General features: G+C 47.1%; 1 long non-coding RNA gene across 3 annotated transcripts; it reads right to left on the reverse strand.

Moving 5' to 3' along the window:
- Nucleotides 1–17065: 17065 nt before the first annotated feature.
- LOC102911224 (uncharacterized) lies at nt 17066–88480 on the reverse strand. Of its 3 annotated transcripts, XR_013047526.1 has the most exons (5): nt 87903–88075; nt 87357–87535; nt 36362–36537; nt 22982–23215; nt 17066–17260 (listed from the first exon to the last, which is right to left on the reverse strand). It is a non-coding gene; the product is annotated as an uncharacterized LOC102911224 (long non-coding RNA). The 3 variants fall into 3 exon arrangements; XR_013047527.1 differs by lacking the exon at nt 22982–23215 and having other exon boundaries at nt 87903–88480; XR_442577.3 differs by lacking the exons at nt 36362–36537; nt 87357–87535; nt 87903–88075 and adding an exon at nt 34403–34536.
- Nucleotides 88481–144179: the final 55699 nt, after the last annotated feature.

The following is a 144179-nucleotide window of genomic DNA, read 5'->3' on the forward strand; positions in this document are numbered from 1 at the left end:
TGATGAAACACCGTGACCAAAGCAACTTGGGGAGGAAAGGATTTATTCGGCTTATGCCTCCCCATCACAGTTCATCATCAAAGGAAGTCAGGACAGGAACTCCAACAGGGCAGGAATCTGGAGGCAGGAGCTGATGCAGAGGCCATGGAGGGGGTGCCGCTTACTGGATTGTTCCCCGTGCCTTGCTCAACCTGCTTTCTTGCTTTCTTATAGAACCCAGGACCACCAGCCCGGGGATGGCCCCACCCATCATGAGTTGGGCGCTCCCATGTCAATCACTAATTAAGAAAATGCCCTACAGCTGGATCTTATGGAGGCATTTTCTCAATTGAGGTTCCCTCCTTTCAGATGACTCTAGCTCGTGTCAAATTGACATAAAACTAGCCGGGACAGACAACCAGCACTTTACCAACTGAACCATCTCCTCGGCCTGAGGGGAGCATGTTTGATGGTTCTAGAAACAGTGGCGTCAAGACAGGGTGACAGAATTAAACTCCCCCTTTCCTGCCTAACACCCACCCCTTCTTCTGATACCCCAACAATTTTCCTTGCAGAACGACCACCCTCTGGCCTCAGTGAACAGGCAGCTCAACCCCAGATAAGGAAACTGAGGCCCACAGTCAGGTGAAAACACTGTCCCAGCCTCAGAGCATGGTGAGGCTTCTGGGAAGCAAATGTCCGCCACGCTGGAGGAGTTAAGCATTTTACAAACCCTCCTATGAGCAATGCAGAGCTGACCCAAGACAGCAGGGCAGGGTCGGATCGTGTTAGGGGAGAAACTCAGTCTGCAAGTGGAAATGCATTCTCCCTTCTGCACCCCTCTTCAGCCAGAACGCCAGCACTTGTAAAACACAAGCAGGAGAGAGCGGGGCTCGTTAAATGGCTAATTCTTTCCCTGCATTGCTTTCCCTAACGTGGCCCCGGAGTCAGCAAAACCCGTTATCTACTTAATCTGATTTGATGGTATGGTGCTGTTTATTTTATGATTTTTTTTCCCTTGTTGGATAATGGCAGGTCCTGAAAGGGTTCTATTGATTGCCCAGCTGCAGGTTTATCGGGGCCAGTCTCAGCCCTCCACCAAATGGAGTCTCCATTAGATTCTTATCTCGCCCCTCCGTAGCTTGAAAGAGTAAATTTAGTTAAGGCTGCAGGATGGCTCCTGTGGGCTGCATTCCCTTTATAATGAAACAAAATTAGAAACTGCTTTGGATTTTAACACTCTCTGTATCCAGTGCACCAAATTACCCCCAGAGGAGAGATCAGAAGCGGAGGAGAGGTCTGTGCTTGGGGCCTCACAGCAGCCCCATAACTTGTAAATGGGTGAAGCAGTCAGAAGAACCGACATTGGGCATCTGGTCAAGTGCTTGGCACCCCTACATCTGTTCTTCAGCCCCAAATGGGGGAACACCATCCACCTTCCCAAGGGCCTCAGGCTGGTCAATGAAATCAATAGCCCTCAGTAAGAGAATGTTGGGGGGGGGCGCTGATGGTATGGTTCCACACGGGGAAGGTGCTTGCTGCTAAGCCTGACGACATGAGTTCGATCCTCAGGACCTATATAATGGAAGGGGGAAACCAACTCCTGCAGAGCACACACACACACACACACACACACACACACACACACACACACAAACACACTTTAAAATTAAAACACTTGGGCGCACATTATCATTGACTACATGTGTTCAGACTTGGACTTCTTGTAGAAGACAGACAAAAATCTTGCTTTCCCTGAGAACTTTTCCCATCTATTTGTTTATACAGAAACATGCATTGAGCAGATCCAGGAGACAGGGATTGTTTCCACCATCCAGGAAGCTGCCCTTGCTAGACGGCGCTGCACAGCCTCTCGCACCCACGCCCAAGTCCGTGGTCCACCTCTCTTGGCTCCAACCATTGCTATTGTGAATCCCAGCTACGGCAGGTGCATGCTGACCTTGCTCCAGCAGCCTGCTGCCTCTGGCTCTCTGGGGGTTTGACGGAAGAGCTGTGCTGGTGCCTGGGTGAGGCTGCACAGGGGTTGAGTGAAACTCGTGATCCGTGGGCGAAAGGGGCTGAGGGGCCATTTCTGAAGTGCTTCCTACACCATCTTCAGAGGCCCTTGGTTGAGTGTGGGCCCCCCTAGTACCCACATCAGCAGTCAGTTTAGTATAACACATCTATGGGGCTGGGGAGAGGGTTCCGTAGTCAAAGCGCTTGCCGTATATGCGTTGGAACTGGAGTTCAGATCCCCAGAATCCACATAAATGCTGGTGGACATGGTGGTCTGACTTTTGTCCCAACTTCAGAAGGCAAAGGCAGGGATTCCCAGAGTAAGAGGGCTAGAGAGAGTAACCAAACCTCCTACAAGCTCTGAGTTTGATTGGAAAGACCCCCGCCTTATCATTAAGGTGAAAAGTAACCAGCCCCCGCATGTACCTGTATCCACACACGTGTACACATACACACATGCACACACAAACAGAAAAATAACAAAAACCCGGCACACCCATGGGCAGGCTTTAGCTCACTCCCTGACTCAGCGTCTCAAATCCTGCTTTCCTGTTCCCTGAGTTCTCGTCCCAATCAGACCACCAGTCTGCAGACCACCCCCTCAAATTCTGCTCTCAGGGGAGATTCTGAGCCAAGACTTCCATGATTTTCTGCCATGGAGACACGTGCCCATTCCCATCAAGGCCACCAAGGACACAGGAGGTTCCAATTCTGATCCCATTCGCCCCATCCTAGCCCCAGCAATTGATTGGCTCAGAGAGAATGCTTGACAGGAGCTACAGCCAGTCAGGCGTTCCTCGTTGGATCCAGGCACTGTTCTGTCCCTGGGGCTGCTTTGAGTGGGAGGCTGTCAAAAGCCTGAGTTGGGAGTACACAGATGCCTAAGAAGCAGAGAAAACCAATTTGAACAAGAAAGAAGAGGTTCAATAGTGGAGAGACGGGAGGCAAACTGCCAGGCTCCCAGCCATTTTCTAATCTTTAGTTCACAGTCCATCTTGTGTTGGTCCCCTTTCTACCTTCTGGTTCTCTGGGACCCTTTTATCTTTCCAATAAATTCCATTTCCCTGCTTACACTCACTTTAGTGGTATTGTGTTATTGCACCCAAATAAAAACAATAAATATGCTACAACATCTTCCTGAGAATCAGGAACTGAGTCATAAAACAAGGACACTGGGCCTCAGCTCCTCCCAGCATCCCCCGGGACTGCAGAGATAGACCTCTTCATCACAGGCCTCACACGTCCCCCACGCAGCACCCCCAATCATCTAGTCCTTAATAACTGCAATTGTTGGGTGAACAGTGGGCCATCAAGATGCCTCCATGGCTGTTAAAGAGATCGTTGCTGAGTTCTATCCCTGGGACCCACATGATGAAAGAGAGTGCTGCTTCCCCTAAGCTGTCTCTGGTCTCCATGGTAAACAACACACACCTACACACACACATGCATACACATACACATGCATACACACACACATGCATACACACACACCATACACACTACACACATACACTCACACCACACACCTACAACACATACACACCGAAACCCCACACCACACACACAAACACACACACACACACACACACACACACATACACATACACCACACACATACACTCACACCACACACCTACACATACACACACAGACCCCACACCACATACACACACACACACACACACACCACTAAAATTGTTTAAAAATTAACCAATTATAATTACAGGGCTAGAACAATGGCTCAGTTTGTTAAGAGCACTTGCTGCTCTTCCAATGGACCCAGGTTGGGTACCCAGTACCCACAGCGCTCACAACCATCTGTAACCAAATGTAAACTCCATTTGCAGGGCATCTGGTGCCCTCTTCTGGCCTTCAGGGGGCACCTAGCACACATGGGGTACAATAGACAAGCATTCTGGTGAAACATGCACCCACATAAAATAAAAAGTGAATTATAATTGCAACCCGATCCTTACCAGAGGGCATAGTGCTAAGGGGTTCATGTGGGTCTTTTCTTAGCTGCAGAAGAAATGATTCATTTCTTTAGTGGTAGAGACACAGCATTAATTATACACGAATATTTCAAGCTATGAAAACGTTGTACAAAAAATAAATTAGGAGATGTGATAAGGGGAAAAGCAGCTAGACTGGAGAAACAGATCTGAAACTATTTGAAATGGCAGAGGGGAGATAGATGGTCGGGGGTAAGATAATGATTCAAGTGAGATTTCAAGTATGAGAAGAAATACGGAAGACACACACACACACACACACACACACACACACACACACACACACGAAATACCATCCCAGGCAGAGGGAAGGGTGAGTGCAAAGGCCCTGGGGCAGCAATGGAATGAAGGAAGGAAAGAATGACTGATGAGACTCCAAGACAGACAGCTCTTCCAGACCCCGGAATCACACCCACGGCTTTCACATGCAGGTACGATGACTTTCAAACTCATTGCGCAGTGGTCCATAGTCAAGCAATTCCTGGATAGTGAGTGGTTGTCAGAACGGTTACTTTTGTATGGATACTCAAATTCAGTGACTCCGAAGACAGTTTGGTGCAGTCAGCCTGGGGCTGTTACTTACGGTCTCTGTCTGGACTAGGTGATCCAGGTTCTTGGCATCTTGCTCAATGGGTTGAGGAAGTACATACAGAGAGCAAAGGGTCAATGAATTTTATTCAGAAGCAAGAATGAAAGCGCAGACCAGATATACTGAAAGACACTAGGGGGCTCTAAGTGGGACTTACTCAAGAGCCCTGGGTTACTGTTTGGGATTTTCTTCGCGGATCCAACAGGAAGAGGAATTGGTTGCTAAGGGGTGATGTATGGGTGGTTTCCTGTTTTGATTGACAAGCCTAGATCATATCAGCCTTTGTAACTGCTCATGTCTCTTCCCATGATGCACCCGATTTAACCAAATACCTGCCCAGTCACACATAGATGTAAGACAGTAAATAGAAGAGTTCCCTCAAAGTTCATCTTGAGGACAGAGCTTGCATTTCTGCACCTGCAATCCAGAACCAGTCCAGGCTGGATCAGCCCCCTGCCTCTAGTTCCCCAATATGCCCCAGGACATTTTAAAATGAAAAGGAAATTACTCAAAGTGATGTTAGTAGCAGTTTTTAAGGAGCTATAGGTCAAATGGTGCAGCCCCCATGCAGGTGAAGTTCCAAGTTTCTATAAAGAGGTATTATGTACCTCAAGCCAGGTGAAACCCTGGATTGCTAAACTTTCTCTGTGCTCACTGCCTCACAGTGAAACCTAGACACATTTTCTCAGATTTTTCAGTGATTCCGTTGTGCAGAAAGAGCAATAGTGAGACTGAATGGATGTTGGTAGAGTAGAATTTTTATAAATAGGAGCAAGCACAGTGGAAGAATGGGATGGCCATGCATCTCCCGAGTCTTGGTGTTTGAGCCCTTTGTTTTATCTAGGCAGCATTCCCGCAAGAGAGTAGGTCTAGGAATGGGTGAAGGACGTGGCCATGTCCCAACCCAGAAGTGTTTTAGTATAGGACACCTTGTCAGCATGTCTGGATCATCCCCAGGGCTGGGTTGGGTCCTCACCTCCCTCTCCACTTCTGAACTCCCTGTTACCACTATAAAGTTTTTTTTTTTATATACCATGGATACAGTGGATACCTCTAATTTCTATTCATCCAATAAACTCTATAAAGGCAAGAAATACTTTTGTCCCAGTGGCACCTTGGGTGCTTACTAGGCCTAATGTCCGATATGGTCTCCCAAGTGGTCACCCTTCCTTCACCCTGAGATGCTTCCATAATTTCACCTGGAGAGCTGCGTTGGTAGTGGAAACCATTGCCTTAGGTCTCAGCTGTGTTTACATATGCCTCTTCCCACAGTGTGGGAGCTCCTTGGGTCGGCTCCAGTGTTGAGTCATCTTCCAGGTGTCCTTTAACTGCCTCTCTGTGACACACGCTGCTCTGGACATTGGCAATACGAGAATGAGGAGACGTGGTCCTGCTACTGTGCCTCGAGAACGGCATGGAAGGGCCTCAAACTGAAAAGAACACATTTGGGAAGCGGTGGGGTGGGAGGATGAGGGGAGCTGGTAGACCAGTGGTCCTCAACCTTCCCAATGCGGCGACCCTTTAAAACAGTTCTTCGTGTTGGTAACTCCCAACCATAACATTATTTTGGTGCCACTTCACAACTGTAATTTTGCTACTGTTGTGAATCATAATATAGACATCCATGTCTTCTGATGGTCTTTGGTGACCCCTGTGAAAGGGTCATTTGACCCCCTCCAGGGGGTCGTGACCCACAGGTTGAGAACCAGTGCACTAGATGGTCATAAATAGGACTGAGGTGCCTGCAACTCTCTTTAAAAAGCACCACTGGGCTCTGTTTAGGAAGAGAGGGAAGAAACAGGAGTTTCTTGTTAGAGGTAGAGATCTCAGTCCATAAGGCACTTGCTCTATGATCATGAGGACTGAGTTTGAGCCCCGGAATCCATGGGGACATATAGAATCAAGATGTATAAAAACTAGGTGTGGTGGAGCACGCTTGGAGAGAGAAAGGCAGAGGGATGAATCCCTGAGGATTGTTGGCCAGAGAGTCCTCCCAACTAGGTGAGTTCTAGGCCAATAAGAAACCCTGTCTTAAATGTGGATGAGAATCTAACCTGGAGAGATGGCTCAGAGCTTAAGAAGGCATGTGTTCTTGTAGAGGACCCAGCACCCTTACTGTGTGCCTCACAACTCCCTATAACTCCAGTTCCAGGAGATCTGGCTGTATTTTGGCCTCAGAGAGGGCTTGCATCCACGTGTACACACCTACCTACCTCTAAACACACACACACACACACACACACACACACACACACACACAAAAAAAAAACCTAAAATTTAAAATGAAAGTGCAAAAGACACTAGAGCAGTGTTTCCCACCCTGTGGGTCACAACCCCAAAGACCATAGGAAAACACAATATTTATATCATGATTCATAACTAGCAGAATTGCAGTTATGAAGTAGCAACAGAAGTAAATTTATGTTGGGGGGGATCACCACAACGTGAGGAACTGTATGAAAGGGTCACAACATTAGGAAGGTTGAGAACCATTGCGTTAGAAATTGTCCTCTGGTTTTCACACCTACTCCCTTACATGTGCATTCCAAAACACACACAAAGAAGAACAAACGGGAAGCAGTGTCGGGTTATGGGGACATGGCACATGATATTTCAACTAAACAGGTCTAAGTAATGGTGGTTTGGATCAAGTCATAGCAGTAGGAATGGGTGGGAAGGTGGTCAGATGATGAACGTCTCCAAAGCAGCTTTATTGAGTTAGAACTGGCACATGACAAGGTATTAGTGCTGAAAGCGTGACTTGACATGGTCTGGTATGTGTACACACTTGTGCCAACATCACCACTATGGGTGTGACAAACCTGCCAACCCTCTCCCCAAATCCTTATCTGCTCTTGGCCTCCCTCCATCCCCCAAGCAACTGCTGGTGGTTTTAATATCTAAAAATGTGTGTGTCTGAGTGCTTTGCCTGCATGTATGCCTATGTACCACATGCATGTCTGGTGAGCCATCTCTCCAGGACCTACTGGTGGATTTTCTGTCAATACAGATTAGAAATGATTTTTCAGCACTTTCTATAAATGATCTAGTAAGTGATCTTTCATATCAGATGTCTTTTACCCAGTAAAACTGTGGCAAGATTCAGTGTGTTGATCCAGGTACCATCAGTTCTTCCCTACCTGTCCCTCAGTACTATTCCACTGCATGGACATGCCAGTCTATTTATCTGTTTAACCTGCTGATGGATGTTTGGGTTGTCTTAAAGATCAAGCACACATCCGTTGAAAGTAGCATTGAAAGGTAGGTGATACATTGGTAGAAGGGCCAGGTATAAATGATACATTGGTAGAAGGGCCAGGGGAAATGCCAGCTTTTGTAAAATAAGTAACCAAGAGGGAGGAGTCACCAGATGCAGAGATGAGGACAGTGTAGAGCAGGGCAGGAGACCTCATGCCCAGTAAACGGAGGAAGGGGGCTCAACAGACATTCCTGGATGGAAGGTTGAGGGCAGGGAGAGTAAGTGGAAGAGAACTAGCCAGTGTGGGGTGCTCATGATTCTCAGCCTGAGCTGGAAGCCCAGCTCCACACACCCTGTCCTTTCCACAGCATTGCCTGCCCCGCAGCTCAAGCATGATGGGTGCTGTGTGGGCACAAAGCAGGTAGAAGGAAGATTCAATTAGGGCAGGAGCCCTTGTTCTGAAAAGACCCCAGGAGAAGGAGTATTTTTCTCCCCAGCATGGGGGCTGAATGCACATCTATCCCCTTTGGTTTTTGAACAATACACTTCCAAATTACTCTCTGCCTGGCAGACCTACTTGAGGCCTGTGAGTCTCTAAGAAGTTTTCCCCCTCCTCCCCCATCCACCCTGTACTTCCCAAGGGTTTCAGCTTAAAGTATGACTAAGTGATACTTCACCTGGGCTGAGCCCTAAGATGAACTGTTATTAAAGCGCACATGCACAAACACACACACACACACACACACACACACACACACACACACATTTTTCTTTTGAAGAGGCAAAAAAAAAAGAGACATAAAAAGCTAATACAACAAAAGAATACAAACAGGTAGTTAATAAACACAATGGCAGGATTCCCAGCCTCAATAGTGCTCAAAGAAAATGGAGACTGCACAGCCTGGGCATCTGGCTCTTCCTGTCAAACTGGCATGATTAGAAAATGAAAGTAAGCCAACCCTGACGAGTGTGCAAGAACACAGGCAAAAGGAGAGGAGTGCCAACGAGGGCAGCTCTTCTGAAGGAGCCTTAAAACACGGCCATAGCCTTCAATCCCCGGACCCTACATCTATGAGTTTGTCCTGAGCAAACGGCTACGGATATCTGCAGAGATATTTATCCTACCATTATCTATAATAGGAAATGCCAGCAGTCACCTTAACATGTAATGAATTATGACAGTGTCTATCAACACAAGAACAGATAAACACACAATAAATTATATGGCAAAGATAATGAATGGCCCAGTATTACCCGCAGAAACACAGAGGAATCAAATTTAATGCCGGGAGAGAGAATGGCAAGAGCTGAAATAAAATACTTATTCACACCAAGCTCAAAAGTAGATGAGCTTGAACCCTATTTGTAGGAATACAAACACAGCCTCTATGTCTACTCTAAAGAAAAACAATAAAGCAATGTCAACATTAGACAAGGTGGTTTACCACACAGAAGGGGGAGGTGGAATCTACAAGGAGCTCCTGGGGCTTGGCTGCAGGTTATCTTTCTTTTCTTGAAATGGGGGCAGGGGTCAGAGGTCAATGTCAAGTGTATTGCTGTCCATGTGTTTTGAGAGTCTCTCATTGAACCTGAAACTTGTGGCTTCAGCTAAACTGGATCGTCTGTGAGTCCTCATGCTTCTTCTGCCCCGCCCCCTCAGCCTTATCCCTGGGGTTTCAGGTATGTGTGGGCCGCAACTGGCTTTTTCATGAGTGCTGGGGAATTGAATTCAGGTCACAAAAGCCCTTGACTCACGGAGATGTTGTCTCCCTGGTCTCTGATATTTGTCTCTGTACTATTTCTCTCTGCTCTGGTCCTCTTATGACTTACCATTGTTACCAAGAAAGATCAAAGATCAGGGTGCAAAGTTCATTGGAAACTTACACAGTGTGGTGATTAACTTCATTTTTTTTTTCAACTTGATACATCTTAGACTCCGCTGGAAAGAGAGTCTCAGTGGGGGATTGCCTACATTGGGTTAGCCTACAGACTTGTTTGTCTAGGGTTGTCTTAGTCAGGTTAATTGATGTGGGAAGGACTCAGCCCAGTGTGGGTGGCAGCATTCCCAAGGCAGGGGGTCATGAAGTAAGAGCAGAGAAGCAGAGCTGAGCACAAGCAAGAAGGCAAGAGAGCATGCATGCATTCATTTATCTCTGCTCGTGAATGTGGATGGGGTGTGACCATCCATTTGAAGTTCCAGCCTTGATCTCTTCACAATGACGAACGATGACCTGGAACTGTGAACCGAAGTAAATCTTTTTCTCCCCTGGATTGCTGTCTCTCACAGTATTTTATCCCAACAACAGAAATTAAATAAGAGCATATAGGAACATCTCTGAATTTGCTGTAACACATGCAGAGAGAGAGATGATGTAAATAACATGACTTGTTATTGTTCTGCTATTGACACTAATTAGTTAAATACAACGTGCTTGGGTGGGAAGCAGTGATGGTAGAGGAGTAACAGGTACCTGATAAGTGGGTCTCATCATAATGTAAGATACACATATTTCTACATGCTGCCTGCCCTCTCCTAGATCATGAGGTACAAGAAGTGCTATCATCGGCTTTACGAAACCCACAGTGTCAGGGAAGGCATCAGGACTGCAGTCAACTGGCTTCATCTGTGGGGACAAGAGGAGAGTTTGAAGCCACAGAGGAAAGAAGAAATGACAGTGTTTCTTCTGGGCACTTTCTCAGTCACAGCCCAGTTCAGCAGATGTTAGTTCAACTGTGTGTTGATGAGTCTAGTATCCAGAGATGGACAGTCCTCTGGCCAAACTGGCTCCCTGGCCAAGTCAATATGGTGAGAACGTATTCTAAGACTCCCTCTTCTTAAGAGTACTCCACTTCAGGAGCTACAGGTTCATGAGCGATTTTTATTCATTCAAATAAAGGCTATTTATCTCATCATTTACAATCTATTTAGGATTCTTAGACTGCTAATATCATGGTTTAGAGATGAAAACATTCTCAAAGACCTGGATGTTAGAGGTCTGGCCCTCAACCTAGTAGTGTTCAGAAGTGACTACCTAATGAGCACGCTAACATCATGGATGATGACTCCACTGAGAAAGCCTTAGATGGATGCCACACCTTGAGGTTTCTTAGCCCAGCCCCATTCTCTGTCTTCTGTCTGCTTCCTGACTGTGAACTCAACGTGGCCAGCTGCCTCCCACTTATACCACCATGCCTTCCCCACCATGGTGGGACTGTATCCCCCTGAACTATGAGCCACAGTCAACCCTTGCTCCCTTAATTTGCTTCTTGTCAAGGATTAGGCCATAGAAACAAGGAAAATAAATGATAGAGAAGGAGAGAGAGGGGTGGGAGAAAGGCAAGGGACTCAAATACTGCATTCATTGCGTGTAGTGGAATGAAAAACAAGTATCAAATATAAACATCTATCTCCCACTGTGCATGAACACACATCATGCATCACCAGTTTTTAATGTGAAATACATTTACCACTATTGATTGTGGTCTACAAAGCTGTGGTAAACAATGTCTTAAGATCCCTATCTATCTATCTATCTATCTATCTATCTATCTATCTATCTATCTATCTATCTATCTATCTATCATCTATTGTGTGCGTGCGCATGTGTGTGTGTGTGTGTGTGTGTGTGTGTGTGTGTGTGTGTGTGTGTATTGGGGCAGGCAGTGCAGAAGCCAGAGAACTGGGCATCTTTCTCTGTAACTTCTACCCTAATTTTTGCTGAGACAGTAGTCTCACTAATCCTGAAGTTTGCTATTTTCAGTTGAGCTCGCCGGCTAGCAAGGCCCCAGGATCCATCACTCTTTGTCTCCAGTACTGGGGTTGCAGGTCCACGCCCTGCATTTTGCTTTTATGTGGGTGCTGGGAATCTGAACTTGGGTCCTCAGGCTTGCACGGCACTGAGTTATTTCCCCAGCTGCATTCCTGAAGACTTTTGTGCCCTTTTAAGTAGAAGTACAGTTAGTGGTGGCTAGGCTGTCGCTGTCCAAAGTACTGAAAAACACAATTACTAACGAGCATTCCCTGTCCCCAAGGAATGGATGCTCGGGAAAGAAGCCAGAGTCAAATGATGTCCTGTGCAAAGTGATAGGATAGCACTTGTAGGAAAGGACCTTGCCAGATCCAAACCCCAGAGCTGTCAGACCATGTGGGAAATGAGGTCCTTAGGAGAGATGGATGCTCTGCCAACCATGTTGGGGGGAGGGGGCATTTCAGACTCAGAGTCCTTGACAGCAAATGGGTACTGATTGCTTGTGTGGTAACATGCAGGGTTCTTTACAGTCACAATGATCACCCAAGGAAACCTCTGGATTTACCCTCAATTTACAGGTTAGGAATGGAGACCTTAGGAATGACTGGTTGAAGACAAGGAAGGCCCAGGCGTGTAGACAAGCTGACTGCTTCACTTCTCAAGGCAGGACAAGGGTGGGGAGATAATCTGATCATGTAAAGTGTGATTCAGGTCACTATTGGACCCTTCCTTCTAACTCTATCATTGAAGGATGTAGAGAAAAGGATAAAAAGCCAGATGGTCAGAAAATCATAAGGTGGAGGTAGGGGTGGTTTGAGATCCTCATTTACACACAATCTGAACAAGCCTATGCCCTCCTCCTCTGCAGATGAAGACAGGACAGTGGGTCTCAGTGGGGCTGAAGATCTCAGCAGCGGCTTCCATGTTAGCTCCAGTCCTGGAGCCTCACTCCAGACTCTGTTTCAGAATATGGGAAGGCTCTTTCCTCCCAGGTCTTTGTGGGTAAGCCTCTCTTGCTGACATTCCACACCACTCCAGCAATGTGGAGGCCCTACGCCTGGGCTGACATAAACTTTAATTAGATGGCTTTGTCCAGATGTCCATCTAGAGTCCAGGCGACAGGTGAGTATGAGATGGGAATCCCAAATCACTCGGTCTTGTAGTGCTTTTCTGGGGGCAGAAAAGCACTGGGTGGTAATGGGGCCTGGCTCTGGGGTGAGGCAAAGGATGAGATGTAGGAGGGAGCAGAGCTGGTAACAGGATCTCAGGGCAGATATGACCTCTTTTTCCTCTTAGACAACACCAGAGCTGCACACTCACGGACTGGGCTTCAGTTCCCAGGTAGGGTGTGCTGTGTTCTCAGCTTTGTGGAATGGGTTAGCCTGGAGTTGAGGTAATTAAGGCAGACTTTGTGGTCCTATGAGTCCTCTCAGGGGCTCTGTCCTTTCCCTCTTATGTGAAACAGATGTGAACATTGCCAGAGCTGGCCCTGACATAGCACAGCATGTACCAACCTTCAAAGCAGTCTTAGGAGGCAGATGTGTCTATTTTCCCCCAAGTTATAGCTGAGGAATGGTAACACATAGTAACAGGTTATACAAGGATGAGACAGTGTGTGTGTGTGATACATGTAGCTACTTAGCTACTAGCTCGTGATGCCACAAGGGAAAAATGAATCATTTTAGCTGTTTATTGAGAACATATTATACCAACGTGTTTTCCTTTAATCTGCTGATTTTGGTCTCACAACCACCACCACCCTTTTAAAGACAAGGTCTTGCTATGCTTCCCAGGCTGACCTTGAACCTGTAGACCTCCCATCTTAGCCTTTCCAAGTTCTGGGATTACAGGTCTGCCAATATGCCTGTCATCAGCACCGTTTTAGAGGTGGGATCCCACCAGGACCTGGACTCACACCAGTGTGCCCACGGTATCACAGAAGCTGTGATCTGGCTCCAAGTTGGGCCTGAGGTGAAGCGTCTATTCACTGACATCACAGAAAGTGTGTGTGTGTGTGTGTGTGTGTGTGTGTGTGTGTGTGTGTGTGTGTGGTCCCTTTTCTGATGAATCATGAAAGGCTCCTGTGTGAATACTTTTGAATCTTATTCTGACATGATCTAAAGTAGCTCCATGTTTACATGTTTAGAAGTCTACATGTTTAGAGTCCATCAGAGGTAACTCCTCATTGTGTGTGGCTTTCCAAACGTGGCATGCTCGGATTGCACAAACTAATAAAGGAGGGGCAGGGGTTATTGCTCAGCAGTGAATTCTGCCTGCTTCTCTTTTAAGAGGACCATGGTAACTCCAGCTCCATTGGATATGACATCCTCTTCTGGCCTCCATGGGCACAAGCACATATGTGCATAACACAAGGGATTGTGTCTTCTTTTCTTCTCCTGTTGCTATGACGACATGCCCTGAGGACAGCAAATTAAGGGGGGAAAGGTTGACTGTGGCTCACGGTTCAAGGCTACAGTCTCTCCTGGCACAGAAGTCAAGGCTGCAGGAGCCACAAGCAGCTGGTCACATGACATCCGCAATCAGAAGAAAACAAGGCAAGCATGCACGCTAGAGCTCAGCTTGCCTTCTCCCATCAATTCGGTTCAGGGTCTCTTAACCATGGGATGATCCCAGCCACAATTAAAATGAGTCTTCCCCAGGAATTAATATAATCAAGACACACACACACACACACACACACACACACACACACACACACAGAGAGAGAGAGAGAGAGAGAGAGAGAGAGAGAGAGAGAGAGAGAGAGAGAGAGAGAGAGAGACGTCCAGAGGACTACCGCCAAGATGCTTCTAGAACCTGTCAAGTTAATAACTAGCACTATCTCACCTGGCAAAGTAAAGGGTTGTCAAATAGAGCATGCCCAGAATGAACAAACTAATTTAGGACACTGTCAGCTGAGATAGCTAATAGACTTTCAGCCATCTATCACACTGTACAAGGAATTACAGTGTAGCACAAGTCCTTGAACCTATGACATCAGAGGCCGGGGAAAGGGTTGGGGATGTTCTCACCAGTGTGGCAGCAACTGTGCTAGACACTGAGCTCAGTGTCTGGGCTCAAAATGTGATGGGCTTGTGAGTAAGTGTTCCAGGAATAAGCCATTCTCTGATGACATACGGAAACCAGCCGGTTATCCTCAAGAGTAAGGAGAGAAGCAGGTATGTAGCACCATAGTGGGTGATAGCTGAATGGAGTCCATCTGGTGCCATTCTGAGTTCACAGTATCATTGCATTGCATTCTGGAAACAAACGTCTCCCACCTTCCACTGCTTAATCCATAGTACCATCTTGTCATGTTTCGTTCCGGTCTTCCGTGATTCACTAAAAACTGCCTTCAAACATCAGTTCCCCATTGCTGCCCCTGATCCTCTTTGAGGACTCAACCCTTTTCTAAATTTCCCAGAAGTTTCTTCTTCAAGACCCTGGGTGTCTTGACTCTTAAGACTCAAGCAGAGGATTCTGGAAGCCTGCACTATTTGTAAGATCTCCCAGTTGGTTTGTGAGTGCTCGATCCAGGAGACGGTGTTAGTGGGCTCATCCACTAGGCAATGATTTATAGTGCCCCCACTTTTTGTCATCATCACGCTAAGCAGTGATGACCCTGGGGAACCAAAACAGACAGCATTCTCGTCCTCCTAGAGTGGACAGTTGAGCAGGGACAGTGGGAAAGGGATCAGTCATGCAGTAAATGCAGAAGACCCAGTGACCCCAGAGTTATCATGGGTGTCCAGCAAGGCTCTCACCAGCTAGAAGGCAGCAGGATGACTGAGAGTTTAGTAACCAACAGGGAAGGGTGAGGCAGAGCTGAGCCTGTGGTACAGCCTTGCCATCCTCCCAAGCAGGAAGCTGAGGCAGGAGGATCATAAGGTCAATACCTGTGGGTCAACTTTATGAGACTCTCAAAAAAAAAATGGCTGTGGGGTAAAGGAGGCTGGGCCAATGGTTTATTAGGTAAAGAGTTTGATGTCCAAGCAAAAGACTGGTATTCTGATTCCCTGAAACAGTGTCCGTGCTGGATTAGTGAGGTGGGCTACCTGTAATCCTAGCACTCAGGAGGCCAAGATCAGGGATCCCCAGAGTGAGCTTGCTACCTAGACTAGATGAATTGTCAGGTACTGGGTTCAAGTGAGGGACTTGGGGAGATCGACACTCAGTATCCACATCTGGTCTCCACACATCCATGTGCCCACACACATGTCACCCTGTAAACACACACAGACACCTGCACCCCACACAAATATTCACACAAAGGGAGGAACCAGCTATACATCTGTGGCAAGACACTTGCCTAGCATGTACAAGGTCCTGACTTCCCTTGTAACCACAAAAAATGAATTCAAAAGACTGAGGCAGTAGTGAGAGCTCAGATGAGGGGGTGGGGAGGACTCCCGGGAGGACTGAAGGCCTCAGACAGAGAAGGCAGCAGGTGGGCGAGAGCATTTTGATTAAGACAGAGAATGCCACAGAGTCTGGAGGGCTGGAGCAGGAGTGAGATCATCCAACTGTGAGTTGAGAGTTGAGCCTAAGAGTGGCGGGAAGCCATCGGCAGACAGCGGCACAATCTGAATTGGCAACTTTTCAAAAGCATCACAGGGCTTCTCCCCACCCCACGGTGCCTGTGCATAAGATGTCATTGTGGAAATGAAGAGGTCTGTTCTAGAATTCTAGGGGGAAAATTTTACCAGGAATTGGGCTCTCGGAACTTCTGCCTCCTCCCCTGACTTCTTGCTCAACAGGTGAACTAATTCCATTTCAAGATTGACTGTGGTGGACTCTTGGGTTTGCAAAGAAAGGAAGTATAAGTCCATACATACCCTCCTCCTGTTCTTCACAGCTCCTCCATCCCAGGCAGCAACATTATCAGGGGCTTGTTGCATAGCAACACCCCAGGAACAGACACTGGAGCAAGGGTGTGCTGGGTTGGACAAGGCTTGATAGATGGCCTTGGGTGTGGGCAGTAGGGTTTCATGAGGCTGTGCAGCATCTGGGCCTCTCTCTCTCTCTCTCTCTCTTTTTTTTTTTTTTTTTGTTTGTTTTGGCTTTTCGAGACAGGGTTTCTCTGTGTAGCTTTGCGCCTTTCCTGGGACTCACTTGGTAGCCCAGGCTGGCCTCGAACTCACAGAGATCCGCCTGGCTCTGGGCCTCTCTCTTATGGCTCAGGTGGGACCCATCCCAGTCCTGGTTCTAAGACTAAGATGGTCCCAGAGCAGCCAATCGGGTGTTCACATTGTGATGCTGGTCTTACTGACTGATGTATACGGTTACGACTCACTAAAAACCAGAGTCCATTCACTGAAATTTGAGGAAGTGCCATTAAGAAAGAATATTTCCTTCCTCTTTTCCTGGGGTTACTGGAAAAAATCCAGGATGTGGATGGTCTTCTTACATAAGAGAGATGTCAGCAAGGAGATGAGACTTCAGGGAATGTCAACTCAACCTATCAATCCAGTTGAAATTATCAGTATTTTAGTTGTGTGAACAAATAAAAGAAACACACCCACACAGTTTTCTCTGTATTCAGTTTCTCTGTCTTACCACCCAGAGTCCCCACTGCTGCAGGAGCCTTCCCATCGAATTCTCACCGCATTTCCGTTCATCAGACTTCCTAACTGGAGGAGATGGAGGTGGACCACACACAGGAGTGTCCTCGATGGCCATCTCCATTTTCACATGAGAAATGGGAAAATCAGAACTCCTGTGAAAGAGAGGAATGAAGAAAGACACAAGAGTAGGCAGTCCAGACAGGCTCCACCCTCAGGAAGCTTTCCCAGTAGAGAGATCTGTTTCAGGAGCTCACCCTCCCCGACATCTTTTCTGTGCCTGGGACATTGGGGCACAGAGCTCTTCATCAGTCCAGCTGTAAGCGCTGGATCAGGACAGTGTCTCAAAAAGATGAAGGAAGAAAAAAAATGAGAGAGAAGGGGAGGAAAAGGAGGCAGGGATGGAGGGAGGCAGGGAGAGTGATTTCTTAAGTCAGCACATCTCGGCATTGACTGTAGTGTGAATCATGGCAGGCTTCCTACCGCCAGAGAGTCTGGTTTAATTCATCATGGGAGGGAGAAAATACTTCTTCTTGGTCTCTTCAAGAATATGTTAGTGGAGTTCAAATCTTCTGACTAAACTGTGTGCCAGTTTCGCTAATACTAGGAGTGGCTTGAAAATGCCCAGTCTTGGCTGCACCCCAAGCCTGCTGAATTTGAACTTTGCTGTAGAGCAGTTTCCTCTGAATTGAGACTCAGGAAGTCAACGCGAGTGTCACATGTCTGGTAAAGTGGAAGCTTGCAGAATTCTGGAAGGACCCTCGGCAGCTTTATGGCAGCAGTGGGCAGAGGCTGTGGACAGAGACTCTGACCAGCTGAGCCGCAGAGAGGAGATCCTGTGGACCTGTAGAGCTGTCTGTGTGATGTGCAGAGAGGTCCAGGGATGCAGCTTCGTGAGTCACCCAGATTGAGCTGGGCTTCCCAATGATGCAGCCGCTTTTAAATCATCCATGTGAGTAACCCCTTACCCACACCCCTGTTAGAAACCCCAATAGAAACTCACTGGTTCATCAAGTTGGGCATTGGTATAACGATTACTTGTGTATCTGCTGTGGGTTTCCTTTCTGGGGAAACTCTGTGTGTGTGTGTGTGTGTGTGTGTGTGTGTGTGTGTGTGTGTGTGTGTATGTGTGTGTCTGTGTGTGTGTGTCTGTGTCTGTCTGTCTGTCTGTTTGTCTCTGTCTATCTGTGTCTGTTTTTCTGTCTATCTGTCTCTAGATGTCTGTGTTTGTGTGTGTGTGTGAGTGTGTGTGTGTGTGTGTGTGTGTGTTGAGTATCCCCAGGAAGCATCTGTCACACAACAAACCCGGGGTGTCTAGAAGAGTCTTGCGCACATTCAAATTCAAGGAACGAGATGCAGGGACTCTCCCTATCCCCAAACCAGCTCCCGCTCTGGGGAGACGGAAGGCAGGGTTCTGAGACCTGCAGCCTCCGTGATGTCCGCAGAGAATCCCTCTGCACTGGAAGGAAGGGTGGGTGTGCCCTCCCACCAAACAAAGAGGGAGAGGTCGATTTCTAGAACGATCTTGCACACTCATGGCCTCCATTTCTCTACTGCAGCTGCTTCCTCAACTTGGTTGACTGTCCTGCGGAATGGACACTCAAGTCACCCACAAATGGAGCAGCCCAGGTCACAACTCCAGGCAGGGCTGTGATTCAGAAGAGTGGCAGGCTTCTCGCAGGTGTGGCTACCCCGGGGCCAGCTGCACCAGCAGCATGCCCCTCCCCCCAGCTGACATTGGTGAGACTGTCAGTCACCCGGGGGTGGGGGTGGGATTCTTCTTCTGGAGAAGCCAGGACTCTGCACCTCCTACCTGGAAGTGATACTGCAATGGATGTGGAGCTGAGGATGCCTTTGACTTGACAGATAATGTCAGAAGACCCACCAGGGAGTACCCCTGTGCGGGGAGGATTCTCCCAGGAGACCTCATTTCAACAAAACCGTAAGATGCAATTGTGAAAAGTGACACCATTTTTCACCAGGGGCCTTATGTCCCCTTGAATATTACAGTTGAATTCCCAAATTGGCCTGAACATCAGAATTACCTGAGGACCTTTTCAAAATACACTCCTTGCAAGAGTTCAGCTCTGAAGTGGGCTATGGATATTTATTTTTAAAATGTCCTCAAATAATTACAATGTAACAGACTCATGCTCTGACTGGTTTTGGAGAATTTCCGACCAAAATGTCACCACTTAGCTACAGCAGACCTGAGAAATTCTTTCCCTTACTTCCCATCTTAAATTTTTATGTTCGTGACACCAAGTCCAGCTCCTACCCCAGGGCAAGAGCATCTTCCTAGTTAGTGGCTCTAAATGAGCGGAGCTATGATGGTGGCTTGATGCACGCACACAGGCCGGGGAAGAGGAGGGAAGGAGGGAGAGAAGATCCACCTAGGAGCTCTTAGATTTGGGCATTTACCCAGACCCTTGCACTAAGTGCCTGCCTCGAAAGCTTTCTTTTAAATTTCACGGGTTCCAAAATAATGGGTGCACTCTCAGCAGTGGGCAGTGTCACGTGCGATTCAAATTACTCAGGGTATGTGGTGAAACCCCCTGGCCAGCCAGTTCAGGCACTGAGTCAGCAGCGTCTGGGAAGATGGGGAGGCTGACTGCTGAAAGCGGCAGAAGCTCCTGGCCTCGGGAAATCAACCGGAAGTTATCACCTGCTCACAGAGAACAACCACCCTGGGCTTGTTTTGAATATCAGCTTGGACATCAGTCACCCAGGCTCTCTTCTTTCTGGTCTGACCTCTTTTCCTCTGCCTCCTGCATCCATCCCCATCTTGTATCCCAGAGCTGTAGGGCATTCTTTTTAAGACTCTGAGCTCACCTCCACCCCTCTCTAGATGGAATCTGCAGGCACCCTCTTACCAAGACTCTCACCATCAAGAATACATGTCTGACCTGAGGGGTTGGGGGGGGGGGTGCAGGGCTCAGTGAGTAAAGCTATTACCACACAAGCACCAAGATACCTATCATCCCAACGCTGGGGTGACAGAGACAGGAAGATCCCTGTGGCTTGCCAGTGAGCCAGTCTAGATGGATTGATAAGCTCCAGGTTCAGTGAAAGAGCCTGTCTCAAAAAACAAGGTGGGCAGTGACTGGAGAAGAAATTGACATACACCTCTGGCCTCCACATGAACATATGTACACATGTACACATGTACACATGTGTACACACACACACACACACACACACACACACACACACACACACTTCACAGAAGAATATTGGTCCAGCCAATTTTCCTCTCAAACAAATGTTAAAAAGATGCTGCCACAGTCCCCAGCCCCATTGGAGCTCAAGTTCTCTCTCTCTCTCTCTCTGTCTCTGTCTCTGTCTCTGTCTCTCTCTCTCTCTCTCTGTCTCTCTGTCTCTCTCTCTCTTTCTGTGTGTGTGTGTGTGTGTGCGCGCGCGCGCATGTGCGTGTGTGTATCTTTCTCTGTCTCTCTCTGTCTCTCTGTGTGTCTGTCTCTGTCTCTGTCTCTCTCTGTCTCTGTCTCTGTCTCTCTCTCTGTCTCTCTCTCTCTCTCTCTCTCTCTCTCTCTCACTCTCTTTCATGTAATCATTTTCCCATGTAGTCCCATGGCTCTCATGAGCATCTACATGCTAAAAATTGTAAAACATCTTCATTTTCAATCCATCCTCTGGCCTCAGCATGTATATATCTCACTGTAGGATTAAGATATCCACTTTGGACTCTGTGGTCATTTGAATGAAAATGGCCCCCATATGCTCATAGGGAGTGACACTATTTGAAAGGATTTGGATGTGTGGCCTTGTTGGAGTAGGTGGGGCCTTATGTGACACACTTGGAGGAAGTGTGTCACTGAGGGAGAGCTTGAGGTTTCAGAGGTTCTCTTCCTGCTGCCTTCCAATCCAGATGTACGACCCTCAGGTTCCTTCTCCAGCAACATGCCTGCCTCCATGACGATAATGGACTAAATCTCTGAAACGGTAAGCCAGCCCCACTTAAATATCTCCCCTTATAAGATTTGCCCCAGTCATGGTTTCTCTTCACATCAATAAAACCCAAAGCAAATTCCAACCAAGATCTTAAACTTAAAATCAAACATCCAATTTCCCCAACTCTTCTCCCACTGTTCTCCCCCTCTCCACTGTGGGACCACCTGGCTGTTCAGCCGTCTTTAACTAAGTCCCTTCCTCACCCCAGAGCCCATCTTTCAGCATCCAAAAGGCTCAGCCCTTAAGCTCTCCCCTCAACTCTGATCCCTGCTCCCCCGCTCCCCCATTACCAGGTCCTCATCCGTACTCTGATTATCTCTCTCCCCACATGATTCTACTGCCCCCTCCTCCACCCCAACTTCTGGCTCTTCTTCTTGCCTCTTCCCGAGGGGTCTCCACACTGAGGTAGAAAAGAACCTTTGAAAATACACAGCCTACCTTCTGCAGGCAACCTTCTCAGAAGTCACTATCATCCACCACCCCAACATCCCACTGTGCCTTCAAGATGCTACAGAATCTAACTCTGGGCCTCCTGGGAAGCACCTGTGCCTATGTCCTCGCTGGTCACAATAAAACCGGGTATGGATGTCCCCGTTAGCAACCACTGCCCCGTCTGCCTGCCCCATCTGACTTGACACGGGTCCATTTGGGACTCGATAGTTGCACAGGACATTGTTCCCGACTTCAGAGCCTTGCTCTGGTTCCAGCACCTCAAGAACATTTGTAGCAGCGTCACATGAAATATATGTTTTCTCTCGTGATGGGAATCTAGGTTTATATCCATAGCTATATATAGATGGATGTGAGGGTTTGTGGGGGAAGGAGAAGAGAGAGAGGTGAATGGAGAGAGAGCTGTGAGGGGAATCTATGTGGGCCATACATTCAAGTGATGCATATGTGTATATATATCTGTGTGGATACATATATGACATATATAGGACATACACATATAAATATGTGGCATATGTGTATATACATATGTGAATATGCGTGGCAAATACATGCACCATGTATATGTCATGTATGTGTATATCCTATATTCTATATCGCTATATGCATATGGAAGAATGAGTAGGCCAAGAAGGGAAAGTGGGACCGGGAAGTCTGATGGAGGGTAAATACGAACAAAGCACAATAACATGTATGGAACATGTCATAAAGAATCCATTGCTTTTGCACTCACTGGGAAACAAAACATCATGAAACTGAAGACAATAGTGCCCCGCCCTAGCTCTCAGTGTCTGCAGACGTCATCTTATTCTTCTTTACACTATCAGAGCCCTCTTTACATTTAACCGCAGCAATGTATCCACTCCCGTGTTTATTTATTTACGTCCTGTCTCCGCCCAGCGTGTGTACGCTTCAGGCGGCCTCTGAGCCACTGCATCCCCTGTGTGGTAAGCTGTCTGAAGTGAAGTAGATAACTCAATCTGGTTGTTAAATAAATGGATGAATTGTCTGCCCCTGATCGGTTCAGTTGCATATTAATCTGGATTATAAGAACCGTGCTCTGTCCATTAGTGGAGCCTTCATTAGCTTGGCATCTCGCTTTTCGACAAATAATTTCAACAAATGCTTGCCATCGTAAGTCTTGTTAAGGAAATAATGATCCATTTACATCACCAAAGTCTATACGTTCTTGGTCCATTTCCATTAAAAAGCCATGCTTATAGAAACAAACACAGGGATATGCCCCCAAATGAAAATGAGATCATTTTTTGAATTATAAAATGATGGCTGAAGTTTCTTCTCTTCTTTAGCTAGATTGTACATCTTTGTCTAAGGGGGAAAAAAATCTATTACTTTTATAATGAGAATTGAATAGGAAAAAAAAGGTAACACCCACTTAGAGGTAAATAAACAACCACAGCGGGTACTCTGGGTGATGTTATCTTAGTCCTACGCACCCATGAAACACAGGAGCATCCTCTTCTCCATAGCTAAAGGATGGTGGGGCTCCGATGTCGGTGTTACAGTTCAGGTTCTTGCAAACAGCAACAGCAGCCAGTTCTGGGTATTGGTGGGCTAGTGAATCCTTTCTAGGGCATCCATGAGTATAATGGAGTCTGCTCCTTCTCAGCCAAGACATCTCCATTTCATGATCCATCCCTAAGGGGTGGTGAGTCCTGGAAATGTGGACCCTGTAGGGAGGCAAGTGGGGGGACTTGTGTTTCATCCTCTAGCCCACTGGAGTCTTGAGTTAACATTGCTAAGTGACCCCCCTCCCTACAGTTTACGTGCAAGACCTAATTTCCTGGGACACCGTTCTGGAATGACGACCCCAGCAAGAGCTAAAAGCAGGAGATGGAGCCAAATGCAACCCCTTCCTCTCCTCTTTCCGGTCACAGGCTATCCGTCCTTCCCACAGTCCACTCAAACACCTCCAACAAACACACTCATGCCTCTGGCAAGATAGCCTTCACTTACATCCTGACAATTTCCCTTTAAAAGTGAAAGTGCTTCTGGGAGTCTGTGATATTTTGCCTAAATCTGAGCTGAGTGCTGCAGACCCAGGCTGCCAGTAGATAGAGGAGCTGGCTCATTAACCCTGCCTAATGTCTCCTACCACAGGCTCAGGGAAGAAGGCTCATTGGGCAGCCATCAAATGAGACCTCCATTAGCCTCCTTCTGCCCACATGGCCTCAGTTTCCCCATCTGTAAACCCAGGAGCCTAAACAGGGAAGCAGAGCATCCTATATTTCACACACATCTTTTAGTGCTACTCTGTTCTTTGAAATTCAAAAGGAAATTACTGCAGACTTGGATCTATTAATTAATGGGAGACCCAGGCTCCTTCCTATTACTTTGGGAACCCCTGGGGCTAAGAAGGGGGCTTCTATTTCTCCAATTTGGGGTATTTGGTGTATTAGATGGTTCAGATTGTGGGCTATCAGATCAGCATCCCAACATGCTCTTCTCTTTCCCAAATTGTGTCTTCTTATTCAGAACCCTACCCCTCAACATCCACTCCCCAAAACACCACCAACAGGAGTCTCATTCTGTGAAACAGACTTTGTCAGCCTGAGTCTACAATCTGTACCCTGCAGTAAAGCAACACACTTGAAGTTAGAAGTAAAGCATCCTGGACTTGGACAGCTTTACCCATTTCTCACATCAAGGATCTCCCCCACCGCCTCCCTTCTCCCTCAGGCTCCTTTTTCTTCCTCTCCTGCTGATCCACAACCTTGATTCTTCTTATGAGCTTTGTAGAATAGCTCGCCTTTCACTTTATGTGGCCATTTTAATGGCTTATATTCTTCAACTCCACATTTTAACACCCAAAGCAGTCCATAAAATATATTTAAGGCAGCCAGTCGGTGGTGGCGCCTGCCTTTAATCCCAGCACTAGGGAGGCAGAGGCAGGTGGGTCTCTGTGAGTTCGAGGCCAGCCCAGGGTACAGAGTGAGTTCCAGGAAAGGCACCAAAGCTACACAGAGAAACCTTGTCTCAATATATATATCATCTCTTAGCATCTCTTATAAATTCTAATGAAGGCACTGTTAATCATTTGCATAGAAAAAGTCCAGATGGGACTGGAGAGAGGGCTTAGGAGATAAAGTGCTTGCTATATAAGCCTAAGGATCAAAGTTCAGGTCCCCAGGACCCACGTATGATGGCTACCTGTAATTCCAACCTGTAGAGGCATAGACAGAGAATGCTCAGAGCAAGGCAGCCAGCCAGGCTAGCCGAACGATGAGCTCTGGGGTCAGTGAGGGCTGACCTGGCACATAGGACGTGCTTCACAAAGAATAGCAATAGAGTTGCCACTAGAGAGGACTGTATGACCTCTCCTTATATCACCACATTCCATCCTCCTAAGAACATACGCAAAGACACCATGATCGTTCCCTGGGGGTAAGATGGGGGTACCGAGGCTCAGGGAAGTGACGAGAGCTTGTTAAGTGGCAGCTGCCACGGACACATTGATCCTCTGCCTGTGAGCTGGGCTGCCCCAGGGAGAGCAGGGAAGAACCATTGGCACTGGGACTTGAAGGGAAGTGAGGTTCCCACTGGAGGGCCAGTCAGGGATCACAGAGCCAGGGCTCAGGGCCTTAGAGTGCACCCACCTCCAGTCCTCAGGCCGTTGTAAGGATGCACAGCTTTGGCAAAGGGAGGAATGATGCTTTCCCAGTCTCCACATTCACACACACACACACACACACACACACACACACACACACACACACACACACACACACAAATGGGAGAAATGTTGCCTCTGTGGTTGTTATGGATGAGACAAAAAAAAAAAATCTCACCAGTGAAACTCTTGGTTTGTGGTTGAACTTACTAGGCAGTGACTCAGAAAAACCAAGGACAAAAATCTCCCTCTTTCCCTCTCCACCCCCTCCTTTCTCCCTCTCTCACACATGTGCACACTCATACACACACACACACACACACACACACACACACACACACACACACACGCGAGCACACACACATTCACACATGTCCCTTCTAATTCTTATAAAGAATTTTTTTTTAAATGAGAAAAAAGGATTTCGGGGACTGAGGAGATAGTTCAGTGGGGTCAGGTGCATGCCACGTGAGCCTCAGAATGTGGGTTCAGATCCCTAGGATTCGCATAAAAGCTAGGTGTAGCCAACCAATCTCAGCATATCCCTAGAGGGATGCGGGAGGCAGGCATTGGAGCTTGGCTGGAGGCTGGTGGGCCAGCTACCCTGGTGCTGTCCCTCTGGCAAGCCCTCCAGGCTGTTGTCCTTGCCCACAGCAACCCCCAGGTACTCACAGTGCAGACAAGAGACTGCCTCCAACAAAAGAAAGTGAATGCCAACACCAGAGGTTTCCCTCCGACCTCCACAGATGTGCAGTAGCAGGTGTGTGTCTGTTTCACACACAAGCACACACACACAGTCCACACCACCCCCACGTACACACACACTCGACATAAAATAAAAAGAAGACAACAAAATAGTTCTGTCCAATGAGTCTATGTGTTTTGCGGGAGAAAAGAAAATTTTTCCCTATTGCCTAAAAACAAAGAGAAATTATTGGGTACAATTCATTGTTCAAACTGCCCAAGATTTGAAAGTAGAGTGAGTAAACAGATTCTGCTCAGAGTGTCGGGCTCATTAACTCAGAGAGAGGAACCGTTTCCAGTGCGTGATTAACTCGACATCGTCAGTGATTTACACACCAATGATCAAAGAAGAGTTTGGTACCCACAGACCGACTATCTGAGTACCAGCCATTCAGCCCACACAGGACGGTTCAGTCTGTGTTGTTCCGGGGGGTCTGTGGTTAAATGTCTTGACCCAGGATAATGTCTCTTTTGGCACAGCTCTCCCAGGGATCCTAGAGGGGCAGTGATCAAAGGCAGCTCAAAGGAGTCACAAGACATCCCGGTACTCAGTGACCGAGATGTACCTTGCGCCAGGCTGTCTTTGGTCTCCACTCTCTCTTGCTGTTGCTTCAAGGGACAGGGGATGTCAGGAATGTAACACCAGGCATGAGCAGGCTCAAGCTCAACCAAGAGTGTCTTCAGAACTAACAAAGAGAGCCAACATCATGAACTGTGAGACAGCTCTTTGGAGATCTCTTCAGGATTTATCAAAAATCTACCATGATGCTGCTAATGGAGTGTGCTCTGGTCTCATATAGACGATGGAAAGTGCCTTCCTGTTAGGACCAAATGATTTCCTTCAGTGCTAGTTAGCAGGCAGAAATCAAAGTGACTCCTCAATGCCGCTTCCTTCTGCAAAAGGCTAAAGATACTGAGGGTACAAGAGTGGGAACAGAATTTCCAAATCAGTCACAATCAGGAAGAACAAAGCCAGAGCACTGGAGTTCAACTTGAAAGCCACCACCTCCTAGAGGGCTGTATAGGTATTGCAAGCCGCCTTGTTCCCAGTACAGCTACTTCACAGGGTTTATAGACCAACTTAGGGGATAAGGAACCAGACTATTCTGAAAAAAGAACAACATCTCTGCACTTTATGGTGTTTCATCAAATAGTTTGACATTGCTTCCCAGGAGCCTGGCTTCATCAGGGAGACCATATTAATTCAGATGCATGAGAGACAGGCTAGCCATGATGAAGGGAAAGAGATATGAACAAGGAGAGAAGATGAAGATGCCAGGGAGCCTCTCTGGGCCAGGGCTGATCTGTGAGAGATTCTTCACAAGGACTCATAAACAGGAGAAAATTTTCATACAACTAAACTTATTTGATTACTAAAATGACTCTTGTGCTGTGACATGATACAATTCTTCCTCTTGTGTGCTTAAATAGGCCTCTTTGAGGAAATGATGGCATTGACAAGACCTGTTCCTTTCAAAGACATGTTGGCAAATCAGAAGTTGGCCAACTACTGTTCTTTATTAGAATAGTTCTCTATTGAAACTCCCCTTTTATCTTTTCTTTGTGAATGTCACCGGTTCACAAACTGTCCAAATCAGGCAGCCAGTGCTATAAATGAGTGCCAAGCAGAAAGAGCTCTATACCAGCACAGTAAGGGGCATACATCCTCTTCCTACTTGAATGGAATCAGAAAAAGACTTCAGTGGTGTTGGCATTTGGGTTGAGGCTTTAAAGAAAGACGGATGCGCTTTGTACACATAGAGATCAAGGTACATTTGAGAGGTCATTTCAGGTGGAAGATGTAGCCAGAACAAAAGTGCAGGATGGGAACAGAACCTCAAAATCAGTCAAACTCAGGAAAAGCAAAGACCTATATTAACCAGAACAGTGGACTCCAATCTGAGAGTCACTGCCTCCTAGAGGGCTATAGGTGTATTGCAAGGTGAACGTGGGGTCTTGTCCTAAGAATAACTGACTACTGGTCAAAGGCATTGTGGGGCTCTACTCATTCAGCAGCATTTCTGAATTCAGAAGCGTGCTTAGCCCATTGATCATCTTTGAAACAGTGACTGTCTGTAAGGGAATCAAGAGGGCCAGAAATGTCAGGGAAAGAAGTCTATACATTCACTGCTGAAAGTACTTCCTCTGAGAAAGCAGTTGTGAGCACCAACTGTATACAAGGCACAAAAGAATATAAGAATAATTTATGGATTAGGATAAATTTTCTGTCTTGGAATAGAAGTGTAATAGCGTAGGTATCTGATGGAAGAGCAGGATTCATAAAAGATCAAGATCCCAAAGGAACTCAGAAGTCTCCTCACTGACACTGGAGTGATTCTTCTGTGAATTTGGTGTTCAACATTCAACCTTGTGGTTTTGTGGTGGAAGTACCATCTTTACTCTGTTGTACCCCCATTCAACATCCCTCACCATGGCAACGGACCAGGTTGATATAGTCGATCTTGATCCACTTCATTAGCCCAAATGTCCATACACTAGATCTTGTGAATGTCAGCTGCTTTGACATATGGCCTAGAGAAGGCCCTTAGTCAAACGGGACCCATCCCACCAACTCACCTCTCTACCAATACATCCTACATCCAACAACTAATGAGCTGGAAAGGTGTGTCTGACTTCAATATAGAATGCCGTTGCATCATCCTTACTCCAGGGCTCCCAGGGGTGTCAGGCTATGGTCTTCAATGAGCAACACAGACTCCGTTCACTCCCTCTTCATGTCCTCTCCCATCCCCCACCCCTCTGCTCTTGCCTCAGTATATCAAGTTCCCGAGAATTCTAGTGTCTGTCACCTTCTTATTCTATGGAACCCAGTCTGAAACACAGCCCGGCATCCTACCCTGAAGCCCAATGTTATCAGTAATGTTAGTTATTTGGGGGTTTATGACCTGCTGTGTACCAAAAAGCTCTTCATAGGCCTCTTTTCATATTACCTTATAGGCTCCATGCAATTGTTTCCACTCCACAGAGGCTCTGAGCGGCGATGGCATGGGGCGTCCTTATCAAGTTTCTCCATTCTCTGATGGAGATGGAGACACCTGGAGGGTGTACCCCTCTTCCTGCACAATGATCCTTCCCTCCCTTGCACACATTCCTCAGCTCCTCTTCCCTCCCCAGCCCTCCCATTTCTTGTACCCCCTCACCACCTCAGGCCAGCAGGGTCAATTATGTGAGTTTCACAGCTCAGGACCTCCTAGGGCAGAAAATTCAATTTGTTCCCATCTGCTTTGGTTTTCTTTCAGAATTTCTTTTTTTTTTTTAATGGCCATAAGCACTTTAGACCTCCTAAGACAGCTCCCTCCATGTGTTTCTAGCACTCTTAACAGAGTATGTGTGGAGGGAACACAGGGACCTTACAACCTTCTCTGTAAAGTACTGAATATCATGGATGAAATACAAATCTAGTTTAGAACTACAGAGGCTTCCTGCGCCCAAAAAAACTAAGCCTCATGGTGGTAGGATCAAAGAACCCATGTCCATCCCTTCTCAGGAAGATGGGGCACAAGAGATAGATGGTGACTTGGAAAGAAGAAAAAGACAGGGTAAGTGTGGTAACTAAAGAGGAGGGGAAATTAAGGCACAAACATGGGTGCTTTCCATGGGCTGTTCCTTCTGCTGAAATCTTGTCTCCCTTTCTCTAACTATCGACCTCTTTGTTTGTGCTTCAAAACCCAGTTTAAATGTCATTAAGGTAAGAAAATTTATCACAAGTCTCCCAGGTTTCCCAACACAGCCACCGATATCCACAGCCACACACAGAACAGGCTCTGTACCGGGCTTAAGAGTTCATCCTCCTACAATATAACTTGGGGTCTTTTCCTGTCTCAGCTCCTTTTCCTGGAACAATAGTAAAATCCTCAGACAAACCAGCTCAAGAACTAGAGGGTTCATCTAGGCTCTGTAGCTGGAGTTTTCTCCAGTCCTGCCTGGCCCAAGGTCAGAACAAATCTCTCTCACCCGCCAGTCCTGCAGCCGCTCAGACCCAACCAAGTAAACACACAGAGACTTACATTGCTTACAAACTGTATGGCCGTGGCAGGCTTCCTGTTATCTAATTCTTATATCTTAAATTAACCCATTTCTATAAATCTATACCTTGCCACACGGCTCATGGCTTACCAGTATCTTACATGTTGGTACTCATGGCAGCGGCTGGCGGCGTCTCCTGACTCAGCCTTCCTGTTCCCAGAATTCTCTTCTCTGCTTGTCCTGTCTATACTTCCTGCCTGGCTACTGGCCAATCAGCATTTTATTTATACAGAGCGATATCCACAGCAAGGCTCATTGTTCAAGGGTACAGCCCATCAGGGCAGGGAAGTCATGACGGCAGGAGCATGAGGTAAGCTGTCACATCCACAGACAAGAGGCAGAGCATGGTGGAGTCTGGTGTCCAGCTCTCTTACTCTCTTTTATTCAGTCCAGGACTCCAGTTGGTGCCACCCGCATTCGGGGTGGGCCTTCCCACCTCAATTAATGTAAACTAGGTAGTCCCTTAAGAGGAGCCCAGAAGCTTGTCTGCTAGGTGGTTCTGGACCCTGTCAAGCCGACAGTCGGTGTTAACCATCACGTCTCACCTGTTAGTTTTGTGACCTTGTGCCAGTCCTTCAGCATCTCTAAGCCCTTGGTTTCCTCATCTCCAAAACAGAATGAGCACCAAGCGCTCAGTGCTGATATCAAAGCTCCTCTCTACTGTTACTGTAACTAGCCACAGCACAACTCCCCTAGTATCTTACTTGCTAATTAGTACTTTACCCTCAACGGCCTTGTGTTAATTAACACGCGTGTGTATGACTCACTTCTTTAACTACACTGCGAGACCCCTGAGGGCAGGGTGCATCTTGTACATGTTCACGTCCCACACCACCACAAGAACAGTGCCAGACTCATAATACATGCTCAAATATTTACAGAAGAAATCCTTAAAGCTTTGGCTACAAGTATATGCGCTGGTTTTGATTGGCAACAGAACAAGCGACATTTGTATTTACACTCTTGTTTCCAAGACTAATTGATGTGGGCCTTACAATCATAAAAAGCCCCTTTAAACTCTCCCCTAATAATGGCAGAAGCCATCAATTAAACAAACCATTAGATGTATCAACAACGTATTAATCACTCTTCATGGAGGGATGTTGGTAGACTTCAGCTGTCTGGCTGTGCAGTAGAATTGGCGCTAACTAGAATATTCAGTTTGGTTGCAGACCCTCCGTCAACACTGCTTATTCTGTGAAGTGATGATTGGATGTCAGTCTAGAGAGATTGTTCAGTGGGTAAGAGAATTTGCTGTAGGAGCGCAAGGACCTAAGTTCGAATCCCCGTCACACACATAAGAATCTGGGTACGGCTGAGCGTGGCCCTGCAACCTTAGTACTCGGGTGGGAGAAGACAAGATCCCTGATGTGTATTGGCAGCTGTCCAGGTTCCAGGTTCACACCCTGTCTCCAAAGGATTAAGGTGGACGTAGTATTCAACTGACTCCTAACAGCTCATCACACCCAAAGATGAATGTATCTCTCTATTCTCATCACAGAACCTTCTCTTTGCTCCAGAGAGTGATTAACACAGATCACGGCGAGTCAATGTGCAGAGAACAGGAGACTTCTGAGTGGAGTGCTCAGCCCTAAGTGAGCACAGATCACATTCCTTCTCCCAGGGCCCAGGGATCACTGCGGAAGACTGGGTGGAAAGAGCATACGAGCATATGAAGAAACCGTCACAGCAGGCCAGCTGTGCATGAACTCACAGCTCTGGGGACACCATGGGAAAAACTTGTGCACGCTCAGGCCAGACCAAATCCCGCCATGGAAAGTCCTGCCCTAGCTGCTGGGAGAAGGCGCTTCTTTCTGTGTGTAGTGAGTTGACCACACTCCAGGGAAGGCCACACGTCCAAGAACATAAATTGGATTTGATGGGCATTAAAAAAAAAAAAAAGGACAAAATGTTGGGTCAGAGAGGAAAGGGGTGGAACTGGGAGGAGTTGAGGCAGAAACAAATAGAATCAAAATGAAGTTTAATATTTTTAAAGGAATAAAGTGGAGAGTGACGGAGCTGGATACCTGACGTCCTCTGGCCCTCATCACACTCCCAGACAGAGCAGCTCCATTTCAACAACCAGAGCTCTCAAGAGAGCGAACCTCTCAACTGCCCCAGTGCCCAGAATATGAATGATATCACATGCCCACATATACCACATGCACTCCCCCAACACAGACACACACAGAGATACAAACACCACACACATACACATATCACCACATACATACTGACACACATACAAATATACATACATACACACATATATACATGCACTCACATGTACAGAAACATATACACATACACTGCATACTTCCACATACAAATAGGTACATACACAAAATGAAAAAAAAACGATAATATCACTAACACAAGCGTGGATGCAGATGGCAATACATAGACCCACCCTGCGGCTTCTGGGAACACATTAATTGTTCATTCCTGACAACTGTAAGAAGGATGTGAGAGCAGGGATGTTTTGTAGAAAGAAGATTCAAGCCCTGGTTCTGCCATTCCTTTGTGGGTAAATCATTTGGATCATTTTTCATATATGCAAAATGGAGATTAAACACCTGCACCCAGAACTGTTATGAAGATTAAATGTTAACGTGAAGACCGCGGTTGGAACTGAGCTAACCCAGCCTTCCTGCCGACAAGCCTCTCTTTCTCCACTTTCCCTACCAAATATTCAACTTAACCACTGTTTTCTGACCACCTACTATGTGCTTGGCCCTGGAGAAAGAGTAAGGCAAAAAGAAGAGAGTGCCTACCCGCATGGGGTTCATGAGAAAGTAGACAGTGCATGAGACACCTTGATAATGCGCCATTCAAGAGACCAAAGGGACACAGAGGAGGGAGGAGACCCAGCCAGGGCTTGCACGGTAGGAGGGCCACCAAAGCTTCCTCCAGAGAGCCATGTGTTAGTGCCCATGCTTCCCTTGCTCCCCTTCTACCCACCCTCTGTCACCTGCATGGTAACGATAGACAGTAACCATACTGAAAGCATCCTTGGGACATCTGTCGTAGGTCTACATGACAGATGGCACCAGAGATGACCTCAAGCTGAGGGAGGCTGTTCGCAACCCAGACCTTCTATAACAAAAAGACACACACCGTCATCCATGAAGGATCTGTTCCAAGACCCGCCAGGAAGCCTAGACACTGTAGGCAATCCTAAAATCTACATACACTGAAGGGTTTGTCCTTTATGCATCTATGATAAAGTTTAATGCACAAGACAGGCAGAATAGGAGGTTAATGAAAATCAAAAGTAAAATGGACTGATCATAACACACTGCACTGAGAGTTAGTTGGAACTCATTAGCTGTTGACATCTGGCATGTTGGGTTCGTGGCTGATCACAATTGAAACAGCAAAAAGGAAAACTGTGATTAAAGAGCAACTTGAGAACCCCAAGCCAGGTGGCCCAAGGTATAGGAATTTGTCATTGATCGTACCAAACAAAATTGAGGAGCAAGGTGTCAGGGAAAGTTTCCTTCTGTAGGATGCGAGAGTATCCACCCCTGCCTTTCTCTTAGCTCCGGGACATTTCCTGTCAACCTTTGGCACCTCTAGCTTATAGGCACAGTTGGTCTATCTTTTTTCCCATGCCTCCTGGTGTGCATGTCTGCCATCTCTCAGATCTAGTTGCTTCTGCAAATACCCTGTTCCCAAATACCAGTCCAGGCTCTGTGGATTCAGGATTGTTATGTGGAGCTGGGGGGATGTCTCCATCAGTAAAGTACTCAGGAAGCAAGCATGATGTGGTAGTTCATGTCGCCACCTTGACAGGATCTAAAATCGTCCATGAGACAAGGGTCTGGACACACCAGTGAGGTGATATCAAGGTTAAGCTAACTCTGAGCACGTGGGGGATTATCTGGACTGTGTTCACGGAGGTGGGAAGACCCACCCACTGTGGGTGGTAGCATTCCCTGGGTTGGGATCCTGGACTGAGCACAGCGTGCGCTTGCTGCTTCTTAACTATGGATGTCATGTGATCAGCACCTTGGGCTCCTGCTGTCTTGATTTCACCATAAGGGCCTGAATCTCTAACAGTGATCTAGAATAAACCAGTTCTAAGTTGTTTTTGTCAGGAAAAGAAACTTAAACATGAAGAAGCAAGTGAAGATGTCCAGAACCCACATAAAAGCCTGACACAATAGCACATGTGCCTGGAATCCCAGCACCCTATGATCAGATGGGAGGCACAAATGGGAGAATCCATAGACATTCACACAGGACCTGGCACATGGCAGCAATGTGTTCTAGTCTCAAAACAAGATGGAGAACCATGAAAGACCCAAAGATTGACTTCTGACCTCCAAATGTGCTGAAGTCCGTATACAACTCCCCCTGCACTGTGCACCCTCTCCCCCCTGCCCAGAATGGAAATTATTTTAGAAAGCTTCATTATGGATGTAGGAGGTGAATTTTCAGAGGTACAGCTCACCTCACTGAATCTTGTCCCCCTTGTCACTCAATGGTTCCAGAAATAATGTTAGAAACACCACCATGGGAGCCTATCCATTACCAGCACCAGCTGGTCAGGGTCGCCTCCTCAGGATCGTTGCCAGCCACTCTTCCAAGCATTCAGATTCTAGAACCCCAGCCATCCCCATTGTTCCTCTAGCCCTATGAATGATGAGCTACTTCCCGCCTGGTTCCACCTCTGAGTTTTCCCAGTGATCTTTGGTCCGGGGACTCCTGTATGTATGAGTCCTTCTCCTGTGGCAGAGATGATGGGCTTCCTGCCTCATTTCTCACAGCAGAGGTGATGGGATGCCACCCCTGAGACTGAATGAGGAGACTGATCTCAGCCATGGTTTTTCCCTCTGGCTTGCTCATTCTGATGAAGCCAGCAGCCACGTTGGGAGTTCCCTATGGAGACATCTAGGAGGTAAGGACCTCCTCTACCCACAGCCAAAGACTTCACTATAAAAGCCCATGAAGAAGCTGAACCTCACCGTGATCACTGGCGTGATCTTGGAAGCAGATCCCTCCCTCAGAGGAAACTGACCCCAGTTTCAGCTGACATATGGCGGCTGCCTTGTGAAACATCCTGGGACAGAGGACCCAGGGAAACCATACCACCTACCAGGGTGACGGGCTATGCAGATATTGCAAGTACTGTGTATTGCATACTGATCCTTTCTTCCTTCCCCACCCTCCAGTCGATGTTGAACCAACTCCCTGTATTCAATTCTGTTTAATTAACTTACATGATTCCCATCTTACAGACTGGATGCTGGCTGCCTGAAGATGGCAACTGAGCCTTGACCTTAAAGGACACTTGGGGTGAGCAACACCATCATGGAGGATTGTTTCAGGAACAGAAACAGTTCTGAAGTTACAAAGTCCTGAAAACATTCATCCCTTAAACATTGATTGAGTACCTACTGTCTTTGTTAGGGTTTCTCCTGCTGTGAAGAGACTCCATGACCATGGCAACTCTTATAAATGAAAGCATTTAATTGGGGGCTAGCTTACAATTCAGAGATTTAGGCCATTATCGCCGTGGCATGACATGGCAGTGTGCAGGCAAGCACGATACTGGAGAGGTAGCTGAGAGTTTTACATCTGGATCAGCAGGCAGAGAGGACAGACAGACAGCAGGAAGACACTGGGCCTGGCTTGAGCTTCTGAAACCTCAAAGCCCCACCCCCTGTGACACACTTCCTCCAACAATGCCACACCTACTCCAACAAGATCACTCCTCCAATAAAGACCCTCCCTATGAGTTTCTATGGAGGCTATTTTCATCCAAGCCACCACACCTACTGTGTGTCAGTCCCAGAGCTAAGTGCTGTAAATGACATTATGGATGAGAAAGTGAGGCTTTGGCTTCCTGGAGATTGCTTCAGCATGGCTCTTTGGTCAGGACAACAAGGAGACAAAAGCTCAGACACGCCCCGTCCCCACCACCCTGAGCTTCCTCACAACAGATCCCAAGCATTCACTGCAGCTTTCTCAATCGAGCCATGAATTAAGTAAATGCTCCCCCCCCCCCGCCCCCAGTGTGGGCTTCTCATTTGTAAAGGAAAGACGAAAATGTCTCCCTCCCGAGAACTGGGAGGTCAAGAGGGTCTGGAGGCTGGAGCCAAAGGGAAGCTTTGTACAGAAGAAAGAGCCCCACTGTATTAAGACAGAGTCACTCCATTTTAATGAGAGAGCGCCCAACTTGGAACAATCTGAGACTCTCATCTGCCCAAGTGGCCATGGGCCCTCTGCTGGCCCTGGAGCTAGCTGTAACCAAGACTTGGATTAACAGGATTAAACAAACAGCCTGTTGCTTCTGGCCCCAGCTAGCAGGTCGCCAGCCACTGATAAAAGACAGGCTGTAATACAAAGAGCGGCCTCCCGGAGGCCACCCATCCCATAAATCATCAGCTGGCGAGGGCTATTGAATTACCTCTGCAAGATGGATGACGTGGAGCTGGAAGGCCGTCTGATAAAGTTTCCTTCTAAATAATTCCGTGTAGAAAGCTGGGTTGAGAAATGGGGTCTTTCTACCAGCTTGGCCCCGGTTGTACTAGCTCTGCCAAGTGCCTTTGAGATAAACACATTTCCTTGTGGGCTGCCAGGGTTCTGCAAGGAAAAAAGAAAACTCACTGCTAATCCCCATGGAAGTTTCTACCGCCACCTGAGGCCCAAACAATGTTTTACTATAATCATCATTTATTATTATTATCTGTAATACTAACTTAATAAGAGCTATCATCCTTTATTATCTGTTTCCTAAACTCAAACTAATTTGAAGATCAGGATTTAACATCACCTGGCCTTTGGATCCATTTTGCCTAGACCAATAGGCGTACAGGAAGTGCCCTGTGCATATCTGAGAACTGGGTAAATCAAATGACTGATCAATGTGTAAATAACAATAGTTAACTATCCTCCATTAAGCATATTTTATGTGGCTTGGGAATGGGCAAAGCACTTGAGCTTATTAAATCATAAAACAATTAGGATCATAAAACCTTATAGGATATGGTTCTGTCACTCTCTTCATTTGATTGATGAAACTATTAAATCTCAGAGAGGTGACATGACCAATATCATATGCTGGTGGATGTCAGAGATAGAACTCGAACCCAGGTTCTTAACAGGAGTCCGAAAAGTTGTCCCTACAAAGATCCAAGCAGTAGATAATATAGGCCTTGCAAAATGTGTTGTCTCTGTTGCAGCTACTTGCCTACATTCCAACAATGAAAAAACAAAGACAATCATACATGATACAGAAGCAAGGAACCATCATTGTGTCCCAATAAAACTTTATTTACACAAACAGGCAGAGGGCCAAATTGGACCCATGGGTTGTGGTATGAAAATATCTACTCCATTTGCACTTTGTTTCTCCTTCCACATATCTGTTTCGATACGGAAAATGTGATAGCTCTTCATGAGTTAACCTTATTCAATTTATTCATAACTCCTTTATTGTTTCCTTCAATGATTCTGGCACCACAGGAAATATGGAGATTTTGTTAGTTATGAAGCTAAGATGTGTCTTGTATTTCAGCCATTTGTTGGCTATAAGGAAAGGACCTATGATGCTATAAAAGCAGAAAGTCCCCAAATCTCAGTGACCTAGCATACAACTCGTACAGAGGTCCCAAGTTTGGTCCCCAGAATCCACTTCGGGAACCTCAGAACCACTTGTAACTCCAGCTCCAGGGCATCTAACACCCTCTTCCAGCTTCCATGGGTATTGCACTCACATGGCATGCACACAAACATGCAGATGCATAGATACATAGGTAAAAATAAGTCTCCAGACAATGTCATTATGTACACAGAGTTGGGGGAGGGCACGAAAATCACTGCCAATTGAGAGTCTCTTGGTTTAAAACAAGTTATTACCATTTTATGAACTGGTCTGGTCACCATCTCTCCCAGAGAGTTCCCCATCCCAGTGCGACAAGAACCCAAGATACCTCCAGTTGCGACTCTGCCCTATCAAAGTTCTGGACCCTCCATCACACATAGTGATAGAGAGCATGGCCCTCTCAACTTGCTCAGAACAAAAGCTCTAGAGGGGGGAAGGGCAGAGTATGTGGGCATTGGTCCTCATCATGCCACTCAAGAAACACTGTGACCACCTCTTCTAATCAATAATAATGTAATTTTGAGGATATCTATGTGAGCAACACATATTTTCTCCATTCACAGCATGCTCATATTCTTAGGGGACCTTCCACATGGTCTCCCTCCCTAGATGATAGAACTACAGGGAGGTCAGTGGCCGCTCAGGAAGGGAGAATCAGTTGCCTTGGTATTAAATTCCCACATAGGTGGTCCAATCTCAAGTGACCAACCCCGGACACATGTACATAAGAGCAAAACTAAATTTGACTCAGTAAAGTACACATGTGTAGATATAAAAAAATGCACATATACATGAAATAATAATTTAAAAGATCATAAATTGTGGGAGAAGTTGGAGGGGAAGGGAGGAAGTAATGTAAATGCAGTACTCGTATGAAATTTGAAAAAAAAATTAAGATAAAGGCCTGTGCATTTAGTAATGGGACTACTGTAAAGAGTACATACAGAAACTAAACTCAACTCTATGATCTCCCTGGTCCCAGTCCTCTGGAACCCCATGTAAGAACCCAAATCAATACATTAAGCGTTTGAACTCAATCGCTCTTTTCTTCCTTTGTTCTCCTACCATTTATATGCCCTGAAATAGGGAACTCAGCTGGATCAGTTTGCAGCCCATAATGAGTCTGTTGGCTAGACCACTTCAGAGTTCTAATAATCTGATCCTGTTGAGTCATGTTGTAACTACCAACAAACAGCCCCGAGAAAAACCAGCAACACAGTTGTTCTCCAATAAAACTTTATTTATATAGATGGAGGGCCATAGAGTGACACCTCTATTCTTTACAATTACACGGCACTAACTCCCTCTGGACTTTGCATCCCTTGTTTGCATATGGAGCATGGAAGCCTTGGAGTGACAGATATACATCCCTGTTGTGTCCCCAAACAAATCTGTTTCCACACTGGCCCATGTCTTCTTTATTACAGACTTAGTGAGAAGCAGCTTCATTCCCATTCATGAAACAGAGGGGAAAGGAAAACATGGAATCTATGACTCAGTGTTTTGTCTCAGGCATGATATCAACACTCATGCCTACTGGAATTCATTCTGCTGAGGAAAGTCATGGAGTTCATGACCTCTGACATTCATGGGGCAGGAAATAGACTTATACTCTGGAAGGGACACCAGAAAGGAGCCTTACTCGGCAGGCAGATGGATCTATCAACTAGAGAAGGACTCTAGTATGGAGAGACCAGAGTATGCTACCGAGTACTCCATAAAGCACAGAACAGAGAGTTCCAGAGCCAAGAGTTTCAAACAAATGCCTTGCATACTTAGTATAATATACCACAGTAGTTGTCCATTTTGGCCCACTGAGGGAGACTTGCAGTATTTAGAAGCATTTTTAGTGGTCACAACAGGGAAAATATTACCAAAATCTAAATGGACAGAGCCTAAGAATATTGACACCATTCTATAAGGAACAAGCTAACCCCTCTGTAGCAACATGTCCTGCCCAAAATGTCAAAAGGGTTGGGATTTGGAAAGTCCAAACCATTACACAAGGCAGCTAGATCCTTTTATTCATTCATTCACTCATCATTAATCAATGGTTATCGAATGTATATTGAGTTCCAGGCAGCGAACAAGGCCCAGAGGGTGTAATAGCTAAAATAAATACGTTCCTGTCTGAATGGACTTTACAGTCTAGTTGGGAAGGCAGACATTAAGCAAGCAATCAGACAAATGAGCATTTCACTACAAAAATAAATGAGGGGATGGAACAGAGTCCCTGAGTCTCCCACAGCCTGTTGGGAAAGGAGCTGGAAGGTTCGGGAAGACTTGGCCAAGAGAGGAACCAGGAATAGTGTCTAGGAATGAGCTAACTAGGAAGGAAGAGAGATGTATTGCAGAGAGGTGAGAAGAGCATGCTGGGCTGGGGCAGGATGTGGGATGTGTGCACAGGAAGTCACAGATGTTGGTACACGACACAGCAGGTGTCAGGAACCTGATTCCTTAGCACTGTGTAGGGCAGGCTGGCTCTTTGCCTTATAAGCGTGGAGACTCCAACCCATTTTAAGCAAGGAATGAATAATCCACTTTTGTCCTTTGGAAAAATTATCCAGGCTGCACTGTGGAGAATGGTGTGGGTGGGGGGTGGAGTGGATGAAGGAGCACCATTTCAGACTGTTACCGTCCTGCACGTGAAGGATGATAGGAGCTCAGTGCTGGGTGGGGGGGGGGGGGGAAGAGAGAGAAAAGTAGGTGTGTGAGAGCTAATTAAGATGTGAGGTCTGACAGAGACATCTTCTAAAGCCTCTCTGGCATTTGTAACTAGAGGGATGGTGGTGGGTTGTAGAAAACACAGAAGGACCAGATTTGGAAGAAGATGAGCAGAAAGACAATATATTCCATACTAGCACTAGACTGTGAGTTTAAGCAGTAGCTAAGGCAGCCATAAGAAAACCAGAAAGTGGCTGTGTGAATGTCTGTAATTCACAGACACAAAGCTAAAGCCAGTCACAGAAGCATCTATAATCAGAGGCAGGGACATGTTCAGTATGAGGATCTGAGTTCAAATCCTCAGCACCTGTGTTATAAATGGCTAAGGCTGTTTGTACATGGTAGAGACAGAGACAGGAGGGTCACTGGAGCTTACCAGCTGCCACTCTCACTCTAGGTTCATCAAGAGACCCTGTCTGAAGGTTGACATCTACTCTGGCCTCTGTGCATACAGCACACACTCCCATACACATTTACACACATTTGTACATATACCACATACTACATCCAAGACACACACCCTATACACACACACAAACACACACACCACATATATACACACCAAACACACACACACACACACACACACACACACACACACACACACACACACACACACGTGGGGGATCTCTAGTGCATAGATGCCAGAACCATCTATGAGAGCCACTAGATTCGACCCTGTTCTAGTTTCATTTCTGTTACTATAATAAAACACCTGCACCAAAAACAATATAGGTTAGAAAAAGGGTTTGTTTGGCTTCAATTCTGGGTCACAGTCCCTCATGGAGGGAGGTCAAGGCAAGGGCTTGAAGGTGGGATTACTTGCTATTTCACACAGTATCTGTTCTGACCCAGGACTCACTTCACAGTCAAAGAAGTCTGGTAGGAGTGACGGAGGATGCTGATTGCTGACTGGCAGGAGATTACGCTCAGCTAGCTTTCTGATATAATTCCCGATCACTTGCCTAGACAATGGTGTTGTCCACAGTGGGCTGGACCCTCCTACATCAGTTAACCACACAATCCCTCATTGATAACACCAGAAGCCAGACTGATCATCCAGTTCCTCAACTGAGATTCTATTCCAAGAATATTCTAAGTTCTGTCAAGCTGACAGTTAAACCTTACCAAGACAGACTTCATCCCTAGTAACCATTATGACTCCAAGAGTAATACCATTCACCCACTTCTCTAAGAATCTAACCCTCGGTCAATAGCCTTAGATGTTTGTAGGTCCAACGTTGCCCTCAAGGGCTAGTAACTCAGTGCAAATAAGCACAAACAAGATTATGGTGGACCTAGGTATGTACTTACAACATATTTCTTCATAGGCATGTCTCAAAACATTCTTGCCCTTCCATGTCTAATCTTGAGTAATTCACTCCACCCTGATTGAAATGCTTGCCTGTAAAATGACCTCCAGACTTCAACAGGATAGAAAAATTATAGCATTTGGGGTTTATATTGGTAGGACCCATTAGTCTGATGATATCAAGTAGATCTCCTCTCATGTGTCAATTTTAATTGATTGATGTTAGATGCATGAATAGACTGAGAAGAATTAAGCTGAAGAAAAAAATCAGTAGCAAAAACCAAGCAATAGATTAGTGATGTCTGCCATGGGTTTGATGTGGGAAAGTGGGAGGGCAATTACTGTTCTGTTTTCAACAAATTTATCATTTTGTGTATTGGTAAAATGTATTTGACAAGATTGTATTTATAAATTTTATAAATTTTTAGTGATCAGTCTACTACTTTGTTGTAATGTCTTTATTTTTCTTTCAGGAATTATGATGACCCAGTAATATGAGTTTCTGGCAATTCTTTGCTCTGAAATAGTGTAATTTTGCTATTATTTTTATCCTTAAATACTCGATAAAATATGGCTGTAGTGATGAAGAAGGGCAGGTAAAGGGAGGTTTTAAGTTATGGTTTCAATTTCTTTAAATATAAATACAAGACTATTTACTTTTTGTTGATGCTTCTAATAATATTAAGCTATGTTTTTCTACAAATCTGTGATTTAACATAAAAAGGTTAAAAGAGTTTAAAAAAAAAAAAGAGCAGTTAGGTGATTATCTTCCTCTCTCTCATGCCATGCCCTTAACAGACATCACTAATCAACTGCTGTTTCTCGCTATCTGACTCCTTCTCAGTCTAACTCTCCTTCTTTGAAAGGTGAAAGCTGCTAAAGCTGGGCTGTGGTTATTGCCATGTCCCAGGTTGTGTAGTAGAGGACAGATCCAGTCCAAGAGTTTGGATTTTCAGAACCCGTGCTCTCAATCTGCGGCATCCAGATCTAGCCCCCTCCCGGAAGCCGCAGGGTGTGTCTTGGACTCTTTCTAGAAATGACTCAGATAGGCATTCTAAATGCCCACACGCTGCAATGTTTAGCACAACCTCGTGAGAGAGTGAAAGAGCCATGGGGGGTAAAGCGGTTGAATCTTGGATCTTAGCTGATCTTTCCTACTGTACAAAGCTCTATGAAAACAAAACAAACAAAAGCTCCCATGGAAAGCAAGAGAGCGAAGCTTCTCTATTTGGCTTTTTCGGGGCTGCCCCAGAAAGCACTCCACACTCCCTACTCAGAGCCTCCAACTCAGTGCACAAAGCCAGCCTGTCCATGCCGATTATTCTTGCCTGAGTCTCGGCTGGGACACTGGGAAATGAAGCCCCAGGGACCTTTCTGTCTGTTGTGACCTACTTAGATGCGACATGCCTGATGAGGTCTGGAGTGGCACTAATGGGGATGGACAAGAAGGTAGCCTTCGAGCGGCCCAGGGGAGATGAGCTCACCGAACTGGCCTACCACATTCCTGGGGGAAAGGTCTGTCCAGAGGAAAGGCGTGTATTAAATCTGACCCCAGAGACCTGCTTAGCACATCCCAGTGGTGCCCTTGTGTGCTCATAAAATAGTCAGGACTTCTTAATGTGGCCTCCAAGTCACGGCCACTCCATACTCCTCCTTCCGCCCTTCCCCCCAGTCTCTGCCCTCTTGGAGAAAGACTGGACTATTTTTAGTTTCAAAATGGCAAGACTTTCTGCTGTTGCTTTGGGCCTTTGCTTTGATGATTCCCTTTGACACTGTTCCTTCTCCTTGGTCTTGCCCTGTAAGAGCCTCGGAGTTACAGTTCAGCTGTCACTCGGTGAGGGGTGGGGATTGCTTCCCCAGCACAGGACTGGACCTGGCTCCGTGCTTCCACAGCCCGCCCACAGCACATCACCCTGTGGACACGCTTGTGTGTTGTTTGGGAGTAATCTGCCTGCTGTTCACCAGCACCTCCCTCCAGACTGTGGACTGCTTGCCCTCCACCTGACTCCACCTCAATCCCATGATCAACCCATGGCTCAATGTCATCCTTTAAATGTCTATAAACATGTCAGGCCTGCCCACCCCGCCCCCACCCACAAGTCCATTCTGTCCGTATTCCCATTGAAGCTCCACTCCTTCGATGGCTCAGCTTGACATCATCTCTCTAACATGACCCACAATTTATCCATCATGAACTGAAGTGCTTCCAGAATCTGGCCATTCCCCAACACCTTGGTGTTGCTAGTCTAGTCTAAGACATCATTGTCCTCCACCCACATCACTGCAAAAGACCCCTGACCAGCCTCTCTGGTCCTCCCTGGATGCTCTAAGTCAGTGGTTCTCAACCTAGCTTCCAACATGGCGACACTCCCACATGATGCAGCAGGTAGAACAGACAGGGAAGGAGAACTGAGAAATAATTTGGTGGCTGGTCATGCCGGCAGAGCACAGGCATTTGAGGGAGGATATTTTCTGGTCCTACAGAGATAAAAGAGTGACAAACCATCACATTCACAACATCCCACCCTCTACCCTGTCTTGTATTCAGAGGTTCAAAACATTCGGCAGACATTTATTCTTCTGGGAGTAAATACACACATTCATGTCTGCCAGAGGAAGCATAATGTCTAGACATTTCCACCCCAAGACTGGCATGATAGAATGAAATCTCTGAGCATCTGTTAAGTATTTCTGTGGTCCTGCCTCAGTCATCCATGTACCAAGCCATTGAGCTGTCATTGAAATTGAAACCCCATCAAGTTTCTCAAGTCAACAATGACCCCTTGGGCTGTCATCGTGGTTCTTCAGGCTTCATTCCGGAACCTTCTTCTCTATGGCCCAGGTCTTACAGATGTCTAGGGATGCATACCAAGATTGACTAGAACCCGAGAGAAGAGGGAGGGGTGTGGCCATGGCTCCCTCTCTCACAACACACCCATTGGCAGGAGTATTGGTCCTTAGCATTCTTCACTGTAGCTCTGGATAGATGCCTGGTCTCCACTCACTTCTGGTAAATATTTTAATAAGTTGACTGATCCCATTTGACTAAGAAAAGCAAACACATTTGATAAATATTTGTTGAATAAGTTAGCTGGTATCTTTACAGAATTGGCAAAGGAATAGTGTCTACCCAATGGAAACAGTTAGAGGTTTGAAAAACTGCGTGAGTGAATGCCAAGAAATATCTTTTATCATTAAAGGTCATTTGACTTTTATTTCTGTGACTGTATGTATGTCTATGTATCTGCATATGTGTGTGTGTGTGTCTGTGTACCTACACATGTGTGTGAAGTGCTGGTAGAGGTCAGAAGAGGGCAACAGACCCCATGGAGCTGGAGCTACAGGTGAATATCATTAGTAATGTTACGTTGGGTCTACAACAGAACACTATTTGGAATTTGTTTCTAATATGCACGTTCTTCTCAAGTGTTTTTCCAGTGGGAACCCAGTCTTCCCCCTAACTTGGGCGGCATTCTTTAGATATGGAAAGACCAAGGTTCAAAGAGACATTTACCACACAGCTTGGGAACGGCCAGCTACATCTCTCAAACTCCAAAACACTAGTGTCTTAATCTACTTTTTCTAAGCTTGCCTAGCAACGTCCAGCTAGACTCATAGAGCCTCAGCCTTAATCATTTTGAAGGACTTCCTTTAAAAAACAAAATGTCTGGAAGGTTGTCATGATTAGAAAAATTGCTGTTAAGGTTTGATTATGGAATGTCCCACAGAGGCTTATGTGTTGGGCTGAGGGTTTGATCTCCAGGTACTGGTGCCATGAAAGGTGTGGGTTGAGTCTAACTAGGGGAAGTACCTAACTGGAGGAGGGTGGAGTGCTCTCCATCCTCTCCCTCCTCTCCCCAGTGTGATAGTGTGATGCTCTGCCTTGCCACAGGCCCACAGCATGAGAGCGAGCCGGACCATGGACTGAAATCATAGCCCAAATAAATCTTGTACCCTTTAAGTAGTTTCCTCAGATATTAGTCACAGCGAGGAAAAACACAAGTGCCTGGGATGATAATAAGCCTGTGCCTGGCCGAGAAATAAATTCTCCTTTTTTTTTTTTTTTTTCTTGTGACAAAGACAGGGGCGTACTGATGAGCCATTGAAAACAATTATCCTACCTGGCTCGAGCTGTAACTCACCAGAAGTTGCTGCTTCAGCCGATATCACTTAAAGATGGTGATTCGGGTTTTGTATTGTTTTCGGCCTCTTGAAGTATACTTTTAAGAAGGGACCAGGAGCCCCTATCGGGAAAAAATCAATCCCATATTTCCATTTTAATGTAAACATTTAGCGTCCACCGCTTTCCTCGGTAACACATTAGCACTTGAATGCAAACACCCGCCAGAAAGGTACTTCAAAGCCTTCCTTTTATTTCTTTTTCTCAGGCAGAGAAAGCAAATGGAACAAAATTGTTTCCCAAGTCGATAGTTGACTAACCGCAGTAATCATGGGGAGAGGTGCGTGGTGTGGGGGGACGCTCTGGGTGGGCAAACACCAGCCCACTGGAAAGCCATCCCCACCCCAGGAAGCGGCTGGGGGGCTTATTCGAATTCTCAAAGAGTCTCTTAGGTTCCACTTTGCAAATATTGCCTTCTCTCCAAACCTTGTGGCAATGATAATAAAGAAATGAGGTGGGTTTTAAGATGGCCAATGGAGGCTGTAAATGACTAAAATTCCCTTTTCGTGTTGAGAGAGGACTGTCTGAGGTTATCAAGTAAAGGCCCTTTGGCTGGCATCCACAGGATTTGAAACAAAACGCAGTTTGGAGTCCAGAGCTGGGTTTCTGCCCTTTCTCTGCCTCCCGGGAGTTGGTTCCTTTCTTCCCAGACTGGGGAAGGCCGCCAGCCCTCCTCCTAAAACTCATTCCACCTGTCTGCCACACCGCGTCTGCCCTGCTCGCCAGGTGCAATTGAGGCAATTTAGGCCGAGCGCAAAGTGCTCCATTTCGAGCTGAAATCATGCCAAAGTCTCCAGCATAAAGCCCCGCATTCAGCACCTCCAGTCCCACATTCCATTTCGCTCGCGTTTTGTCTGCCATTATTACCCAGAATTCCAAAAGTACTTGGCCGTGGTAAATAATAGGAAGAAAGCAATAGCTTGGCCTGCTCGAGGACCCAGAGCCCGAATAATGATGAGGACAGCTAGGGGTGCCAGGAGCTCTGAAAATAGATGTGGCCCAGTGAGCTCAGGGGAAGCAGGCTCAGCATCCGGCAAGGCGGGCACAAACAGGTCATGACCTGACCACCACACTCTACTGTTAATCAGGTTCCTCTCCTTGCCCATAGCTACTCTGGAGGACTGTTTGGTAGTGTTTATCAAAACTAAAAAATATGCTTGCTCCCCAAGAAACAGAGACTTCTCTTCCTGGCATCTGTCCTTAAGTGGGGCGGGGGGAAGCAGGTGGACATAAATGATGACCAATCACACAGCCCAAAAGTTGTCGCAGAAAACACACCATGAAGTCACCATACAACAAAAGGGCCTCATCTCCAGCTGAGTAGCGTTTACTTGTACTTGTCCAGGGTCGAAATGCTCTGGAAACTCCCCTAAGTGCAGACACACATTAAACCATCTCTGCCTTATAACCATCCTTGTGCAGATTCTCCAGGGATGCATGCAAAGCCACGGAGACCTACCATGTTCAACAGCCCACCTGGAAACACAAGAGGACACAGGCCACCAACCCCCAGCCCACTAGCACCCAAACCACCTGTCTCTCAGGGATTTCAATGACAGTCTCTGTCTGGAATTCAAATGAAAGCAAGTTGCAAGACGGTGCGTCTGATGTAACAGATTTGTGTTTGCGTACTAACATACCGACTGTCTGAAATGTTACTGTGTTATTTTCCCATCGGCGCTTTTGTTACAGTGTAGAAGAAGATGTGGAAGAGTACACTCCAGAGGAAGGAAGGAAGAGAAATGGAGGAGTTTGACTTTATTTATAACGTGATTTTTAAAAACTACATTCTGGTGTGTGTGTGTGTGTGTGCGCGCGCGCGCCGCGCGCGCGTATGTGTGCATGCGCGTGCACGCAGGTGGGTATGTGCAAATGAGTGCAGTTACTTGTGCTGGGGAGAGTTGTAAGATGTCTAACGTGGGTGCTGGGAACTGAACTCGGATCCTCTGACAGAGCAGCAAGTGCTCTTAAACCACTGAGCCATTTCTCCAGCCCCAAGGCAAATAGATGTTTAAGGATAACATGCTTGTATGTATTTGTGTAACTGAAATGTAATTGTGCGGGAGTGTTCGCGTGTGGGCAGGTGCATACGTGCTCAAAGAGGCACCTATCAGAAGAACGAGCTTAGTAAACAGGAGCAAGTCTGTAGACGAAATTCTAAACAGTCTTATTAAATAAGAAACACAGAGCCAAATACAGAGTTAAAGCCAAGAGATCAGAGCAAGAGCCACGACTACCTTATCTGACTGACCACCTCACTGCCGTTGCTTCCCCCAGAGAGAGAGAGTGCTTCTTCCTGTGTGACTGTCTTTTTATTGCCTTTCTGTTCTGCCTTCTCATTGGCTCTAAACCCAACCACATGACTTCCTTGTCATTGCCTGTCTATATAGACCTCCAGGTCCCTCTGGTTGGTACTGGGATTAAAAGTTCGTGTCACCACGCTTGGCTGTGTCCTTGACCACACAGAGACACTGCCTGCCATGTGATGGGATTAAGGGCGTGTGCTACCACTGCCGGACTTCTGCTTAATGGCTATGACCTCTGATCTCCAGGCAACTTTATTAACATACAAATAAAATATCACCACAAGTCCCAGTTCCAGCTGCCACTTCAGCCTTTGTGAGGCGAATGACTGCTCACCAGGCGCAGTTCTGGGCTCCCAGGATGCCTTTGGAAATCAGACAGATGGAATCTCTTCCTCTCGTGGAGTTGTCACTCTCATAAAGAAGTGTGGTCTGTCCAGGAAGTTTGAAGCAGCCGAGAGTAACAAGAGCGTCTCTTGACAATGGTCAGTGATCTGTTAAGAATGCCCAGGAAGTGGGAAAGGCTGAGAAAGACTCCGGTCTGATTAGGTTTAGGCTTCTGGGCGTTTCTCCAGAACAATGACTTTTTAATCAAGGGCACGTCAGTCCCCGAGTAGGGTGTGAATGCTTTTCTGTTCATATGTTGGAAGTTAATCCCCAGTGTGGTGGGATGAAGGGGGGGAAGGGGTAGTGACTCGGTCATGAGGTTTCTCTGTCCTCCTGGGTGGGATTATTGCTCCTATGAAAGAGGCTGAGGGGCTCGTTCCCCACTTCCACTAGAGGCACCAGCTTTCTTCTTTATCATTCCTTTCCTTCTATGACTCACTGCATTAAGTTGTTTGCATGAGCATGCGACATGGTTGCTGACTGGACCAAGGGCAGAATGTCAGTGACCACAGCACTAGGAAATGTGTTCCCCTCCCTGAGCAACCATTAGAGCAACCATTGGCTGCCTATGGCACTGGGTGGGGGGAGTGTCATGAGTCCCTCCTCCACCCACCTATTTGAAAGTCTACCCAAAATTGGATAACATCACCACATGTCCAGAATGATTGTCAACAAGAAACCCAGTTCTAAGGCCAGAGGAAAGGCTAGCTTCTTGCCTGAGCCTATGGTATCCGATTTGCTCAGAGATATGTCAATCTTTCTCACCGTCCTCTTTCTAATGCCCAGTAACACTGGTTTTCTTGCTCTTCTTCAAAACTACTTCAGTTTGGGGGGCCTTTGTACACACACACACACACACACACACACACACACACACACACACTTCCAATGGGTAAGAGCAAGGATTACCTGCATGCCTGCAGTCATGTTTAAAGTTTATTTTTAAGGTGGACTACTCCTCCGTTAGTACCTACATGGATCATCCCTTCAGGCTCAAGCTCAAATGTGCACACTCAGAACCCTGAGCCAGTCTTAGCACATAGTAGGTGGTCTGTGGTTCCAGAGACAGAGCCTGACCTAGCAGGGTTGCAGCTGGATGTGTCAGCACAAGAGGCAGATTCTGCAACCAGATGTGAAGCAAATCAAGCATGGTCACAGGCTGATGTGTAAAACCAGTATTCATTTATTTACAGTAGGCACAGTGCTGCCTCGGGGTCGGGGTGATACTGGATCTCTAGTCCCATCCCATAGACAGGTCATTGGAGGTCCATTATTAATGTTTTTACAAACTGTGTGTTGTCTGGGTATGGGTAATATGCACATGAGTGCAGGTACCCACAGAGGCCAGAAGAGGGCATCAGATCCCATGGAACTGAAGTTACAGATGGTTGTGAGCCATGCAACATGAGTGCTGTGCTGGGAACTAAGCTCAGGTCCTCTGCGAGAGCAGTGACTACTCCGAACTGCAGAGCCATCCCTCCAGATCCTTATTCATCTTGTATTAGCAGTTTTCATTGTGACAGAACTGATAGACAAAATGCTGCCCATTCTGAATACACACAATTTGGTAACCTTGGAAACAAGAATCCACTCCTGATATCATCACCTAAACAAAATAATAAACATAGTCATCAGCTCCGATGTTTCCCATGGCTCTGTGTTTGTTATTATTTGTATTTGTGTTCATTACACTTTCATGTGATAGCCATTTGTTTCATAACCTCTAAAAATGCAGAAGACGGCATCATTAGCTGCAGGAGGAGTGTTGCTCAGAAGAACTCTTATCATTCTTGTGTGACTGATTCTTTTTTATCAAATCTTCCCAATCTGCCTTGTCTTCCAGCCCCTGACAACCACTATCCCACTGTTTCTATGAGACTATTTTAGATCTCACATATTAATGAGCTCATATGCAAATTACATCATTATAATAATGGCTCCCCACCATGGGACACTTTCTTTGTGCCAGTCCTTGGACTCCATATTTTACATGTGCTGAGCGCTTTGGTCCTCATGGTGCTGAGGCAAACTCTGGTTTATTTCATCTACTGATGGGGAGGCTGAGCCTCTGCGGCCACTTGACTGGGAAGGCACATGTGGTAGCAGCTGGCCTGCCTCCATAACCTCTCTACTCCCAAGACTTTATTGTTTGTTATTTTCCAGTGGGTTTCTGATTGAAGAGGCCTGTGTGTCATTGGGAATCAAGGCATTAGTTTACACTGAAAACGCTAACTTCCAAGGAGGCAGAATATTTGGGGTCACTGGCCAATGTACTTCTTCCCAGGGGACTTTGAAAAGTTAAATTCTTATCAGAAAGCTGCCCATTTGGATTGGACCCAGAGCACGGAGCATCTCTCTATGGGGCCATTTCATACCACCTACCTGCAAGATCCATATTCGCTTACCAGCAGGAGGCTTAGGGACCTCTGAGCCTCCTAGTTCATTCCACTCCTCAAACCACTATCGGGTGTACCAGGCTGTTATCTCTTCTGTTTCTCCGGCTCCTCGCTTCCCTGCTGCTAACACTTCATTTTAATCTTGAGATATGTTTATTCATTCAATCAGGCTTCAATCAGGTCTGTAGACCTGGGAGCTTTTGTTTTCCTTGTGAAGGTGCATCCTGCCCCAAGTCGGCCCTGAGAAGAGTGGCTGATGATATGAAGGGTAGAGCCTAGTAGTTTAGGATTGGATCTGTGCTCTACCTAAGTGTCCATGGACAAGTGGCTTCCCTGTGTTTTAGATTAGAGACTCAGAACAGTGAAACTTTCTACCTTGTGGTCTGTAATCTACAGACAATATGTAGCAAAATTCCTGGTGCCTCACAAGCCTCTCCCAGTACCACAGTCTGAGGAAACATCGCCATGGATATCTGTAGGCTGTGAATGTGTTGCTCTGATTGGTTAATAAATAAAGTGCTGATTGGCCAGTAGCCAGGCAGGAAGTATAGGCGGGACAAAGAGAGGAGAATTCTGGGAAATAGAAGGCTGAGTCAGGAGATGCTGCCAGCCACTGCCCATGAGAAGTAAGGTGTAAAGTACCGGTAAGCTACAAGCCACATGGCAAACTTATAAATTAATAGAAATAAGTTAATTTAAGATATAAGAACTAGATAGCAAGAAGCCTGAGTCATTAGGCCAAACAGTTTAAATAATATAAGCGTCTGTGTGTTTATTTCAGTCTGATTGGCTGTGGGCCCGGGCAGGATTGGAGATAACTCCTGCTACAAAACATCACATTTCCTGTTTCTTCCTTCATGGGAGACACTCCCAAAGGGAGATGGGAAGTAAATTCAATTTGATGTGTGACATTTGCTGACCACACTAGACCAGAGACGTTTGCACGCATTTCTTCTTCAACCTTACAGTATGCTGTTCTCAATTTTGAAGCTGTCTATGGAGTCTTCCTGTCCACTAAACCACCACAGGGTCCCCGAAGGAATGAGGGAATGACTCTGATGCTCCGTCCAGGACTTCAGAACCTTGAATACATGAGTGAGACAGTTGATATCAGGAACCGCTGACCACGTGCCCTTTCACCCCCTCATTTGTTCCAGGCACCCCAACACCTTCTTTTACATTTTTCTTATAGTTGAAGAATATACGTTAGATTTCTGTCCCTTGTCACCCAGAATGACCCACCTAACTGCTGTGTGGGAGATAATTCGAGAGGAGAGAGATGGACAGGAGAGTGCAGCCTGAACAACCGCCTACCAAACCCCATTCCAGGGACCAGAGAGACAAGCTTGATCTTGTGGGTCCCTTTAGAAGCCTGGCTAATTAATGACTGCAAAAGCAGTTTGGATTTGCAAGCCTTTTAGAAAGTGCCTCATTTGGAAGTAATGGGCTCAAGATTGCCTCTGGCACCCTCATGACAATTAAAAATCCAGTAGGCAGTGCGGTTGCCTCCACATGAATTTCCTATTACTGTGATTTTTATTGTGATTGCAAATAGCTACGTTGCTAATGGTACCTTGGACAAGGATGCCTGATGGAGGATGGACTCACGGTTTTCTGTGGTCTCTGTGTGATACATTGGCTCTTTAACCAGACCATTACCCAGGTGACGCTTACTCTTCTGCCTAGCATGCTGACCTCCATTTTGGAAGCTCTCCCACTGAGTCATTCTGGGATGAATGTCCCTGTGTACCTTGGAAGCCCTGAGGGAGGGAGAGAGTGACTCAGACTCATCTCATTTGATTCTGACTTCAGGGGGTCTCTGGTCTCTGTCCCAAAGACAGATGCTCCTGCTATGTGTGGTAAAAAAAAAACAGTTTGAGTGTTTTAATTGGACGCATGAAGTGAACGTGAAGGATCTCAGGGCTGATCAAGGAAAGAACTGCATCAAGAGAGGCAGGAATGCAGAAAAAGCCACCATCCATGGAGGAGGAAGAGGGCACGTGTCTAGTTGAGGTTCTGGGCAACTCAGTGTGGGCGGGGTCTCTGGGTCAGAAAGTGCCACAGAGCAGCATTACCACAGGGCCTGTGTTATCGATGGATTAGCATGGTGTTTTTCCACAGTGGGCTTCCAGCGACAAATTCTCTTGCTTTTGCCTATTTTCTTCCTTTTTATGGGCCAAGAATGGGGGTATACCTTTAATCCCAGCACTCAGGAGACAAGGGCAGGCAGAACTCTATGAGGTTGAGGCCAGCCTCGTCTATATAGTTACAGGCCAACCAGGGCTACTTAATGAACTAACATCATGTATTTGTGCTGTGGATATTGCTCTATATAAATAAAACACTGATGGCCAGTGACCAGGCAGGAAGTAGGTTGCCAGGCAGGAAGTAGGTGGGACAAGGAGAGAGGAGAATTCTGGGAAGCAGAAGGCTGAGGAGAGAGACACGCAGCCACCGCCAGGACAAGCAGCATGTAAAGACTCTGGTAAGCCACCAGCCACATGGCAAGGTATAGATTTATAAAAATGGGTTAATTTAAGATAAAAGAAGCAAGAAGCCTGCCATGGCCATACAGTTTATAAGTGATATAAGCATCTGAGTAATTATTTTATAAGTGGATTGTGGGACTGCGGGGCTTGGGGAACCTGGAGAGAAGCCCTCCAGCAACATATTTGTTATAAATAAATAATGTATTCATTCTTACATGGTTTCATACATTCATACATACATGTTCTTTGATCAAAGTACTCCCTCATCATCCTCTCCTATACCCTCCCTCACCAAATCCCTTCTTCCCAACCCTGCAGCCCCACTGCTCTTAATGGTGCCTGCACGAACTTGGATATGAAGGCAATCTACCCAGGAATATGACTCCAACTCCCGCCATCAACCTTTAACTGCCCATAGCTCCTCGGGGAGGGTTGAGGCCTCATGAGCCCAGTCCTGTGCAGATCTGATGCAGTATCCATGCAGCTGGAAGTTCCCAGATCCTGTGCAGATCTGATCAGTAGCCATGCAGTTGGGAGTTCCCAGGTCCTGTGCAGATCTGATGCAGTAGCCATTGCAGTTGGGAGTTCCCAGGTGCAGCATCTATGCCGTGTTCAGAAGACAGACTTTTGCAGCATTCCTTCTCATCCTCCAACTCTTATACCATTTCCATCTCCTCTGTGCTGTCCCCTGGGCCTTGGAGAGGGTTTGCAAGTCAGATGTAGGGCTGAGCACTCAATGGGCTTCTGGACTCAGCACACCAACCGCATGGAGTCTCTGCTAATGTCTCACGTTGTAGGCAGAAGCCTCTCTCAACCAAGGCTGAGAGCGGCGCTAAAGTAGCAATGCTTGTGTTTGAACTTGAGGGATGAGATTATAGCCTGGTGGCAGAGCAGGTGCTCTGTGTGTTCAAGGCTCTGGTATCCCTTCCCCTCTTCAGAAAAAAACAACAAAAAAAAATAAGGTAATAAAAAAAACAGTACAGGAGACTACTCTTCATTGTGACTATGTAGCAGTAACTAAACCAATAGCAATGCTACAATATATCTCCATGAAGGACAGAATGTGTCCACTCCACATCCTTGATTGGTTCCCACCCCACCTACTGAGGGAGACGGTGTCTATCTTGTGGGATCAACAATAGAACCTACCTCAGCAGCTGTGGGGGAAAACAATGAGCCAAGGTTGTGGGGACACCTGTCCTCCCCAAATTTATCTGGACACTGTCATCATATTCAAAGTCCCACCACGTGTTTGGTTTGTTGGAAATTTACAAGGTGACCCTATGATGTATGAGGAAAACCAAGGGGCCAAGATTATCATGAAGAAAAAGCAAAAGTCAGGACGCTATGGTGAGTCATCAGGAGCTATTAATAAGGATAGAGAACTTTCTAGAACATGCTCCAACACAAGAAAGATAAATAGGCTTGTAGAGCATGATGGAAAACTCAGGGGCAAGCCTACACATTACAAAGACCTTTGGCTTTCTAAGACAGAGGTTCTTATGAAGAGCAGTGGAGACTGTGGCTTTGAAAGTAAATGGTACTGGTCACTTGTGGTGATATAGTGTGTCCCCCAATATATTGTGCACCTTAATTAATTTTTCTGGGGTCAGAGAACAGAACAGCCACTAGATAGACATAGAGGCCAGAAAATGGTGGCACACACACCTTTAATCCTAGTATTCTGGAGGCAGAGATCCATCTGGATCTCTGTGAGTTCAAAGCCACACTGGAAACAGCCAGGCATGGTGACACACACCTTTAATCCCAGGGAGTGATGGTAGGAAGCAGAAAGGTATATAAGGCATGAGGACCAGGAACTAGAGGCTGATTAAGCTTTCAGGCTTTTGAGCAGCAGTTCAGCTGAGGTCCATTTAGTTGAGGATATAGAGGCTTCCAGTCTGAGGAAACAGGATCAACTGAGAAATTGGTGAGGTGAGGTTAGCTGTGGCCTGCTCTGTCTCTCTGATCTTTTAGTGTTCACCCCAATACTCTGCTCTGGGTTTGTTTTTATTAATGAGACCTTTTAAGATTCCTACTACAGTCACTTAGTCATCCATATAGAAAAACATTTCAGCCTTGATCTCTACTTCATCCTACAGAACCAATCTCAGGTACGTTGTAGGTCTAACTGTGAAAGAAAGTATAATAAACTTCCGAGAAGACAACACCCAGGAGGATATTCTGAACTCGAACTAGGCAACAATGTCTTCAGTGCCACAACGAAACTGGGTGTGAATCACAGCTGTTTTGGATCCAGGAAGAGTTCACACATCAAACTCTGTGTCTAGGTCATGTTCCTTCTGGTTTCTCTGCCTTGGAAACATTTTCAACATTCATCAGAATGTTCAGGCAGAAGTATTCCACAGGAGAAAGAAATTCCCCATGATGCTTTTCAAGAGAAGCATTCCATCGCTATCCAGGCTGTTACGGGAGCTCTGACTCTTATTTCATATACAGTGGTTTTTCTGCTATGGACCAGGCACTGTGCAAAACATGTTGCCATCATTTTCCTGTTTATCTGTATTTCAGCCAGTGGATGATACCTCTGAGCCAGTCGCCATGGAAACAACCACACAAGAAAACCTATCCTTTAATCTCCCTCCACTGCCTTTTCCTTTCGTATCTGAAAATTTTTAATCTACAAAATTAAAACTCCAAGAATCCATCAAGGAATTGAAATTTCCAGGAGTGCTTCTGGCCGTCAGGCTTTGCTCAATGAAAATATAAATCTTAACTTTGGGTTGATGATTATAACTTTCCAAAGCATCAGGGCACATTTCCCTGATGGGATCTCTGTGGAAAAGTCGTAGCTGGAATTACGGTTCCCATTTTCTGAGGGTAAACTGAGACTTACGGCAAATATGTGTTAGGCTTTGTAGCTATTGATAAACAGGTCAAGCCTCATTTGGTGTGAGTACATTCAGTGGGTTGGTCTGTTTCCTGAGGGTCTTTCTGGAGAAGCATACCATGGCTTTTTCTAGCTTTGCTTCCTTTTGGCTAAGAATCCAAAGGGCGTGAGGTGGATGTGTGCTTGGCCCTCATTTCCTGGTTTTGAGATCTCTTTGCCTCACTTCTCATCTGTGCATTCTTCCTCTGAGCTCTCATATCTCACACATCACACAATGTCATTTGGATCAACTTTCTACAATATTTCCTGCCACTCTCTCCACCCCGGAACATCAACGGGTCTTGTTTGATTTTTTTTCCCAACATGGTATTTTATTCTGCAGTGCTGGAGGTGAAATCCACTCCCACATGCACCTCCACCACACACTAGGCAAGTAAGTGCTCTAACCGACTAGGCCATGCCCCAAGCCATAACCACACAACACCCAGAAATTCATCTGATCTCAAATTTTCATGCCAGCACTTACCTAGAGAGTATCTTTGGACTGTTGACTTAAATGAAATTATTAGCTGCATTAATATGAGGGTTTTTAATATTGGAATGCTTGGCACAGTTAAAAATGAAGCATTTATCACTTGTGTATGAGTACACGTTCATACATGTGCATGTATGTATGTACATGCGCACATGGAAGCCGGAGGTTAATGCCAACTGTCTATACTTTATTTTTTGTAAAGATTGAAAAAGTTAAGTGTGTGTGTGTGTGTGTGTGTGTGTGTGTGTGTGTGTGAGAATGCTCCTGGAGGCCAGAAGAGAGTGTGAGATCCCTTGGAACTGAAATTATTTAAACTCGACAATTTAAATTACCCAGTATGGTTTAGGAACCAAGCTCAGGACCTCTGCAAGAGCATCAAGCACCCCTAACCGCTAAGGCTTCCCTCTAGTCCCTTTATTTTTGAGGGTCTCTCTGAATCTGGAGCTGCAGGTTTGGCTAGGCTAACCGACCAGCAAGTCTCAGGGATCCTGCTGTCTCTGCCTCTCAGGTGTGCTGATGGTGTTCGTGCAGGACATGGTCTCTCTGCAACTGCTGCCTGAGGCAAGGGTTACTACTGTCTGCTCTTGTATTCACTGTACACACAAACTGCAGCCTGTAGGTGGCACTCAGCTCTGACTGGCTACAAAGCTCATGTTCTGCATTTCTCTCCTTGGACCACCTCCATCAGAGTCTTTGGGGTGTTGTTCGAATCTTAAATGATCTTATAATAAAAAAAAAAAAACCAGAGCCAGATATCAGGGTGAAAGCTGAAAGATCAGAGAAGCAGAACAACCAGCCACTACTTCTTACCTCTACGAAATCCTCAGCCTGAAGAGAACGAGTTCCTGTTTCCTCACACCTTCTATACTTTTCTCTGTCCTGCCATATTACTTGCTGGGATTAAAGGTGTGTGTGCTTCCCAAACAAAGGCATGAGATCTCAAGTGCTAAGATTAAAGGTGTGTGCCACCACTGCCTGACCTCTGTGTCTAATCTAGTGGCTGGCTCTGTCCTCTGATCCTCCAGCAAGTTCATTAGGGTACACAGTATATCACATTTGGGGATCATACTACTCAAGATCTCTCTGCCCAAGTCTAAAGTCAGTATGCAGAAGAGATGCATCCACCAGTTAGTTCCCAGCCCCTCACTCCATGGTGTGGACCGTTCTGTCAGTCTCCTGACCACCATCTTAGCCATTTTTGTTTCCCTTAACCCAAGGCTCCAACAGGAACAACTGAAGAGGAAAAAGTTAGCTTTGGCTCCTGTGTTCAAGGAACTTCAGTCTGCTGTACCACGGACAGCATGGTAGAGGGCTCCATCCATGGCAGGAGTATGAGATAAATGCTGTTCTCATGGTGGTAGATGGGAAAACAAAGGGAACTTTCGAAATGTGACCTGCTTCTGCTAGCGAGGTGTCTTTAAAAAAGAAAGAAAGAAAGAAAGAAAGAAAGAAAGAGAGATTTTCTATTCATTTTACATATCAACCAGATTCCCCTGTCCTCCCTCCTCCCACCCCCCAGCCTTCCCCCTCCAACCCACCCCTTATTCCCACCTCCTCCAAGGCAAGGTCTCCCCTGGGGAGTCAGCAGAGCCTGGTACATTCAATTGAGGCAGGTCCAAGCCCCTTCTCCCTGCACCAAGGATAGAGGAGGTGTCTTAAAGGTCCCATCCGAGGAAGGTGCCTTCCAAACGGGTACCTGTAGGGGGGAGCCTTGAGAGTCAAAACACCAGAACCCTCTCATTCATGAAGCTTGGCTACAAGTTCATAAGTTGTTTTGTTGGTTTGTTTGGTTTTTTGTTTTTGTTTTTTTTCTCATAACAAATATCCTCATGAAATCTGACTCTCCAGGAACAGGGGTCAAACAAACAAACAAACCCCACTTTCTGGAAAATGCCCTAATGGCTTAACATACAGCAGACTTTGAGCTCCGTGTGTGTTATGCAGCAGGTAACCCCTCCTTTCTGACCTCCCCAAGTCTCTGAGGCAGTAGAACGCTTCCATGGGCTCCTTCCTGGGGTTCACATCTTAAGGCAGACACCAGCTCTTCACCAGGGGTGGTTTTATGATCCATGACTTTGCTAAATTCCACTTAAAGACACTCGGTGGAGCCTTGGATCTCTTTGAAGGAGGTCCTCAGGGATTCCGGGATTCTCCTGCATTGAGTTACGCCGTGTTCATCCCACCAGCCAGATCCACAGAAGGCCATGGTACAAAGAATTTCTAGTCCTCTCTTCCCAGCTGTGACTAAGTTCTGTGGATCAGAGGGGTTTAACCGCTCCAGCGGCTGCCTAAGATAAGAAAAGTCCAGCCGTGGGACGGGCAGGACAGATCTCAAATGGCACTCAAGGGAGTGACTGATACATACCCACCATATCTGCATGGTGGGGAACCAGGTATGTTCTCCAAGATGTCCGATCTAAGCGAGAGGGTCAGCGCCAAGGGACAGAAAAACCAAACAGGAAGCAGGCAACGAAGACGCTCAGCCGATGAACCAACAGTGTCTTCACAACTCTACGGCTGCTAAAGTCCTTGCCACTTGAGGAGCTTGTAAAAATCAGGTCTCTGTTTCAAAACCCTTCTCCTCTCCCCGGCCCACTTCAAATCTGCTCAACTCTGGTGCTTCCTACAGTTAACACGGAGCCCGTGAGGACTTAACTTGGCAACCATCCTCAAAAGAAGATTACAATACCTGCCCCGTGAGGTTGTTGCAAAGATTAAGTAAGATAATAGGGATACTCGTATAATGAATATTCATAATGAAGGTTTATAAAACATTGTAGTACACTGCTCAGAACAATGGGGTGGCATTAGTGGCTGTGAGTCTCCTCTATTCCCTTCAGATGTCTCATGTATAACCTCTAAGTCAGGAAGGACAGCCAGGAGAGCTCCTAGGTGTTTGATTTGCTATGTATGATGGAGTCTTAATTTAATGTAGGTAGATAGATGATAGATAGATTAAATGTACATAGAGAGAGAGAATATTCTCTTTCTCTTTCTCCCTCTCTCTCCAATATAAAAATAGATTTGTATGGAAATCCAGAATCAGTTTATTCCAAAGACTAGAACTATAGAAATAAATACCACATGGCCCCCTCCAGGCATGAGTGTGAGAACTAATATTTTCTTTCACCAGCTTTTGCCTCCTGGGATACTTTCCTAGACCTTAATGAGCTTTCCTGGTCTTCAGGAGTGAGTAGGGAAAGTCTGCATGGAAGGTCTTGCTGTTGACAGGCAGGATGCTTTTGTTTCCTGGCCAGCTATAGGTACTAACTACATCATGGCAATAAAGCCATGATAACAGTATTATACTATTTGTTAAAACAAACAAACAAAAAAACCCCAGCAACATAGCCAGGCATATACAACATAGTACACGTATTTAATCCCAGCACTCAGGAGACAAGAGACAGGAAGACATCTGTGAGTTCCAGGCCAGCCAGGTGCACACAGTGAAAGCCTGTCTCAAAAACTAAAATGGTACATATGTCTTCATGGTGGTTTCCTTGTTCAGTTATTACCAGAGAACTGTTTTCAGCGTGGAGTTTTGCTCATTGGTTACATGAGGCCCAGCTGTGTGTAGAACCCAACGCTCTGCCGAAGAGAACATCAAAGCATGGCCAAGAACAAAACCTCATGGAAGCAGCCTCTCCTCTTCATCTAGGTCTCAGTATTTCTGTTCCTTCCTCTGGAAAGCCTTCCTTAATTCCTCTGGCTGGGTTAGATTCCCTGGGACACACTGAGTGCCATGAACTCAGCCAACCTCTTTCTCTGTGCTCCTCCCCGAGTTCTCTGTGGTATCCCGTTGATCAGACCTGCTATTTATAACACTGTGCCTGATTGGTTAGGAACATACTAGAAGAATCAGTGCGTGGCTATAGACATGTGTGCATGCGTGAGTGACAGGAGGCTAGGTGTTTAAACAGCTCACTGCACCAGAACTGATAAGTGAGGTCAATGTCCCCTCCAACGGCAACAAGATCCTGCCCTGTAAAGATCACCCCAAATACAAGGAACCGGGCATCCAGTCTATTAATAGCTGTAAATGATTAATAGCCATAATATTTTCCAGAAGGTAGTCTTTATCAGTAAAAGAGGCATTCTCTTATTGCCAAGATTTCTTCTACAAAGCTCTTTGTATAATGAAATCCATAGAACACAGTAGGTATGCTGTCCGTGGCACAAGACTTATTTGTTTGTTGAAGGTCGAGGACAGAATTCGGTGTACGGTACTGATCAATACACATTAAGTTAATTATTGAATGTAAGATGAATTGATATCAGCTCAAAGAGAAGCGTGAATCTGCTTGTCCTAAGAACTGGATGGGCACAGAGACCCTAAGAGAGCTGTACCTTTTCAAAGTCAATGGCAGGAAGGTTGGCCTCAGCCCGGAGCAGCCTCTGCTTCTTATCTAGTCTTTTGAAGGTCATGTCCAAGTCAACCCTGCCACCAAAGCCACCTTATCTCTGGCAACACACAAGGCTGAGGGACCCAGATAAACCCTGCTCAGAAGCAGGACAGACCCAGACAGGGTTCCCGAAGAAGGCCTGAGCATCCTGAGGTCCGCAGTGGTGGAGGCGGGGTCTGCCCTGTGTCGCATGCATCCCTGCAGCCAAGTTTGTATTTATAAGAACCTGCAGAGCTTCAGGGGTAGAGGTGTGTTAACTGGAGAGAAAGAAGGCTAACGAGGAAGGAGAATGGAGATGCATGCGGGCACAGATGTGCTCAGATGCACGATGGGTAGATGGCCCAGGCAGGGTAGAGGAAATGGGAGAGGCCCAGAGAAAGCCAGAGCAGGATTTACAGGAATGTGCACTTGATCAAACTCAAAGGAAGAACACAAAGGGACTGGGAGAGGCAGACGGAGAACTAGAGAGAGGACACAAACATGCTGAGAGGGAAGAGAATGAAAGGGGAGGGGGGTAAAGGGGGGGGAGGAAGAAACCAGAAGAAATGGAGAGAGGGGTTGAAAAACAACGAGAAACTAAAGATAAACACAATTATGAGGCTTAAAACTGCATGGATAGATAGATGAGATAGATAGATAGATAGATAGATAGATAGATAGATAGATAGATAGATAGATAGATAGATAGATAGATAGATAGATATAGATAATAGATGATAGATGGATAGAAAGAAAGATGGTAGATAGATGATAGAGACAGACAGATAGATAGATGTGTGTGTATATATATACATATATATATATATAAATGTGTGTATACATAATTATAGAGAGAACATGAGGCAGAGTTTTGAATCTGCAGATCTATTTGATGGTAAAAATCACCTTGCTGACCAAACTCTAGTCAGCTTCCTTCTCTATCCATGACCATAATCTTGATAAAAAAAAATCTAGTCTTAAAACAGGAAGATTAGCCAGGTTGATGACACACACCTTTAATCCCAGCACTCGGGAGGCAGAGGCAGGCAGATCTCTGTGAGTTTGAAGCCAGCCTGGGCTACAGATTGAGATCAAGGAAAGGTGCTACACAGAGAAACCCTGTCTCAGGAAGAAAAAAAAATGGAGATTAGTTCCACAAGCATTTCCTACCCTGTGTATGTGATCACGTTCCTACTCTCTCCCTCAAGAGGCCTGATGACCCTGGTCTGTCCCCACAGAGAATCCCACAAGATCAAGTTAGCCAAGATCTCCCCTAGCCCCTACTTTTTCTGTTAGTCATTTTACATCCACTGACCTGCACCCTGCTCCATGGTTATAACTCCCCACTTGCCCATTGTAACACAAATCTTAAAAGGTCTTATAACAAAAAACCTGGAGCCAAATATTGGGGTGAAAGCTGAAAGATCAGAGAAGCAGAACAAGCCAGCCATCTCGGCAGTTAAGAGCACTTGTTGCTCTTGCAGAGGACCCGGGTTTGAACCACAGCACCCGCATGGTGGTTCACAACCACCCATATCTCCAGTTCCAAGAGACTTGATGCCCCCTTCTGACCTCTTTTGGCACCAGGCACAAACATAGTGCACAGACACACAGTTGAGCAAAAACATTCATATGCATAAAATAAACAACAAATGAATGGATGTAAATAACAAATTAGCTCATGAAAATACATCTGGTGTCAAAAGTTATCAGGGAGATTTTAAACAAGAGATTAGAAAACTTTCTGTAGAGCGAAAAGGCTTACAGAAAAGCTGGCAACATCGAATCTTGGCTAGGAACCAGAGCCAAGGAGTCTTAAACCTCACATATCAAACATAAGTAGAGAACCATTGTAAGAAAAGGTCTGGAAGACTCTAATAAAGTGTATACCTCTTCTCTGCACCCTCAAGTGCATCATTCCAAAGCATTTACCAAACACGAATGAAAACACAAAGATTTGCTTAAAGTTTATAATGACCCCTAGAAACCACCCTGGTGTTAGTAAAACAATGAAGAAGTTGTTCTGTGGTATATTCATACAATGGAAAACTATACAGCAATGAAAAAAAACCAAAATGGACAATTCTTGGTGGCAATGATGAGCAAGAGATGACAAACATATAGCATGCATCACAATTCCATTTCCTACGAAGACCCAAAACAGGCAAATTTTCCTATTGTGATGGATGTCAGAGAAATTGGTCAACTCTGGGTATGAACTCTGGCTAGGGAATGGCCTCTGGGTTCTACCCAGGTTCTAGTTATTCATCTAGGGAGGAATTGCAGGTGTCACACCTACACACTCTAAACATGTCATCTTCCCATTAAAATGATATCAAAGGAAGCTGGACAGATGGTTAAGAGCACTTACTGCTCTTCCAGAGGACCCGAATTTAGTTCCCAATACCCACAATGAGCAGCTCAAAAACATGTGTAAACTCCAGATTCTGGGATGCTCTCTTCTGACCTCTGCACACTCGTGTTTCTTAGAGCAGGCTCTGCTCTCCTGTCTACTTTACAGAGCATGCTCACATCCTGGCTCTGAATCCGTTCTTGCTCAGCGCATCAGCACAATTTCAAGTACTCTTGCAGGTGTCTGCTTCCCTGCAGGAGAGTGATGGGTGTGACCTTGATAAACTCTTGGCTCTGAGGCCCCACCCCTTTTCTTGACCAAGTCTCAGGTGTCCTTATTGTTCCTCAGCCTCCCAGATAAATGCATGTATACATACATACATACACACACACACACACACACACACACACACACACACACTTCTTAAAAATATAAATAAACTAATAGTAAATATGCAATACTAACACTGTTTCCCATCTTATTTAAAAAATTAAATGTCAGTACTTCATAAGCCCAGAAATTAAAGTTGAAAATGCTGGAGTGTCATTTGGTCACAATTACATGTCCATGAACATGAGCATCCACTGGGAGGCTGAGCACTTGAAACTGTGTAGATGCACTGAGCGAGAACGGATTCAGAGCCAAGATGTGAGCATGCTCTGTAAAGTAGACAGGAGAGCAGAGCCTGCTCTAAGAAACATGAGTGTGCAGAGGCCAGAAAATGATGGCATGATTCTTGGTGATGGAAGAGGCTCTATAGGCAGCTGGTGATATGACGAGGAAGGGCTGAATGTGGGTGTCTGGGACACCCACAGCTCCTTGCCTCCTGAGGAGGTCACATGATAACATTCAATAGTATCACCTATGACCCAGTTACCTCAGATCTCAAAATAAAAGGTAAAAAAATTGAGACAGGCTTTTACTATGTAGTCCTGGCTGCCCTGGAACTCTTCTCTGTAAACCAGGCTGGCCTTGAATTCACAGGGATCTACCTGCCTCTGCCTCCTGAGTGCTGGGATTAATGATGTGCACCACCATGCTTGGCCAGATCTCAGTTTTCAAGGAAGGCAGCAATCAGAGGCAGAGTAGATCATGGGAGAAAACGAGATAAAAGATGGGACATTCCGTCAGGGAAAGTTTGCATTTCTTCATGCACACATTTATTCGGTGACTAATTATTTAACACCTGTTGTGTCCAGCACAATATGCTCTTTAGACAATTCACCAGGGCAGCTGTGGGATTCGACTGCCTAAGCTCAAACACCGGCCCAACACGTACAAGTGTGCAACTTTGAGTGAATGACTCAAGGCTCCGTGTCTGTTTTCTCATTTCTAAATGAGAAATAATAAGGTTAAGCATATTAAAGGATGCATAATCGGGTTGCCTTGAAGATTACATTACAAATTAATATATGTAGAAAGTACTGGGAAAAACACTTGCTATGTATAAATTACAGTTAGCTATTTTTGTCTGTCCTCGTGAATCTCCTGTCTGTCTCTCTGTCTCTCTGTCTGTCTCGGTTCCTCCCTCCCTCTCTTTCTCTCTCACTCCCCTACTCTCTTGCTCCCCTCTCTCTCATGCACCCCCCTCTCCCTCCCTTCCTCTCCTCCCTCTCCCTGTCACATACACAGAGGTGGGTAACACAAACAAAACTTGTATGTGAAATTTTGTGGCAACTCTGTTTGAATACCTAACAGGTACCTGATGCCTTGATAATACTTGGTGTGCAGGAAGAACAGACGAACCCCCTGAAGGAATCTCAGGGGGAAGCTGCAGAAAAGCAAGTGACTGTAACACTGTGTGGAGGATGACTGTGTACCAACATGACTGTAAGGGCCAGATGGAAGGAGATGGGGAGACAAGGAGATGAGGGGCAAGGACTGGGCGAGTAAGGACCATTTCCTATGGGAGTGAAGGGCTCTGTGCACAACTGAGCATCTCTGAATGGAACCTAGAGAGTTCCAGTGCCGGCAGGGTAATAGGACTTCTGTGGACCTGCTTCCCTGCAAAACTGGTAAACTTAATGAACACATTGTGTATTTTTTAAGCACCTAGCATTTTTACAGCTCCGTAAATGGACCTGAGAACATACACCTAACAGAGGAAAACAGATGTCGGACGTTCTCCTGAAACTTAGCCCAAAGGAAAGCATGAAGTATTTGAGCTTGAAGCCTCCTATGGTGGTTTCGAACGGCCCCCATAGGCTCATATATTTGGATGCTTAATCATCAGGGAACGGCACTATATAAAAAGGATTAGGAGGGGTGGCCTTATTGGAGGAAGTGTGTCACTGGGGGTATGCTTTGAGGTTTCAAAAGCCCAAGACAGGTCTACCATTGTCTCTCTCTTTCTGCTGCCTGCAGATCAGGATGTAGCTCTCAGCTACCGCTCCAGTACCTGCCTGCCTGCCACCATGCTCCAAACCATGATGATCATGGACTAAACCTCTGAAACTGTAAGCCAGCTCCCAATCTAATGTTTTCTTTCATCAGCGTTGCCTTGGCCATAGGATCTATTCACAGCAACAGAACAGTGACTCAGACACCTCCTCTCTCTCTGCTTCTCTCCTAGCTTAGCAAGATGGAAGCTTAAATCCCCACTAGTACTAGTACATTCAGGAACACGGGGCTCCTTCTCTCCCCGAGACCAGTCAAGGGCTGTGGTACAGGGCATCAACATTTCCCGAGACGCCCCTTAGGTCCATTGCCAAGGCCAAGCTCTTCACAGTGTGGATGAGAAGTAGGGGGTTCCTGCCTCTACCTGTCCCACTAAAGACATGGGGTCTTTATCCTGAACACGACACTGTTGGGAATACCAAGGGCCTGCCGATTCCTGTCCTGGCTTATGGAGTGGGGCATTGCCTCGGTGGAGACACCAACTGCAAAGACCTGGGGTGCTGCTGACCTCTCAGAGCGCTTGGCTCCTAGGCTGGGAGTGTGACTCTAAAAGTTGTCTGCCATCCATCCATACCTGCTTTTGGAGTTGCGGCAGAGAGGTCTCACCCAGGAAAGAGGAATAGGCATAGACCAGAGGCTCCCAGTGCCTCCCTCCAGGGAATCAACCCCATTTGCAGCAAAACATGGAGAGGCATCAAGGCTCAGGGTTCCTTTAGAGAGTGCTGACTATAGTGAAGGACAATGCAGAGGACCTATATATACTCATGGCAAATATTAAATAGTATGTCAGCTAATTTGCCAGAGAGGGGAAAGAAGCCGCATTCTGTTGCTACTAATATCAGACACCAACCTTAGGAAGTATCCATCCCTTCAGGGACGGCCGAGATGGCTCAGTGAGTAAGGGCACTTGCTGCCAAGCCTGATGACCTGAGTTCCATCCCCAGGACCCACATGATGAAGAGAGAAAAATAACCCCTACACGCTGTCTTCTGCCCTTCACACATGACGACCGACACCGACAAAGCCCTATGACAATCACCGTTAACCCAGGACAACAGTGGACATGGTCTGGCCACGCCCCTGAGGAAAGCTTTGAGGCAGCACCCTGCAATGAAGGAGAAGTAACTGAACAATCTGGTCCACAACAAAAATGGGTTGAAGTGCAAATAATGATGGCTAAGACCCAGAGAGGTCGAGATAGCAGGAAGGGCTGTCACAGATGATCTCCATGTCCAGCTTCCAACAAGATAATTTGTAAGACTTGCAAAGAAACAGGGAAGCTTGACAAATCTATGAGAGGGGGGGATGGTCAACAGGAGCTCTTTGTGTGGTCCAGGCACAGTCCCAGTGTCATCCAGGCACAGTCCCAGCACTTGAGAGGCAGATGAGGAGGATCAGGCATTCAGAGCCAGCCTGGGCTACATTGTGATTTGGAGGCCATCTTGGGCTGCATGAGACCCTGGGTCAAACAAGCAAACAACAACACACAAGCTAGATATTAAGTTTAACATGTGAACATTTCAAAGCCACCCCTGTAGCTGTGCTCAAAGAATCAAGGGGATAATAAGTAGGGGTGGAAGGTATGATAGCCCCGCCCCTCAAATAAAAAGATACAGCGTCAAAAGAGCTAAGGCGACAGTTTTGCAAAGTGGAAAACACAGCAACCGAGACAGGAGAAGTTACTAGAGGGTTCCACAGTCCACCTGAATGGGAACTTGCGAAGTGAAGACTGATGGGGAAATCCCACAATCTGAAGAAAGGAGTTAGGGCTCCATGGAGCCTCAGAGGGGTGTGGGCACACAGGCTGAACAACGGGAACTAGAAGGAAGAGAGAGAAAGGAACGGAAAAAGCATGTAATACATGGGTGGAGAGATGGAGGGCGCTGTTTGCTCTTTGCTCTTGCTTGCTGCTTTTGCAAGCACTTGCTCCTCTTGCAGAGGACTAGAATTCTGTTCCCACAGCCATGTCAGGCGGCTCAAAACCACCTCAACTCCAAACCCAGGAGATCAGAGTCTGTACACACACACACACACACACACACACACACACACACACACACACACACACGAATAAACCATAAATATGTGTGTGTGTATCATATAAATGTGATGTAAACTTTTTAGATTTACAGAAATGTACACATTTTTAAGTACAGCAGACTGCAAGTAAGAGAAACTCCAAGTGACTCGTGGACCAAAGAAAAACGCTCAGAGCCAAAAACAAGGAGAAAAGAAAATTAATTATTTTATTTGTCTCTTGAGATTATACTCTCATTACATCACTTCCCTCATCTCTTTCCTCCTTCCAAACCCTTCCATAGGCACTTCCTTGCTCTCTTTCAAATATGTATCAACAATGAGGAAAAAGAGGCTACCAACTTGAGAGTGGGGGACAAGGGAGGGATTTGAGGGAGAATAGCTGGGGGTGGGGGTGGGGCTAGCGGGAAGAAATAGAGAAGGGAAAGTGATGTAATTCTATTATTCAACTAAGAACATTCAAAAAGAAATAGAATAGTTGGCATGCTTTCGATATTGAATCTGAAGGAAGTGTAAGATAATAAAATACGCATTTCTATCATGTAAAAAAAAAAAAACAAATGCATAGGATGCACGTTGGTTGCTTGATCGACGTAATGGAAGCTATGTGCACAATGGGGGGAGAGGGGGGAGGGTGCACCCGAGCAAAGCTGTATCCGTCTGAGAGAAGATACCAGGGAAGACCTTGAATCTATCTGCATGACTGAAAATGAGTCAGAAACAATGAGAGAGAAGGTTAACATAACCAAAGCTATCAATGTGTATTTTTCCCCTTTCTCCCAGCTTGGAAAGACATCAAATGTTATCAACTCACATCCCCTGTGTGGTTGGATCGGCATTTGTAAATGAAGTGTGTGGAGCGGCCCTGGCACAGGAGGGGGAGGGGCAGGGCTAGGCCGGACGAGCTTTCAGACCACAGTAGATGAATCTGAGGGGGATAAGGTGGTTTTAGGAAACCCTTGGACAGCTAAGAACGTAATTCCAAAAAGTTTTAATAGCCTGAAAGACGTGGTAACGCTACATTAGAAAACGTTTGTTTAATAATGCCAGTGGAAGCCGTGAAAGAAGAAGGGGGAGGAAAAAAAAACAAAAGAAATGAGGCATAAAATAAAACAAAACAAGAGACAGCAGGCCTGACTCTGGCTAGATCAATAGCATTAAACATGCATGGTTTGACAATACTATCGGTAAAGAAGAGACTATCCAGCTAGAAAACAGACGTGCTGTAGATTCAGAGGTACAGACTGGTGGAGACGATGAGAAGGAGCAACCTTGCAATCAGAAGCCATGAGAAAGCCACTGTGGACTCTATCAGCACACAAAATCGACTTGAAAGCAAAGTATGGCACTAGAGAGTGGGAGACATTTTTACAGCGATGAAAATGGACCCGAGCAGAGGCCAGCAGGATGGCTCCTCTGGGGAACGCGCTCCTTACATAAGAAGGACCTGACCATCTGTCCGGGCCAGCCCACCCTTGATAATGCATAGGACAAAGCAAAAGAGTAAAGCTAAGTTAGAAGTCTTGTTCAGGTGTGGTGGTGTGGGCTGTAATCCTGGCACTTAGAGTTTGAGGCCTAGGGATCACAGGTTCCAGGCCAGCCTGGGCTATGTACTAAGGACCTTGTCTCAAAATGAACACACACATTTTTGAAACAAAAACAAGTCTGGACACACTAGGAAGTAAATCTGTCAGCATCATAATGAGGGATTGCAGGAGAAAGTGAAGAAAATTCCACTTAGCCATGGCAGGAAAAAGAATACTATATAGAGAAAAAGGTTAACAGTAGAAGCCTAAAACTACGCTAGGACCTAAAAACCAAGTTACTGGCTGAGGTATAAATAAATAAGTGGGCAAGTGTAGTGGGTAGCCATTCCAGCTTTGATCTGGAAGTTCCAACCCCCATTGAGGCTTCGGCAACTGTCACGCCTACAAGGCGAGGCCAAGGGAAGCACTGAGAGACCCGAGATCTGGATGGGCAAGCGTGCTCTCTGTTCCTGAGAACACCGCTGGACTGCGATACACCTTCCCCAGACCCTGCGACCTACCTATCCCTTCATTTGTAAGCTAACCACTAAATAAATCTTCCTTTTAACTACATGGAGTGGCCTTAATAATTTCACCAATAGGCAAGTGTCTTGAGCTCATTGGTTGGTGACCTAACATCATCAAGGTGGCAGCTGACCTCCATGTAGAACTTGGGCACTTCCAAATCCCAAGGGCTAACACGGCTCTAAATTTCATACAGAATTGCAAGTGATTCACAGGAGCCAGAATAACTCCGAGAAAGAATAAAACTGGAGACTCTGTACTTCCCGTTTCCAAATCTCACCATAAAGCAATACTGTCGAAGACATCAAAATCCCGGCATTAAGGACACACACCTGGGTCCAGGGAATGGACTTAGGAGTCCAGAAGAAAGCCACATGTCTGGGGCCAAATGATTCTAGAGAGGACCAAGAAGCATGTGGAGGTCATTTCATAAACAAAGATCGATTTTTCTACAGATAAAGCCAGAGAAGCTGGTAGCTGTGTGTGAAGCAATGTGTGGCCAGTTTCCTCACCCCACACACCACAGTTAACTCCAGGTGGATCAGAGACCCAAGCGTAACAACAGCTAGAGAGCCATAAAAACGCTTTGATGAAGACCCAGGGGTGAAGCCCATGATGCACCATGTGATGATGGACTCTCGGGTTAAGATAACGAATGCACAAGCAAGAAGAGAATAATTAGAGATGCTAGACTTATCAAATTTTTAAAAGATTCTGTTTTTGTTGTTGCTTTAAGAGAGCACTGTCAAGACAGCAAAGTAACATGTTCTCAGAGCTCAGTATCGGGTAAGGAATGTGTATCTAAAGAATAGAAGGAACTGTCACAACTCACTAATGAAAGGACAAACACCTCCGCTAACAACTGAGCAAAAAAAAAAAAATCTGAATAGACATTTCTTTTACAGAGATAATGGCTGGGCTACAGCGTGAGTTCCAGGAAAGGCGCAAAGCTACACAGAGAAACCCTGTCTCGAAAAACCAAAGAAAAAATAATAATAATGGAAATAGCCAGTGAGCACAGAAAAAAATATGCTCATACCCACCTAGCAGGACAGGGCAGCTGGCATAAACATGTCAGTTACAACAACAGTGGCAAAGATGTGGAGAAGCTGTGGGCGCTGCTGGGGGGACCCCAAGTGGTACAGTGGCTTTGGCAGCTAGCCTGTTGATCCTTCAGGTTCAACACAGGGCCCAGTGATTCTCCCCCTGCATTTCTGCCAAGAGACAAGAAAATGCATCTCTACACAAAACCTCACCCAGGATGGGCTGGTGGGGTGGCTCCGTGGCTAAGAGTGCATGCACGGCAGGCAGACATGAGGACCTCAGTGAGAATCTCCAGCAGGCATGGTTGTATGCATCTGTAACTCCAGCGTTAGAAGGGGAGTAGAGACAGGAAGATCCCAAGAGCTTGCTGGCCAGCCAGCCTCACTGAAACAGCAAGCGTCTGGTTTGGTGAGAGACTGTTTCGAGGGAATCAGATGGAGAGCCATAGAGGAGGAAGATGCCTGGGAGCCTGTTCTGGCCTTCACATGCGCTTTGTGCAAGAGTACATGCACCTACACACTCTTGTGCATGCACCACGTGCACACACATATACCACACATTCTCATGCTAACTTGCACTGGAAAGCTGGTAGAAGCATTATTCATCACAATAACAAACACAAATACAGCCGTAAAGTCCATTTTTTTTTAATCACCTGCTATAACCTGGTGAATGGTTGATCTGTAGACTTCCACTATAGAGCTGGGGCTGGAACACAGGGCCTCCCCAAGCTAGATGAGTGAGTGTTCCACTGAGTCTGTTTTCTTCAGGGATGTTGCCTCAAAGGCTACCCTGCTCCAGTGATGGCCGCACAGCCGTGCACATATGGGCAGAATCAACTGGACTCGGTGGGTTATAAAGAAAATTGGAAGATATGCCATTGGGAGGGGGAATGCATGTTGGGAGGAGAAGTTGGAGCGAGGGATTGGAGGTAGGCATCATCAGCATGCGTGGTAGACATGTGTGAAATTCTCAAAGAATAGATAAATTAACTACAATTTGGAAAATGATTTCCTAAGACCTTGCAGGGGAGGGGAAGCTAGAACATAGGATAAGCACTCACATTTCTCACGTGTTTAGGCTCCGCCATTTGACAAACACTCATTAGGTATCCGCCAGGCACTAGGCACCCCTCTAGAGATATAACAAGAAGCTGGATACATTTCTTGTTTTGTTGTGGTTTTTTTTTTTAAATTTGGTATCTCAAAGCAGTTTTAATTTGCATTCCCCAGATGGCTAAGGATGTTGAACATGTTTTCAAGTATTTTTAATAAACTTTATTATAAAAAACTTGCAAATAAAAATCATCACACACAGAAATTAACCAGACCCAAAGTCTATGCATCTCAATGAACTCCTTCACAGTTAGAGCAGCCGTTATGCAGCCATGGAGTCTCGTGCTGGGTTTTACACTTTCACTACAGAATATATTTTAGGTCCTTAACCACCAGCAAAAAGGAAAACTCCATGACAGAGTCACAGCCAGAGAAACAATCGGCTTTATATCCTCCTTCATGACGCATGTCTGTGGCCTGCATTCAGTCCTTCCTCATGCCCTGGTGTTTAGTCTTTCTTGTTTTCTTCATGTCATATGTACCCATATTTACATTTGTTAATATAGACATATTTGTGTGTGCATGTGTATGTGTGTGTATATATATATATATGTGTGTGTGCATACACACACACACACACACACACACACACACACATACACACACACACATATATATATATAACATATATATGTGTGTTATTGGTTAGGTTCCAAGTATGAGGGGTAAATGCTTTTATTTCTGCGATTATGTGGCCTTACTTATTATCTTAATATTATACATTGTAAGTCCATCCATTTTCCTGAATTTTTTTACTTTATTTTTTATTTTTTTTATTTTTATTTTTTTTTGGTTTTTCGAGTCAGGGTTTCTCTGTGTAGCTTTACGCCTTTCCTGGAGCTCACTTGGTAGCCCAGACTGGCCTCGAACTCACAGAGATCCACCTGGCTCTGCCTCCCGAGTGCTGGGATTAAAGGCGTGCGCCACCACCGCCCGGCTTACTTTATTTTTTAGAGCAGCATAGTATGCATAATATATATATATATATAATTTCATATATACACCCTATAGATAGGTATATATATATATATATATATATATATATATATATATATATCCCAAATTTTTATTATCCATTCATCTTTTGGTTGACACCTAGGTTGATTCTAACTCTTTGCTAGAGTGACCAAAGCAGCCATCAGCATGGGGCCACACACATCTCGAGGACAGGGTCTGGAGTTCTCTGGGTGTATGCCCAGGATTGTGACAGCTGGTCCCTCTGTTTCTCTGTAACTGATTCGTGAATGGAAAGGTGGAAAGAGAGAGAGTGCACAGGAAGAAATAAGAAGATGAACACATAGGAATGATGGGCACCCACCATTCAGGGTCACGGGGAAGCCTGGCTGATGAGAGATCATGGCAGCGACCATGAAGTAGGTGGGTCCTGAAATCACAGGGTTCATAGGCACCAGAGCATCTGAGGGCAAGACCCCCAAGGTGGATCTGTGGCTGATGTGTCATACAAAGAGAAAGAAGTCAGTGTCACTCGGGGTCATGGCTGAAGCTAGTGAGAAAGAAAATGTGGAGATGCGGAGAGGTGGGCACAGAGAGAGGGCACTATGAGAGGCCGTGGTGTTCTAAGAGCATGAACGCCAAGATCTGCCTCATGCCCACAACCTCTTCCTCAGCACAGATGAGCCCAGGACTTTCCAGAGTCTTGAATGCCCCAGTTCACAAGCTAAGAAACCATAGTTGGGCTTGAGCTCTTTCTAGCTTTTTTATGATTTATTTCTAAGTGTGTGTGTGTGTGAATGTGTGTGTGCGTGCCCATACGTGCTTTTGCACGCTGCTATCTGCCAGAAAAGAGCAATGGATCCCCTGAAGCTAGAGTTACAGGCAGTTATGAGCTGTCCAGCATGGACATTTGGAGTTGAATTTGAGTCCTCTGAAAAAGCAAAAGCAGTTAAGTGCTGTTAGCCACTGAGCCACCTCTCCAGCTCCTTCCTAGTACGAGGTGTTTCAAAGTATGGGTTGCGGCTACAAATTGGGAGCTAGTTCTAGGGCCATGAAATTGACTTCATGCATTGAAGCCCGCATGTCAAAAACAGAATGAAAAATAACACCAATCCACAGTTGTGTGTAAGCCTATGTGTGTGTGCGTGTGTGTATGTGTGTGCGCGCGTATGTGTAATGGACTGGTTGTGAAATAAAGTGCATTTCTTACTAAGAATCACATCCATGTATTGGTGCCTGACTCTTGCCTGTCCCCCATATCCACCTAGCCTTGTCCATGATGTAGCTGAACCTGCCTGGGCTAGCTGTCAACGATTTAATGGATCCAAAGACAAAGCTGCCTGCAGCCATGGAATCCAAAACGCCACCTGCGTTAATTGAGATGTTTACTTTAAGCCAGGCAGTGATTGCATTTATAAGCAGTGCTGGGCAGTCACCACCCCCAGTATGCAGAAGAGTCCCTTAAATCCTGCCACCCTGACTCTAATGCCAGACACAATCAATCGTGGAAATACCGGGGCTTCCTCTCCAAAGAGTCCCTGGCTCCTCAGAAGCAGAGTTATGAGGTCAGACATGGACAAATTGTAAACCCAGTGTGGTCACCTGCCAGCAGTGTGACCCACAGCATTGGTCCTTTGAGCCTTGGTTTCTTTGGAAAAAAAAAAAAAAACTGGAGCAATGACAGTAACCAACCCAATAGGATGGCACAAATATATAAGAAAACCTGCTCCACATCTGAATATACTTGTCAGCCTCGTTGGCTCTCTAGACCCCCTGAATCATAAAGAACTTACTATTCCCATTTTACAGATGAGGACCAAAGAGGTGCAGTGACTCTAATGTCACACGGCTGCTAAGTTGGCTTGAATGGGCTTCAACCTGAGGTGGTCTAACCTGTGGTAATGGATTCATGTTGTTTTCTTTGGTGATGTGATGCTGGTGACCGTAACAGACCCACAGAATTTCACTGACTCTTGGTGAACATGTACACTGGCCACTTAACTACTTCCTGCCTGGTAGTTACTAAAAATATCTAAAAATACAATGTCATTTAATCTTCAAAATAACCTTAGAAAGAAGAGACACTGTGGTCTCCGTTTTTTAGATGAAGGAAGAGATGCGGGGACATTGGGTACACTGTGCAGGGTCACACAGCAATGAGCAGAGCTAGGGTTTGTCTCTCTAGAGTCTGGAACACCATCCACTCTGCAATGGTGCTTTCCTTCCCACTAAGCATGCTGCATCCACCCTCCAGGACCCTCATCCTGTTCCAGACCCCACCAGCAAGGAACTATGCATGATTAATGGTTAGGACCATGTAACCAGCCACGTGGATGCTGGGATTCTAACAGGCCCCCAGGAGTTATAGGAATTTTCCATAGGCTTCCCCTCCTCTGGAATTCACATATCCCAAAACTAGGCCAAGGACAATAGCAGCAGCTTCAGAGGACGGGAAGGAAGAGTGAATGAGGCCATTCACTCGGGTCCTCAGGACGGAGCCAACACATAATAGGTGCTCAATAAATGTGCTTTGCAGTGAGGGCTCCATAAATTCCTATCCCACCCTGGACTGTGGCCCTAGAAGTCAGGAGCAGATCATTCTGTGGGGGTCAGGGAAGAGCTGCTATGCACACCCCAACAGAAAGAGCAGAGGTGGAGGACTAGAATAGGGAGACCGTGGGCCATTTCTCTCTCTCCCCTCCTCCCCCTTCCATCCCTCACTCATCAACCACACATCAGTCCAGCTCTAGACAGAACTGTGCTAGAATATGAATATCAAGACCAAGCACTTCAGTTCCCTAGACAAGAATGGAGGGAGGAGCCGGGAGGCAGTGGCACACACCTTTAATCCCAGCACTCGGGAGGCAGAGGCAGGAGGATCTCTGAGTTTGAGGCCAGCCTGGTCTACAGAGAAAGTTCCAGGACATTCAGGGCTACACAGAGAAACCCTGTATCTTTTTTTTTTTTTTTTAAAAGGAGGAGGAAGAGAAGGAGGAGGAGAAAAGGCCATTTCCTATCTTAGGATCTTTGGAACACAACTTCCAAAACATGTCTAGATGTGTCAACCACTAACTAGTTAAGCTCTCAGTAGCCAGATCGGTGCTGCTGTGGGTCCTAAAATTCACAATGAAAGGAAAGGAGGATGGAATGCAGGGAAGGGAGGAGGAAGAGACTGAAGAAGGGAGAGAGGGAGGAGGGGATGGAGGGAAGGGGGAGAGAGATAAAATAGAGGGGAGTGAGGGATGGGATGGAGGCAAGGGAAGAGAGAGGGACTGAAGAAGGGAGAGAGGGAAGATGGGGAGAGGAGAGAGGAAGGAGAGAGGGAAGGATGGAGGGAGAGAGGAAGGAAGGGGAGGAAGGAGGGAGCTTGTTTACCTAGCTATGGGACTTCTAGAAATGTTTATCACACAAATATGCATTGGAAATTCCCCCCCCCCCAAAAAAAAAAAGAACAAAGGAAAGGAAAATGGTACTCAAGTATACTGCTGTTCCCTTCTTAGTGGACCACAGAAGATGTCTTTAAACACAGCGGGGCAAGTGTGTGGCTTCCGCCCACTAAAATGTGTTCTCCCCAGAAGCAGCTCCCAGGACAAGGACACAGAACAAAAGGTTCACTTGAGAAGCTTGAGAGTGTCAGCATACAGGGAGGATCATGAGCTGAGTCGCACTGCAGGTAACTAGAGATTCACCGCAGTGGAAGCTGGAAGCAGAGGCACAGCCTCGCCTGTTTGAGGAGAGCAAACCAGGATGTTTGTGGACAAGTTTCTCCACCTGGGCACTGCAGGATCCTGCTCCAAGGCTAACCACCCTGTGCACTGTGGGATGTTAAGCAGCATCCTCATCCCCTACAGGATCCCAGCTCCTGACAAAGACAAGTATCTCCCGACACTGACAAATGGCTTCTCCTGCAGGTGAAAACCACCAGTCCAGACTAGCTCCCACTAAAGATGTTTGGGGGATGCTGGAGGAAGAGATGCCATCCTGGGGTTGGGGAGATGTCTCAGTGAGTAAAGTGCTTGCTACACAAGCCTAGGGACCTGCATGTAGGGGTTCTCCAGCATTGACATGGATGCCTAGTGCTCCAGAGGTGGAGGCAGAGGATCCCCAGGCCAACCTGGCTGCCCAGACTAGCCAAATCTGTAAGCTCTGGGTTCCAATGAGAGACCCAGTCTCAATATGTATGGTAGACCGTGATGGAAGAAGACACCCCTCTCAACCTCTGGCCTCTACAGGCATGCACCCATACATGCACACAGGAATGTGCACACACATGTATGAACACAACACAAATGCACATGAGAGAGGCATGCATTCATACCCACACATGGGGATGTGTGCACACACATATGAACACAAAATGAATACACATGAGAGAGACACAGACACAGCCAGAGATTACCTCTCCAGAAAAGCAGAGAGATGTACAACAGCTGAAGAAGACTGGAACCAAACTGAATCAGGTTCTGGCACTGAACAGTCAGCTAGCACACAGTGGCACAGCCAGGACAAGGGATATGAGGAGCCCCCCCCCCCCAGCTACGGGAGCACCATAGTGACTTCCATAAGGTTGTGTCCCATGTGCAATAACAGACTTATTAAACACCTCACCTGTCCTTAAGCACTTAGGTTAATTCTGATTTCCTATATTATAAATAATGGAATGCACATATTCTTTTATAAAAATAAAGATTTATTAGAGGAGCGTGTGTGTGTGTGTGTGTGTGTGTGTGTGTGTGTGTGTGTTGCCCTGGGAAGATACCCTGGAGCTGGAGTTATTGGTGGTCGTGAGCCATCCAGTGTGGGTGTTGGGAACTGAACCAGCATCCTCAGGCAGATCAGCTATTGCTCCTAAGCACCAACACATCCTTCCAGCCTCAAATGACATAAGTTCTTACAGCTTCATCTTTTACCATGTTCACACTGGTCCCAGATAAATTCCTGAGTTCAGTTATTAACTGAAGAATGGAGATGTCTTGAGGCCCCTGAATGTGTAATTGAATGTGTCTATTTTCTTACATCCACACTGGATCAAGGTGTGGAGTTTGTTTTGAATCTTTCTAAGCAAAAATAGACACTTGTTTTTTGTTGCATTTCTTATAAATATAAGCTCTTCCTGTCCCCTTTTGTGGTGTCCCTTCTGAGCCTTGCCGTGTCTTCCAGGCTTCCCATTACAGTTGCCAGGAGCAACTGTTGGCATTTGGCATGATCGATTATGGACATGAACCATCCCAGCACCCTTGCTAATTAGTCCTGATATTCCTGAACAACCCACTGTAAATATCCTGCTTCTATAACACATTTCTTCCAGCCTAATTGATGCTACTTGGGAATTAACGCTTCTGGGGCTAGACCTTGCCCTCTACCATATGGGGATCTAGCCTCCTCCATGTAGCCCTTCTCAGCTTGTAAGGGACAGGGGGAGGAGGCCTGGGGGAGATTGCACAACCATAAAATTGGGTTAGAAGGGTGGATAATGCCTGTATGATGCCACAAGTATGGACTTTCAGAATGGATCACATTAATTTGTAAGGTTAGTGTACAATAATCATAATGGAATCAGATCTGGAGAACTCATACCATACATATAGATGATTAATTTCTTGCCATCAAAGATGGGCAGCATACAACACTCCTTAAATGTAAGCTACGTACTGAGAACTCTTCAAAACACACAATGTGGAACAAGAGAGGAAAGGTGATTTTATAGCAGAGAAGCTGATTGAGTTCAGCATTAACAGTCATCAATCATTTTGATACCTCATACCCTTGACATAGCACTTGACCTTGGGGTCTTTCTCCCCATCCACATTGCACCATCGAATCATGAGAGAAATGCCAGACCCACCCCAATCACAAGGTGCTCTATAAACACTTGACTAGCACTCCCCAGGATGGCCAAGGTCATGTGCAAATGGGGAAAGTCTAAGAGATAGCCAGAGCCAAGAAGAGCCTAAAGACATGTTCGTATCTGAGGGTCCCAGTCCAGGAAATGATATGAGGCAAAAACTCTCAAAACCCAAATGGACTGTGGAGTTGGGTCAATAACCACATGCCAATATCAGTTCATGAATAAAGGACACCCAATAAGACAAGACATTAATGACAGAGGAGACTGGGTGCAGGGCAAAGTGGAGGGCATCAATGGTATAGGGCGCCAAGGGTGTAGGGCGCCAAGAGTATAGGACGCCAAGGGTGTAAGGCGCCAAGGGTGTAGGGTGCCAAGGTGTAGGGTGCCAAGGTGTAGGGCGCCAAGGGTGTAAGGTGTCAAGAGAGTTGCAAGCTGTATTCTAATTTCATACAAATTCAAATGCATTCTTTACTCTTCCAGTTGCTGAGACAAAATGCCCGGACAAAAGGAGGGAAGGTTCATTTTGGCCTGTGGTTGGAGGGTAGAGTCCATCATGATGAGGGGCTCACAGTGACAGCGGTGTGAGGCAGCCCCGTCAGGAAGCAGAAGGGGGTGACCGCTTGTACTCCACTTGTTCTCTTCTCTGTATTCAGGCCAGGAGCACAGCCAAGTGAGATGCTACCACACACATTTAGGGACGATCTTCCCATCTCAAGCTAAGCCAGAAAAGCCTTATCGAAAGTGCCCAGAGGCTTACCCAGTCCAGGTAATCCCTCACAGCTCTGCCTGGAGACTTTGTCTCCTGGATGATTCCAGATCCTGTCGTGTTGATGACCAACACAAGTCGGTGTCCTCCAGCCTGGTCAGGTCTTGATGCCATTGGGAAATGTCATGGTATCTCATGCCCATGCCTGTTCCCTACGTGAAAACTGTAAAACTATCTTGGGATTGGGGCACAGAGTGTGAGCGAGACTCACTCTACTGAAATGACTTCTGAACACACTTGGAAATGGAAAGTAGTTGTCTCTGAGTTCCCCTCCCTTCAGTTCTTGGCCCTCACTGTTTGCAGTAGAACCTCCCTCCATCCTTCGCCGTTGACTCATTTATTTTCATCCAGAGAGTCTCACTGTTCCAGGATCCAGCATCTCCTTGGTTTAGACAAGGGCAGAGTCAATGACTCACACTTTAGTATAAATCCTATCATGTAACTCCAAGTCCTGAACTCCCTTTTTGTGAAGTGGTCATGACTCCCATTGCAGTACAACACCATATTTTTCTTTGGTCCACCGTTTTGAAGAGATCAAAGAAAGAGCTGGCCAAGGTGGAATCTTCCACGTCTGCCCTTATCTCAACTTCTTCGCAGTCTTGTCCCCTCTGTTCAAAGTTCCTTCAGCTACCCCTGAGTCACCAATCTGTACCTTATGTCTTACGCTGGTTTCTGGCTCTCTCACCAGGAGTGGCTGTCAAGACCAGACAGAACTAAATGCATGTGTACCTAGTGCTCAGTGAGCCTTCTCTGCCCTCAGAGAGTCCAAACCCGAAACCAGGGGATGGTCCCACCCACTTTCTGGCTAGGTCTTCCCACATTGATTAATGTAATCAAGACAATCCCCCATAGACCTGCCCACAGGCAAACCTGATCTGGACAATCCCATCTCGAGACTCTTCCCTGGTTGATTCTAGATGGTGACAAGTTGATAATTAAAACTAACAATCATACTAATAGGGTGGCAAGAGGTTAAAAAACAGACACCGCCATGTTTTTAAATAAGTAAATTAATAGAAATTTTGAGGTATGTGAGGTCAACAGAGCAGTAGACACAGAAACCCACATAGGTAGCCACAGAAAGGAGGTTACCACTCACAGTCCCCCAAGAGAGGGAACATGATGCCACAAGACCATGTGGAAAAGCACCAGGGTCACTCAAAAGCTAGGGGGACAGTCAGACCATGGGGGCAAGGGCCTTGCTATGATTTTCACTGGCTATTTGGCTTGCTCCTGTAGGCGCTGAGGCTAGGACCATCTAGTGCCTGATTACTGGGCAGTCATTTAGAACATCAAAGCTTAAGAAATGAGGCTGAGTTCTATTTGAAAGACGTGCTCAGCAGGCTTGTTCGTTATCCTATGGATTGGCTAGTCCTACGAGGGACAGTCAATCAAAGACCAGCAAGCCCCCATACTTGATACAGAAAAGGCATAATAAAGACCCCAATATAATCTTCCAAATGCACTTGTACCCTACATGTTGGACTGAGATTTGTAGAAGAATGGCCAGGGTCTATGCAATATTTCAGAGAGGCAGAGATGTAATGCAGCAATGACCAGAATACAGGACTCCGGGTCTTGCTGGAAGTTCTGATGGACAGGCCAGTTCTATTTGTTTTGGGGTGTGTGTGTGTGTGTGTGTGTGTGTGTGTGTGTGTGTGTGTTGTGCAACTGTATATGAATGAGTGTGTGTGAGTGTATGTGTGTGTGAGTGTGTATGTGTGTGAGTGTGTGTATGTGAATGCAGTACCCCTAAAGGCGAGTGTGTGGTCCCCTTGAGCTGCTATTATAGGTGGTGGTGAGCACCTGATGTGGGTTCTGGGAACTGAACTCGGGCCATCTGCAAAAGTTCTTCCCAGAACTCCCCAACAGACTGGGATAACTCTCAGCAAGCTGCTCCCATCCCACCCCCAAAACTCAACTGCAATGGATATTCTGATGTTTGTGGTCTCACATTACATCCCCCTTTTCGACAGTATCCTTAATATCCTTTCGGGAGACGGTACTCTTCAATTTCAGCTACATGGATGAATAGGTTGGTTTCAGCTAATCAGGGTATCCATCCCCTGGGCACAGTGATTGATTTGTGGATGGATATGTAAAACCAGGAAGTGTGTTTGCAAAGGATCTTGGGAGAGAAGATTCTCTCATCTTCCAAAAGGACTATCAGACAGAAGACCCTTCATCCCTCAAGATGCACAAATGTGATTCAGGGTCCCCACAAGACACAAAATAACTACATCCCTGGGTATGGAATTTGTGCCACGAGTATCAAGCCACTCTGTACCCTAATGCTCCTCTGGACCCCAACTGCCCTGAACAATGAATTCACATTATTATTTAAGTACGAATTGGCTTCTAGGTCACTTGTAACGTGAAGAGTCCTCACTTATCCATCACCCTACCTTCAAATTTCAGCTCCAAATGTCCTCTATTGGACTTTCCCTGGTCCTTCCCTCCTTCCCTCATGCTATTTTCCTGAGTGTGGGCACCAGCATTCACATGCATCACAACCACCTGGAACTCCAGATGTAGGAGATTCACCGACCTCTTCGGTGCCTGCACTCACATGTGCATGTACACACACACAGAGACACATAATTTTAAGAGATAAAAACAAATCTTCAAAGTACCTGTCCCTTCTCCTGGCACTTCTAACCTGTGCTTTGAACTCCCCCCTTTGAAGATTCTTACAGAGGTGTCCTTCACAACATAGCCAGACCCTTCCTCAGCACTGTTGAAGATCTATGGCATGTCCCTCTCCTGCTCCACACTCACCAGCAAGCCTCATGAATCTGAAGTCAGGGACCAGGGATTGAAGACACAGAGAGAGTGTCCCAGGTTCCAGGCTTGTTCCCACATCTGTTTGACATGCACAGCTTGGCCTGGACACCATGCTTACCCAATGTCCTCTTCTGAGCAACAACAGTGGGAAAGAGATGCACTCCTTGCTCATGTTCTTTGAGACCTCAGGGCCCTGGGTGGCTGATTCCAGGGCCTCTACAGACACACAGGTGTGGTGGTATTGTGTTCCCCAAAATATTGTGTACCCTAATAAACTTATCTGGGGTCAGAGAACAGAAAAGCCACTAGATACTCAGTTAGGCAGTGGTAGCACACGCCTTTAATCCTAGCATTCCAGAGGCAGAAATCCATCCGTTCAAGGATACAGCCAAGCATGGTGACTCACGCCTTTAATCCCAAAAAGCGAGCCTTTAATCCCAGGGAATGCTGGTAGAAAGGAAAGATATATAAGGCATGAGGACCAGAAACTAGCAGCATTTGGCTGGTTAAGCATTTGGCTGGTTAAGCTTTCAGGCTTTCTAGCAGCACAGTTCAGCTGAGAGCCATTCGGATGAGGACACAGAAGCATCCAGTCTGAGGAAACAAGACCAGCTGAGAAGTTGGCCAGGTGAGGTTAGCTGTGGCTTGTTCTGTCTCTCTGATCTTCCAGTGTTCACCCCAATAACTGGCCTCAGGTTTGATTTTATTAATAAGACTCTTTAAGATTCATGCTACACAAAGGGGTTGACCCATGGGATAATATTACCTACTGTCCCTGCTCAATGTCGACAATAGTTTATTATTGAAAAAAAAAATCTACTAGAGAGAAGGGTGAATGTGTTTTTATCTACAAGGCCATCTACTTAGAGATTCAGGAACAAGGCAGGATTACTCTTTCACACTTTGTAACATCCACATCTCCCTGGCTTGTTGTGTCTGCTGATAAAATATGGATGTGAGTGACATGTGCCACTGCTAGCTGAAGCTTTGGAAGAGAGCTCACAATTCTGTATCTTCTCCTTCATTTATTCCTGCTACAGTGATCCTGAAAACACATCAACATCCTGCAAAACCCCAATGTGCAAAGGCCCCCACCCTAACCCTTGTTAGCGGGTCTTCGTGACACCACAGGACTAACAAAGTTTTATGTTAAGCCACCGTGAACTAGTGGTTATCTGTTACTATAGCAACACCTGTCTTGATTGATGCTGGGCCTTTCCAGTCTGCTTCAGTATAGCTGCTACTTCCTGTGTTCTGTGTGTCAGCCCAAGCCACCAACACTTCAACAATACTTCATCTCCTCTCTCTCCACAACCCCCAACCAAAATCCTCTTAGTGTCCCCACTTACAGATGAGAAAACTTGTCCCCTGGAGGGTCAGTAAATTGACCAACTTCACACAGTTACTAAGAATTAGGCACAGTTAGGACCCAAACCCAGACCATCCATAATTATCTGCCTCCAACATTCACAGGCGCTGGACCCAGTGGTAAGAGCTGTAATAGGCTCCCATCAGCTTTAAAGCTCATTGTGACTTGTCTGCACCCAAGGTCTTGCTCAGTGAGTTCATAAAGAGAATTTATGTGGCCATGCACATGCTACAATTCAGCACTTTTCTTTTTCTGTTGTGGGTGGGGCCATTTTATCAAAGCATTATTTATTAGACCCAGACAATTCCTAATGGCCAAGCTGTGTCCCAATTGCCACATATCCCTCCTAACTCTACTGAGCCCGATCAGCACTGCCTTTATATTCACGTGTAAAGAACCATCCACTGGAACATGGGAAACATACCAGGGACCACATCCCCCAGCGGTCATCACCTACGAATAGCTCTTCATTTTGCTAATGGAAATAGCACCAAAGTAGCATCTAAATATTTACTCTTATACCAATTGATTTGTGCAGGTCACAACCTTCTCAGAGAGACTTTTTTATTATTATTATTTTTCAAGACAGAGTTTCCGTGGGTAGCATGGCAGTCCTGGAACCTACTCTGTAGACCAGGCTGGCCTCAAACTCACAGAGATCCACCTGCCTCTGCCTCCCAAATGCTGGAGTTAAAGGCATGCACCACCACTGCCTGGAGAGAAACTTATTCCAATAGATGTGGTTAATATAGATACTCCCTGCTGGGGATGTCTTTCTGTATGCTGTGAATGTATTGCTCTCATTGATTGATAAATAAAACACTGATTGGCCAGTAGCCAGGCAGGAAGTATAGTACAGACTGGATAAGGAGAGAGGAGAATGCTGAGGGAAGTGGAAGGCTGAGTCAGGAGCTGCTGTCAGCTGCCACCACCATGAGAAGTAAGATGTAAAGATACTGGTCAGCCAAGAGCCACATGGCAAGGTATAGATTTATAGAAATGGGTTAATTTAAGATATAAGAACAGATAGCAAGAAGCCTGCCATGGCCATACAGTTTGTAAGTAATACAAGTCTCGGTGTGTTTACTTGGGTCTGAGTGGCTGCAGGAGCCAGGTGGACACAGGAAAACTCCAGCTACAACTCCCAGCTGGCCAGAGTACAGAGAAGAAGTGAGTGTGGCAAGCTCAGCCGCAGTTGGTAGATCTGTATCACACCCCTTCTCCATAAGACCAAGGGAGCATCGCAGAAAAGGGGAGAAGAAGATCGTAAGAGCCAGAGGTGGAGAGGGGCTGTGGCACGCAGGAAGCCGCCACAGCTCTGGCTGTATAGCCAAGCCACTCTGCTGAGAGACAACACTAATGAAGGACTCACAACAGGATTATTGATGGAATCATAACAGAGTTATTGGGTCCCTGCTGTGTCAAAAAAAATGCTGTGCAGGATTGTCAACAACAACAACAAAATGTTGCAAAGAAGGAGGAAGAAAATCACCCAATGTGTGTATTGCACCAGGGAGGATTTCCAGGAAGAAGGTTTTCATCTCTGCAGCACACATTTTGTTAGGTCTGCATAATACATGGGCCAGAGGAACATCCTCAGGACAGCTGGAGTCCAGGGCAGAAGATCAAGTTGACAAGATTGGCTTTGGAAAAAGGCAGGGGGTGGTGACTTGATAGCCGGACCTGACCTGGTCTGTATCTCACTGTGTACGCTGCAGCAGGCACTGTCGAGACCTATCTATCACTCTAGCTTAGGTTCCCATGGTCCAGCTGCCCCCAGGTGCCTTTGGAGCCTTGAACCACAAGGACAGCTTTGCTATTCTACTTGCCCAGACCACTGGACTCATGCTGGTGGGGAGGTGTAAGTAATACACCACACACAAACAGAGTCACTTTGGCCAGGTGACTTTGGCTTTCTGAACCTATTTTGGTCTTCCTGTCAAGTGGAATTGACAGAACCTAACTCATGGGTTACACTGCCTGGAACCCATCAAAAGCCTCACACATGATGGTTTGGCTGTTTGTTCCCAGCAGGAAGGAGAATTATAGACTCAATCAGGGCCCAGGACATTCTGAAAGCTTTGTTCACCATCTCGGGGCTTACTGGCCAGCCAGCTCAGCTGACTTGCCAAGTTTCAGGCCAGGGAGAGACTTTGTTGCCTCAAAACAACAACAAAAATGGTGAACAGTCCCTGAAAAATGACACCCAAGGTTGCCCTCTGACCTTCACATGCATGTGCACGTGCACACATATATACATGCACCTGCATATATGAACAAAAGCAGAGCATACACAGAGCTCAGTGACAAGCCATTTACAAACATGGTCTCAAGTCATTCTACACACTTGGAGAGGAGTGGCTACCTCTTCCATTTTAAAGATGAAGAGGCTGAGGCTCCAATGGTTCAATGAGGCCGCTGATGACACTGAGCAATCATCAAAGCAGGATCCAGGCTTAGCTCAGCCTGTGAATCCCTCTAGTCTCCACTCCTATAAATAAAAGCAGCCACCCTTAGGAAAGCTAATCAACACTGATTTGGCAATTAGAGTACGCAAGAGCTCAGCAGGCATCCTCTTATGTAACTGTCACGGTGAATGCTTGCCCCCATTGGACAGACTAGGAAACTGAGGCACAGAGAAGACCATGGCTGACCAAGGTCACAACTAGAAACTGGCATAGCGGGGAAGCAGACCCAGTCAGCTGTGATAAGGATGAGCTACGGGGTTTGCTCAACAAGCACCCTTGACCTGCTATGAAAACCTCAGGTCCTCTTTTTCCCCTGCCCAATACCGCATTACGTTTGCTGAGGGGTGGTGGTGGGCTCTTCAAGAACAGGAGAGAAAAGAGGGAACAGGTGGGGGGGGGGAGCCAAGCTTCATGTGATGGACAGAGGGCCAGGCCACCAGTCAGCAGGCTGGGCCAGCCCTCCGCCCTCGGTGTCATCCCTCACAGGTCCACTCAGGAGTCCTTGGACCCTCCTGAACATCTCCAGTAAAGTTACGGGACTAACAAAGCAGACGCGGAAGGAGACCATTTCTATATACCCATGTCTACATTCCCTTGCAGGAAGGAGCCTAGGCTGCAGATGGGCAGAGGCAGAGAGGCCCTGCTTTGGCTTTCTTGGTTAGGAAAATGAACGCAAAACCTGAAATGACAAAGGTTGGGTGCCCCAGAAGGCTAGAAGACCAAGTGTGCCTAATGCAGCTAAGCTGAGGTCTGCCAAATGTAGGAGGGAGGGTGGGGGGAGGCATTTCCTCCATTGACACCACCCTCACCTTGGTGCAAGGTGGGCCCAGCGTGGCCCAAAAGCAAGTCACACACCCAAAGAGGATGTCTCATGCCTTCTCCAGACACTGAGCCAAATGACAGCAGGAAGATCACAGAACCCTGGGGCGTGGAAAGCAACCCTTGGTCACCACCACCTCTTCTTGCTTACACACTTAACATGGTCACCTGGTACAGACACGAACCTTTGAAGTACCTCATGTGGCCTTGGAGATTCTGATCTGGCCATACCTCATGTCACACAGGTCCTGCACCATGCTGGAAAGTTGTCCCATACACAGCTCCTCTGGACGCCAAAGCTGTTGGCTCCTCTCCTGGCCTTAGCTTGGGCTGCTCTGCCTGCCTAGGATGTCTTTGCCACGTGTTCTCTCTGTCAGAGTTACAGTGCCGACGGGAAGGTATCCTAGCAACTGGGAGCCAAAGAATACCACAAAGCTACACCACACAACAAACCTCACACAAGAGATTTATCATGAGGGGGGAAAAAAAGGCAGAAATGTGGTGGCCTCTGCTCGGGTGAGAAACAGAAGGGAACTGAAAAGGCAGGGTTTATGTAGAGTTTCTTGAAGGGGCGATTTTCAGGGTGACTCTTTCCAGGGTGGAGATTGGTGGGATTTCAAGTCTAGAGCTTGGGCTTTTTACTCTGTAGGGGATCAGGGCTGGGGGGTAAGAGGGACTGGGACCTGTAGTTAGGGCAGAGTGTTCTGTGGGTGGAACCTGACAGTTGTAGGTCCTCAGGGGAGGGATCTGTCCACTAGTGTGTCTTGAGGGGCTTACACTCTCAGTGCCTGCCTTCATCAGGATGATTCAGGATGATTCTGTCCCTTAAGATCCTCCCCCAATCCTGTGTCTACTCTCCCAGTTCAGGACTCTGTTTGCTGGTCAGAGTCACCACAGAAACCCATTCTCTCAAAGTTCCAGAAGCCGGAAGTCTACCGTCACAGAGCCAGCAGAACCTTGCTGGCCTCTTCTTTGCTCCTGGTATTTTTTTTTTCTAATCTTTGACATTCCTTGATGTATACCTGTGTTGTCCCGGTCTTGGTGTGTACATGGCAGGTCTGTGTACACTAGTACAAGTGTCACCACGAGGCTTTCCTGTAAGGACACCAGCCATTGGGCCAACTCCGGTGTAGTGTAACTTCATTTAAAGTGGATTTTTGTCATAATTTTGGAAGGAAGTCACCTTCTGAGGTTTCTGAGTGACTGCTAATTTGAGGAAATCACCATGTAACCCGCTGTAACCAGAAACTTCTTCACACTGCGGAAGAGCAGAGCATGTGGCAATAAGCAGAGGAGGAAGCAAGGGGAGACGGAAGCCGGCTAGGACTTGAACCAGACAAAGTACAAAGCAAAGACCATGCTGGGGAAATTGCAGGAGCTAATGATTAAAAGCCAGGAGCCATTGACCCTACAAAAACTCCAGGAGGCTCAGTCTTGTGCCTGGTGGCATCGTCCCTCAAGGTTCCTTACCACTCCCCTGACTTCAAGTAACCCGGCAGCAGATAAGAAATGTTCCACCCCTGGACCATTAGCTAAGAAAACAGAAATAACAGTGTGTCCCTTGGGAGGCAGAAGCTGACATCTCAAGACTTCTCCTATGCTACCAATAACACTTAGTTCTTGGTTCTCTGCTCTTTTCCAAACAGTGAGTGTCCAGGCATCTTCAGGACTACTGCACAGCAGGCATCACCCACAGTTGGACGGCAGATGTTAACAGTTCCCCAAAGCAAAGAGGCAGTGGAGAGCAATGGGGTCACAGGGCCAGGGCTCCAGATGTCTCCTTCGTGGCTTTCTGAGTTCTTGAGCCTCCATTTTCTCATCAGTTAGAATGGGAACAATGACCGCCCTATACTTCCTGGCCTGGTCACAGGTTAACCAAGAGGGTGAATGTGCCATACTTAGCACAGAGTAAAAACCCAAGTCATACTATTAAAGTATTTTTAAGTAATATTTCAACTAATCATAGTGTTAGTAAGCACACCTTTATTAGAAGTCCAAAAGATGGGGCATTTTTTGGCTCTTAAAGTAAATACATTTCTTATGTCTTGCCATCAGGAGCCAAGCCTTTCCATTTGTATGACTTAGAAATAGAAACTTAAAGAAGAGCTACACCATCCCCAGTTCGAATGTGAAATACTGGTATGAATTCAGGATGCATCTCCCTTTTTTAAAAGGCATATTTATGTCTTTACCAGCCTCTCTAAATGCTTTCAGGTGATATCTGAAGCTGGGAGGCAGCTCCCTGGCAGTGTTTGCCAGGCATGCATGGGGTCCTGGGTTTTATTCCCAGCACCACAAGAAAAAGGGTGCCTAGACCCAATATCTAAACCTGAAAGCCATGAACTCTGCCAGCATTCAGACTGCAGTCGCACAGACCAGTGTCCTGTAAAAAGAAATCTCTGGTCCTTCGGGGGAAAATAGACTAGACTTATGTATTTGAGCAGAGAATACATAAGAAGAGTCTGAGAATGTTCCCAGACCTAAGTATGGAAAAGCTGTGGAGATGTTAGAGACCTTTGCAAAAGACTAGAGGACCAAACTGAGGTGGCATTCACGAGCTAACAATGGGATAGTCCATGGTGAGGACTATGATGATGATGATGATGATGATGATGATGATGATGATGATGACAACGACAACAACGAATGGGACTGGAGAGAATACTCCATGGACAAAGAGTCTACCATACAAGCCTGAGAACTTAAGTTCAATCCCCAGAACACAAATTTAAAGAACAAAAAGCCAAGAGGGATGACCCAGATTTGTAATCTCAGCACTGAGGAGGCAGAAACAGGAGGGGTCTTGGAGCTGGTCAGGCAGATTAGCCTACTTGGCAACCCCCAGGTCAGTGAGAGACTCTGCCTCGAAAAAAATCAGGGAGTTTGTAACAGCTGAGGCTGGCCTGTGGCTTGTGCATGCACATGAGAGTGTGCATGTGCACATGTATGCACACTCACACAAACACACACACACAAGAGACAGGGGAGAGAGAGAGAGAGAGAGAGAGAGAGAGAGAGAGAGAAGAGGAGAGGAGAGATATAGAAGAGAGAGAGGGGGATAAGCGTAATTACATAGGATCATGAATTCACAGCAGTGTAATAAAAATGAACCCTCATTTCAATGCTCTGAAGGAAGTCCTAATTAGCTCTGAGATCGAGGTACAGAGAAGTGAAGGGTGTCATCCCATGTCACACAGCTTCTAAAGAGGGAAGACAGAATTCCACAGTGTCTGTGACATTGCACAAAGTCTTCGATAAAGTTTAATGTCCCCTCCACTGTCCCCACCACAGCAGGGCTACTGACAAAGCACAAAAAAAAGGCGACAAGAAGGGGAAGCTATTACAGTCCCATCCTGCCATCTCTTATTTCCCAGTTACAAGCAACAGCTGCTGGAGGTCGAGAGTGTGGCATGATATATATGTGAAATGATAATAGCAAACCAATTAGAACCACTGCTGGGAAAATCCACGAGGGCCATGAAACGCTCTTTGGTTTCAAGGTGGGAGCCAGCAGCATGTTTCCAAGGATCTTCCTGATTCCACCCCCCTGCCTTCCTACTCCTCAGATGAAGTTTCTTAAAGAGCAGCCTGGGAAAGATTTTGACTTCAGCACATTTTCAAATACAGATCCATGGGCTTTTGTCACAGACCAAATTGATTTCTGATGTACAGAGCCCTGTAATCGGGGTTTTTAGCTAAGTGCCCTAGGAAGGTTGTTGAAACATTGCTCTTCAGGAAGTGATGCCTCTGTGTGTGACTTTTCCTGGGGAGATTTAAACAGATGCCTATTCACCCTAGATGCGGCACCAGTTGCGGACCAAAGCAATAATGCCTCTCTGCTCTAGCTTAGTGGGTCAATAGACTTGCAAATGCATGGGTGACCCAAGGACAGTGAAATCACTGAAAAACTCATCCCAGCATGGGTGAGGACTCGGGAAAGCTGTGTCATGGGAGTTCCCTACAATTTGCAGACACCGCCACCCAAAGGCTCCCCGACCGGTGTCCAGTAATTTTTACTGCTAATAAAATCATGGGGCTGGAGCTTGGGATGTTTCTATTGGATAGAAGAACCACACAACTGTCTCCCTTCCATTGCAGAGACCTTGGGGCTGAGGGGTGGGTCAGGTGGAGAGCTTGCCTCGCATCCCTAAGGTCCTGGGTTTGACCCCAGCACTGGGAAGGGTGTGCTAGACAGACATTCTCTCTTGACCTCCTTACCTCCAACCCCCTCATCCCACCTGTACTTCTTTTTTGTCAATGATCTTTCTAGAAGACAAATTCCTGTTGAAATCTTTTAAGAAGCCAGATGCGGTGGTATATGCCAGTAATCCCAGCACTTGAAGAGGCTGAGACAGGAGGATCAAGAGTTGGAAGACAAGTGCAGAGTGACACACTCTGTCAATGTTGCCTCCCAGTGTCTTTAGGACAAACCCACGAATTTTTAGCTCTCCAACAGTCCCCAGACTTATCTGTCATTTCTTCACCACCATTCCACACAATTCTCTGTACCCCCATCATGGAAAGCTCACTGGGAGATTCTTTCACAATGGCCAACACTCACTCTGACATCATCCGTCTCTACATCCTTCCAGCTTCGCTCCCCTTGACCTTCCCTGGTGCTTCTGTTCATTCACTTCCTGTGACCTCACGACATCTCTCTGATAGCATACCCTATGATGACTGTCAGATGACCCAGGCACGGCCTGTGTGGTGATTCGAATAAAACGGCCCCCATGGGTTGGTTCACAGGGAGTGGCATTATTAGGAGGAGTGGCCTTGTTAGAGTAGGCGTGGCCTTGTTGGAGGAAGGGTGTCACTGGGGTTTCAGATGCTCAAGCTAAGCCTACCTACCATTTTCTCTCTCTTCCTGCCATCTGTCAATCCAGATGCAGAACTCCTGGTTCCTTCTCCAGCACCATGTCTGCCTGTAAGCCTCCATGGTTCCCACCATGGTGATAATGGACTAAACCTCTGAACTGTAAGCTAATCCCAATTAAACTTCCTATGAGTTGCCATGGTCATGGTGCCTCTTCACAGCAGTAGAGACTCTAAGACAGCCTGGTACCTAAGACTATGGAGTACACAAGCCATGTCTTCTCCTCTACTGGGTCTCTATCACCTGGCAGTCCCTGACAGTATGGGTTTCCGGGGCTCATTAAATGAGTGAAAGAAGAAATGATGTTCTCCTCTCCACCTTCATCCCATCATGGCATATATTAGCCTACTCATGCCCTGACCTCTTTTTACCCCCACGTGTTCCATTATCAATGATAACCCTCCTACACACCCCCATTGGCTCAAGACCCCTTGGGCCTAAATACTTTCTCTCCTATGGTACGCCACAGTCTGCAGAGATCTTCAGAAGTGTAAGTTCCTTACAACTCTGCCTGGTCTCCTCGGTAGGGAGACCCTATCCTTACAGACCCACAGTCTGTGTGTTTGTACACAGCCCTTAGTGAATTGACCACAGTCAGTCAGTCCTATCACACCTTCGAGAAGCCTCAGTCCCAGCCGCAGGGGATTGGTCCAGGACTGTGTGCTTGGTGTAAGTTAGCCAATCATGTTCTCGCCTGAGAATATGAACTGTGAAAAAAAAAATCCCTTAAGGTTGGTTTTGGCATTCTGGGATCCCATGAGCTGAGCTGGTAGAGGAAGGAGAAATAGAGAAACCACAGAGGGGGTATTTCCTTGGCTTCTGATATCTGTGGGTGCCATGGAAGAGTCTCTTGTACACACCCCCTGGTCTCAGGCATCCTTCCCCTGTCCTTCCAATAAAATCTTCCTTTTCACCGGAGTTAACATGTATACATTTTTGCCCCTTGTATATAAACAAGCCTTGACCAAGAAAGGGTTGTGAGAAGGAATCCTGGCTGGGATGTTAGAAGCCTCGGGTAAAGCATTCAATCCCAGAGCCTCAGACTCTGTTCTTGCAAGCTAGATAGCTGGCATGTAGGATCTCCTGAGAAGCAGACACACTTGGGAGCTGCCTACTTCCTGGGTAAAGGAACCGCTCCAAGTTCCCCACACGGTGAACACAGCAAGCATCACAGTAGGCAACCAATGAGACACTGTCTAGGGAGAGCAGCATCCAACTGGGCATCCATCAGTACAATCTCTTGGGAGTACCATGGCCTGTGGGTCCTGCCCAGAGACAGGACAGGTGCCGTGGCTACTGGTACCTCCCGCCCAAGAGCTGCTAGCTTCCAGGAGCTATAAGCCTAGAGAGAAAGTTCCGCTAGACCGTGGTAGGACTGGGGGCATGGTGGGGGTGTCTCTTCAGCTCTGTCTGTCTGGGAGGAGCAAGGATAGGCGAGGTGTCTGGGTTGCCAGCCACCCATCTCCCAAGGGCACCAGCCCATCTGTCCTGCTCGCAGAGAGTGATGCCCTTTTCTAGCCATTCAGTCCCTGTCCCTACTGTGCCTTGCTTTGATGATTTTGTCTCTCTTTCCCTTTTCTGTGTGGTCTGTGTCTCCGCCTTCTCTCGTCTCCCCTTACTCCTGTTCCCTTCTATCCTTCCTCTGTCACTGTGTCTGTTCCTTTTCCTTTCTCCTTCCCACCTCATTCTCCACCCCCACCCCCCACCCCATATACACTGGCACCTGCCCCTGACCAGCTTCCCTTTGTCTTGGTCCCTCTCCAGTTGCCTGGTAACCGCCTTCCCCACCAGCCCCGCAGAAACCATAGCAACGGGCAGCCTGGAGATGCGGCCATTCATCTTGCTTTTGTCCTTTGCATTTCCGCCACGGCAGGCCACGCACGTGGATGCTCCAATTACAGGTACTCAGGCAGGATGCCTTTGTCCAAGGCCCATTCACTGCCAAGTAGACTCTGGGAGCAGAAGCTGTTGGGGCTGCCACACAAAGTGTCTTTGTGCCTCCTCCAGGTGCTCCCTGCAGTGCTCAAGGACAGCAGGATCTCCGAGCTTCTGCTCCAAAGCCCACACGCCAGACAATGACAGGGGCAGAAGAAAAGGTGGGGGGGTGTAGTAGACAGACAGATAGACATCTAACCCAAAAGGCTCAGAAGAAAAGCCAAAGGACACATGAACAGAGTGAGGGATTACAGTGGCTAGCACAGAAGCAGGGACTCTGTTCCCACTCACTAAGTGTCCCCATGATGGTCTGTCTGTCTGTCCATCCTCCAACATACAGCACAGGTCTACAGGGTTGTCTAACTCCTACCCAATCTCATAGGCCAGTTTCCTCACCCTCCAGGGGTGAAGCCTTCCCAGAGCACTCCAGCACTGCTCTCGGCATTGATTGGCTCAATCCGTGTGTGTGTGTGTGTGTGTGTGTGTGTGTGTGTGTGTGTGTGTGTGTGTGTACATGCTGTATTCATCTCTATGGGATTCTGTATCAAAATGCCCCACGCTAGGTATCTTAAAACAAGACATGTACCAGCTCACATTTTAGAAGCTACAAGTTCAAGATCAAGGCATGGGCAAGGTCATGCATCTGAAGAATCCAGGGGAAGATCCTTCCTTGGGCCTTCCTAGCTCCCAGTGGCAGCAGCCTATCAGTTTTTGGCTCCCATCTGTCTCTATGGTTACAGGCTTCCTCTCCATGTATATCTAAACCTCCTTATCTCCAGTCTCTGGGTTAGGATCTGTTTTGAATAAGGAACAACAAGGCTCATGAAGGTCATATGGTTAATTAAATTGTCAGTTCAGAAAGATCTAGACCTATTTAGGAGACAAACTCCTGGGCACATCTGTGAGGGAGTTTCCAGGTGGGTTTCATGACATGGGAAGACCCACCTTACATGCAGGTAGCACCGTTCTCTGGACTGGGGACTGTGACAATAAAATAGAGACAGTGAGTGAGCTGAGCACCGGCATCCGTCTCTCCTTGCTTCCTGATGGTTGTGTGACCAGCTGCCTCACACACAGTTCGTACCACCATGCCTTCCCCACCATGACAGACTGATCCTCTCAAACTGTGAGCCAAAGAGAGCCCCTCCTCCCCTGAGTTACTTTGGTTGGGTACTTTTGTCCCAGCGATGATCGGAAGTCACTAATGCAGAGGTCAGTTTACTCACTGGCCAATGGCGGTGGTCGGAGCAATGAGTAAAGACTTGTCAAGGGCCCAGGAATTACAAAATCGGGTGAGAGCAGCATAGACCCGATTGGCTTGTGTCCTCTCCTCTCTAATTTCGCATCTTCCTCTTCCCCTTCCCTCCTCTTCCCTTTTCCTGACTTTTCAGTCCCAGGAACTCATATATGTGTGCACAGGGCTTAAACTCTCTCCATCCTCACATGCCCTTCTTCCATCATCTTCTACCTTCCCCTCTTCAAAGGATCCAAGACCCGTCAAGAGAGTCCAAAATGATCCTGTCCGGGAACCTTTCATTACAACTGACAAAGTCCTTTTTCCAGATAATGACCGCAGACCGCCCTGGTGCTGAGGGTTTGAAGCAGACATGTCATTTGGAGGACTGTTTTTACCCTTCAGCTACACCATCATAGTTATGGTTCTTCCTTTTCTTTTCCCCCTCCCCCTTCCTCTCCTCCCCTTCCTCTCTTCCCCTCCTTTCCCTTCTTCATCTCTTCCTCCTGCTCTCCCTTTTCTTCTTCTTCATTTTTCTAGACAGTCTCATTATGACATCTAGGCTGACCTTAAACTTTGTACCTAAATTGACCTTGAATTTTGAATTCAGAATCCTCCTGCCTCAGTCTTCCTAGATGCTGGAATTGCAGGTGTGTGCCACCATACCCAGCTTACTGTGATTAAAAGAATTTAAGTTATTTTTAATAGCTAATCTTGGGGTGAATGTGTGGAGATCAGAGGGCACCCCAAGGGTTCTCTTATTCCATGATATTCATTTAGGGGACTGAACCCAGGTAATTAGGCTGGGCAGCATCTCTCCAGCCCTTCTCTGTGATTTCTATCATTAAGGCACGAGCTTGGGCTGCTGCTGATCTCTTCAGTCAATAGTTATGAGAGCCAATGACTCACAATTTTAAAATGTACTGATTTTTATTTCATCTTCAAAATGATGCTGGGAAGGCAGGTGCCACTGTCTCCATTTCAAAGTTGAAGCAAATGAAGTAAGAGACATTAGGTGTCTGCCTTCAACTCATAAACCTGGGTCGGGTCCAGCACACTCCAAACCTGCATCCCCCACTCCCACCGCAATGCATCATGGATGTTGAATGAACCATGCAGCCCAGGGCATGCCCATGCCATTTTCCTGCCTAAAGCCCCTCTCTGTTGCATCCCCCCCCTCATCCAGGCCTGCCTCATCTCTTATGGTCCTCCCAGCTAGCTGGCTCCCCTTCGGGGATCCTCCTCTGCCCCACAGGGCTGCACCAGGACCTTCTCTGGTCTCTAAGCATCCCCTGCTTTTCCATTGCCTGCCCTGTCCCTTCCCTCTGATCGGTGAACTCCCTGGAGGCAAACACTGTCACGGTCGCATCATCACGGCTTTAGCACACCTGTCACAGGACAAGAACTCCATGACAGTTACTGCAATTAAATCATAGCCAGGATGGCACTGTTGTGACATGCGAAACCTAAATTTGTCTTTACCGATTTTATTGTTATCCCTCGCTCTTTGTCTGAGATCCAGGTCCCTCCAAAATCCTGACTTATGAAAACACTGTTTCTTTAGCCCCAAGAGCCAGGTCATTTCAAAGGTCCAAGACCGGGGAATTGGCATAATCTCCTGTGTAGTAAACAGAAACCGAGAGATTTGAGCAAGTGAGCCCATCCTTATCAAATGCTAATGTGTGCAGGAGTCGCAGAGAGGGGGTGTGTCGGAAACACTGGGATTCGGCTGTGGCTGTGGCGGTCACTTGCAAGTTTATGGGACAGACTGGGGACAGGTGCTGAAGCTGACCCTGAGCACTCTTGAGAATCAAGGTGGCAGCCAATTGGAGTGAAAGGTCAGAGCAGGTAAGTTTGGTTTAGAAATGCTGACATGGACTTGGTGGAGCGACATTCATTCCCATGAATATGTCAGCGAGGCATATCTCATGGAGTCAGAGGTGGGAGGAACAGGAGTCTGCATCGTGACATCCCAAACAAGATGTGGAGGGCTGAGGAATAGCCACACCTGAGGACAAATGAAGTCACGACCTTCTTCTGAGAAGGAGGGAGAGAGATCAGGAAGGTTTGGAGGGGGGGTGGGGTCACAGACCCTGAATCTGCCAAAGAGGATGAAATCGATAATCCAAGAATTCGATCACAGAATGCATGACCTTTGCCCCGTGTGAGTTCACCGGGAGCTCTGTCTGTACCCTGAACCTCAGCCATTGCTGAGAAGGATGTCTCACAACCTATCCCAAGAAGTGTGCCGAGCCCCAAGGAGTCTTACCATGGATGGACAGACGAGCTAACATCCTGGAGGAAATGTCCAAGAAGACCAGCATGGGAGATGGCTAAGTAGCTCGGTTTCTCCATTTTTATCAGGAGGTGACTCCAGAACCGGGTGTCATGACCACTGTGCAGAGCCGCAATCCACTCAGCGTCACACCTATCACTTTTCTCCCTCCTCCCTCAGTTTTCTATTCCCTCCATAGTGTTCTTTGGAATCATCTCCCTAATAAATGGCATGCACCTAAGTTTCTGCAGTAAGGCTGACGTGTGGGCATGACATAAGAGTAAGTCAGAGTAAGCCAGGATAATCACACACGCCAAGAGATTGATGGGAGAGGGAGGCAGAACCCTCATCAGCTGCCCAGGAAGGTAGGAGACTGAGCTAGACAGGAAGTGCAGTGACTGGACTCCCCAGGGTCTAGACAAATAAGGCTAATCCGTTGTGGATTAATAGTCTCTGCAAGTGCCTGCAAGTGTCGCCTCTTCCCCCATCAATCACTTTAACGCCTACGAAGCATTTGTGAGCACTGTCCCAGGACATGGGCCGAGTCTGAGGAGGGTGAAGCCCGCCCTGCGCGGCTCCCGGCTCCGGAGAGAGTCCCTGAGCACAGCTGAGTTCACCACCATCCGTAACACACAAGCACAACCAATAAAACTGACTGTAAAACACTTTGCAGATCCAAAGTGCCACATAAAGGCTAAATAAGAAAATTAATCGTAGCTACAAAGAACTCACGTTGCAAGACTCGAGTGGCTGGGGACGGGGCCAGGGGAAATGGAAACATATGCCATCCCTTCCTGTCCCTCTCTCCTTCAGTCCCCACCCCACCAAGATGAATGAGCTGAGGATATGAGCATGCAGTGGTCACATGCACACTCCTGACACACATGCATATCAACATACACATACCTGAAGAGAGAGAAATGGAGAGCAGAAAAACAACATGCCATATAAGATGACTTGGCCCATCTCCACCAGCTGTGTGAAGCTGGACACAGCCCTCAGCCTCTGTGGTTATTTTCTTTTTCAAATGGGGCACGAACCGTCACTAAACACAGGTACTTTCCTGAAGACAGCCAGTGATGGTCAAGACAAAGATCCTCAGGGCGAACGGGATGTAGTCTGCATGGCTGGCAGAGGGCAGGAGAGAGAACCCAAAGATTACCGTGCCATGGCAGTGATGAAGGGAAGGAAGGAGAGGAAGACAGCCGTGGCCATTCCCCCACAGCTGTGGTTCCCAGCCCTGCCTGGGAACTAGAATTTTGGGAGAGCTTTTTTTTTAAAAATCCTGTTCCTGGAGCTAGAGAGCTGGCTCACTGGCTAAGAGTGCTCACTGCTCTTGCAGAAGACCTGAGTTCAATTCCCAGTACTCACATGGCAGTCAACAGCTCCAGGGGATCTTACACCCTCTTTTGGCCTCTTTGAATACCTGCACACATGCTCACACACATACATGCACACACACATGCTCACACACATACATGCACACACATGCTCATACACATACATGCACACACATGCTCACACACACATGCACACACATGCCCACACACATACATGCACACACATGCCCACACACATACATGCACACACACGCATGAACACGTACACAAAATCTTTTTTAAAAATGAAAAGCCTGATGTGCAAGCTACACACTGGACACTGTCTCCAGCCCTTGGGGAAGGCTCAGAGACACTGGTCCCCAAACTTCCATGCTTCCAACAGCGGTGTGCTCTCTTCCTTCTGAAAGCTGGAAAAGAAAACCCTTTCCACCCGCCATGACACCCCTAACCTGCACACCCCACAAAACCTCTCTTGTTTAGATGAAGTAGAACCGGAGTCAAGCCTGTCTGTCAAGCATAACAAGACACCAAGCATCCGATTTTGCACAGCTGGAAGGCATCCAGCTGAGTCACACAGAAAGATGGATGCTACTGGCAAAAGATGAGACCTGCCCCCCCCCATGCCCAATGAGCATTCCAACCCAAAGGAGAGAGACACCCAGAGTATGTGCTCCTGCCTGGGCCAAGGAGGGAGAAATTTAGACACCTGGTCACCTCTGCCTGCTGTGAAAGCATTCCTTTTTGGCAATGGAGATTTAGTCACTGGCCTGGACAAGATAGGCAGGGCTGATGTCCCAGCATCCAGTTCAGCAGGGCAATCTTTCAGCCGAGAGGCCCTGGGTCCATCATGTCACCTCTCCACATCTCCAACCCATCACTTGTACTCGGCATGATGACACACGTCCCTCCAGAGCTATCTTAGAGAGAACCAGTTCTGCAGTTGGTCACTGTGATATAACACCACATGACTATGTGGCATCTTCATGGGATGTTGACTTCCAGCCCTTTGGGTATCCACTTGGTTATGTTTCTATTGCTGTGATGAAACACCATGAGCGAAAAAACAACATTCTGGGGGAGATGGCTTCTTTCAGCTTAGAGTTCCACAGCACAGTCGATCGATCACTGAGGTCATAGAGGAACACTGCCAACCAGCTTTGTTCCCCATGGCTTTCTCAGCCCGCTTTCTTTTAGCACACAGGACCACTTGCCCAGGGGTGGTACCATTCTCAGTGAGCTGGGCCCTTCCCTGTCAATCACTTACCCTAGAAAATGCTCCAGACTTGCCTGCAGGCCAGTATGATAGAAGCATTTTCTCAGTGAGTGCTCCTTCTTCCCAGGTATGTCTAGGTAGGTCTGTGTCAAGCTGACATAAAGCCCAGGCAGTACAAGTACTTTACCATATCATTATTAATGGTTTAGCTATTAATGGTCATGAGCTAATAATCTAATTACCTTTCATTTATATTTTACATTTTAATTTTTTATTGAAAATAGATTTTTTTCCAGACATTATATTCTGATTGTGGTTCCCCTCCCCCAGCTCCTCCCAGGTCCTCTCCACCTCCCCATCCACCCAAATTCATACCCCTTTCTTTCCATCTCTCATTAGAAAGCAAATAGGCATTTAAAATAAATAAATACAGGCCAGGATAGAGCAGAATAAGCAAACGAACAGAAAGCTAGTTTGACTTTTGGTCATTTTTCTAATACATCACTTGGTTAACTGTTTGAACATTTCGTACATGTATTCAGGTATTTTGATGATATTCACCTCTCACTCCCAGCTCCTCCCAGATCTTCCCCCACCCCTCCATCTTCATGTCTTCTCCATTTTATCTTTGTAACCATTGAGTCCGGCTTGTACTGCCCACATACACGTGACTGTGGGGCCACCGAATGGAGCACCATCGACCTTCCAGAAGCCACTCCCTTAAAGAAAGCTGACATTTTGGTTCTGAGGAACTTCCACACGGGTTCCCACAGTGGCTTCTCTGACTTACAACAGACATATTATAGATCCCATCCTTGGATTTCTCTTATTTATATAGTCAACCTAAGTGGCCATTAACACATAAACTGATCAAATGTGCTCTATAGACAAGGAAGAGTAAAATCACGTGATTCTCAGGAGAACTGATAGCATGGAGCATCATCATTCTGATTGGAACAGGACAGGCTTGGAAATAGATATTGCAAGTTCTCTCTCATGCAGAGACTCTAGATTCTTTTTTTTTTTTTTTTTTTTTTTGGTTTTTCGAGACAGGGTTTCTCTGTGTAGCTTTGCACCTTTCCTGGAACTCGCTTTGGAGACCAGGCTGGCCTCGAACTCACAGAGATCCGCCTGGCTCTGCCTCCCGAGTGCTGGGATTAAAGGCGTGTGCCACCACCGCCCGGCTCTAGATTCTTAAAATTACGCAAATACATAATATGAACGTGTGACTGTGGGGTGAGAGACCAGGTCCAGAGGAAGGAACATGAGTGGGTGACGGGTTGAGATGGAAGATAAATAGGACATGCATTCTTTTCTATATGGAATCTGGATTTTTACAAAGCCCAAAGTAAATTTATATTTAATATGTCACCAAGAAAAAAAAAACACAGGGGTTGGAGATTTAGCTCAGTGGTAGAGCGCTTGCCTAGCAAGCACAAGGCCCTGGGTTCAGTCCCCAGCTCCAGAAAAAAAATAAAATAAAAGCAAAAATTTAAAAAAAAGAAAGAAAAAAAACAAAGCATGGCAGTAGACAGGGTGACACTTGGAAGTAGGAAGGTACCAACAGTTGGAGGAATGAGAAGGCAACAGGGTATTTATGATCAAAGCACATTATATTTATGTATGAAAATGTTGTGGTGAGCCTCATGATTTTTTTAAAAATTTATTATTTATTATGTACACAGTGTTCTGCCTCCATGTGTCCCTGCAGGCTAGAAGAGGGCACCAGATCTCAGTACAGGTGGTTGTGAGCCACCATGTGGTTGCTGGGAGTTGAACTCAGGTCCTCGGGAAGAGCAGCCAGTGCTCTTAACCTCTGAGCCATCTCTCCAGCCCCGAACCTCATGATTTTGTACAACTAACACATATAAGTGAAAAGCTTCAACAGGGTAAGTGAAGAATGTTCGTTTGCACTCAATCGCTGACTCTAGTTCCCTCCTCCCGGGCCAGCGTTTATGGATTTGTTGTCGTTGCTGAATACCAGAAGGTATCCCATGCCGGCATCTCTCCTATCCACCCTCTCCTACTCTTCCACAGCACCCCATCTTCACTCCGAAGTCTCTCCTCAGCTTTGCTCCGGTGGCACGTCAACGCACATTTCAACCAAAGCAACACCAACGATGACGGAGCTTTTGTGGCCTTGAAGCTTCTTCCATGACGGAAGTCATGCAACGCTCTGAGGGAGGACAATGAATGCTGGCTTCACTTTTGTGTGTAGAATGTTTTTCCCCACTCAAAGGAGCATTTGCTGCAAGAGTAAGCTACAGACAGACTCAGGGCTGCCCTCTGTCCCCTGTTACAATAAACATTGAACATGCCAAGAGAACATTCAACTCCCCACAGCCTCCTGATGAAGGCAGCACGTGGATTCATTTCCTCTATTTTATTTTTTTGAGACAGTGTCTCATGTATCCCAGGCTTCCTGGAACTTACTGTGGAGACTGAGGATGCCCCTCAACTCCTGATCCTTCTGTTTCCACCTCTAGAGTGCTGGGATTACAGCAGGATCTAACTAGGTAGCCCAGGCTAGCCTCAAATTTGAAATCCTCCTCCTACGGCCTGGGATTACAGGTGAATACTCCATATCCAGTTCAAATTGGTTTTTTTTTTGGGGGGGGGCAGTGTGTGTGTGTGTGTGTGTGTGTGTGTGATGGCAGCAGAAAGGGGATAATCGTGGGGGAGAAGGGAACCAACAAGATGGGGGAGAGAGAGGGAGCATTGGAGATGGGGGGGATGAATTACAATGAAGTAAAGTGACATATGAAAATATAATGAATCTGATTATTTTGTATGCTAAGTTCTATTCTCAGAAAAGTGCACTCATCAAAATGACAGGGATGAATTTTCACAAATGAACCCACAAAAAAAAAATCAGCCCTAAGATTAGGGGCTTCCATGCATCCTCCCACCACCAAGGCCAGTTATTCACCTGACCACTGATTCCAGTCTATTTTGACTTGGATCTAAACAGACTCATGATTGGCAGGCTCAGAGGACATCACCTTGGATAGCCAATGTGATTTGCAGAGGACTTCAAGGTGGGAGATGACCTCAGAATTGGACCCCAGTTTCAAAGATGGAGCCCCAGCTGTTAAGTCTATACCCAAAGGTTGCCCCCATTACTCAGCAAGCTAAGATTTGAACCTGTGAAGTATCTAGAATCCATACTTGGAGCCCTAGCCCTCATCAATGGTTACACTGAAGCTCTGAGGGACATGTTGACTCACCTATTCACTCAGGCCAGAGGGCAGAGTCAGCACTGGATGGATGGCTACCTCTGATGGCATGGGGGCTCCTGCTGAGCTGACCCCTCCGAGACACATCCCATAGAGACCTGTGATGCTGGATACTTCTATTTCTCCTTCCAGCAGGCTCTCTGAGATGGCTGCTCTTGTGCCAGACCCAGGAAGGCCATAGGAGCTGCTCACCAGGGAGGCTCAGCAGCTCCTGGTGTCCCCCACCATCCTCAGCCCTTGTCACAGTCTAGGGAAGGCTGTGATCATTCAGCCCCTTACTTCAGAAAGCACAGACAAGACGGAGAGACATGCCAGCTGGATTTTCTGCAGGGCACATGGTCTATGGGATAGCTTAGAGGGGGCTGGGCATGTGAGACCCTGAGAAGGTTCCCTGCAGAGCCAAGGGGATGCCACCAGCCCCCCTCACTGCTGGAGCAGCCAGGGAGGTGTAAACTGACCACAGGAGCTGAACATGAAGCCAAGGGCACTGAGGCCCGATAGATTCACAGAATGTGTGGGTTCTATGGGAACCTGTGGAAGGAATGGGAAATGTTGGTGACACAAGCTGTTCTGATAAAGCTCCTGCCTGGTGCCTACACAGTGCTGGGGCTGGACCGCGTTCTCTACCGCTCCTGCCACTGTCCAGACACAAGGACCCATCGATGAAGAACGGAAGCCAGGGTGGGGGTTGGCTCAGACACACACAGCCAGGCTGGTTAAAAGGCTTCAAGTTGGGGCCTCAAGGGGGACACTGAGAACTGTCCCTTGGATACGAGGTTTGTGATTAAGGTATAGACAGCAGCTTGGTGGGGATCGAACATGTGACAAAGAGGGGTTTCCTTTCCAATAGGTCTGAGAGGAAGGGTCTATGGGGCACAGTTGATGGATCCAAAGTATTGTAGTTGGGCTGTCTCTGAATACATTATGTCAGCAAGGAGGGCGAGAATCTTTTAAAAACAGGTTGCTTTAACTTTAGAAGCCAAATGACTGCAGTTTCAGGAATTTTCCAAGTCCAGCCAAAAATGGAGGAGCTTCACAAAATGACGTGTCCCTGGCTGACACCAGCAGCCAGAGGTGGAACGCCACCCTCTATGCTATCTACACCTTCCAGAGAGGAAAGGTTTCTTTTCCTCACTGGACTCCAGATTGGACTCTGAGCTGAGCTCATGGCCCATCTCCCACCACCAGGCTCATCTTGCACATAACGAAACTGTCTCCACAGCACAGGTGTGGATGGGCCACCAGCCCTGAGGCAGATGGCAGCTCACTGCCCCTCCCGGTGTGCTCCTTCCTCCCTCTCCTGACCCACAGGTAAAGCCTAACAGTCCAAGTCCACCCTGCCCCCTTGCTCAGATTGCTTTGGGAATGAAACATGGAGCTTGGATTCTGACCAGTGGCTTCCAGAAAATGCTCCCTTACCACAAAGAGACAAAAAAAAAAAAAAAAAAAAAAAAATCAAGAGGAAGTGTCTCTTCTTGCCCAGATATGGTATGTGCATGTGACTCTGGGAACCACATTTGTAACCTCAAGAGCAGCCGGACTAGGAACAATTCTTAAGAGCTCAGAGATTTTTAAAAATGCAAGTTAGATATTGCTGAAGTCCTGATGGGTCTCTAAGCCAGATGACGACACCAGACTGCCTGTTGCAGACTTAATGCCTTTTGCAAGTGCATCAAATCCAGATTTTTTTTTCCCTACCACTTGCAGGCAGAAGTACCACTTATCGATGAACTTTAAATTCTGGTGCAAAACTGCAAATATTCTAATCTCCACTTGACCAACAGTTGGCCAAGAGACCCTGGGTCTTGACCTTCCTGATCTCAGCTTTTTGTCTTTCCTCCAATCCCATCAACAGTGACCATCCAGGGTCACTGCAAGGCCACGAGGAGAGGGTGGACATCAAAGCATCTTGCAAATTAAAAAAACCCAAGGCATGGCTGGGAATTACTATTGTTGCTGATATTACACTCTCAGCAGGGCCAGAGAAAGCCTGAGGCAGCCTGGGAGGTGGGGTGCCTGCCCTTCTTCCTGGGGATGGGCTGGAAGAAAGGAGCAGCTGGAAGGACTCAGATAAGGTCGTATTTGCATTCTTCCAGCCTCTCCTGCCCAGAGCGCTGCTGGCTGAGCCAGGCACGGGGCCAGCCAGCCTCCTGCAGCAGCGGTGGATGGAGGCAAGGACACCGAGGTGAGAGGGTTGCGCTCCAGCCATGTCAGTCCCGCCAGAGAAGGTCACATGCCAGTCAAGGTACAATGCCCCAGCTATCACTTCCTGACAGCCTTCCTCGGACCCTGACTCCTCCTTCTGCACATCTCATTCAGTCCCCGTGACAACTCCGGGAAGGAGATTTATTCCCGTTCTATGGGCCAGACAGCCAGAGCTGAGGGGTTAATGAATGTGCCCTTGTCTACACAGCCAGGTCTCGAAGGTCCAAGCCTGTGTGACCACACTCCTGACCACGGTCCTGAGACCACCAGCAGGAAGTGCCACTCAGGCTGCCTGAAGAAGAAGTATCCCTGTTACAACAGGCTTTAGGGAAGCTGCTTTTGTTGGCTGGAGAAAAGGCTCAGTGGGTAAAGGTGCTTGCCTGCCAAGCCTGAGGACCTGAGTTCCATCCTTAGGACATGGCAGGAGAGAACCAAGTCCCACAAATTGTCCTTTAACCTACACACACACACACCATGGCAAGCATGAATCTACACACACCATACAACCATACATACATATGAAAAATAAATACATATGCAAATGACTTAATACATGGTGTGCATGTGTGTACATATGTGTGTGTGCGTGTATGTGTGTATTTAAAGGAACTGCTAGTGCTCACAAAGTAACTAAAGACAGGTGGAAAGCCTGTCATCACTGAATTCATTTTTGTCAGCCTGATCTCCAGAAAAAAAAAAAAAAAATGGCCTTTTTTTTTCTTGGTGGAAATCCAGGTCCTCAATAAAGACATTTCAAAGGAGGTAACAGTTCTCTGGGGGCGGGGGGGGGGGGGAATCCAGAAAAGTAGCTAACATGGCTTTCTGTGAGTGTTTTGGGGAGACAACAGAGAATGTGAGAAAGGGGCTGTGGGGAACAGGCTGGGGTCTGCGTGTGACCCTCCCCCAGCCAGACCCACATACCACACCGCCCTGTGCCCCGGGATGACAGGTGATAAACATGGCAGCCTTGCTATGTGAACCCAGAATGTGTGTCACCGGTGGGGGTCACCAAGAGAGAGTCCAATGCTGGAGGACACAGTTGAAAGGCCAAGAGCTGTCTTCACACTACTGTAGTCCCAGCACTCAGGAGGCTGAGGCAGGAGGGTTGCTGCAACTCGGGAACAGCCCTAGATACAGAGAAAGACTCCTCTCTCAGAGAGAGATGAGAAACACGTTAGTTCAGAGTTAGTTCAAGCCCCAAGCTCCCCGTCACGGTGCTACAGTGACTAGGTCTTTCCACAGCTTTAGCCCCTCCAGTTCTGCCCAGGCATTAGCTCTCCCAAGCTCTCAGCCCACAACCCTCCCTTTATATTCAACCACAGGGGTGCGAAAGGATCCCACTCTGCCTAGACACCCAGGTGCCACCCCGGTCTCCCAAGACTTTAGTAAATTGTCATTAGAATTTCTTCAGACTCGGCTGTTTTCTCATGGCGCCCTGAGCGTGAGTGGGTCAGTGGCAGTCTAGGATACGTTTTCAAGGAGTTGGACTGTCCCAGATTAGCTACTGCAGGAAACTGCCACTGGGATGGGGGGAGCTTTAAGGAACTCCTGGTTGGTTCTGCTGCATGATGTCATCTCCTTTTAGATCTAGAACTTAAACTTGGGAGAACCAAGATTCCAGCTGCCTCCTCCTGGCTCACAATAGGCTTGAGGACAGTGTCACCAACAGCATGGGGTGGAAGATGGTATCCTCTTCATTGCCACTGTGACCAGACATCTGACAAAAGAAACTTAAGGGAGGAAGAGCTTCATGTGGCTCATAGTTTATTTTTTTATTTATTTTTTTTTATTTTTTTGGTTTTTCGAGGCAGGGTTTCTCTGTGTAGCTTTGCGCTGGAACTTGCTTTGGAGACCAGGCCGGCCTCGAACTCACAGAGATCCGCCTGCCTCTGCCTCCCATGTGCTGGGATTAAAGGCGTGCGCCACCACCGCCCGGCCGTGGCTCATAGTTTAAAGGGACATGTCCATCATCGTGTGGCAAGGCATGGCAGCGTTGATGGTTAGTTTTAAATGCCAACTTGCCACAGCCTAGAATTACCTTGGAGGCATCTTAAAAGTTAATTGTCCAGTTCAGGTTAACCTGTGGGCACATCTGTGGATGATTGCCTTGACTGTTAATTGATGTAGGAAGACCCAGTCCACTGTGGGCGGCACCATTCCCTAGACAAGGGGCCATGGGCAATATAGTACAGGAGAAAGCTGGGTGAGAGATAGCATTGGTGCATTCATTATGTGTAGCATGAATTTTAAATGGCCTTATTAATAAAATCAAACCCAGGGCCAGGTATTAGGGTGAATGCTGGAAGATCAGAGAAGCAGAACAAGCCACAGCTTCCTCACCTCACCAATTCCTCAGGTGATCCTGTTTCCTCATATTGGATGCCTCTCAGCTGAACTGTGCTGCTCAAAAGCCTAAAAGCTTAACCAGGCTTTGTGGTTTTCACGCCTTATATACCTTTCTGCTTTCTGCCATCACTTCCTGGGATTAAAGGCATCAGTCGCCATGCCTGGCTGTTTCCAGTGTGGTTTTAAACTCACAGAGATCCAGATGGATCTCTGCCTCCCAAGTGATAGAATTAAAGGCGTGTGTGCCACCATTTTCTGGCCTCTGTATCTAGTGGCTGTTCTGTTCTCTGACCCCAGATAAGTTTATTAGGGTGCACAATATTTTGGGGAACACCATACCACCACAATTATGCTCTGCTCTTGACTGTGGATGTGGTATAACCAGCTGCTTCAGTCCCTGCCTTGACTTTCCAAGAATGATGACTGTAACCTGCAAGTGTAAGTCAGAATACTTCTCAAACACATACAAGTTGCTTTTTGTCTGTATTTTTATCAGGGTATCGGAAAGGAAACCCAGCTGAAGTGGCTGGGCCCGTGGAGGGCATCACTTGTAACAAAGCTGGAGATACATCTTGATGGATCAGGAAGAAGAGAACTCAGGCAGAAGTGGGGATGGATAGAGCCCTCAAGGCCTCCTCCCAACCACCCATTCCCTCCAAACAGACCCCCTTCTCAGAATTCCATGGCTTCCCAAAACTGCACCACCAGTCGGGGAACAAATGTTGAAGGGCATTTCACGGTCAAAGTACAATGTGGTGTGCAGCTCTCACACACACAGTCACTCCCTCTTTTCAGCTATATGGCCTTTAAACTTATAGGGCACTTTCTCGTGAGTTCGGATGTCATAGCATCCCAATGGTCCTGAAGCATACAGATGAAGGCCATTGTGGGTATGCACACAACAGACATATACCCACACAGACGCATACATGCATGCATGCATGCATACAAACAAATCATGACTGGGAACTTGCATTTGTTCATTGAACAGCTCTAATGTACCAGGCACTAGGCAAGATGCTTTACGTACCCCTTGCCCATTGAAACCCTCAAGGATGCTGTGAGAAGGTTGTCTCCATTTAATACTAAGATGTTTGGGCCTCAAAATTTGAATGGTTCACCCAACCTCACAGGGCTTTAAAAAAATGACAGCCTGGGATTAAAAGGAGACATAGCATGAGGCCCCTATTCTCAGCCATGTACTACACCTCCTCAGTGCTCTCCTAGAGGAACCTAAACAAGATGGGTCAACAGCAGTACATATACAACTGGGGTCAGTGCATGCTGGGCAGCTGCAGAACAATTTACTCCCTCTCTCAAGGGCTTTGAAATAGGCAGTTTCAGGGGGGATGATGATGGAGTAAACTCTCCAGAGACGGAAAAGGTGACTCATCATCTCTAGCCCTTCACACCCCCGGGGAGGATTTAATTGTCAACTTGACACGACCTGGGAAGAAAGTCTCAATGAGCAATTATCTAGATCAGGTTGCTCTGTGGGCATGTCTGTGGGAACTGTCTTGACTGTTTTCATGGATGTGAGAAGGGATGAAAACGGTTCCCAGGTTTGGGTCCTGGGCTGTTGAGAGTGGAGGAAGCTGTGCTGAGCAGTGGGCATGCACGCCACTCGTCTCTCTCTGCTCTCGACTGTGGCCATGATGTGACCCGCTGTTGTAGGTTCATGCTGCCTAGAACTCTCTGCTACAACGGACTGTAAACCTGGGGCTGTGAGCTAAAAACAAACCCTTCCTTTGTGCATCTTGTGCTTTCGGTCGGGGTATTTTATCACGGCAACATAAATGAAACTAAAACCACATGCTATGTCTTTGCATCCAGTGGGCACATCTTTGAAATAAAATTGCTGGGCATGTAGGATAAATATTCACATCTTTCCCCGGAGAAAAGCTGGGATGCAAAGGAGTAAGGAGCTCGTCCCAGTACCAACAAAGCCAGGATTGTCAGTCAGCACAGATTGGGTTCAAATGATTTATGCTCACACCACTACACTGGGGTTATCTTATAATAAGGGTCCTGAGTGATGAAGTGACTTCCCCAAGGTCACACAAGATGATGTCTCTGGGACAAAATTCAACAATTCTTTGGTGGGAATGTGAAATGCTGCCCCACCCCCAGATTCGGGTGTTTGAATACTTGATGTCCAGATGGTGATGCTCTTTGGGAGGGGCCTCACTGGAGGAGACAGGTCGCCAGTGAGTGGACCTTAACAGTTTCAGCATGCTCTCCTTCAAATGGCACTTTCAGCTTCCTGGTCAGCGGGATGTGACGTGCAAGCTGCCTCATGCTTCTGCCAGCATGCCTTCCCAACAGACTGTACCCCCTCAAACCAGGAGCCAAACTAAATCCTCCTTCACGTTGTTTTCATCAGATATCCCATCCCAGCAGTGAGAAGAGTCAGCCCCAGCTTCTACCTCACTCCCATCTCCATCCCTGGAGAATTCATTCCCTTTCTGCCCCTCATCTGTCTAAGAGACAGCTGTGACTGAGAGATGCCTCTCGCATGTCAGTGAGACAAAGGAGAAATGTGAGCATGCAGAGGGGGGCTGTTTGAGCCTATCTGCCCGAGGTGGTATTAGCAGAGCTTCCTAAACTCTCCGTAGTATCTGTCTGCTCTTCTGTCTGCAGGGAGAGTGTAACAACTGTGCACACATCCGTCAGAGGAGGTCTCTAAAGAGCAGCGATGGTGGGTTTTTCCTACCACCAGAAGCAGCAACAGGGCAAATGCTTGGGGCTCCTTTGGGGTTCATTCTCTCGGTCTGAGGCATCTTCAGAACAGCTGTGCACACAGAGGAAAGCAAGGCTGCTGGGCAAGGAGGCCTCTGAAGCGAGATTAGATGTGTGTGTGGATGGATGGAATTGCAAAAGCTCTCTATACTTAGCTTGGGATGGCTATTCGCCATTCTATCTACCTTCCCCTGCAAATCTCCATGTTGGCACTCACTACCGCTCACCAAGGCCACATGGCTTGTCCAAGATGAAGCCAGGATGCAAATCCAGGAGGTCTTGTTTGGAGGCTCCTGTTCTGTATGGATACCTCCTATTTGTTCTCCTTGGTTCTGAAATTGTATTGCGACAAAGCCAGTCACCCAGGACACTGGCTCAAGTCCAGGTTCCTAAGCAGCTGCCGCCTTGACTTGTACAGGTGATTGACAGACCGTATTTACAAACAGATAACTCATTCATGTAGTCTACGGGCTGAAAGACTACATGCCAGCATTAGGAGGTGCAACCTGAGGGCAGAGGAGGAAGAAGTCTAATGCGGGCTACCATTTACTGAATGCCAACCACATCCCCCAAACCCCACATGATACCTAACACTTACTACTGTTTAATCATCACAGTATCCCATATGTCAGGGGTATCATTATCTTCCCATCACAAAAAAAAACATAGATGAGAACCGCCATATCTACAGCCTGGTTTCCTCCATCTACCACGTGAATCCCAGGGATTGAGGTCTTCATTCTTGGTGGCAAGTACCTTTCCCTGCTGAGCCATCTTGCTGACCACCACCCCCCCCACACACACACACTGTAGTCTTAACCCTGGAAGGCTAGCTTCTTGTCAAATTTACAGGTTACTGGGGGAACCAGGCTTGAGTGTTGAACAATGGCAGGAACACAGTAGAAAATAAGAAAGAGGTGGTGGGTGGCACACGGTGTGTGAATGACAATGAGGGGGGATGTGGTCCTATTGCTTTCTATCAATAATCGGGCATGGTAGGCTTCCTGAGGAAGATGATGTGTCATAAGATCTGTGTGGAAAGGGTAGGATTTGAACCAAGTGGTGGCAGTCTGCATCAGAATGTTCCAGAAAGAGTAAAAACACCAAAAATGAGAGTATTGGAGTAGGAATCGAGTGAGAAATGAGCACAAGCTTGCTTGCTCTGGATCCTGACAGCCAGGAGAGCTCACTGCGCCATCTCCCTCAGATACACAGATCTTGGTTGACCAGCCTGCCGCCACAAAGCCCGCTTTGTGGACCTCAACTCTGCTTTAGTTTTCTCCGAGGTTCTTTTAACTTCCTGGAGAGCATGGTTCACCTCACCCCAGCTTTCCATCACTGATAACCTCACGCCAGCTTTCCATCTATCCTGCCCACTAGGACATAAGCTTGGAAAGGACAGGGATTCTTGTCAGTTTTGTTCATGGTTGGATCCCCATAGTGTGCCATGGCTGAGGGTGGAGAGACACAGGGGTGCTCTGTAAATTAGCTGAAATCTGAGACTGGGAAGCCAGACTAGCCATTGGTGGGGAGGACAGAGGGTTCAGAACCACGGACAGAGCTGCGCCTCCCAACCTTGGAGCATTTTCTCAATGCTCACCCAGATGATGCCATATGGAGAGCTCTAGCCAGAACAGAAATTCCATCCCTGACTCCTTCCTTCCTCCCTTCTCCCCTTCTCTCTTCTTCCTCTCCCCCCTTCTCTCCATTTTCCTTTCCTCTCTATCTTTTTCTGTCTCCTTTTCCCCTTTCCCTTGATTCCTCTTTTTCTTTCCTCCCCTTTCTCCATCTGTCCTTTTTCTTTCTCACTTCCTTTCCTTTATTCCTCCCTCACTTTTTGCCTTTCCTCTTTCCCCTTCCTTTTCTCCCCCACCCCTACCCCCACCATTTCTTCCTGGATCTCGATGACAGATGACGCCCGGGCACAGGGTCCCACTCAACGACACAAGCCACCGCCATTGCAGATACCAGCGGATTCCTGGATCCTGCATCCTGCCTAGCCTCACCGCACAAGCCTGGTGTCCTACCATTAAGTTGGGGTTCAGGAGGTGCAACACAGCCCACTGGGACAACTCCCAGGTCAGCCCCGCCCCATGAGAGACTCCTCAACTCTTCTCTGACAGAACATCTTTGACGACTCTCCTCCCTCCCTCCCTCCCTCCCTCCCTCCCTCCCTTCTCTGTCTGGTGAGCCCTCGGAGACTCCAGCCAGACTGTTGCAATCCATATTTATCAGCTTGGGGCTGTCTTCCTTTTCCTCCATCACCCTCAGATTCTCCCCTGAGTTAATTGGGGAAGATGGATGAATGACGGCGCCCTATGTAACTCAATTAAGATAAAAGCTCCCGCTTTATGGCTGCCAGCAATAACTCCTGGTGCCGACATGTCTGGCGTAAGCCACCCTGTAGAGGCGGCAAGGGTCTCCGTGGCTGCTCTCAGTGACAAAGCATCCTAGTTCCACAAGTCTCACATCCTGAACAGCTATGAGAGGTGGGGTAGGTAAGGCCCACCCATGCCTGCTGGGGATTCGTGGTCTCTGTATCTAGAAAGTAGCCACTTCTGACCACCTCCACCTGTCCCAGCCCCCCATGTCTCTCTGCTGCACTGGTAGGTGCTAACCCCCCAAATCTACCCATTCCTATCTTCCCTTCCCCCTATAGACCATCGCCAACACCGCATGACTGTGTTGTATTCCATTGGCTGTGCCAGATAAATTAGGTCCTTCATGGAAGCCACCCAGAGTCCCCTGTGTCACTCAAGGGAATAGCCACAGTCCCCATGATGGCCCTGTCCGTCTGGTCTCTACCCCCCTCTCTGGCCATAGATCTTCCCCACTCTCTCTCTTGCTTGCTGTGTTCCAGCCACACGAGCATCCTTCACACTCCTTGAATCTACCCAGCATGCTCTGGACTCCTTTTTGTTGACTGTGCCCTCCCCCTCCCCCTGCCGGGGGCCTCCCATGAGTCATCTCACTTTATTTAACATTGCCACACGCTCTGCCAATAACCATTATCCTGACCTGTTTTTAATTCTCTGCAGCTGGCTAACTCATCTGCCCACTGTCTCCTTCCTTTACCCCCCCCCCAGAGTGCGAACATCACAGAGGGCAGTTTGTCTCTTTGCCTTCTGCACCCCCAGCCCCTTGGATGGTGTCTGGCACACAGGAAGTGCACCATAAACACTTCCTGAATAAACAATGGAATGAATCAGTAAGGGTCTAAAAATGTGCTTGTTAGAGGTGGATAGAACAAGAAAGGGAAACTGAGGCAGAAGTCTGAAGTACAAACTAAGATTCCCTGAAGTACAAACACCAGTGACTTAGCAGTCCCCAGGCATAGCCTGACCATGACAGTCCTCATCCTGACAACTATGTCTGAGTGAGGTCAAATTAACTTCCTGTCTCTACTACTTGCTGGCTGTGTGAGGCTTCCCCTTCAGGAAACTCCACATGGACCCAGAATCCCCCGAATTCCATGAAGCAGACAGCTCCGACATTCTAAAAACAATTTAAAATTTTTTAAAAAGATTTTTATGTGTTATATGTGTGAGTCATGTATGTGCACCGTGTGTGTGCAGTGCCCACAGAGGCCAGAAGAGGGTGCCACAACACTGGGAACTGGAGTTACACATGGTTCTGAGCTAACACAGGGATGATGGGAAATTTGAGGTTAGGAAGAGCTATATCAAGGAGAGAAAGGGGGTTAAAGGCAGCTGTCTCTCCCTCTCTTGCCCTCAGACTTCTGCCTCAGTTTCCCTTCTTTCCACCTTTAACAAATACATTCTTAGACTTATTGATTCATTCCTCCATTTCTTCAGAAAGTATTCATGGTGTGCTTCCTGTGTGCCAGACACCATTCAAGGGGCTGAGAATGGAGAAGACAAAGAGACAAACTGCTCTGTCTATCCCTCCACTCACAGCCCAACACTAGTTACCAGGAGAGCCCCGGGAATGGGAGAGACCATTCAGTCGGTAGAGCGCTTGTCTTAGAAACGTGAGGATCTGGAACCCACATAGAAAAGTGAGCCATGGTGATGAGGGCTTGAAATCCAACCACTGGGGAGGCAGAGACAGATGGAATGCCCCCCCCAAAAAAATAAAGTACTTCTACCTAAATCTCTATCTTGGAAAATGTATACCAAACATTGCAAATGACTGTGAAGAATAGCATCTCATTTATTCTCCACAACATAAACACCTGATTCACAGAGAGTGGGTGAGCATGTACCCAAGGTCACAGAGGCAAGGATTAACAGAGCAGGATTTGAATGCAGGTCTCTGTACCATGAAATCCTACCTTCTTTCCCTCTGTCTTCCCTATCTCCACTCCATTCTTTCCATTTTGTATCTTAAGACCTTCAGTGTTCCAAGCCCTTATTCTAGTATGGTTCCCAGCCCACAAGAAGAGCCCACGAAATCAGCACATCTCTCCCAACACCATCACTAGCCAGAGAGTAGCTAAGCCTTTCTCAAGACAGGTGTCTGAAGAAACATCCCAACAGTGGAGTCCCACCCACTACATCTTTGGAGTCACAAATGGAAAGGAATCTGTTGAGAGAGTGGATACCAAACTAGTCCTTATGCCTCATGATTTACCTCAGAAGCTCTGGGGCTGGGGAGATGGCTCAGTCAACGTGTCCTCCATACAAGAATAAGGACTGGAGCTGGCTCATCAGAACCTGGGTTAAAATGTAAAATTTAAGTGCAACCACTGAAACAAAAAGAGCTGGGTGTCATGGTGTGTACTTAAAATCCCAGTGCTGGGGAGGAGGAAGCAGGCAGATCTCTGGAGCATGTTGGCCAGCCAGCCTAACCTACTTAGCAAGTCCCAGGTTCCATGAGAGACTTGCCTCAAAAAGAAGGTGGACAGCTCCCAGGGGTGGGGGGAGACACCTGAGAAGGTCCTCTGGCATCTGTGTGCACATGTAACCCCATAGGCACAAGTACCCACACACAGCTGCGCGCGCGCGCGCGCGCGCGCGCACACACACACACACACACACACACACACACACACACACACACACACTGTAGGCTTGCTTTGGGATGGCAGGAGGAACCTCCATGCTACAACTCATCCTCTCCCTGCTGCCCCAGTGTTGAATCGACCCAGCATTCAGCTCCCTGCAGACATTTGGTAAGTCTATCCAGGGATGGGCTCGTAAGATGATGAATCCTGGTGTACCATCTAGCTAAGCACAGAGCTCTCAGCTGAGACCACACTCACCCCTCTGCCCCTCTTGCCTATCAGGCAAAGGAGTAAAATACTAAACTATATAGAATCAGAATTAGAGCCTCACACACATGTCCGTGCAAGTAGAGGGCTGTCCAAATCTGTCAATCTTACCAACCACATCCCCCGTGACACCCTCTGGGTGTCTTGGGATAGGAACAGAAGGCACATGAATACGAATGAAGGACCTTCAGCTTCTCAGGCCAAAAGATGCTAAGCTGTAGGCTGGGTCCAAGGTCATCTATCAATACCTTGGGTCTGTGACCTTCTAATACCCACCCCTAGCCTCTCCAGAGGCTGATTTCCTTGTTCATTAAAGAAGAATGATCCAGACTGACCTAAGATGGAGGGAGTCCCTTCCAGTGATAGTGTTCTGGGATTTCAGCATCATGGCCTCCTCACATCTCACTTGCCTGTCTCTGGACATAGGTGTTCCCTCAATAACTTTCATCCGTGCTGCTTTTCTTACATAGCACAGGTCTCTGGAGGGCATGCTGCTATACTCATCAGGGTCACTATTGCTATGATGAAACACCATGACCAAAGCAAGTGGGGGAGAAAAGGATTTATTCGGCTTACACTTCCACATCACAGTTCATCATCAAAGGAAGTGAGGACAGGAACTCAAGCAGGGCAGGAACCTGAAGGCAGGAGCTGATGCAGAGGCCATGGAGGGGTGCTGCTTACTGGCTTGCTCCTTGTGGCTTGCTCAGCCTGCTTTCTTATAGAACCCAAGACCTCCAGCCCAGGGATGGCCCCACCCACTGTGGGCTGAGCCCTCCCCACATCAATCACTAATTGAGAAAATGCCTGAATCTCATGGAGGCATTTTCTCAACTGAGGCTCCCTCCTCTTTGATGGCTACAGCTGTATCAAGTTAACATAAAACCAGCCTGCACAACTGACCCCTTGACAACTTGACACACAAAAACAGCACCATTAAGACACAACCTTTGCTTTCTAATTCATTCCCAAGATCTCACATTAAAATCAAATAACTTTAAAAATCCCACAGTCTCTACAAATTCAAACACATTAAAAGTTCAGTCCCTTTAAAATATCCAGTCTCTTTAAAGATTCTAAATCTTTTAAACATTCAAAATATCCCCCATTGTGGGCTCCTGTAAAAAAATCAAAATTAAGTTAAATGCTTTCCTACTTCAAGAGAGAAGAACCAGGGTACAGTCACAATCAGATCAAAGCAAATCCAGGCTCTAACGGTGGGAATGATGTAATAAAAATATCTGGGATTCACTCACCGTATTCTGGACTCCTCCAAGGGACCTGGGTCACTTCTCTGGCTCCGCCCTCTGCAGCACATACAGCTTGTCTTCTAGGCTCTGGTTCCACCACTGCTGCTGTTCTTGGTGGTCATCCCATGGTACTGGCGTCTCCAAAACGCTGGGATCTCTGCTGCAACTGGACTGCATCTCTACCAACAACCTCTCCTGGGCTCTCTTCAGGGACTCCAGCCCCGCCGAACAGTGTCAATCCTTAGCGGCCTCCATGACCCCTCCATGCCTTTAAAACCAACACCACCTGGGTGACCTTTACACTACCAAGTTCAGCTGCCAGCATGAGGTGCAACCTTGGCTACCTCTGGAACACAGCTTCTGTGTGCTGACCCTGAGGAAACCCTTCCCAGAAGACTTCACCTCAGTGAATTAAGAAGTGATCCTGGTCTCTTCTTAATCACCGCTAATTTCTAAGGCCCAGCTGACCAGCATCCATTGTCCCAGCAAAGCAAAGGTTTTACTTTAGCGATTCTGGTTTCTTGATAATGACAGCTGATTCTTTAGCCCCAGCTGACCAGAACCACAGATTCTTCACACAAATGGCCCCAACAGAGTCTTTGCTTCCCTCTGAAACATCACAAGCCAGGCCTCCATCATCCACACTGCTCTCAACATTCTTATCTTCCAAGTTCCTCGGAACAGCTCACGGAGCTCTCAACACTCAGTGGCTTTTCCAGCCCAAAGTTCCAAAGTCCTTCCACAATCCTCCCAGAACCCCATGATTTGGTCTGTCACAGCAACACCCCACCATCCTGGTACCAACTGTCTTTGGATTTCTATTGTGATGAAACACAGCTTACACTTCCATATCACGCTCTGCTCGTCACTGAAGGAAGTCAGGACAGGGACTCAAATAGGAAAGGAACCAGAAGGCAGGAGCTGATGCAGAGGCCATGGAGGGGTGCTGCTGACTGGCTTGTTCCCCATAGCTTGCTCAGCCTGCTTTCTTATAAAACCCAGGACCACCAGCCCAGGGATGGAACCATCCACAACGGGCTGGGCCCTCCCCCATCAATAACTAATTAAGAAATGCCCTACAGGCTTGCCTGTAACCTGATTTTATGGAAGCATCAGATGAAACTGGCTTGTGTCAAGTTGACATAGTACTAGCCAGACCATCTTCCACCTCATCTCTCTTATTCCTCACAAGGTTCTGGTGAGATTAAGCGTGGTGTGTCATTCACAAACACCCTCCGCTGCCAGTAACAGGAAGCCTGGCTACCGGCGGATAACACCAGAAGGACGTTCTTGGGGAGAAAAATGAATGTCTTGCCATTGGTCCAGTTTCTCAATGACGTCATTGAGAATCCCAGTCCCTGTGCCCTGCTGATCTGCCGCACCCAGAGTGACAGTTTCCATTCACAAATGTGTTGCCTGCCTCATGGTTACAAGATGGTTATCATGGCTCCAGATGTCACAACCCACACACAACAGCCTCCAGCAGCAGAGCACAATAAAGAGAGAAAAAGATCTCTTCCCAGCCACTATTGCCTTCTGTGTAGGAGGGGGAAAAATCATTCCAGAATTCTCTAAGCTCTAACTTTTAAGTTTATCCTATTAGCCAAAATTCAGTAGCATGGCTGCCCCTGGCCACTGGGGGAACCAGGGAGCTGAGGATACGTATTGTTTGGCTCATCTCAGTAGTGAGAGGTAAGTGTGAAAATGAGAAACAATCATGACCACCGGAAGAGGAACCAGCAACAGCTGCCTCACCATGTGTTACCATTTAAGACACAGAGAGGTTAATTGATTTACCCAAGGTCACACAGCAAACAAGCAGCCAGGTCTATAAATATAATTATGCCCAACTCCAAAGTCTGTGCTGCTCTTTCTGACCTTTAATTCATAGTGTCTCAGGCACTGAACAGACCTTTCAAAATGGCCAAATGTTAGACAAGAGGGTAGAATTTTCTAGAAAGATATTGACAGAGGATGAGGATTTCAAGCCAGGCTTAAAGATCTGATGGTCAGAGAATACATTATTCTCAGATTTCTGTTACTATGACAAAATACCTGAGGAAAATTCAACTTAAAGATAGAAGTTTATCTTTGGCTCCTAGCTTCAGAGCTTTAAGTCTATGGTTACCTGGCTCTGTGGTTTGGTTGCTCACCTCATGGTAACCCATGGTCACCAAGAAGCCAAAAGAGGGAGAAGAGGGATCTGAGATCTCATTCTTCCTTTTAAAGTCATGTGGCCAGTGACTTAACTCCCTCCCCATAAGCCCCGCCTCTTAAAGGTCCCAGCACTTCTCAATGGCTCCATTATCTGGTGACTAAGCCTTTAGGCAGGAGCCTTGGAAGACAGTCTAGATACAAACCACAAAGAGAGGCAAGAAGTGGATCCAGAAAGCCCTAGGAAGAGGCCTAAAAGATGCTTTCTTCATCCTCATCCCTCAGTGAGTTTGGTGAGAATGCAGCATCAGGAGGCAGGAACCCTAGTCCATCCTGGGCTACATGGTTAAAAACTTCCTCATGGCACATCACCTCCCTCCACAGAGGCCCATGGCCACAGGTCTTTTAACGATGGATAATGGTGTCTTGCATTTAAATTAGTTAAACCAGGGACTTCCCTCAGTAGCCACTGGAAGATAATGGAGGAGGAGTCTGTGGAGCGAGGTTGAAACAGAGACCCTGGGACCCTTGGGGCCACTGTGGTTATCACAGGCAGTTCCTTGTACCTCTTTGAAAGAGAACTGGATTGGGTAGATCCTTGCTGTCACTCTAGAAAGTTCCACTGAATAGCCTTCATATGCAGAGGGCCTGGAAAAAAAGGTCTGGTCTCCCCAGAGAAAAATCAAGATGGAGGACGGATGATACTAGGCTTTATCTGCAGCTTCCTTAATGGATGGAAGCTGAGGGTCTTCTCCCAGAGGACATGACAATTATAAACAATTTCATAAACACAAAATTCTGCTTAGAGTTCCAGAGGGGTCACCAACTCCTGGAAGCCAAACAATGAGCAACGACCCTGGTCCCGCGTGGTGTTCAGGGAATTTCAACAAGAGGACCTGGGGACCTTGAGTTGAAAGCTTCTGTTGCCTGGGAACCGTCTCCAGGGTCTCCTTTATTCTCCACCCCGACGCCCTTAGTCTGGGAAGAAGAAGAATTTGTCTCTACGCCTAATTATGGGTTAAGACACAAATGATGCAAATATTATGCTAAATGAATCCCCTTAAAATAGAAGAAAGTCTGCACTAGAGGCCCAGTCCTTCCCATGTGCATGAGTCGGATGCTTTGCCCTCCCCACCCCTGTTGTTGGTATTAATCTAAATCCCTGAAGGGGTCACCTCCCCTCCCCAGAAAGCTGTCCCATGGAGGGAGAGGGGGAGGCATGGCTGATTGCCTACACATGGTGAGTATGTATGCACCCAGAGAGGCTGGAGGGGAGCAAGGTCCTCCTGATGAAGAACTCTGAGAGGGTGAGGCTTCTTGGCTGAGGGACTAGGAAGATATGGGGAATGGAGAAAGGAAGAAAGAAAGGGAAGGCCGGGCTGCTGGTCTCGCTTCCATTCTGCTGTTATGAAAAAAACACCCTGACCCTGAGGAACTGAGGAGAGGGAAGGGTTTATTTAGCTTATACTTCCAGGTCACAGTCCATCACTGACGGAAGTCACGGCAGGGATTCAAGGCAGGAGCCTGAAGCTCTGTGGATTAAATGACGTCCCTCAATTTACTTATCTGTATAATGGGAAGAAAGCTGGTAAGATTGAGTGACGCCCCTCATAGTGGACACAGACAAGCTCTCACTGGCCCTCGTGGACAAGACACTGCTTGGGCTGTATATATAGGAAGCTGGGGAGTCCACCTTGGTTGCTGCCTGTGACTCTGAAGCTTTCAAATGTAGAAAGAAAAGGAGCAAGATAGCCCATAACAGACCCCCCCCCCCCCCCCCCCCCGTTCACCTGTCACCAGAAGCAAAATTACTATATTTGGACCTAACTGTTGTTAAAAACTTTGCCAATGTGGGTGAAAACTAGGAAAGGAGGTTTTCACGTACCCAGCGGTCTCAGTGGGTCAAGATGGAGACAAGACTCTGAGAGGAAGGACCCACGCCAAGCGCCGTCCAAGGACCGGTAGATGGCACAGAACCCAGGGACTAATCCTCCCCTTTGGCTGAAAGTTGGAGCACAGTGGGCCGACGAGATGGCTCATCTGGGAGAGAGCTTGCTGCCCAAGCGTGAGGACTTGGGTTCAAGTCCCAAAACCCACATACAAGAATATTGGGAGCAGTGGAATGTGTGTTGCTACATGGCCGCACATGCGCTGTCCAGTAGCCAGGCAGGAGGCTTGGTCATCCCGGAGCCTCACGTCCTACGAAATCTGTGTGCTTCATGGTCGCATAATTTGCAAGCAGCAATCTATGCGCATGCGTGGCACACCTAGGTGAGCCCATATGTGCTCATGTACCGGGGGAATCCATAAAAAGCTGGTCACAGACTCCTCCCCCGCTTCTTCTTCTTCCTCTCTCTCCTTGCATGACTATTTCCATAGGCCTAAGCACATCTTTCCTTAATAAACTCTTTTTTTTTTTTCCTTTCAAGACGGGGTTTCTCGGTGTAGTTTTGGTGCCTGTCCTGGACCTTGCTCTGTAGACCAGGCTGGCCTTGAACTCACAGAGATCTGCCTGCCTCTGCCTCCCGAGTGCTGGGATTAAAGGTGTGTGCTACCACCACCCGGCTAATAAACTCTCATGGTGGACTTTGTTGTATCTCGTGTTTTTTCTCGAATGGCAAACAGGGCCGTTTAATGAATAGTACAGAGCCGCATAAAACTAACCATGTGCTTGCAGTCCCAGCATTGGGGAGGTTAAGACAGGTGGGTCCCTCAGACTCAACATCCACCGCCCCACCCCCCTCTACCCCACCCCCACCTGTAGTCAGTCAAGCTGAATCAGTGAGAGACCCTGCCTCAAAAAACAAGGTGAGGGCCAGAGAGATATCTCTGCACCACTGGTTGCTCTTGCAGAGGACCCAGGTTTGATTCCCAGCACCCACATGGCTGCTCGCAGCCATCTGTAACTCCAGTTCAAGGGATAAGAAACCCTCTTCTGTCTCCACAGGCACCAAGCACACCAGGCCACACAAACTCCTCCCTGGCCTGCACATCCTGCCCCTTTGGTTACTCTGCGCCATGCTGTGCTCAGCAAGAGTGCATAAATTATCAGGCTGGTGGCATCAGACACTGCATTATGCTGAGTTTAAAGGGTTTAATACACTCCATGAACTCATGAGATCAGCCACGGTGGTGGTGGCGGTCTCTTTTCCAGTGTCACCTAGAAATATTTGAGGGTGTTGACACGCTCCAAGAAGATTCTGCTTTAATTGATTTGGGTGTGGTCTGGCGAGTGGAATTTCCTTAAAGCCCAGATTGTCATTATTGGGAGTTCCATTTGAGGAAGACAGGGCTGGAGAAACTAGGGCATTGATTAGCCAGCAAGTTATGCAGAAGAGAGGACTGACACCTTAGATCCACATTTTTAAAACTTCATAATAAAGAAAGATTCAATATATTTGATCACGATTTAAAAATTAAATAGTTTTGCATCCTCGAAATAAAAAACTAAATTGTAAAGTGTTAGGTCCAAAGTGAGTCCCCAAAATGGCCATGCTGGTGGCAATGTCCTAAACAGAAGGGCTTTGACTCAGTAAACAGAAGGCTTGTTATTGGGTACAGAGACCAATTCAGCATTCAGCATTCCTCAGGAATCTTAGTGTGGGTTGGGTTTCTGCTTACGAGGAACCTTCCTGAATCCACCCCCAAACAACTTCCTCTGACAAGGGCATCTAATTCCCATCGATCCAAACGCCCTGTATCAGCTCAAAGATTCTCCCCCACCCACATACCCTGCTGAATGTCATAGAAAGAAAGCTTGCTTTGCCACCGTTTTGTTTCACTCTGACACCCCACCACCATCCTTGAGAGACACCTTGGCAGTTTGATTCCCAATAAACCTGTGTTTCCTATACATGGAGTGGTCCAGTTTGACAGTTTCACTGTGTCCTCACCTACAGAAAACTAAACAGCCAACTCCTTAGGAAAAAAAAATCTGTAGTAAATATGGGGAAAAAAAGAGGAATGTGTCCATCTTCAAGTTAGTCTAAGCCAACAACAAAAAGTGCTGTCATATACCAAGAGTTCTGGGGAATCAACAATGTGAAAGCAAAACATCAATAAAAGAAAATTAACAAAGGTACGAACAAATAATTCTCAGCAGAATAAATATATTTACCTAATAAGCTTTGGACTGGAAAAAAAAAAACATAGCCTTTCTAGTAATAATTTGAAAGAAAGAAATCCAAGTGGAAACAAAGACATACCAGCCTTAAAATCTACTCAACCAGGAGAGACAAAAATAGAAAGGACAGAAGAACACAAAAAAGAACACCCTTCCACGCTGGCCACAATGAGGGAGCTGCTCTCAGCGTGGTGGAGGAATGTGAATTAGTTGTACCTTTCTAGAAAGCAATTTGGCAGAATAATCCCAATTATGTTAAAAATATATGTGCATATGCATTTCGGCATATAAAAAAGACCGGGTGGATATAAAACAAATGTTAACAGCCATTTCCCTCGTGTGATAAGATTAGGGTGATTTTTATTTTCTCCTTTGTGCTTCTCTGTAGTTTCCAAATTTTCACACTGAATACGAATCACTTGCATAACGAGGAAGAAAGGAAAACAATGAAAAGGGGGTGTTTTTAAAAACCTTGTTACGTCCTTTTGAAATGTACTTCTCTTTATGTTTATTTATTTATTTACTGTTTCACTGCAGAATGCTTGGTTTTGCTGAGCTTTTTTTTTTTTTTTTCCTGAAGAGTTTTGTGCTTTATCCTGAGAGAGTTAGCCAATAAAAGAAACAGGTTATCCCAGTCTGCCTGTTTTAAAAAAAAAAAAAATGAAGAGAATGAGAGAATATCAATTCTGTTCTCAACAGACTCTCTCTCTCTCTCCTGGCCAGTGACCTTGGATAGAGCACGCAGATTTTATGAGGCCTAGACTGGGTATTTTAAGTGGAGGTGAGTACTTCTACACATGCTGTGATAATTATTTTCAACTTGGCTGGATTTAGAACCACCTAGGAGACACATCTCTGAGTACGTTTAACCTAGAAGGGATATTCCACCTTCAATGTGAGCGGCACCATCCCACAGGCTGGGGGTCCCTGACTAAGAAGAGTAAGAAGAAAGTAAATGAGCTGAGCATTGGTATGCATCTATGTGTGTGCTGTGAGACTTTTCCTGGGGAGATGTGAGCAAGTGTCCATTCTCTTTAGAAAGTACACTAAGATCCACATCATTCAAGTCTAACCGAGTGAGCCTCTGAGTCTATTGGGGTTACTTAGAAGAATAGAGGTGCCAGACATAGAAGCATGAGTGACTTGAAGCCAGCTGCAGCTCCCAAAAGCACACCCCAAGACTGCTTGCTCCAGCAATTGTTACTGCTGATAAAACCTTGGGCATGGGTCTTGTTAATCTTGTAAGTTTCAGGAACTTCCAGGACCTTGTGAGTTTCGTTGACCTCCTAAGCCTTACAGGTTTTGTTTTCTTCCAGGGTCTTAATGAGCCTCCCTCCAAGGCCTGAACGTTACAATGTGAAGGAAAGAGCCAGACCACACTCTTGACTGCAGACTGCAGACATACTGTGCCTCAGAGTCCTGTCACCCCATCTTCACCATTCAAACTGTGAGCCAAAATGAACCCTTCTTTCCAGGGTGCCTTAGTGGGAAAAGTGTTTGAGTTCAGATCCCTAGCACCCTTGTAAACTCTGAGTGTGGTAGCGCTCACCTGTAACTCCAGCACTAGGGGGTGGAGACTGGTGGATTCTGCTGGGGGCTCACTGGCCAGCTAGACTAGTTAAAACATCAGGTGCCAAGTTCAGTGAGAGATGCTATCTCAAAAAACAAGGTGGAGAGAGATTGAGGAAGAACAGACCAGTGTCAGCCCCTAACCTCCACATGCTCCTAGATGGTGAGCACGGACAACCCACCCCCACCCCCACCAAACCTCTCTTCTTTATAAGTTGTCAACATTTGCCACAGCAACAAGACAAGTGTGAAGTACAAATGAACCGGCAGCGTCTGGAGTGTGCTCAGCATTCAGTAATGATGCTTTGTGCAAATCAGATGGTGAGGGAAAGGGTGAGGCACTCAGTCTGAAGAAGAAATCATTGCAAGAGAAATCCATCCTGCATGGAGAAAACTAGTCCACTGTGTGTCCCATGTCATCATTCCCACTTCACAGCTGGGGCTTTGGAAGCTCTCTGGATTCAGGGTTGGTCAGTGGTAATGGCCAGCTCCCTTCATTCAGGGATGGCATTCTCCTGCTGTGTCTCCAGGCTAGAAGGATGTCGTTCATCCATCTATCATCCATCCATTCATCCATCCATCAACCATCCATCCATCTACCATCCATCCACCCATCTATCATCCATTCATCCACCCATCCTTCCATCCATCTATCCATCTACCATCTATTCATCCATCCATTTATCATCCATTCATCATCCATCCATTCATCCATCCATTTATCCATTCATCATCCATCCATCACCATCTATTATCCATCATCCATCCATTTATCTATTCATCATCCATCCATCCATCCATCTGCTACTATCCATTCAAATTTCATCCATTATTGGTCCATCTACCCATCCATCCCACATCTCTTCAGGCTAACTTCTACATCATCTCCCACTGTTAAGACACATGAAACCTCAGATGTCGTGGCAGCACATTGATCATGAAAATGTGTGAGTACCATCTCAAGGTCTGTGAGTTCTACCTAATCAGTCTACTAGCAGACTAGGGACAGGTGAGGCCTCCTGAAAATGCCCCAAGGGGGAAACTTCACCTGCCACTGCATACAGAAGTTCATTTATGCTCTCTTTTCTGATATTTCCTAATTCCAGGTTATGCATTGGGCACTTATTCCTCAAGGCCAGAGATATTCCCAGTCAATCCCCCAAAATCTGGGGCTCCCAGTGCCCCTTGCCTCCACAATCTTGCTATTATTGTTGCCAATACAATCACCTACCACTCCCAAACTGACTAGACACTCAGCCCTTGTGCCAAGTTGCCTATCCTGGAGTGAGGTCTTCATGCTGAAAGACACATCTGTTTCTTTCTCCTGCTGAGAGAGTCAGGGGCCTCCTCCACAAGAGCATAGGAGACTCAGCCTGCCATCCACAGCAGTGACTTGTCTCTTGCTTTTGCTATGATGACCTGACCATGTGCTCCAAAGTCCCACCCAGGGGGCTTCTGATGGTGCCACTTGCTCATAAAGCCATGTAGGCAAGCCAGTCAATGCCAGTCACATGCCCACATCAGATCCTAAGAGATGGCAACCATGGCTCTCACTTTATAGATGAGAGACTTCCCAGTGTTTGAAATCCCACACCTTGTTCTTACCTCCAAGGCAGAAGGAGAGAAGATCAATCTGCTGTAGCTATAAGCTTCCTTTCTTTCATGCTGTTCTTATTAGGAAGGAAACTGAGGCCGACTCTTTCCTCACCCTGGGTTGTTTTATCCATACCCATTAACAAACCAAAGCTTGTCTTCAGACTTCTCAACTGTAGACTCACATAAAACTCCTTACATCACGTTAAATCCACTCTCTTTTACTGAACACATTTCATCATCATGAATTCCCCAACGGAACTCAATATACCCAGGCTCAACTGGGAAGTCCTCTATTCCAACCTGTCCTAGCTTTGGCGACCACTCATTCCCCAAGTCTCCAGACATCATTCCTTCAGTCCTCTCTCCACCCTCCTTCCTCTCCTCCTCTTCTCTCCCTCTCCCTTCCCCTCCTTTCTTCCTCTTCTCTCTCTGGTCCACCCTTTCTCCTTCCCCTCCTTTTTCTCCCCCTCCTTCCACCCTCCCTTCCTACTTCCTCATCCTCTTTTCCTCATTCTCTGTTCTCTCCTCTCCTTTTCCTCCTCTCCCTTCTCCTTCCCCCTGTCCTTTCCCAGCCTATCATTAGACTCTGTTGACTTGCCAGTTACCCCCTGCAAAGGTCTCCTCTGTCTGCTTGTCCTCCCCACCTATCCACACTGATCAAGAGAGTTTCATCTCTCCTGACTCTGTTCTTCCCTAAGTTTTAGACCAATTTTTCTCAAAACACATACATGTTATTGTTACTGCCTTTAATCCCCTTAAATGGCTCCTCAATTGTTCTTCAGAGGGAGGACCAAAGGTTTTCTTCTCAGCTCAGAGGACCATGCAGCAGGCATCCTGAACCTACTTTCTGGAACCTTCTACCCTGTCATGCTCTTCCTATCAGCCACTCTAGCCTCCTTTTCAGTGCCTTGACTGTCTCAATTAAACCTTGACTTGCAACACTGGTTTCCAGCATCCTGGTCTCCCCCTTGTCTGGTGGTTAATTTTCTTTCTATGTCAAATCTAATGCCCATGCTTTTAACTCCCTGGTTCAGTCCACGTGTCCTTGCGTGTGTTCACAGATGCAAATATGTCCTTCACAGCAGTGCCTCCGTTTATAGTCACAGACCCGCAGCACAATGGCTTTGTCTATCTCCTCCACTCAAACCACACGCTCCCTGGGGACCAGAGCTATGCAGCATCATTGTTTTGCAATTCCAAGGTTGTGTCCCTCATTCCTGGTGTAAGCCAGAGTGGAGATAGGATGTTCATTCCCCTCATTTCTTTCTGCAGGAGAGAGGGGTGGCAGCAGGGAATCTAAGATCAGCTACTGTGAACAGCCGTCACTCCACCATAATCATAAAATGCAAGGATTTGGGATTATCAAACAACGGTGTGCATTTAGGCGGGAACACTTCCCTTCCCAGGTGTGCTAAAAAGTGTTTCCAGTCCTCTCTTTGGTTAAGAACAAGGGCCATTTCACTGACTATAAAGCTGCACGAAGCTCAGAGAACAGTGGATAACTGGCAAGTGTCTGCTTGCACGAGTTCGACTCTTGCCCAGTCACAAGAACCACCATACCCACAATGCATTGCAGCAGGCTCGTGTCTGCAACCTGTGCCTATTCCTGATGCTGATTGGACAAAAGATGAGCATCTTTGAAGATGATCCAATCAGATTCTGCTGCTTGGGCACACAGCCTCAGAACCAGGAAACTCTGGGTTCTGATGCCCAGCAGCCAAGATCTCCCCTTAGAGATGAAGCCTAGAGAAATCTCATCTGTGGAACGGAAGATGGGGCTTCCTTGCCGCTTTCCAGTTTCTGCTTCAAACTCTGCAGCCCTCGCACAAACACCTGTCCTGGGATGCTGTGGCTCCCCAGCGCCACCCTCCCAACAAATGCTCTTCTAAATTTCCCAGGTCCAGAGTATTTCTGCAGCTTGCACCCAGAGCCAGAGTGCAGACCCTGTTCCCACACCAATGTACGCTCAGAATGTTTTCCTCCATTGTCCTAGAAGTCCCATACCTTCCTTGTCCCTTCTCTCTAATCTCCCTGGCTTTTATGTCCTTCTAAAATACACATATGTATTAGGAAATATAGGTGTAATAGTGCTTTAACATTCTCTTTGCTATTTTCCCTCTGGAATAGAATAGCTCCATAAAACAGAACTTTTGAAAACTCCCTACACGACATAGCTAACCAAAAGTAAAAGGACACTGCAAGCTGTAAAGATGAAATAAAAAAGCAAGCCACAGACCAGAGAAAACAGTCACAATGTGCATGGCCAAGAAAGGGTTAAATGCAAGAGTACTTCCACATATAACACAGGGCTGGAGAGATACCTAAATGGAAAAAGTGTCTGCCTTGCCGGCCTGAGAGCCTGAGCTCCATCAGCAGAAACCATGCTCACAATACACACACACCAAACACACACACACACACACACACACACACACACACACACACACACACACACACACTCACACACAAGCCAGGCATGGCGGCACAGGATTGCATTCCCGGTGTTGGAGATGGAGAGGCAGAGACAGGCCTGGGGTTCAATGAGCATCCAGCCTACCCTACTTGGTGAGCTCCCAACCCATGAGAGATGCTACCTCCTAAAACAAGGTGGATGATGTCTGAGGAGTGTCGGCCCTGGCTGACCTCTGACCTCCATACACATGCACACAAGCGTGCATCCACACAGCGAAGAACACTTGAAACTGAGTGAGAAAATGAAATAAAAGGAGGATGTGCACATGAGAGAAGGAGGAAGGGAGAGCAAGAGAGGAGCCACTGACCAAGAAAGGTGACCCAAAGCCAAGAGGTCAAGAGACCGGTTTGGCCATAATGGCTGAATTATATAGGGAGAAGGGAAGCAGAAGCCCCGCCCCTGGGAGGGAGGAGCCTATGGTAGGGGCGGGGTTAGGAGTGCTGGGAGGAGCCACTGGTACTGAGCAATGCTGGGCAAGCTGGCCCATGTTCAACATTAGCCATTTGTCCCCAGTTTCTGTGAGACCTAAGATAAACTCAAGTGAGAAATCCTCTCAGTTGTAGCCAAGGAAATGCAATCTAAAACAAAACATTACACCCACCCTTTCAGGAAGTATGTGAAAAGGGGGGTGGGGTGATTTTTCACTCCTTCCTTCGGTCAATTAAAAAAGCACCACTGAATGATAGCAATCGGTATGTGCTGCCTCTGGGAACTTCAAATAAACCAGGAGTAAAACTGGAGTCTGGAGACTGAACATAGCAAAAAAAGAATGCAAACTTCATTTGCTTTCTGACCAAAAGTAACTCGGGGAGGAAAGGGTGTATTTGGTTTATAGGTTACCATTTGCCATGGAGGGAAACTGGGGTAGAGACTCAAGGCAGGAACCTGGAGGTGGGAGCTGAGGCAAAGGTGGAGGAATTGCCACTTACCAGCTTGCTCAGTGACCCTCCTTACCCAGCCTAGACCTGTCTGGCTAGGGCCGGCACCGCCCACAGTGGGCTGCACCCTCCTACATCCATAAACAAGGGAACGGCCCCACAGACATGGCTCTAGGCCAATTTGGTGGTGACAGTTCCTCAACGGAGCTTCCCTCTTCCTAAGTGTGTCAAGTTGACAGCTGGAGCCAACTGTGATGTCACAGCATAGGGTCTGTTAGTGACATCTGCTATGGTAAAAAGTTAAGGCAGTGGACACGGAATATGTGGGGACGTATGTGAATTTCCATATTTAAGTAGATTGACCAGAGGAGGAAAATAAATCCAGGGAGCAGTTGGCGTGGCTCAAACTGGCAAAAGGACTTGTTTTGGGGCTGTGGGGACTGGAGTGTGGTGTTCCCAGGTATGGTGGCATGTGACTATAATCTCAATGGCGGGAGTTGGAGACAGAGGACCCCTGGAAGCTCACCAGCCAGTCAGCCTGGCCAACTTGTCGAAGTCCTAAGCCAATGAGAACGCCCTGTCTCAAACGGAAGGTGCAGGTTCCTGAGGCCCCACACCAGATGTTGTCCTCCAACCTCCATAGGTGCTTTGTGCACGCAGACACCCACATTCACAAGAATGAGCATGTACGTGTGCATGCGCACACATGAGCTCCCCACCCCCTCCCCACCTCCACCTCCCCCACACACACCTGAAGGAACCAGACATGATCCATGTCATATCTAAGGAGCGTCTAAGATGAAGAGATTGGCCAAGGCAGGGGCCCGGAGGCAGAAGCTCACCTCGGCCCTCCAACAGAGAAGAAGTGCAGCCCACAGGCTGAAGTAAGATGACCAAGAGCTCCACACCACCCTGAGCTACATGGTAGACCCTGTCTGAGACCAAACAAGGAAGAGAGAGAATAGCGACTGGAGCGGCAGGGGGTGAGAGACGACCTCAGAGAGACTCAGTAGACATGGTCATTGGATCCCAGTGAGGACTTCGGTTTTTCGTCAGAGGACAGGGACTTAGGGACATCTGTTCACTGATGCATCCCTGACATCCAGAAAGGGTGTCTGACACGTACCTGGTCAATAAACAGTTATAAAAATAAATAAATAAACCAATAAATAGTGTGCAGTAAAATAGAGCTATGAAATAGTTATGCTGTGGGGTTCAGTGAGGCTTTTAAAGGCAGATTACAGGAGACCATGAAATGCAGGCTCTCAAGCTGGGACATGTGGCTGTGCCATCCGCCATCTCCATCCCTCATCCCTCATCCCTCATGCCCCATTCTCCATCCCCCATCTACCATCCTACAGCATCCCTCATCCTCCATCCCCATCTGTCATCTCCCATCCCCATCCCTCATCCCTCACCCCCACCCCCATTCCCTATCCCTCATCCCCCATTTCACATCCCCATCCCTCATCCCCCATCCCCCATCTCACATCCCCATCTCACATCCCCATCCCTCATCCCCTATCCCCCATCCTCCATCCCCATCCTCTCTCTCTGTCTCTTACACACACACACACACACACACACACACACACACACACACACACACTGCAGCCCTGCAGCTCTCCTTCCTTCCTTCCTTCCTTCTTCCCTTCCCTGCAGCATTTCAGGCAGATACCCAGCATTCTCCTGCTGTCCCTTGGCCACAGTGTCTGCTGCATGCAAACCCGGAAAAGCTCGGTTTATTATTATGCCCCTCCCAGAAAGAAACAATGACTCTTTGGGCAGAAAAACAGAGCCAGCTCAGCCAGGAGCTCCAGGCTTAGGCAGAGAGGTCTCACTGAGACACACAGAAATTGCAAGAGATGGGTCTCACACGACCAGAAAGGCCACTGCCTCCAGGCAGATGCAGCCCAAAGAGCAGAACAGTCCCTTGGTTGACTTTCTGGGGACTGTACATTAATCCTATAATATGAAATCAGACCTCTAGAGGCCAAGAGAACTGGCCACAAATCCTCTCTTGACCATTCTTAGCTGTGTGGCCTTAGGCAAACCACACTGCCTATGTGAGCCTTTTCTATAAAAATGACAGCACCAGCTATACTAGGTGATGGCGGAGACTACAGGAGCAAGAACTACTGATGCTTGCAGATGTCCCCTGCCTGTGTGCCTTCCTCCCACCCTTTCTATAGCCCGTGGTGTCATAGTCTTCCTCCAAGACTCCATTTAGATGTCACTCCTGGCCATGCCTTTTCTGCCCCTTACTTCCTGGTATGGGTACCCTGACCATGTACCCCAGTGTACATACCACTCACCAGTATAGGTTGGTCTCATGGGTTGTGAGAGGCCTGGACAGCTTCAGCCGATGTGAAGGAGCATGAGAGCAGATCAGAAGGCTATCAGCACTCAGAAGCCACGGTGAAGCTGGAAATGGGGCAGTGGCGTGAATGGGGCAAATTGAGAAGTAAAACCTGAACAAGATACCTCTGTAGAGATGGATGGAAATGGAGATCCCCAGACATACGAAGGATCCTGTGTGCACAGAATGTGCAGTGAACTGGCCTTGTTTGGGGGAACAAGCCCATTCTGCAACCAGTTGTGCGTAGTTTTTTTTTGTTTTTTTTTTTTAACTCTTTGGGCACTCTCCACCCAGCTCCCAAATAAATACATGGAGACTTATTCTTACTTAGGAATGCCTGGCCTTAGTTTGGCTTGCTTCCAGCCAACTTTTCTTAAATTATCCTGTCTACCTTTTGCCTCTGGGCTTTTATCCTTCTCTATTCTATATACCTTTCTTTACTTCTTACTTTGTGCCTGGCTGGGTGGCTGGCCCCTGGTGTCCTCTTCTCCTCCTCCTTTTCTCACTCCTAGCTCTTCTCTTGAGCCTAGATTTCTCTTCCTATTTATTCAGTCTGTACACTAGCCCTGCATTTCCCTCTCCTGCCCAGCTTGACCATTCAGCTCTTTATTTGACCAATCAGGTGTTTTAAGCAGGCAAATTAACACAGCTTTACAGAGCTAAATAAATGCAACATAAAAGAACGCAACACATCTTTGCATCATTAAACAAATATTTCACAGCATAAACAAATGTAACATGTCTTAAACTAATATTCCACAACAGTTGTGAACCCACCATGCCATTTGCAGTGGGAACTGGTTACCCCAATGAAGGCTCTGGCCTGGAAAGTAAGAGTGGGTACCAGTTAGTGAACATATGCCTGATTCAGTCAGGGACCCCATCTCAACTGTTTGAGACTCTAACACTGTGTTCAGTGTCTCATGAAACTGTCTCAGTGAAGTTTCCATCATGGATGGATGAGTGATGGATGGTTGGGTGGGTGAATGGATGGATGGATGTGTTATGGATGAATGAATGGGTGGGTAGGTAGGTGGGTGGATGGATGGATGATGGATGGATGAATGTGTGGTGGATGAATGGATTGGATGGGTGGGTGGGTGGGTGGATGGATGGATGTATGGATGTGTGGGTGGGTGGGTGGATGGATGGATGGATGGATGGATGGGTAGGTGGGTGGGTAGGTGGATGGGTGGGTGGGTGGGTAGGTGGATGGATGGATGGATGGATGGATGGATGGATGGATGGATGGATGGATGTGTGGTGGATGACTGTATGGATGGGTGGGTAGGTGGGTGGGTGGATGGACAGATGGATATGTGATGGATGAATGGATGGATGGGTGGGTGGATGGTTGGATGGGTGGGTGGATGGGTGGGTAGGTGGATGGGTGGGTAATTGGGTGGTTGGTAGAGAGGGTGTATGGCAAGTAGTAGAAAGGGGCCAACTGGGGCACAAGGAATGGCCTTAGGGGGGTGGTCAAGAGTAGATTTAGGAGTTGTGCAGGGGTGAGCTCAGACTTAACTCTGGAAAATCTGTGACTTCAGTTTGTTTCTCTATAAAATGCTGGTAGTTAGCATCTCCATTAAGTTTACTGTAAGGATCAAGAATTTACATAAAGGATTTGTAGTGTGTCTAAAGCACACAGAACAACGTATTCAGAAAACCTCTCCATGAACATCCAGGGCCAATGGCATTGTTGTGACGGTGGGGGTGGGGTTGACCTGCTAACTTAGGGAGGATCACTGTGATGTGAGGCCCCATGGGGGCCCCTAGACAAGCAGGGGGTGCTTCACCCTAGAGGAGTTCCGAGTTGACCTGAGGAGATGGGTAACTTCTCAGCTGGGTCAGAGTGTGGAAACCATGTTTGTAACCCATGCAAAGGGGGATGCAGAGTTGGTTCAGTGAGTAAAACCCTTGCCTTGCAAGCTTAAGGACCTGCGTTTAATCCCAAAGGCCCACATAAAAATGCTGGGCATGGTGCCTCAGGCTTGAAATCCCAGTTCTGGGCAGGCAGAGACAGAGAGAGAGATCTCTGGGACTTCCTGGCCATCCAACCTCGCTTACTAGGTTAGTTCCAATAAGGGACTCTGTCTCAAAATAAAATAATAAAATAAAACAAAACAGCTGTCCTCTGGCCTCTACATACACACACTCACACTCACCCACATGCACACATACACAAACTAAAACGAAACCGACCTATTGAAAGAGGACCCGACCACTGACCTAATTAATTCCATTTCACGTTGCTATGATCTGCTCCGTTCGGAGTTATTCTTTTCTCCTTGTACCTTAAACTCCAGGGTCACAAGATAAACGTCTTTGCAGTGGAGATTTAAAAAAGAAAGAAAAAAAATCCCCATCTCCAAATGGCAGAAATTTCTTGGGCACCAACAGAAGGGTACAACCAGCCCCAGGGTGATGGTGAGTCTCACCACAGCATGGCTGGGCCTGACAGCTATGGGAATGTCCCCCACTTTGGTACTGCCCTTCCTCCTTCCCTGGGTAATCCCAGAACTCTGTTCGGCACCTACAACAGGTCAGGTTACCCAGCTTCTGAATTCTTCCCATGGAAAACATGTCCCTTTCCTGCTTTATCATCGCCATTTTCCTCTTTATTTGGTCCTTAGAGGCAAACACCTGGACCTGGTCCACTGGGATCCCCAAAGCCTAACTCTAGGAACATGAGGGGGAAAAAATAATACAGCCAGGAAAAGCATGCATGGGAAGAAGCAAATGTTACTACAGTCAGCGCTGGCTTATTGGACTCGTTACAAGCGAGTGAGCGGACCAGATGCCTTGGTTCCGGTGCCTTGAGAGGACTCCATTTGAGAAACACCCCACTGTTGAAACTCAAAGTCTTGGTATAGGAGAAGAATGATGAGACCAAGAAGAGGAAGAACATCCCAGGCAGAGGAGAGACCACCCAGACAGGACATGGAAATCAGACATATCGAGTTTTGAACAATTCTCTCAGTCAGCTGTAGCAGGAATCTTAGAAGGTCTTATTAATAAAAACAAACCTGGAGCCAAGTATTGGGGTGAATGCTGAAAGATCAGAGAAGCAGAACAAGCCACAGCTACCTCACCTCACCAGTCCCTCAGCTGATCCTGTTTCCTCAGACTGGAAGCCTCTGTGTCATCCAGAATGAATCTCAGCTGAACTGCTGCTCAAAAGCCTAAAAGCTTAACCAGGCTACAGTTCCTCATCCTCACGCCTTAAATACCTTTCTGCCTCCTGCCATTACTTCTGGGATTAAAGGCGTGAGTCACCATGCTTGGCTGTTTCCAGTGTGGCCTTGAACTCACAGAGATCCAGGTGGATCTCTGCCTCTGGAATGCTGGGATTAAAGGCATGTGCTACCACTGCCTAACCTCTATGTTTAATATTGTGGCTGTTCTGTTCTCCGACCCCAGATAAGTTTATTAGAGTGCACAATATTTCGGGGAACACAATACCACCACAGTCAGCTCCAGCTGCTAGGAACTGAACACGATGAAGTCTGGAGACGGAGTCCCACCATGCTGAGCTCTTAAAGGCCCTCTTCCTGGTGTAGGTGATGGCCACCTTCCTGCTGCATTCTTTGCATGCTGGAAAGGGGGTTCAGGTTCCCTCCTCTTCATAGAAGGGTCATCCTGGAGCCCCACCCTCACGACCTCATCTACATTTTCCAACTGGCTCACGTTTGGATCAGGACTGTCTATGCAGGTGGGGAGCAGACAGTCAGGACCTGATAATGGCACTTGGGACAGGGCACGAAGGGAAAGGAACAGTAATATTTTGTGATGACTCACATCTTTGGCAGAATCTACGTTTTTCCCTGGAGCTGTGTCTTTAATCCTGGCTCAGATGGGGACATTCAAACCTGGCAATGAAGCTATTGCAAGACTTTCACATACAATTTTGGGGTCCTGGGCTCTGCTCCAGAGATACTGAAGGAAAATCACCCAGGAAAGAGCCAGGAAGTATGAGGGATTTTTTTTCCCCTCAAATGATTTTTTTGTTTATTGAAGAGTTATTTTATTTTAAATTGGGGGAGGGGGGTTGTGGGGTGAGACGTGGGAGTGTAGTGAGCAGAAAGACCAGAAGAGGGCATCAGATTCCCTGGAGCTGGAGTTACAGGCTCCCACCCTGGATGATGGGAATCAAAATCGGGTCCTCTGCAAGAGGAGCATGTGCACTTAACTTTGGAGCTATCTCTCGAGACCCTCAAATTATTTTAAATTAACTTCTATTGAGATAAAAACTCATGTAGCTTAACACGAACCATTTTAAGGTCTGTGTTTTAGTGTCACGGAGTCTACGCAGTGGTGTGCAGCCACCAGCTGCCCTCCTAAGAGTCCCACACAGTAAGCTTCCTCCCCTGGCTCCAGGCAACCACGGCTCCACCTTCTGTCTCTACGGACTTGCCTGCTCTGATTATTTTATACAAACTGAACGACATGATGTGTCCTTCTGTGTCTTTCACTGAGCATCATGCTTACAAGGTCCATCCGTACTGTGGCATCCATTGGTCCTCTGCTCATTTTAAAGACTAATATTCCACTGTATAAATATACCACAATGTGTTAATCCTTTCATCAGCTGATGGACATTGGAGCAGCTTTTTGCCTTCGATTGACTGCGAGTCTTCAAGTGAATTTGTTATTTAGATTTGATGTTCTTTTTTTTTTTTTTTTTTTTTTTTTTTTTTTTTTTTTGGTTTTTCGAGACAGGGTTTCTCTGTGTAGCTTTGGAGCCTGTGCTGGAACTCACTCTGTAGACCAGATTGGCCTCAAACTCACAGAGATCCACCTGCCTCTGCCTCCCGAGTGCTGGGATTAAAGAGATTTGATGTTCTTGACAAAGAATTAACTGTAAATCTCCATAGGGTATAGGGTGATGTTCTGGGACATGTAGCTGTCTGGCCATGATCAACGCAGGTTGTCATGGCTTCCCTGCATCTTGAACATTTGCCATTTCTTTGCGATGAGGACATCCAAAAACCTTATTTTCTACCTACCTTGAATTTTCCCAGGCACTATCGTTAACTATAACCTCCCTCCCAGGCTCCAGAACTAATAAGACTTAAGAACTAATTCTTCCTTTCTGTCTGTGATGTTGATTGGCAGTGGCAGGAATGGACCCAGAGATTGGGTTGTGATGAAAATTAATCCAGGTAAAGAGGGAAAACATCCCATGATTTCACTCGGCTACGAAAACTGAAAGAGCTGAGTTCACCGGAGCAGAGCACAGGGCATTGCCTGGGGAGGGTGGAGACAGGAAGGATGGGAAAGACTGACGAGTGGGGACAAGCCGCATGTCACATGACTCAGACTTTACTGACTAGAGAGCTGACATTTGAGGACGGGCCCTCAAGTCACCATCACTTACAAAAGTAGACCTCCCCAAGTCCATGCACCTCACCCCAATTCACCTCTGGGTCATCTAATTCCGCAGATCTTCACGTTTAATGAAGATAATTTATTTTAATTGTATGTCTGAAGCAATTTCTGATGAAAGTGACCTACACACCAAGTTGTAAGGAAAGGTGACTTCCAAGAAGGTTATCAGAGCAGGAGGGACGGCTCGGCAGTTAAGAACACATACCACTCTTGCAGAAGACCCAAGTTTAGTTCCTTGTGCCTACATCTGTCAGCCCACATCTGCCTGTAACTCCAGCTCCAGGGAATCACACACCCTTTTCTGGCTTCTAATGGCATCTTTACACACATGCACATTGACACACATTGATGCATGCATGCTCCAGCACACACACACACACACACACACACACACACACACACACACACACACACAGAGGGGGGGGGCGGGTGTAAATAAAAGCAAAATAAATCTCCAAATGTTAGCTCTGCTTGCCTACATGGGTTGTATTTTCCTATTTTTAAATATTTGCCTGTATGGATCAAGGGTTTTACAGAGCCTGGGATACAGCTCAGTTGGTGGGTGGCATGCCTTGCAGATCCCCTACAAACCAGTTTCACAGGGAGGGTATTTTACTTATACTGGGGATTAAAGTACCAGGCAATAGAGCTGCCTGTGACAGCCTCTAACACAGCCAGAGTCTGGACTGATCCCTCTCCCCAACCCACTCCCACCAGCAAACACACATACCAATCCCCTCCTGCATTATCCCAAGTTCAGGCTCTCTCTGAAATACATGCACATATATTAAGAAAGCCGGCGTCTAATTTCTATGCACAGGACACATCTGCCCGGGGCGAGTGCTACAATTTGCTTACTTACTGTGCACTTCTCAGAGCATCTGAAGAAAGGGGAGCTGGGGGCCAGAGCTCTGTTTGTTCTCCTGCAGATATCCATATTCCCCCACTACCTAAGTTAACAGATTGAGGCTTTCGGGCATTTATGAGTGGTGTCTTTAATACAGCTCTGGAATATTCTCCCTATAAATTCTTAAGAACAGACTTATGGATTGCCTATTACCTACTGGCAGTATGAGCTATTAATAAATCAGTTACGGTCATGTTGTTGGTTCTTTTTTTTTTTTTTTTTTTTAATTGAATTTCCTTCCTTTGGTGTCCCCGTTCCAAGCAGCTAAACGTTGGTGAGAGATGGGCCGGCCCTGGCGCGTGAAGGCTGTGGTCTCCCGTAAAGCGAGGGCAAGGAAGGGGGTGGCGGTGATACAGGAAAACACACACAGTTTGGATGGAGGAGGGAAGAGGAGTCAGGGCCCCTGCCAGATGGGTGTTGTTGCGACATTTTAGTGCCACCATCAATCTCCCAGTGTCCTCCAGCAACAGAGGCTGAGTCCACGGCACCCTGCTGTCTGCTCTACATCCCCCTGGTATTTCTCTGCCCAGACTTCTCTGGGCTGGCTCTGCATTTACAGCCTTTCTGCTCAGCATGGCACCCTTGGGCATAGCCAGGGCGCTGTCCAGCTGCTGAGCCCAGGTGTGATCACCGCACCTCACTGGCCCCATTTCCCCAGCTCCCTGGGCCCCTCCCACCAGATGACTAGTTGGGCCTCCTGCCCATTTTGAGGTTCATATTCCACTGTACAAGTTCCGTTCCAGAAGGTACGACCTAGAAGTCTGGGGGATGGTGTCTCCTCTGCAACTGGCATTCCTAGAAGCAACTGCCTTCCAATCCTCCTCTGACTCCTCTTCCTCCCTCTCCCCACCTTGCCTCTCCTCTTCTAGCTTGTATATGTGCACAATGTGCATACATATGTGTCTGTATGCTTGCACGTATGTGTATGGGGCCCATGTACATGTGTGCATATCCTTGAGGAGGCCAGAGGTTGAGGTTGCCTGTCTTCCTCAATCACCCTCCACTTTATTCATTGAGGCAGGGTCTCTCCCTAAACTTCAAGTTACTGATCCCAACTACTCTAGCTAGCCAGTTTGGGGGGGAGGGGTTGTTTCTACCTTCTGGGTGCTGGGATTACATGGGAGCAGCCGGATCCACCCAGCATTTGCAGGCATTCTGGAGACCTGAACTCTAGCCCACATTCCTGTGAGACACATTCGCCACCGAGTCTCTTTCCATGGGTTTCCAGTGGTATAACTCACAGCTGCGTAGGAAGGGTACCCACTCCACACTGTGAGATCTTCCCATTGCCTACTCCACTGGAGACCCCACAGCACAAGGGCTGTGATCCGGGATAACAAAAGACCACTACCACTACCACCCCAGCCACTCCTCCGCTGGGATGGAGCCACTGCAGTCAATAAATTTATTCCCTAGCAGGACACTTACTTAAATGAACCCTGTGGTCACTTTAGAATCCCATCTCGTTGAGCCTACCCTCTCTGCTCTGAGCTGTCCTAGCTGCTCCTTAAGTCTGAATATGTCACTGAGACTAGTGCCATTCAGTCATTGTCCTACAGAAGGTTCCGTCACCAATCAGCTTTACTCAGACGCAGGAAGGCTGGTCTCTGGAAGCAGACCCCATTGCTGGATTCGACAATAAAGCCCCTTGCATCTCGATGGCTCCATCAGTCAAGGCGTTTCTCACTGGCGGCTCTCCTCTAAGAGAAGATTCAGGGACACAGGCTCATCCCGCCAAGTAAAGTCATACTATTCAATACAGGACCTCCACACTGAGGCAGGAGAGCAGACAGAGTCAGGGAAGCCTGACTTGGTGAGAATGCAGCCATGTTGTTCCAATTTAACTGCAAAGGAACCTGGGAAATTTGATCTTCCCGTGTGCCAGCGAAAGCAAAGATGATTGAGCATCAAACCAGTATGTGCTCCAACTAAGCATCTCCACTAAGCACAGACAGGAGCCTGAAGACATGTAGATTCTTCGCTGTTCCCTAAGGGTGGAAATGACCCTTTCTGAGTGTGGTGCATTATCCCAGCACTCGGGAGGCGGCAGGGGAGTTGTGAGTTTGAAGACAGCCTATGCTAAATAGTGAGTTCTAGGCTATCCTGGCCTAGTGGTCAGAACCCATGGACAAGAAGGAGGGGAGAAAGAAAAGAGAGAACAGGAGAGGTGGGAAAGAAGGAGGAGAGGTCTTCCCCTGAGGACACCCACAGGCAGTGCTTAATAATACAACTGAAGTCCTTTGATGGCTGCAGATTCTAAGTGGAGAAGATCTGCAGAGGTCATGTAGGGCAACTCTCACTTGAAAAGATTCCCAGCATCTTTATCAACATTGTATTATTCAGGTCTCGCTCATCACTGTCCCCCCTCCACAAGGAGTAGACAGAACCATAGTCCACCCCTCATAGATCTGAGGAGGCCAGCATGCAGAATAACTCTAAGACAATAGTGTCAGCCAACGGTCGCTGAACACTGTAATGGTTAATTCCATTTGTCAGTTGGACTGAACTGTGGTGTGCGCTGACGCTTGGTGGAACGTATTTCTGGGTATGTAACAACTTCATCCATCCAATGGACTTGTTTCGTTAACTCACAAAGTTCCACAATGCTTGCACCATCAGACTCGAGACTTATCTGGAAAGAGTGGGGTTACAGGTGGCCAGACACAGGGTGGTAACTGTGATGCCACTTATGCTGGCCATGAAGACCCAGACAGAGTGAGGGTGAGAGTGAGGGTGGTCCAGGCATTCAGAAGGCATCAGTGGGTTCTGGGTAGGAAGTTAGGGGAGGGCCACTGAGTGATTGACATTTTCCCTCTGCCTCTGATACATCTTCTTAGCTATTTCTTTGCGGGTGACTTCCAGCATTTAGAACCAATGTGTTCTTTCTAATCATGTAAATGAGAAGCATCTACTGACAAGATTACTCAGTGACTCTGGAAAGCCTGCCCCCCCCATCTTGTGACCCACCCCACCCCCAGTGACAATTGTCCGTTGTGCTCCAGGGCCACATGAGAGACAAAAACAAGGGTGGAATAACTAGGCTCCAATCCCCCCTTAGACAGCTGAGCCATGTGGCCACACAGCGACTGCACCTCTCTAGTTATCCATGCCCTCCATTTTTGCCTTCCTCCTTATCATAGACAAGAAAATTGGGTTTTCTATCCCCAGAGGTACCTGAAGATAGGGTTGGTTGTGGCCTGAGAGGAGGCGTCACTAGGTGGATGATCTTCTCTGCGATGGAATCCCGGAGAGGAACACAGGCTTGCCACAAACACACCTCACTACCTGGATCACAAACCAAATGCAGGTATTGCAGCCGCCGCTACTGTGACTCTGAGGAAGAGAGCCACCCAGAGAGAGTGGAGGAGGCTGGAAGTGGGACATTGGAGAATCTGGAGCCCCTGAGGATGCTTTTCAGATGGTAACAAGTCTCTTGTTTCACGGACCAGTGGAAACACCACATCTCAGGTATTCACAGACCTGCGACATTCTAGCTGAGCTTGAATCTGTCAGTTGTTTGTTTTGCAGCTGCTCTGGGCCCATCGGGTGCTAAATACATGTCCCAGTCCTGTCAACAATCCATCAGAAATGCACAAACCAAAGCTCAGAGACGGTGAGTGATTAACCCAAGATAACACAGCAAATAAATTTGAGTGTTCTCTCTCTCTCTCTCTCTCTCTCTCTCTCTCTCTGTGTGTGTGTGTGTGTGTCTGCCTCTCTCTCTCTCTCTCTCTCTCTCTCTCTCTCTCTCTCTCTCTCTCTGTGTCTATGTGTGTGTGTGTGTGTGTGTGTGTCTGCCTGTCTCTCTGTCTCTCTGTGTGTTACAGACAGGCACACACACACACACACACACACACACACACACACACACACACACACACCTCACCCTATCCAGGATACTAGGGCAGGGGGATAAAATCCAGAACCTCTCACTTGCAAAGCAAACACTCTACTTAAATTTGATCTCCAGGACCCAGGACTCTTCATTATAACCCATACTTTGTTCTGTTCCCCTGTCTATAAAATGAAGCAGCAGAGAACAGTAGTATGAAGAAGCTAAAGCTTTAGGCTCTAAATCCTAAAACTCATCTATTCAAATCCTGCGTCGATCCCTTAGTGCTGTGTGACTTCAGAAAATTACTAAACCCCTCTGAGCCTTGACTGCCATTTTAGCAGGTCTTGAAACAAGTGTCTGCCCCATCGAGTTGATCTAAGGATTGACCATCATGTTAGCATGGTGCTCAAACACAGAGCTGGGGCGTGAGGGTGTCTGTGGCTCCGATGACCTCACCTGGCCCTTGGGACACGGGGTTTCCATAGCATTTGTGAGGGCCTTGATGCTCAGCCTCCTTCCCTGGGAGGGAGGCACTAACGCTGCTTTCTACGCACACAAAACAAATTGAATCCAGAGATGTTTCATCTGAAACCAACCATTTTAAGACAACTGTTTACAGCTCTGTTTACTCCCTGCAAAGGGCTACCCTAGGCATGCAGCCCCTCCCTGCCATGGGCAACGGAGTAGAGAGAGAATCACCCCCAGGGGCTTCTCTGGACCCCAAAGCTCAGCCGAAGACGTCAGAAGCCTGAACACAGGAGGGAGGGGCCGTGTGGAAATGATAAGGAGCGGGTTCCGAGGGTTACAGAAAACAATGAAATCGTAATATTTTCACAGCAGATTTCATCAGTGCCGCCCGAGTGCATTCCATTAAACCTCATTTATTAAATTTTGAGGAACATAATTTAGATATAAGATTCCGGACAAACAGGTTTCGGAATAGCTGATTCCGGGTGCGTCGACGAGCCCCCATGCGTAGAAAATAAGCTGATGTTTTACATTTTGATGGTCTCCGGAGAGTCTTCATCTACAGCTCATGTGGGGAAAGGCATCTTGGAGCTGGAGGAGGGGAGGGGGCTCCATGCTGTGATTTGGAGTCTACCCCCATCATCCCAACAGCCATTTGGAGAGATTCCCTGCCCTGTAGCGTAAACATCTCTCAGGTCCAGCAGGCAGTGTTTCTCTGTGTTCTGGAATTTCTATGCCAAGAAGTGGGTGGGCAGGAGCCAGGGGCAACAAGGTACCCACACAGCATGGTTAGCTCATTTCTTCATCCCAGGGTCTCCCCTCTGCACCTCCCAAGATGCTCCCTCGTTCCCTCACCATCTCTTGTGCTCATGTTTCCACCCGAGACTTAATCAGGATCTTTGGGTCCTGAAGTAGATTACACTTTCATTCCACCATTCCAAGGTCATTGGGAACCTGCATAACCTACACCAAGCCCCAAAGGCTTCCTCTGCCCTCCAAGCCCAAGCTGACCCTTTGTGCAAATAAGACGAGAACTCCAATGCAAGCCCGAGACTTCGTCTGTGAAAATTGCTTCTTGTCTGTCCCTGGGCCATACAAGGCATGCATATATATTGGATGGAAAAGCTGACCCTTAAAAAGGGTGCTCTATGGCCAGTTCCTCTGAATTAAGACACCCTCTCCAGGAGGTAGGAGGAAGGCTTGCGTACTTTAGAGGGCCAAGGAAGCTCAGAAAGCTACCAGAGTCACGAGGTAATGTAAGTAAAAACAGTTGCTTGGAAAAGGGTCTCTTCCAAGAAGGTGCCATGCAGGGATGCAGCCTTCCTGAATCATCACCCATGTTAGGGTAGGCTCCCTGGTGATACAGATGCCTTTGGGTCATCTATGATCCTGTGTGTGACCCAATATACCCACTGGTTTGCC

Source organism: Peromyscus maniculatus, chromosome 23, assembly GCF_049852395.1.
Source record: "Peromyscus maniculatus bairdii isolate BWxNUB_F1_BW_parent chromosome 23, HU_Pman_BW_mat_3.1, whole genome shotgun sequence".
NCBI classification, from domain to species: Eukaryota; Metazoa; Chordata; class Mammalia; order Rodentia; family Cricetidae; genus Peromyscus; species Peromyscus maniculatus.